Raw genomic sequence first — 144,179 nt, 5'->3', positions numbered from 1 at the left:
CACCTGCAGATGCCCTTTTACAGTTACCATCTGCCTTCCTGCTGTAAGGAACTGGGGCATAAAACAACTGGTGGCACCCATCATCTTGATGTAGAACATGGTACTATTCCTGCTCTTGCTCAACCAGGGGAGCCATTCATTCTTCTCAGTGTGTTCTTCCTTTGTGGAGTTTCTTCCTCTCTGTGTGTTTTTGTTGAGCCTCATATCCATGCTCAGATACTCATCCTCCTTCCTTTCCTTTCTGTTCTCAGATCTCTGAAAGGAAATGGTGAGAAGAGGGTAGACATGTACCAGAAGCTGAATAGGTTCCATGGTTCTCCCAGCAATAAGACAACAAAGCCCCGGCCCTATGACTTCCACATTGTAGAAATAATTTTGATAATTGTATTTACTGTATGGTAATGGTTTCATTCACAGAAAAAAAGGAACACACAGTCTTGAACATCACAGCAACTCTAGGAGAGATGCTCAGTCTGCACATGACTGTGACGCTGTGTCATATATAACAATGGGTATGACTTCACAGTACAAGTCAATTACTCCTACCCTGTTGAATTATGAGATAATACATGGAATGATTCTTATCTCCTTGAGATTGTTCCCACTAATAATAAGGCTTGCACAACATTTTTAAATGCTTTTGTCAGGTGTATATGAAGAATTAAATTTGAAGAATGGGATCCAATCTGGCTGGCATTTCCAAACACTTTGCTTGGGGTGTAGGTGGGAAAGCCACAGGTATCACTGACCTTTTGAACATAGACTGTTTTCCTAGAACCAAGATACAAAGCCTTAAACAGACTTAATGTTCTAGATATTCAGCCTGGTGGACTCATATGGACTCAAACAGAGGATAGAAAACATCACGCCTGTGTTGAAAATGTACAAACTTTTGCTATTCCATAAACAAAACAATCCAAAAGTGATTTATATATCATTTGCATTGTATTAAAAAGTATAAGTCATATAGAGGTCATAGACAAATACCATACCATTTTATATAAGGCAATTGATAATCTGTGGATTTTGATAGACTAAGTTACTAGGATCACTAACTTGGAGATATTGAATATGAATATTTTGATATAGTTATAATTCCCAATGTTTATATAGCTAGCTTTACTAAAGTCTATAAATATGTAGAAAAGGTTTAGAAGAATCTGTACATAGTCTACATTTTAAATTTTTGTCTTAATGTTAATTTTATAAAAATAGCCTGTAAATGCTGATGTAAATAAAATGCTTAATTGTAAATTATTATCTTAATAAACTAGGTTTCACTTTCAAAGCACTAATCTCTCTAGTTATGAATCAGATGCTAAAATTGTGTTCTTCAGGCTTAGGAAAGATAAGGAATTTAGAGTTGCTTTCCTTAATATTTCTCTTACACAACACATGGATTCAAGTGTGCTCTCAAGCACATTTTCTATCCAAAAGATTAAGAATGCCTAAATTTTAGTTGGTCAGTGGTGGTGCACACCTTTAATCCCAGCACTTGGGAGTGAGTTTGAGGCCACCCTGGTCTACAGGGCGAGTTCCAGGACAGGCTATAAAGCTCAGAGAAAAACCTTATCTTAAAAAAAAATAATAATAAATTCTAGATTTGTAATGTGATCCTTTTAATTCCTGTGATCCCATCAGTTGCTGACCCACTAAACATTTTCTGTGATGCTTCATGTGAGCATGTGAGTATGGTTGTGGAATTCCTATTACTCACAAGAATACCTGCTAGGGCAGCAGACAGATTATGCAAAAGGGAAATGGGGTTTTAAATTTACAATATCCAGGTTGAAGAGATGCCTTATGTCCTGTTCTTCTGAAGAACTCGTTTGGTTTCCAGCTTATGTCAGGTAGCTCACAACTACTTATGACTCCAGTTCTAAGAAATCCAGGACCCTCTCTGGCCATGTGTATACACACACACACACACACACACACACACACACACACAAATAAAAATAGGAGAATATAGAATAAATCTTTCAAACAACTTATAAACAGACTGGATAAAATTAAGTGAAGAAATGGTTGTATCTATAAAAACTTTAACTAAATAGACTTATATTTAAGTGAAATTGTATCTTCATCAATAAGAGCTTTGCTCTGCAATGAGACCACAGAGTTATTGGTTAAAATATTAAATGGAACAGTTCAAGACTAGTTTTTTTTATTGTTTCTCTGAATTAGCATAGTAAAATAAGGGCTCCACCCCTAAAATTGATATGTCAAATTTAACTCCAATATAACTCTTTTAATATATTGAAACAAATATTTAAGAAGCAACCTAAAGATTAAATTTTGTTTCTTGTAAAGATGTAATTTTTCTATGTGTGTGTGTATATGTATGTGTGTGTGTGTGTGTGTGTGTGTGTGTGTGTGTGTGTGTGTGTGTGAATTGCATTGTATGCATGTAGCTGCCCACAGTGGCCAGGAGAGGACATTAGATTCCCAGGAACTGGAGTCATAGGAGATCATGAGCCACCTAATATCCATGCTGGGTCCTCTGCAACAACAGCAAATATTCTTAACTGTTGAGTGAGCTCTCCAGCTAGCTGTTGAGTGAGCTCTCCAGCTAACTGTTGAGTGAGCTCTCCAGCATCATCTAGTTTCCCTAAAAGGAGTAATGGAAAAAACTGTATGGAAAATTCATTTTATGTAAAAACTCACATCAAACAAAACATAAAGGCTGGGAAGACAACTCTCTCAGAAAAGTGCTTCCCTCACAAACATAAAGACCTGAGTTTGATTCCCAAAGCCCACATTTAAAAAAAAAAAAAAAAAAAAAAAACTTGGACCTCTGCATAATGCATTGCAATCCCAGAACTGGGAAGTACAGACAAGGAGATGTCTGAGACTCACCAGACAGGAATCTAGCATATTTGATAAATTCCACATCTGGAGAGACCTTGTCCCTCAATGAAGTGGGGAAGGGTGGCAAGATAGCTCAGGAGGTAAAGGCATTTGCCACCAAGACTGACAACTTAAATTCAATTCCCAGAACCCATATGGTAGAAAGGGAGAACCTACTGTCAAAAGTTGTTCTCTGACTTCCACACACAAACTTATAGAAACTCTAGTGTTACAAGGAGTGCCCACTTGTTGGTTTCCAGCCACCCAGCCCCCCTGGCTAGCTTAGACCCAAAATAATCACACAGAAACTGTATTAATTAAATCACTGCTTGGCCCATTAGCTCTAGTATTTTATTGGCTAACTCTTACATTGAATTTAACCCATTTCTGTTAATCTATATATCACCACGTGGCAGTGGCTTACTGGCAAAGTTTCAGCATGTCTGACCCTGCCTGCTCCATGTTGTTTCTCTGACTCTGCCTCCTTTCTCCCAGCATTTGTTTAGTTTTCCCCACCCAGCTCTGTTCCCCTGCAGGTCTGCTGTAGGCCCAAAGCAGTTCCTTTATTAACCAAAGAAAGCAACACATAGACAGAAGGACCTCCCACACCACTCTAGGGCATATTAAGAAATCAGACACTCAAGTGTTTCAAAGGAGACCTTCAAATGCCAAAGTGGTAGGAAGTTTGTTTAAAGGAATAATAACAAGGTTTCCTAAAAATAGAGAAGATACAAATATCCATGTATAATAAGGCCAAAAGTCACAAATCAAATTCCACTCAAAGCTAGTCTACAGGAAGGTACGTTCAAGTCAAGCAAATTGGCCCCACGACATATTACAATCAAGCCTTCAAAAGCTAAATGGTGTTGAGAGATGGCTTAGTAGTTAAAATTGCTTGATGCTCTTGTAGAGGACCTGGATTTGGTTTCCAACATCTGCACAGTATTTGTAAACCGCATCTGTTTGTAACTCCAGTTCCAGGGGATCTGACACCGTCTTCTGGTCTCTGCAGGCACCAAGAATACACATGGTGAACATACATATGTGTAAGCAAACACACATGTAAAATAGTGGAAAAAATGTCAAGATGAAAAAAAACAGTACATAAGGGTGTTTTAATTTTCATCACACTTCTCAGCAGAAACCTTACAGGCCAGTAGGAAATGGCATAAGCTTTTCAAAAGAAGGGAGAGCTGTCAATAAAAAATAATGTACCCTTGAAAAATTCCTTTTACATAATGATACTCACAGATAAACAAAAACTGAGAGAATCAATTGCCATCAGACATGCTCTGCAAAATAATATAGAAAATTCTTTGAGCTGAGAGAAACAAATACTAATGAAGAGAAGAAAGCATTAAAAGGTCTAGAACTCTCTATAATGAGATAGGAGTTAGCTTCTGGTGAGCATGATACAGCCAAGCAAATCTGTCAGTGATGTAGGATTCCCCTCTGTATGCTATGAATACCATTGGTTAATAAAGAAACTGGCTTGGCCTGATAAGATAGAGTAGAGCTAGGCAGGGAAAACTAAAGTGAATGCTGGAAGAAAAAAGGGTGGAGTCTAGAGAAACTATGTAGCCCCACTGGAGACAGACACTGGAACTTCACCTGGTAAGCCACAGCCTCATGGTGATACACAGATTAATAGAAATTTGTTAAATTAATATGTAAGACTTAGCCAATAAGAAGCTAGAGCTAATGGGCAAGGAGTTATTCAATTAATAGAGTTCTGTGTGCTTATTTTGGGACTGAGCAGCTGGGAACAAACAAACAGTCTCTTACAACATGTTAGGACTTAGACAATAGCTCTACAAAGCAAGGCCAGTGTCAACAGCCCAGCTGGCTAGCTTTCTTGAAACTTTCATTGGCTATTGCTGATCTTTTATGTATTCTTGTTTCTAATGTAGATGGCTTTTAAGAAAGCCCACCCTATTTTCAGGAAAGAGACTCAAGACCACCCTATAAACAAAGAGTTAACTAATAATAAACACAGCCACTTCTTAAGAACAAGCTGGCCCCTAAGGCAGGAACAAAGAGACCTTAGTGAGTTTACTACACTGAAGACACAGACAAGGTAGGAAGATGGCAACGCAGGCCAGTGACTAACATCTGGCAGACAATCGATGTCAATAACTAACGAAATGGGAGATGGAGATGGACAGAGTGGAGTTTGGTGCAGACAACTTTGAGTTGAATTTGATTGGTGACCTTTGACCTTCATATACCTGAGGAAGGAGGACTCCAAGTTTGACACCAGGCTGAGATACACAGAGAATCAAGGCCAGCCTGAACTATATAAAGATTCTTTGACTCAAACAACAAAAAGGGAAATAGGGAGGGAGAGAGGAATAAAAAAGGGTTTGTTAGTTTCTCTTTTTCTGTTTTTTAATCTATTTCTTGCTCATGTTCTGTTGTTATCATTTTAAAATAGATTATTATAACCAAGAGATATTCTTTTTTATTTTATAGATAGAAATATTTCCTGTCCCTATCACCTGACACATACATGCATGTGTGCACACGTGCACACACAAACACACACTCACACACGCACACACACACAGACACACGCAACAGGCCAGGCCTGAGGAAGTTTTTGAGCATCATCTTGACCCTGGATCCCCTCATGATTTTTGGAGGACACTCCTCCAAGGTCATCTGTACTCCACCATCCTGGGACAGTAGACTGGATGGTCAGGCAACAAAACTCGACAAAAGTTAGCATCACCGTTACCCGGCTTGCAACTTGGAGCTCCCATGACTGTGCCCTACACAACCACTTCAAACGAGCCATGTTCACAGCCTCCGTTTCCCTCACAGCCACAGATGTATTTCCACAGACAGATGTGTTCCTTGACACCATATAGTCACCCACTGCATACCAGACACATGTGTAGCAATGCCATACTCTGGGGTCCTTCAAGCCTGACAACCTGAGTTCATTCACTGGAATTCATGGTGAAAGGAGAGAATAACCCCAGAAAGTTGACCTCTGACCTCCAAACTCATATCACAGCAGGGCCACCTGTACTTCACACATGTGTGTGCATATACATATACACTCATAGAGACACATACAACACACACACATGTGCATACACATACACATGAGCTCACAAACATACAAATGCATACACACTCCAAACATATCATGACAGGAGGACATATACTTACTTCATAGACACACAAAGATACATATACACATGCAAAGATATATGCACACACATATACAAACACGCATATATGCACACACATGCATAAATATACAGAGACACACACATGCCCATGCACACATATATTCATATGCACACACATACACAAACCCACACAAACATGCACACACATGTACAAATGCACACATGTGTACATGCACACATATGCACATGCACACAACAGAAATAAGTAAAATCGTTTTCTAAAATAGGCTTGAGTCTACAATTCTTTTCCTGTGTTATGTGAATGAGCAGAAAATTCCAGCAATTTTCAATCCCTAACTCAATCCCTAATTATTGTTCCAGATGAAGGCCATTCCTTAATAAATCTGCATATCATGTCCACTAATTAGTTCCTTCTCATGATGGAGATATTTTTATATAGTTTTATCAAAGACAGACCCAGAAAGTTGCATCAACGCAATTCTGAATTTTGTTCCATGAAGCCTGATCCCACAGCTCCCCACTTCCCAAGACTGAGAACCATGGTCATTGCCTGCAGAGTGAACCGAGGCCTTGCCGTATGGAAATACTTCATCTTGAAATGCTGCGTTATTCTAGCCGAGGCTTTTCAAATGCCTGTGACCGCTCTGTACATATTCATAAAAACGTTACCTAGAAACTGGTCCAGTGGTGCAAGCGCTTTGCTCTGGACACGCCCTGAACCCATCACCTCACAGGGCTTCGTTCGGGTTGGTGGGGGTTGAGGAACTCAGGTTCTTCCGAGTAGTGCTGGGGGAATTGCAAGACGGCTGTCCACTCAGCGGCATGTTTTTGTTTTTAGTGTGCGATATGAATTCTTAGAAGATGGCTAACTTGACTTTTAGTTTTCTCTTTAGAGGCTTTCAGACTCTCGTGATAAAGATTGAGAAAAGAGCCATTTAGCTTGGCCTTCAGGAACGAGTTACTGGGACCGCCAGATTTCATTTAAGGTGCTACAGTGTTAATAAAGCCCCAGCGAAGGGACTGGAGAGATCGTTTGGCGGTTAAGAGCCTGTACCGCTCTTACAGAGGACTTCATTTAGTTCCAAGACTCCACATCCCGCAGCTCACTAACTCCTCTAACGCTGTAGGGAATCTGTTGTCCTCTTCTGCCCTCTTCAGGCTCCGCTCTAAAATGCACACACCTCTTCCCGCCCCCACCCCGCCTCTCTGCACCGTATAGTTAAAATAAATAAAATAAAATAAAATAAATTTTATTAAAAGTCTAATGAAGTGGAGTTAGAAGACTAGACCCGTAGCAGGTGGAGTGAGACAAGAGGAAAAAGACGAGCAAGAGTCGCCTTCCCTGGATGATTGAGTCCGGAGTGCTTCACTGTTAGTCAGCCTTGTTTGAATCTCGGGAAATGGCTGGAATCCACAGCCAACGGAAGAAACAATGTCGGCCTAAGGAGAGGATGAGCCAAAAGTGCTCAAACAGTGTGATTTATGAGCTCACAGACATATTAAACAGCACTTATCATCATGTCTAAGATAGAGCTCAAGAGCCCTGGGCGATGGAGTCAAGGAGCTAAGGAAAGTCAACACCTGTTACTTTTTGGCTGGTGAAAAGTGTGACTTTTACATTGCTGATCTGCTGTTTGGTATTAGAATACATTCTTTAATAAATAACACTTGCTATACAGCAATTTAATGTGCATTTCTTGCTTTATGTTTGGGCTGTGTTTATTACCTATATATTTATCATATTTATTTTATAATGTGCTAGTAATATGTCAGACAAAAAGAAAATCTGAGCTAGTTTCTTCTTTGCATTTGAAATGGGCTGTAAAACATTAGTGACATGAAAATCTCAGCAGCAACAATGCATGACCCCGTTACTGCTAACATATGCACTGTGGTGGTGGGTCACATTCTGCGAAGGAGACAGGAGCCTTGAAGACCAAGGGGGTACCTTGAAGATGAAGGTCTTAGCTGCTGGCTGTGGGAAGTTCACAGTGACCAGTTGAGAGCGATCATCGTGTAACAAAAGATAATCATTTACAACTGCATAAAAAGTCACCACAGATCTCAGCATGGACCATCCAAAGACTTTTAGCATATAAAATACAATGAAAAGATTTAAAAAAAAAAAAAAAAAAAAAAAAAAAAAAGCTCAGTAACAGTGTGTCTCATGAGCTGACTAAATGTTTTCAAATAGTCATTCAGAGCTGTCTTTTTCCACTGTTCTATGCAACAATAACGAGCCATTTGTCAATTGGATTGTGATGAGTGACAGAAGTGGGTTGTACGGGATACCAGCAACACCCAGATCAGTGGTTGGATTGGGGAGAGCTCCAAAGCACGTCCTAAGACCGAATGTGCACCCAGAAAAGTCATGGTCACTGTTGGCAGTATTCTGCCAGCCTGACCCATCACGAATCCCAGTAGAACTGTTATGTATGAGAAGGATGCTCAGCAATAGCAATGAAAATTGCAATGTCTGTAGCCAGCATCACTTAACAGGAAGGACTGAGTTCTCCCCGTGACCAAACACTGCACAGCCAGTACTTAACAGGTGAGCCAGCCAGACTACAGAGTTTTGTCTTGTTACCATGTCTACCCGACCGTTAGCAAACTGACTACGACTTCGATAAGCATCTGGACAACTGTTTCCAGGGAAATCCTTTCCAAAGCCAACAGGATACAGAATGGTCTCAAGAGTTCATTGAGTTTTAAAGCATGGGTTTTTACATTACACAAATAAACAAACTTTATATATATATATACATGTATATATGTATATGTATATATATACATGTATATGTATATATATATATATATATACATATTTAGAGACAAGATTTCTCTGTGTAGCTTTGGAGTCTGTCCTAGAACTTGCTCTGTAGACCAGGCTGACCTTGAACTAACTCATAGAGATCCACCTGCCTCTGCCTCCCATGTGCTAGGATTAAAGAAATGTATCACAAACTTCTTTCTTATTAGCAAAAAAATATGTGTTCATTGGGGGCTGAAGAGAAGGCTCAGCTGCTAAGAGCAATTGTTACTCCCAGCATCACCATGGTGGTTCACAACCATATTTAACTCACGTTTCAGGAGCTAACATTAAAGTTCTGGTGCTCTCTTCTAACCTCCATGGGTACCAATATGCACATGATGCTTCTACATACATGCAGGCAAAATACTCATACTCACACACAAAATGGATAAATCTAAATTTTAAAAACTGATTAAAATGTGTTGATTATAATGACCCAGATTTTGGTTGATAAAGATGTTTGAGCTCAGTTGTGGTTTAAAATTCACACTCCAAAAAAGCAGTTCTTTTCACAAACCTAGGACTTGGGGGTGTACACACGGCCGAGTCTTCAGATGGTCTTTACAGACCAGCCTGTTGGCCACTCAGGCATGACCAATGTCACAAAGCATCACCATCACCACCTCAGGTAGCAGAACCAGCTCATCCTCACACATCTTAGACTGGAGGTCTGGTCGGAGGTCAGCAACCTACTAGGAATGTAGGGGTTCCAAAGCCACTTGGCCTCTTTCCATTCTATTCCCACCATTAGCTATGACTAGAGTTGAATTGGTTTTGAAACTATTTCTAAATTTTTCTCATCACAGAACCTGCCATTTCTGCTGCATTTCCCTCAACAGTGAGTAGTACTCGGGTCCCTGCTATTTCATCATCCTGTAGGCACTGTGAGGTGCTGGGGCAGTCCACCCATCTCCTGTCTCCTTGCTGCAGGACCACCTCTCGCCGCTCTGTGATGGCGTTTCCACTCTCGCCCGTTTCCCATGAAGTATTTGCATATGCATTCTACAGAGTGAAATATCTGGTTTTCAAAAAAAAAGGTTTGCGCATGTCAGTATTCAAAACTCTAACCTTTCAGGTTAATCTATAAAAAGCTTTTCATTTTGTGACAGGTTTCTCTGTCACAGGCTGACCTCAAACACCTGCACTCAAGCTGTCCTCCTGCATCAGCCTTCCAAGGACCACCACACTGATGACGTTCTTTAATGACACCAGCATGGTCAGAGTATAGAGACGGGAACTACCATCGATACTGGTGAGACCATAAATATGCATGGCTTTCCTAACAGCTCTGGTGGTGATGTAAACAAGCGTAAAATCCACACCTGCTTAAATCTGTCCACTGGACATTGTCATGAGCACATCTGTAGTCCCCAAAGCTTTCTGTAGTGAAGGCCCAATAGCACCAAATGTGTGTGTGTTTAGCAGTAAGATCTTTACAGCCGTTAAGCAAAAATGAGTCATTGGGGGAAGGGAAGGTTTAACCTGAAATGCACCAACGTTTAAGAAGAGAAGGAAATTTGCATGACAGACAGACACCAGCTACCTGCTCCCAATGGAAAGACCATCTGAAGACAGCAAGGCAGCATCCTCTGCCATCGGAATAGGGAGAGTTCAAAACTGGGAGACTCCAGGCTGCAGCACTTTAGGATGCTAATTTCTGTTGCTTCAGCAACCAATTCTGTGGTAGTTATGGCAACCCTAGCTAGCTGATGCACAAATATAGGTATCTGTTATCAATAAGAATACAATGACTGAAGATTTGCAATACTACTCCAATCCCTAGGCAAACCATGTTAGTCCAGTTGCTGTTGGTCGGCCATGGTTCTGGGTCCTGTGGACGATGGGAGAGCAAAGCGGGCTCAGGCCAGCCTCTTGGCACTGGCATTTTCACAGGAGACAGGCGTGTACTAGGGGACTTCCGTGAAGAATGGATGACTGAGTTCCAATCTGAGGGGCTCAGTAGAGGAGGCTGGCTCTCTGTGGAGCAAGGCCCTGCCATAGAAGGAGCTTGTTGGCAGGAAAAGAAGCCCTGGTGGGCTAGAGTGTGGAGCATCTGAGAGAGGAGAGGGAGGCTGGAATCGGGAGACACAGGGCTCTCCAGAAGAGCCCTACTACAGATTGACAATGTTAAGGCACACCAAATCATACGAGAATTTCTCGGTCCTGAAGGAAGACTATTTTCTTCCTTCTCCTTTTTAAAATAGTTTTCCCAGTTCTCTAGAGTAACCTAGCATTAGGGGTAGGAACGGGGTATACTTTAAATATTGAGATTGGGAGTAAGATAGAGATATTTATATAAATGTGCTCTTCCATCAAGAACCCTGGAAATGCATACCAAGAGTTTTGGTCACAGTATAAAGTATATCCTTAACATCACTGAATTTTTCATCTTTGTGTTTTGATGTGTAATTTTAGGAGAACAAGCACAAAAAATAGCTCTAAGGGTGACAAGGAGACGCTTCCTCCTCCAAAAATATTTACTTGCTAGTAAGACTTGCTGGAATTTTTATTTTCTCCAAATATATACCTCCCAAAGGTCCTAAGACCATATCTTAAATAGCTCTAAACATCTTTACCCATCTTTCCATCACATAACGAAAGGGCACCAGGATTCAGGTAAGGATCTTCCTACTCTGAGTTTCCCCTGGCCACTGAATCCCTGTATGCAGTAGATCATGGCCACTGCTATCGGCTCAGTAACAACGTAGTTGCTCTGACTCCCAAACAGAAGAGTGCCCACACAATAGCAGAGAACCCACACAAAAGAAGAGTACTTACACTACAGAATAGTGCTCACACTACAGCAAAGTACACAGACACCAAAAGACTACTTGTGCTACAGAAAAGGGCTGCTTGCACTGTGTATTCCCAACAACCCTGAGTCAAAGTCCTGTGTACTCCCTGGTGCCATGCCACAGGCTCTCACTGAAACAGTATTCCGTTTCCACACTGCCTTGTGGACATGACATGCCTATTGCATTCATAAACTCACAGCAGCTGTGGCCATCTAACCAAGACTGTGCCTATCAGCATTCCATTATGTATAAGGAAGGGATTTGTGGGCTCCCACCACCTCCCTGAGTACCTACTGGCAGGTAAAAGTTACTAGGGAGGAAGGAATTATTTTCATCAGTGGTTGCACCAGTGAGTTGTTCATGCTCCAATAAATAATAATAAATAACCTCTTTCCCTTGAATGTATAACCCTAAATAAACAAAATGGATTGCATAAAAAACATGAAAGTAAGAATGGGTTTGTCGGGGGAAAGGGGAGCTCAGTAAGAATGGAAGGAGGATAAGGAAAAATAATAGAAATTATCAAAATATATTATGCTACATGAATGAAATTGGCAAAGAATTTTCTCAAGTAGAAATCCATTTCTTGGGATGGAAACCATCCTTTATGCTGTCACAATAGCATATTGCGTGGTTGTACATTTGTGTAAACTACAAGCTGTACAAACACAAAAGTAAAGCCTTAGGTAAAATACTGGCTAAAGGTGAAAAGGATGTGATTGGTAGGTTCACTGCTGGTGTCATCAGGAGGACCGCTCTGATGGGAGATGTTGGTAATGAGGAAATATGTGGAGCCTATGCGTGGAGACATTACCAATGGCTGGGGTCAAGGTGAAGTGTTTCCCAGCTACTGGCTTCTTATCTAAGAAGTTGAAAATGAATGCACCCACAAATTTGCTAAAGAAGCAAAATTAGTTACTTTATTCAGAGCAAAGCAATGCTTCATACAGATCAGGAAGGGATATGCCATCCAGTTTGACAGTGTGTCAGCTACATGAATAAAAGTAATTAGGAACTTCATTTATTACTTGAGGATTGCTTTTATGGAGATCAAGATGTAAGATTGGTCAATAAGGGGCATACAATGAGCAGTTCTCTGTTCTCAGTGATAAATTAGGCCAAATCATTTTTCTACTGCACATGTCCCTTCCCATAATGCATCTGACTTTAATCATATGCAGACATGATTTAATGATGCATAGGCAAAAGATGTTAAATAAAAGAGTCTCCCTAAAAGTTTACTAGATATCATAATATTGTTTTATTACACAAGCACCTCAAAGCAGTTCTAGCCAAACTGACCCTTCTATTCTTTATACTTGTGTATGTTGGTAATACACTCAAACAGAAAGTGTCTAAATCTGACAGTTATTAGGAGCTAGGAAGCTTGATCTGTAACATGAGGTGGCCGGATTGTTGGGGTCTTCTGTCCCCACAGCCAGCAATCCCCAAAGGAAATCACACAGAGATCTCTTTAAGTTATAAAGCTGATTGACCCATTAGATCAGGCTACTTATTAGCTTTTGTAGCTTATATTAACCCATTATTCTGATCTATGTTAGACATGTGGCTCAGTAACTTTTTCAGTGGGGCGGATCACATCCTGCTGCTTTGGTGATCTGGGCAGGAGTGGGAAGAATCAGCTTCCTCCTTTCCAGAATTCTCCTGTTCTCATTGCATCACCTCTACTTCCTGTCTGGTTTTCCTGCCTATACTTCTTGCCCAGCCAATCAACATTTATTTAAAACATGATTGACATAATACAGACAATTCTCCCACCAAATCATTTTTCTACTGCACATGTCCCTTCCCATAATGCATCTGACTTTAATCATATGTAGACATGATTTAATGATGCATAGGCAAAAAATGTTAAATAAAAGAGTCTCCCTAAAAGTTACTAGATATCATAATATTGTTTTATTACACAGGCACCTCAAAGCAGTTCTGGCCAAACTGACTCTTCTATCCTTTATACTTGAGTATGTTGGTAATACACTCAAACAGAAAAGTGTCTAAACCTGACAGTTATTAGGAGCTAGGAAGCTTGGTCTACAGTTCAGAGACAGCAGTGAGAATGCAGATAGAGGTTCCAGGGAGTTCTGAGCTGGCTAGCAACACTGTTTAGAGAGGAGTATATTGTGTGCACAGCATACACAGGTGAAGAAATTGAGCTGCCAAGTGCATTATTACAAGAGGGGAGGGGATGACCAAAAACAAATAGGGTCTCAGGATATTAAACTGCCTCTTATGCTTCCCTGACTGGAATTGGAGCTAAATGGGAAATATCTGTACCTTCTAATTTTTATTGCTATAAATATAAAAATTGATCTTTAAAAAAGAATCTGACAACTCTAAGAGACACAACGTCACAGCAAACTCCCTGTTCCTCCGGCTCTTACTGTCTGTCCTCCCTCTCTTACACCCTGATCCCTGAGCCTTAGGTGCAGGAGCTGTGTTGTAGATGAATCAGTTTGGACAGAGCTCCACAACTCTGCGGTTTGATTGGTTATGGTTTCCTGCAATAGTTCTGTCTATTGCAGAGAAAAGTTTCCTTAATGTGGATGGGGAAAGATCTCAAGCCTGCAACAAAGAACTTCAGGCAACTAAGGAAAGATGTGAGCAGGAGAGAAAAACATGCCAACTGGATATTCACTACTAAGTAGTTAGCCTTGAAAACATGCATACAGTAACATTATAAAAGACTGAGCAGATTATAATTATACATTCGATGTGAATATATACAAAGAGATCATGAATTTGAAAGAAAGCAAAAAGATATACATGGTTGTAGGGAAGAAAGGGAAAGGGTAAATTATACAATTATATCATACTCTCAAAAGAAAAAAATATTTTTATAAAATCTTTTAAAATAAATGTGTTACAAAAGCAAAAGGATTGGGGAAACTTTGGTTATATAATATCTTCCCCTTTGGATGTGGTACTCCTGCTTTAACTACAACCATCCTTCAGTTGTTTCGCTTCTGTCCTTGAGTAAATGATTAACAGAAAGGTAAAACTCAACAAAGGTAAAACTCTGGATCCAGGGATAATAAACACTGAAGCTAGCCACAGGGCAGCACGTGTGTCAGGCACTCAGGGAACCCATTTCTTTGTTAGCTAACCTCAGAGAGAAATACCCTACAGTGGAGTTGCTGCTCCCACTTAACACAAGGAAAATGAATCTCTCATGGAGACCGAGTACCTTCCCTGAGCTATGTGACTAACGGCTTTATTATGCTGACAAAGTGACATGCCTGAGCATATGACATCTTATTCCTGAATTAGAAATCCTGAACCTTTTATATTTAATGGCAGCAACAACTTCAGTCTAGCTCTGTGGGAAACTGCCTACAGCGTGGCTTTTAACCAGGTGCCAATTTTAAGTTTTATTACAAAAGTATAATAATAATAGGAAGGCATTTAAGAATTAGTGAGGAAAATGTTATAATATAGTTTCATGCCATCATTAGAGCCAAGGGGACTGTAAATGACTCATCAAGTCACACCTGGAAACAGCATCAGGAAAAACACATTTGAGCATTTAATGTGTTAAACAGTAACTCCTCCATAATTAATAAAGAAAAGTTCAACACCATGCACTGGACATCCTTTTGGGAAGCAACTTGTTTTTAAATAATCAGAATTCTTTTTCTAATTCAGAAAATGAGTAGACCCTGCTCTGCCGCTCAATAATAAACCAATGCAACACAGTCAATGAAGATTCTATTGCAATGCATAAGCTAGCTAAACAAAGGATTGTAGGACAGAACTCCTTGCAGCTTATGTTACTAAATGATATTCAATTCTTTAGTCTCAATGACTCTTCTCCTACAGAATAGCTTCTTCAACAATGGGTCATGACCCCATACAGAGTCACAAAACTTAATGTAAAGTTCCTAAGAGCATTGACAATAGTAAAAATGTTTCCGAATTCAGTGACCAGAAATTAATGAAAATAAAGCATAAATGAATCTGAAGTGTTTCTGGTGGTGCTCACCTGTGCTGTAGCACACAACTGCACTGTAGTCTTGGTTCTTAACACACAAGTACACATTACACTGCCTGTGCCACCAAGCCTGCACTAGTAGAAGCACCTTAATTTACATGCTGGCTGGGAGGAATACGTAAAGAAGCATCATTCATTTTTATATTCAGTCAAGGAAACCCTGGAACAGGTGTGCATCTCCTAACAGCTAGGGATTCATTAGAAATCTATATGCAGAGAAATTGCTAATTATCTGGGTAAGCCCTGGAAATCTAATTAAGAGTTAAGAGAAGGCAAAGCCAATAGTCTTCTGAGAACCAAGGGGTGATGTTTAAGGAGATATTTGGCCTTTATAAATAGGAGTGGCTCTGGCGGCTGAGAACAAGAAAGGCAGGATAACAAGAGACATAAGAATTAAGTGGCACTACAGAGTGACCATTGGGAGTAGGTAAAAAAGAGGACCGTGATATAGAGAATCAGAATGAATATAAGCCCCATTCCCAACACAGGAGCCCAACAATGTTGAGGAAGATGAGTAAAAGCAGAGACCATAACCTGAAATTAGTACAGGAATACTCTAAGAATTCTTCCTACAGAAACAGGCCCAGGATTACTTCTCTGAAATAGGCTTGGTCCTGTAGGATCTTGAGTTGGTAGGGGAAACTTGTAAAATCATGTCCAAGACCTGAGAAAGGGATGGAAGAGTCTCATCTACTCACTGGGGTCTGGAAATGTTTGAGGACGGCTTTTAACCAGATCTCACTAGAAAAGGAAATGGCAAATCCAAGCAGTTCACAGGAATGCGCTGCTTGAGTTTTTGGTGTAGAAATTTTTAACTTTTTCTTTATTTAAAAAAAAAGTGTTTCATACATGTTTTGATCATATTTGTTCCCATCCCCCAACCTCTCCAAGATACCCTCTGCCTTCCTACCCACCCAGCTTCATGTGTTTCTCTCTCTCTCTCTCTCTCTCTCTCTCTCTCTCTCTCTCTCTCTCTCTCTCTCTCTCTCTCTCTCTCTCTCTCTCTCTGTGTGTGTGTGTGTGTGTGTGTGTGTCTTTCCCTCCCTCTCAAAAGGAAAATAAAAACAAAAACAAACAAACAAAGCTAATAGAACAAAAATATCAAAACTACTTCTGGATATGATGCCTGCCCTGGAGTATGATGGATAAGCCCAATGACACTCCATCAAGGGAAAATGATTTCCCCTTTCCCAGGAAATATTAATTGCAAATAGCATCTTGATTGGTGTGTGGAACTTTTTGTCTACTTCCCTTTCTCTGTGCTGGGATCTTGTCTAGTATGAAACTGTGTGAATATTGTGCATATTGTCATAGTGTCTGTGAGTTCATATGTGTGTCAGCCCTGTTGTGTCTACAAGACATTGTCTCCTGGAAATCATGCACAACCTCTAGCTTTTACAATCTTTATGCCTTCTCTTCTGCATAGCTCCATGAGCCTTGAAGGGAGGGGTTTGATGAATACATCCCATTTATATCTGAGTGCCCCAATGTCTCTCAGTCTCCAAACATAGTCTGGTTGTGAATCTCTGCATTATCCGCCATCTACTACAAGAAGAAGCTTCCATGATGAAGGTTGACTGGTGCACTGATCTATGGGTATAGCAACATGCCATTAGGAGTCACCTTGTTGCTATGTTTCTGTAGCAGAATAATAGTAGTCAGTTTTCTGCTAGGGTTCATGACCTATCTAGTTCCAAGTTTTTGTCAATTTTAGCAGTATCAGGTATGTTTCACCTCATAGGTGAAACTTAAAATCCAATTTTTTTTTAAAAAAAAGTGATTGGTTACCCTGTAACATTTGTACCACAATTGCACTAGTATATCTTGCTTGCAGGTCACTGTTGTAGGTTCCAAGCTTTGTGGCTGGGAGAAATTGGTAATTGCTTTCTTCCTCCTGTGGCATACAGAGTACCATCCAGCACCATGAATGCTAGTCAATAATGGTGAAGCTTCTAGTTGGGAACCATCTCTATATTTGTGCGTTCAGTGACATGAAGTATTCAGCAGTAGGACCTTACCATGAGGCTGTGAAGGGTAACCAATAGCTTGTGGTGTTTGGAGAAGCAGTGCTATGGTGCCATTTTGGCCAACTACTCAACAAATTATAACCCACTGTTGGCACTGGAGGTTTTACTTTTTATAAGATATCTAGTTGGGGCATTGTCTCCCCTATTAGATGATGACTTTATTTAAATTCCCTTTGTATATGTATATATTTTAGGAAGAATCTACAGTAGTTCATATGGCTTTTCAGAAGGCTTTCAGGGTTGGTTGTCCATGCCCACCTTCCCTCTTTTACCCTTCTCTCTCATGCCATACACCACTTAATACTCCTAATTTCCCATTTATATCTTTATAAAATCTTATTAAATTAGTCTTTCTTTGAGAGATGCTCTCCCAACCCCTGTCCTGGTCCCTTATTAACTACCTAACCTCTGTGGTTATTCTAACTGAAACATACATATCAAAAGCTTAAGAGTGAACATCCGCATATAAGAAAAAACACCAAAATTTGTCTTTGGAGTCTGAATTACCTCACTCTGGATGATTGTTTCAAGTTCCATTTATTTTCATAACTCCATTTTTCTTAGCAGCTGAATAATATTTGAGTGAATGAACCACATTTTCATTATCCATCATCAGTTTATTGATATCTATGCTGTTTCCAATTTCTAGATATTATTAATAGAGCAGTAATAAACACAGACGAGCAAGGACTTTCTGATCAGGACACTGAGAGTACAAGCATTAGGGCCAACAATTAATAAATGGGACTTCATGAAATTTAAAACATTCAGTACAGAAAAAGAAATTTTTCATTTTTATGATTGCCAAGAATATTGAAAAAAATTTTAAATGTTTCTCAGCCATTTATGCTTCACCTTTTGAGAACTTTCTGTTTAGTTCTATGCCCCATCTTTAATGAGGTTACTTTTTGCCCCCTGATGTTCAGGATTTTTTTCTTTTCTTTTCTTTTTTTTTTTTTTTTTTTTTTTTTTTTTTTTTTTTTTTTTTGAGACAGAGTTTCTCTGTGGCTTTTGGAACCTGTCTTGGAACTAGCTCTTGTAGACCAGGCTGGCCTCGAACTCACAGAGATCCGTCTGCCTCTGCCTCCCGAGTGCTGGGATTAAAGGCGTGCGCCACCACCGCCCGGCCAGGATTTTTTTCTAATCCTTTGTATATTCTATAGGCTAACCCTCTATCATATGTATAATTGGTAAGTTTTCTTTCCAATTCTTTAGGCTACCACTTTGCTTGAATGATAGTGTTCTTTATTGTAAGATTTTTAACTTCATGAAGAACCATTTATTAATTGTTGGCTTTAATGCCTCTGCTATCAGTGTCCTGATCAGAAGAAAGTCCTTTCCTGTGCCGATGAGTTTACACCTATTCTCTACTTTCTGTTCTGTCAGATACCCAGTATATGATCGTATGGTGTTGGGATCCTTGATCCATGTGCAGTTGAGTTTTGTGTAGGGTGATACAATGGACCTATTTTCATTCTTCTACATGCAACTATCCAGTTTGACCCACCACCATCTGTTGGAGACACTATCTTTCTCTGTTGTTTATTTTGGCTCTTTTAAAAAATATCAGCTATCCATAGGTGTGTAGGGTTATGTATGGATCTTCAATTTGATTCTGTTGATCACCTCCTCTATTTTCATGCCAATGCTATTCTGTCCTTTTTATCATAGCTCTTTAATGCAAATTAAACTCTGAAATGGTGATAACTCCAGCAGCTCTTGTATTATTCAGGAGTGGTTTAGCTGTCCTGGATTTTTGGCATTTCCATAAGAAGTTGAAGATTGTATTTTTCAATTTTTGTGAAGAATTATGTTGGACTTTTGATGGGAATTACATTGAATCTGTAGATAGCTTTTGGTGGAATGGTCATTTTCACAATATTAACCCTACCTGATCCATAAGCATGGGAAATATTTCCATTTTTTGGTGTCTTCTTCGATTTCTTTTTTCAGTGTCTTAAAGTTTTTAGCCAAGATATTTTTGAAGCTCATGTGAAAGGCACTTTTCTTGATTTCCTTTTCAGTTTGTCATCATATAGGGAGGCTATGTGATTTTTGTGTCAATGTTTTAATTTACTATTTTGCTGAGGGTGTTTAATAAACTGTAAACTTTCCTGGTAGAACTTTTAGGGTATTTTATGTATAAAGCATATCATTTGCAAATAAGGACACTTGATTTCTTCCTTTCCTTTTTGTATCCCCTTGATCTCCTTCAGATGTCTTATTGTTCTAACTAAGACATCAAGTACTATATTGAATAGGTATGGAGAAAGTGAACATTCTTTTCTTGCTCCTGATTTTAGTGTAAATGCTTTGAGGTTTTCTTCTATTGTGTTACTGTTGGCTGTGGGCCTGCTCTAAATTGCCTTTATTATGTTGAGGTATGTTCCCTGTATCCCTAGTCTCTCTAGAACTTTTATCATGAAGGGATGTTAGTTTTGTCAAAGGCCTTTTCTACATCTGATGAGATGATCATGTGCTGTTTCGGTCTTTCAGTCTGTTTATGTGGTGGGTTACATTTATTGATTTGTATTTATCACATCATTCCTGCATCTCTGAAATGAACCCAATGTCATCTTGCTTATGGTGGATAATTTTTATGTGTTCTTGTATTAAAAGTGCATTTTATTGAGGAGTTTGTGTCTGTGTTCATAAAAAATATGGGTCAATAATTTTCATTTTGTTGGGTCTTTGTGTGTTTTGCTATCAGAACAGTAGATAGTACCATAAAATGAATTAGGAAATGTTCTTTCAGTTTTTATTTTGTTGAAATAAAAGTCTGATAGAATTCTGCACAGAATCCATCTATCCCTGGGCTTTTCTTTTTTTAAGATTTCTTTCTTTCTTTCTTATGTACACAACATTCTGCCTCCCTGTATGCCCGCATACCAGAAGAGGATGCCAGATCTCATTACAAATGGTGGTGAGCCACCATGTGGCTGCTGGGAATTGAACTCAGGACCTCTGGAAGAGCAGCCAGTGCTCTTAACCACTGAGCCATCTCTCCAGCCCTCCCTGGGCTTTTCTTGGTTGGGAGATTTTTAATTACTGTTCTTTTTCACTAGGAGTTTGAGTTTGTTCAAATTGTTTAATTGTTTAATTCATCTTTACTTTAGTAGATCAGATATGCATCAAGAAACGTATCCATTTCTTTTAGGTTTTCCAATTTGGTGGGGTACAGATTGGTTTTTTTCTTTTTTTCTTTCTTTTTGGTTTTTTGAGACAGGGTTTCTCTGTAGCTTTGGAGCCTGTCCTGGAACTAGCTCTTATAGACCAGGCTGGTCTCGAACTCACAGAGATCCACCTGCCTCTGCCTCCTGAGTGCTGGAATTAAAGGCATTTGCCACCACCACCTGGTGGGGCACAGATTTTTAAAGTATGTCCCTTATGATTCTCTGAATTTTCTTGGTGTCTGTTGACCATCTTCGCATCCCTAATTTTCTTGATTTAGTTATTCTCTCTCCAACTTTTTGATAATTTGGCTATGGAAAATCTTGTTGATTTTCTCAAAGAGCCAACTCTTTATTCATTGATTCTTTGTCATTTTTGTTGTTTGTTTCAATTTTACTGATTTCAGTTCTCGGTTTGGTTGTTTCCTCCTGTCTACTTCTTTGGATTATTATTTCTTGTTTTTCTAGTTTTCAATTGTATTGTTAAATTACCAATATGAGCTCTAACTAGGCTTTTGGTTTTTGATATTTTTCCTTTTATTTTATTATTTATTTTGGTTTTTCAAGACAGGGTTTCTTTCTGTAGCTTTGGAGTCTGTCCTGAAACTCGCTCTGTAGGCTAGGCTGGCCACAAACTCACAGAAATCTGCCTGCCTCTGCTTCCCAAGTACTGGGATTAAAGGTGTGCACCACCACTGCCCAGCTTGTTTTTTTTTTTATTTTTTTTTATGTAGGCAGTTAGTGCTATGAACTTGTCTTCTAAAACTGCCTTCATGCATCCCACATGTTTGGGTATGTTGTATTTTCATTTTCACCCAAATCTGAAATTTATAATTTACTTCTCAATTTCTGCTTTGACCAAATTTTCATTCACTGGTGAGATGTTCAGCTTCCATGTATTTGTATGCTTTCTGCCATTTCTATTGCTATAGATCTCCAGCTTTAGTTCATGGTAATCATAGGATGCAGAGTGCTGTTTCAGTGTTCTTGTATCTGTTGAGAATTGCTTTATGTCCTAATGTGTGTTCAATTTTGGAGAAATTGTGAGAAGAAAGTATATTGTTGAATGTTTCTTGGAATATTCTATATATTTCTTTTAGATCCATTTGACTATGGTTTTGTTTTGTGTTTGATTAAAAGTGAGACCCCAGCCCTCTAATACCCCTATATCCAAGGACTCTGGGATGAATGATTGGAAGCATCACCCCAGCCCCTGGCCTGAGAGTTGCATTGATCTGGACCAACTCCCAGCCTGCCAAGCTCAGGACCACTCCCTGGGGAGGGTCAGGACTACTTCCACAGGCTATTTAGGCTTGTGCGTGGGGGGGGGGGGAGATGGGGGGAGAGAACATGTGGTCTCTGGTGTTCGTGTGGGCTCCTCTCCCCGCCATGCTGACTGCATTTATTAGGCAGTTTAATCTGGTCTAATCTATTCTAATTGGAGTTATTTCCATCGGTGACGCAGCTTTTCTTAAGATTAAACCAAGCGTTCTGTAAAAACTACAAAAACTTCATGAAACTGCTTCTATGTTGGAACATGGAATCTGAGAGAACCTAAATCTTGTTCCTGGGATATGCTAATTCAAAACGGCTCTATAATATGACTTTTTTATTAGCAACAGACATCAGAGTGAAAAGTGGCTATAGAGGCTCCCTTTTTCAGACCATCATCAAGATACAGAAAGGTAGTTTATTAGATAGATGTGGTATGTACGCAGCAGGCAAGACAGCGGAGATTAAACGCACAGCACATTCTAAGGGAGTGTTTTTATTTTAAGAGTTACTATCAGGTGGTGTTTCAATGTCACAGTGCCCTAGAACAGTTGCAATAGCTCTTCTGATGACATAACAAGATAAGGGCTCTGATTGGAGGCAGCAGTGTCCTTGCTCTGAGCCCAGCCAGCTCCAAAGCAAAACAACCTTGATCTGTAGTTAGAATAGCTCAACTTTCCACAGCTGCCTCTAAAAGCCTTTCACATACAATACCAAGTTTCTTTCTGCTGCTCTGAATTTTTGTCACTCAGTATAATGATTTGTCTTATCCAGAGCTGTGTGCATAGTAGATAAAATAGACTTTGTTTACTAAAAATGAAGCAGTTAATACCTAGGAGACAAAAGTTGGGTCCTTAAAGGACAACATAGAAAGACTTAAAGGGCTTTCACGGGGGGAGGGAGGGAAGAGAGAGAGAGAGAGAGAGAGAGAGAGAGAGAGAGAGAGAGAGAGAGAGAGAGAGAGAGAGAGAGAGAGAATTGGAAGTACTGATTTTAAACCTTTTCCTTAAACAGTCTCTAAGTCTCCTGACGCAATTTTTTCTCCAGGTCCATGATAACTCATTGGCTGGGCAGCATGTCCTGAAACTGGCATCTTATGGTTTGGCAGGCCACATTGTGATTCCAAAGTTTTCTGTCAACCCTGTCCTTCCAGCTATGACCACAGAAGTTTCTTGTCTAATCGGCAAAACGCCCGTCACCATCATCATCACTTATATACTCTCTGCAACAATGATTGAAATATTAAAAAACTCGAGGTCTCCTTGAGAGTTCAGAATAAGCTAGTATTTTTCAATTATTTCTGATAATTCCATTCTTGTTTGCTTGTTTGAGACAGGATCTCTCTAGCTAGTTCAGGCTGGTCTTGATCTTGTGACTCCCCGTGCCTCAGCTTCCCAAATGCTAGGACTACAGGCACGTCGTCCCATGCCTAGCTGATGATTCTGTTATCATCCTTGAGAAGAACGACCTAGCGAGCAGCCATTTTATCAGCAGTCAGCCTTCGGCAATGTCTATTTATAAACTGCTCAGCCCACACTCCTCTCGCCTTTGTCTATTTAAATTGAGAAACTTTTAAAAATTCTTCCAGGATTTGCAACTTGCAGCCTAAGGGTATGAAGTACAGCCTACCACCTGGATTGCCCTGTATCTTGCTGCCAACAGCATGTGGTGGCATTTCTAGCTGTCAATAACGATGGAGTATGATCCTCACATTATTCCTACCACCTGCAGACCAGTTGTGAAATGACCACAAATAAAGGGACAGACTGTAATTTGAAAACTGTTCCAAAGTACATAGAAAAGAATACTTTCAATAAATTGATAGTGGCAGAAAATCCAGATCCTGGATCAAAGACAACTTTAAATTGAAATGTTTCCTATACATACACAAAGGTAGAATTGAATTCCTTAAGCACAGATTGATGAATTCTTTGAGTACATGTCCCTGTATTACCAACCACTGCAGGGGAAGACATATTTGCAGCATCCAACATGACTTCCTCTATCTCTTGTCTATAACATAGGCTCTTACATTACCACTTCTGACCTCTGCCCCCGTATATCAAATTTGCTGACATTTGAAGTTTCCTGAAATGGCATTGTGGATGCTTCTTCTGCTGCTTCTGCTGCTGCTGCTGCTGCTGCTGCTGCTGCTGCTGCTGCTGCTGCTACTGACGATGATGATGATGATTGGTGGATTATCCACAGTGGTCTGTGAGAACTATGGTAGTAATTCACATTTGTGCACTATTGCACTGCATGAGTACCCCCCACTTAAAAAAACTCAGTCTGTAGTTATTTGGGGCATTCATTTGGGTTGTTTCAAGTTGGAGCTATTCTTTCTTAAAAAACAAACAAACAAAAACATCTATGAATAAAATAGTCCTTGTCTTTTAGTTACTTTTCAGGGTGTGTAAAAGCTATTTTCATTATAACAAGTTTGTAATTGGGTGCTTGGTGTTGTGCCTTGACTGTGGAAGGCAGAGATTCAAATAGATCATTACTTGCTCAAGGGAAATTATTATTAAGCGTCACATCCAAGTTTGAAGCAAGGTTCTTTCAACCATTCTGCCAGCATCCAAGAGATCTTTGGGATCTCTTTTTCAAGCAGGCAAATTATTGGTCATTTACCATAGGGAAATCTCTTTTGGAGACAGGCTTTGAAAACTATGTCAATGTTCCTACAGCATGAGGCCATGGTTTATATTTGAGAAAAATTAAAGCATTAAATTGCTTACATTGTTTTTATGTCTTGTTTTAGAGGGAAATGCATGCTTCCTATTTCATATTGTTAGTGGAGGACTGCTTCTCAGTGACCCAGGAGAAGCCACAACCAAAGAAAGCAGGGTGAGATCTCTTGTGGAAGCAAAACCAGTCCAGTCTCTGAGACTACTGTCCACTATGGATAACCCTTTTGACAACTCTTCCTAGTACAGGAGTGTCCTTTTCTAATTTCTGAAAGAAAATAAATGCACGAGGAAATGGCATCTAATTGTAACTTTAACACATTTTCCAGAATATTGGCAAGTACTCGTACACAGCTGAGCTTGTCCACTTTTCTGAGCCCTAAGTCAGAAAACTCTGTTCTTTTTTCTTTTTATCTCTTTTTTTTATGTATACCAGCCAAATGCCTAGGAATTGTTTCCCTGTGTGCTGGGCTTTCTTATCTTTCTCTGAAGTGTGACATTCTGCACACTTCTGCCATGTGACTGCTTGCTGACTCCCATTTTAGAAGGCATGGCTTTCTCTTTCTCTGCCCAGCAGTGCCAACATTTTCAGCTTCCAGTCCTGTTGTTTTTCTCTCAAGTTCTAATTAAGGTGTTCTCAAGTTTCAAAACTTTTTTTTTCAAGAAAATAAATAGGGTTTTATCTTAGGATTTCTTTCAGTGATACCCAGTTCTTGGCACGCTACACCCTTCCTTTAAAGAAAAAAACTAATAACTTAGGTCTAGGCAGATGTGCAGGAAAACATCACTAACTTGAGGCTGCATTCTTCATTAAGGCCCGACTGTAGTGTTGGCTCCTGGATGGAATTTGGAACCTTGTGTAATAAACATGTGGTGATTTAAAACTTTCTCTGGGTGAGGAGTGGCTCCTTAAACTGTGCACACACTGTGGTTCATGCTGAACATCTGCTTTTTTTCTGTGAATCTGGAATTCTGTATGTACTAGGCAAGTGTGTCTTAGCTGAGGCTGCTAAGCAAAATCACTGGGGGCTGACCAAGGGCTAAACAACAGGCTAGTATTTTTAATAGCTATGGTTTCTGTGAGGCCCAAGACAAAGGCATCAAAAGAACACATTTCCAGGAAGCGTTTGCTTCCTGGGTTGTAGAGAGCCACCCTCTTGGCTCGCAGAGAGCTAGTTACCCTCTCACTGTGCCATCCAAGCCAGAGGTCATCGTTCCCTTGCTTTTTCTAGTGGCACAGTATGAGTCAGGGTTCTCTAGAGTATAAAACCAAAATACTGAATGTCTTTCTGTGGTCCTTCCAAAAATCAAGCTGAATTAATTGGACAGAGAACTGTCAGGGAGGAGAGTTCCAACATACGCGTGTGAGCGCGTGCACACACAGAGAGCACACACACCAATGTACAACACACACACATAGCACACACACACACACACACACACACACACCAAGCAAGGGGAAATATGAACAAATGTGGAAAACTGACTCATGCAATTATGGAACTTCAGAAGTCCCACACTCTCTACCATCTCCAAACAAAACAGTTGTGGAGTAGTTGAGTCTGACTTCAAAGGCATGAAAACCAGGGTAATCAATGGTGTAAATGCCAATTCAAACTTGGAGAGCATTAAATGAAATGTTCTGGGTCAAACAATGAGGCAGATTGGCAGGGGCTTCTTGCTCCTTCCTCAACTTTTTACCTTTGGTATATTCACGCCTCCAGTGGATGTATGATACACATCTAGACCAGGAAAACTTCATTATGAAGTCAAACAATTTATATGATAATTTCATCAACACATTTAGGTTTAATCTGAGTAAAGCCATATTTAATCTGAGTAACTCATGGCCAATCAAGTTGGTACACGAAATTAACAATTGTGTGTGGTAGTTAGAATGAGAATGAGCCCTCATAGGCTAATATGTTTGAATACTTGGTTGGTGGAGCTGTTTGGGAAGAGTTAGGAAGCATGTCACCCAGCTGCAGGGGGGCGGGGGGCTTTGAGGTTTCAAAAGACTTGCCCCTTTCCCAAATGCTCTCCACCTCCTGATTAAGGATCAAGATGGAATCTCTCAGCTGCTGCCATCTACCCCCATGCCCTCACTCCACCATCGTAAACTCTGCCCTTCTAGAACTGGAAGCTGCCTTGGCTATGGTGCTTTACTACAGCAATGGAGAAATGACTAATGCAATGTATACTAACCCACTCATAAGATCTCTATCTCAAACTGTGCCTCCTCTTAGAAGGTGCAAGATGAGAAAGAACGTATCATGGGGAGGTAGGTCTCTTCCTCCACTCCTAACAGCCAAGACAGTTGACTTGCATTGCGTAACATTCCTGGAGAGACACAGACAAGCACTTAATCACTCAAGGTAAGCTTCCAATGACAGACAAAGAAAGGATCCCACCCAAGTCTAGTTAGTAGACTAGAGTGTTTTCTGTGCAGGAGTATGGGTGAAGAGTCGCTTACAGGAACACAGACAACTCAGAAGCAAGTACATCGATGAAAAACCCACCCCGGTATGAGGAACAATTCACAACAGCTCAATTCTGGTAATTCTCTGCCAGATTTGGAGGCAGGCATCTTCTCCAGGTCACAATTATTAGTGATACTATGACCTTGGAAGGGGCCCTGTGAAAGCTGTAAGGACCTCCTAAACCTTGTGAGTTTCATTTTCTTTTTGATTCTTAATGAATCTCCCTGCTGGAGGGAATGTTTTGATCTGGAGGAAATTCCTGCAGAATGCTCCTTCTTTGAGTATCTCAGATTCAGATAACAAAGAGTTCCTGCATTGATGTAAAACTTTTTAAGTTATACATTGGCTTAAACTGCTTATGTTACCCGATGTGGTTTACGTAGTGTGTTAATAAACTATGCATGACAGGATAAATTATCCAGGATAAGCAATTTCAAAAGAAGAAGTAGTTACTTAAGGCTCATGGGCTTTCAGTCACTGTTGGCTGCACCTGCTGCTGCGGGATCTGTGGTGAGGCAGAGCGTCATTGCAGAGGGCATGGTTTGGAGTAAATTTGTTCATCAGTCATGGTTGCTAGAAAGCAGATGATGGATGGTAGGACAGAGAGATGAGAGAGATGAGAGAGAATCACACCTAGTTCTCCAGTGGCATAGTTTCCATGAGACCCTCCACCTGGAAGTTCCACCACCTCCCAAAAGCACCACAAGATGGCAGCCCAGCCCTTGGAGCCTATGGGGCCATTGAAATCTGTAACATGCTGAAAAACTGATTTTCTTCTGGGAGTCTAGAATTTGGGTATTTGTCATGTTGAGAGTGCCTTCAAGACTAGTGCTCAATAAAAATTTGAGGTGCAAGGCCTCTAATGATCCCAGCCAGCAAACATGTTCCTTGGCATGTCACAACTCACTGCTCAAGGAATTAAGCATGTCTTTTGTGATTGGAAGAGGGCTCTTAGAAGCATGAGCCAATTTTGCTCATGACTTTGCCTATGTGCCTGTTCAGTATGATAATGTTTCCTCGTAGCCTTGCATTGGCATAAATATCAGTCATGAGTTTAACACATGCCGAATACTTTGAGTCCTTTCAATGAATTACCAAACCTAGGGTAGTCTCGGAAAGTCTGATTGGGAAAGCAAAGGGAATCATTTAAATCTTAGATTTCTGGATTATTTAAATTTAAACATTTCCCAAAGCAACTAGATTTTTACCTAAAAAAGAAAAAGATTTAACCACAATAAAAACAAGAGGAAGAGGAGGAGGAAGAGGAAAGAAAGAAACTGAAGAAAGAAGGAAGAAGGGGAGAAGAAAGGAGGGAGGGAGGGAAGGAGGGAAGAAAGGAAAAGGAGAGAAGGATTTGGTCTATAGAATAGAAGATCCTCCAACTCTTCAGTCTCCTAGCTCTGCCCACTTCTTAGAAAACACATATATGGAAGAGATGACACCTACGCACCTGGTCTGGCCTAAGGTTTCTGTAACAGGGCCTGGAAAAACAAAACCTAATAGCACAGCGGTTAGGTCCCCCATCAGGAGAGTGGCTCTCCCAACCTGTCTTGAAATCCAGAGGCCATATTACCCTTAAAACCCTGTTACCAGCTTTCTTATAAAGAGAACTTGGACACCGGCCTGGAAGATTCTATCAGGAACACAAGATTCAGAAGAGATGCCCCTTTGGATCTTTGAGTAGTAAGGAGATAGATGGTAGACCAATACAGTAGAATACAGTAAGTATTGTCAGGGGCCATTTCAGGCCTCTCCTTTCTTACAGGGCCTTGAAACAAAAACCTCGAGGCAGAAAACTTAAAGTTAACTGAAACATTGAGTGTTAATCTTAGAGACTCAAGGTCCGAAAGGCACCATAGAGTGCCCCCATTGTTCCTTGCTTATCGCTAACTGCAGGTGTTCTAACCACTACCCTGCTAGCTGCAGAAGCTGCTGAATCCCTCCTTCCCTTCCCCCTTCCCTCTGCCCCCAGTTCTTCTCTGAATGACTCCTTAAGACAAAAGTCTGCTTTAATAAACGGAGACCTTGACAACTGCATCCTGCTTGGTCTCGTTCTTTTCTCCGCCCATGTCTCATTTCAGATAGCGCCTCTTCAGGACCCTGAATAGCTGACTTTTGAATTTTGAAAAGAGCACAAGACTAATCAATGGAAGCAATACCAGATTTTCATCAAAAGCTACAAAAGCAGTGTGCACCCACAGTTTAAGAGGGGAGGAAGAGAAGAAGACCAATTTAAATAATTTAGGTGGCCTCTATTCTGGCCCATTGGTTCATATACGCATTGCAGCAGTACCATGCTGCCTATGTCTTTGTATAGCACAGTATCTCTGCAGTACAAAATGAGGTCGGATATTATAATCTCTCTAGCAACACTCCTTCTGTTGAGGATTGCTTTCATTTGTGGTCCTTTGTTTCCATACAATTTTTTTTATTGTTTTTCTAGTTCTGTGAAGGAAGTCATTGGAATTTTGGTGAAGATTCCATTGAATCCTTAGATTATTTTAGTAATAGAGCCATTGTCACAATATTCTGCCAATACAGGAGCACGGAAGATCATTTGACTGTATACCATTATCCTTAATTTCCTTTCCCAGTCTCCTGAAGTTTTCACTGGAGATATCGTTCACTTCCTTGGCAAGTTTATTCCTGTGTTTTGTTTTCTGTTTGAGCTATTGTTAGCATGATAGTATTCCAATTTCTTTGTCAGCATTTATTTGGTATATATGAATGCCACTAGTCTTTTGCTTTTTTTTTTTTTTTTTTTTTTTTTTTTGAGACAGGTTCTCACTGTATACCTCTGGCTGTCCTGGAACTCATTCTGTAGCCCAGACTGGCCTCAAACTCACAGAGACCCACCTGCCTCTGCTTCCCAAGTGCTGATATTAAAGATGTGTAGCTCAGCACCTGACCAAAAGCCACTGTTCTTTGTATGTTGACTTAGTATCCTGAAACTTTTTACTGAAAGTTTTGGGTTTTTTAATTCTTATTTAATAGTTATCTGGTAGAATCTTTTAAATACAGAATCATGTTATTTGCAAATGTGGATACTTCAACTTATTTCTTTCTTATCTTTACTCTTTTACATTGTGTCTTGTCTTATTTCTCTAGCTAAGACTTCAGTTTCAAGCACCATAATAAGGGAAAGGAGCCTTAATAGCTACCTGTAGAAGAAAAAAATTGTTATCTTTGCCCCAGACAAAAATCAATTCAAAATAAATCAAAGCTTTTCTTTTAAAGCCTGAAATACTGAAACTACTGGAGACACAGAGAACTCACTTCAAGGTACAGGCATAGGACTGCAGCAGCACAGGAGTGTCCCAAACAGGACTTAAACACTTTCAGCACAGAAAACATAAAAAAATAAATAAACAATCCAAAACAAACAGACTGCCTATAGAATGGGAGAAAAAAATGCCAAATATATTTCAGACAAGGGATTAATACCTAGAATATAACTTACAAAATTAAACCTTAACTAAACAAAACAAATAAGCAAGCAAACAAACAAATAAAAACACATCCAACATTATTAGTCATCATGGAAATGTAACTGAAAACTACTCTGAGATTATATACCCCGCTCAGAATAGCTACCGTGAAGAAAAGACACATTGTAGTGATGAGGCCAGCAGGCCTGCTTTTCATCCTGCCCGGCTCCCATATGGCTAGCTTTACACCCGAAATAACAACACACAAATTGTATTAATTTAAACACTGCCTGGCCCATTAGTTCTAACTTCTTACTGGCTAACTCTCCCATCTTGCTTAACCCATATCTAGTAATCTCTGTATCACCACAGGGTTGTGTTTTAACCCACGTCCATATTGGGCTGAAGGCTCATGGCGTCTGCCTGACTCTGCTTTCTTTCTCCCAGCATTCTGTTCTGTCTTCCCCACCAACCTATGTTCTGACCTATCAGGCCAAGCAGTTTTCTTTATGAATTAACCAATGAAACAATGGATAAAAGATCTTCCTACATCATTTCCCCTTTTTCTGTTTAAACAAAAAGGCTTTAACTTTAACATAGCAAAATTACATATAACAAAAGTTATCTAGCAAGCCAGGCGGTGGTAGCACACGCCTTTAATCCCAGCACTCGGGAGGCAGAGGCAGGCGGATCTCTGTGAGTTCGAGGCCAGCCTGGTCTATAAGAGCTAGTTCCAGGACAGGCTCTAAAAAAGCTGCAGAGAAACCCTGTCTCGAAAAGCCAAAAAAAAAAAAAAAAAGTTATCTAGCAAGAATTACATTTACAATATTTATATCTATTTTATCTTTTATCATAACTAAGGAAAACTAAAACTATGACTATCCATTCTTCAACTCCATCAAAGACTCCAGAAGGATATACTATTACCTAAATAAACAAGAAGTAAGCAACTTCTAAAACTTTAGAAATGACAGAGACATCTTGCTGCTTGGACAGTCACCCAAGGTTCTTTTGTACTGTTGGGGCATCCATCTTTAGCCTACAGGCCCATAGTTTCCAGCAGACATTTCCATGAAGCAGGAAAATTCAAAGGCAGTTCAGTCACTATCTGCTGTGTCTTGCAGAATGTCTTGCAGACTCTTTCATGAATCAGGAACCCCGAAAGACCATTTCACCTTTAGGCAAGTTCAGCAGTCCTCTCTCTGTGGGTTCTCTGTGTCCAGTTTATGCAACAGTTCAGGCAAGAGCAGTTTCTTGCCCAAATGGCTGTCAAACTCCATAAGGAGCCTCTTCAATGCCCATCTTCCTCTTCAAGTAGCTAGTGCTGCCAGGAGCAGATGTGTCTCATTGTCATGAAAAGCCCTAAGTTATTAAAATATTTAAATGTCATATTCTGTAGTCTTTGAAAGATATGAAGAATGCCTCTATAACTGAAATATCTCTATATATCTAGAAAATCTAACATGACTACAAGCTTGACTATTATTGATGATTCTCCATTAACAACCTATATTTCCTAATTATACATTACATTTTTAAAATGAACTACACAATCACAATACCTTAATCAAGAGTAGAAATACATATACATATAACAAAATTGACCTTAAAATCCATACCAATGCAAATTATTAATATCAGAGTCAGAGTTTGCACTGGCAGGACAGCCCAGAAAGCTCGCATTTTAAAATGGCGCAGCTTTTTTCCTGCTGAAAAACTGAAAAGCATACGTTCAGCTTTTCATCAACACCGTTTAAGTGTTTCGTGGCAGTAGCTGCAGGGTTTTGCAGCTAAAGCCAAGTCAGGAAACCTCTCTTAGATGAGAGCACTTGCTTGCCTCTAGCAAGCAGAGCAGACCCGAGAAATTGCTGCTACCAAGAAAACATGCTTTACTCTATTCTTTCTCAAGCTTTCTCAGGCTTTCTGTGGATGCAGTTATCCACGTTGGGCACCCTCCTGAAAGGTTGCTGTGAACACCCTCAAAAAATTATTTCACTCAACTGCCGACTGAGATGAACCTAGCAGACAAGTTATACCTGGTTCAGTGAGAGATGCTATATAAAAAAACTAGGTAGATAACTTCCGAGGAATTACCCCCAAACTTGACCTATGCCTTCTGCATATATGCCTGCCACCAAGCCTGAAAACCTGAGTTTGACGTCTGGGACCCATATGGTGGAAAGAAAGAACAAACTCCTGAAAGTTGTCCTCTGACCTACACATGTGCCATGGCACTTGAATGTGCACACACTCAAACTAAACAAAAAAATGTAATTAAAAATTTTCCAAAGTAACAGTAAAGTTCAAGGCAGAATTTCTACATTTCCAAAAGACACAAATTCTTGCAAGTGGCAATGAACTAAGTCAACAGGGATGAAAAGATCTTCTAAACCTGTGAGTGGGCATAAAGGTGGCAAATGAATGCATAAATTATACACGAGTTATCACTCATTGTGAAAGAGGGGGGAGTAGGGTTACTATACATGGCTCCTTGCAGACAGATGCAGAGGCTGCTTCTGACAGCAGAATGAGCTGCCAGTTGACTGAATCATGACATGACATTCCCCTGACAAGTAAGGTAGTACCACCTACTCAACTGAAGATTTCATGGAAGTTTAATAAGGCAGAAGTCATCAGGATCAAGCAATAGTTATCATCAGGAAGGCTCAGGAAAACTGGGATCCTACATATCATAAGTAGGATATAAAACACATTGTCATGAGGTCCCAGTGGAAGCAGCAGTAGTGAAGGTGAGGGCAGGGACCATAGCACAGTAAAGTCTGGAACAAGCAGTGATGGTGGTGGTGGTGGTGGTGGTGGTGAGGGAAGAAGGCTACCTGGGGTACAGTCAAAGCAACTGAGTTGATACCTGTATTAGTGGTGGTCAGTAATATTGGTGCTAGATTGGCAAGAATCATAGAAAAGCTGGAGCAGCCAGGAACTTGGTCATTAAATATTTTATCAACACTTTATCCTGCATTAACTGTTTCAGGCACTGTGTTGAACGGATAAATAAACTAACAAGTTCCCAGAATATATCTAATTTGGTAACAGGTTCAGGAGTACAGCGGTTACTATACCATAATCCCTACTCTTCAAGGCATCAAAATGAGCTGCGTAGCTGATAAAAGAACAAAGAGATGACAATATGGTTAAGTGGGAAAGAAACACAAACTGTCATCTGATGGTGTAGCCATGTTGCTGGTCTCCAAGACTCACATGGCCAAAAGACAGAAGTGATTCCTAAAAGATCTCACCATGATCCATGGCATGGGTCCACCCATACACACACATACACAACATAAAGAGGAAAACTTTCAAATGTTTCAGTTCCAATGTTTTATTCAAATTGGGAAACTATAATCCTCAAGATATCACAGGAAAAAAAATGTGAAACTACCGGTGGAGAATGCTTGTTGTTGTTGTTGTTGATCTGAAGCAGCCAAGATTACTTAGAGGGCAACAGATTCCTCTTTTAAAGCTCTGGGATCAGAATCTCTGTTTGATCAATTCAATTACACTACCATTTTTAGTTGTTGCTAGTGGAAATGGAAACATTTCACTAATGCAAGAGAAAAGGCACGGCCCTGAAGTCTCAGATAGAGCCGTTCTACTTTAATCAGTCCATGTGGGCACTTCTCCTTCTTTTTTCATGTAGTGCCATTATGTTGAGCATCCCATTATGGGACAGGCACCAAAGCTACAGAGAAACCTTGTCTAAAATAAATAAATAAAGGAAGGAAGGAAGGAAGGAAGGAAGGAAGGAAGGAAAAGAAAAGAATGTTAATTCCAAACACCTTGCATGGCAATTTTCATCTTTTGAGACCTGACCCAGTGCTCACGAAGGAAACGATGGATGTGACAAAGTTATTACAGACAAAAAGAGTTGAATTAAAATAGACTCTGGGAACGAGGGAGAAAGTTTAAGAAAGCTATTTCAAAAGAGTGAGCAAACTAGAGTGTTGTGACAGGCATATGTGCTTCAGGGAAGAGTCTATGGGCTGGGGTGTCACGTGGAATTCCACTTAAGACACAGACATCAAGGTGACTGGATCCAGGCCCTCGGAGACAGCCTCTACTCGGAAAGCTTCCCAACAGACGTACCGCCTTTATAACTACTGCAGCTGGAGCGCACAGGAACCTTCCAGTCACTTCGATTAGTCAATTGGTCAACCTACCTTTCTAAGTTTCCATCTAGTCTTTGCCCTCTGCCGTTGCCCCAGTAACTATAAACTCGTCCAAAGTACAGTCTGGATACTGCAGAGATGTGAAGCTGGGTTATACGCACAGTGTTCAGACGTGAAGCTGGGTTATACAGCACAGTGTTCACACCTTTTCATCTCATAGGTGTTTTGTTGCTGTTGTTGTTTTGTTTTTCGAGACAGGGTTTTTCTGTAGTTTTGGAGCCTATCCTAGAACTCGCTCTGTAGGCCAGGCTAGCCTAGAACTCACAGAGATCCGCCTGCCTCCGCTTCCTGAGTGCTGGGATTAAAGGCGTGCGCCACCACCACCCAGTCACAGGGTTAGGTTAGGCACCGGCGTAGGCACAACCTCAAAACGGGTCCCTACCAACCGACTGGGCGGCCGCCCCACCGTTCCCGCCGGCCAATTCCCTCCACATTTCTTTTGCACTCCCACCCATTCACTACGCCCCTGGGAGCTGTCCCTCCGCTGATCCCTGCGCACCCCAATCTCGCTGTGTACAGCCCCCCTCCTCGCTCCACTGGCGACAGTGCCACCGCTCCTTCCATCCTGGAGAAGGAGGAGAGGTCAACCATCGCCTACGACCTCCCAAGTGATTCTTAGCAGGCGCCTGGCACAAGGGAAAGGCTACCCAGAACTCCCGGCTCAGGCCCGGCCTTCTGCCCCGGAAGTGATTCTCCCCTACACGCTCGATGGGGGCGGGCACAGACGCGGGTCTAGCCCGGCATGCCCTGGGCTTCCGGTGACCTCCGGCCCTTCTCTGTCGTCCGCTCCTGCTGCCTGGCGTGCTCGCTCGCGCGTTTCTCTCCCTCCACGCTCCCGGCTCCCTTTCCACGCTGCCCGGTGACCGTGGCGCCCGCGACCGGCGCGGCGGCGGCGGAGGACAGTTGTCATGGCCGCCTCTAAGCCGGTGGAGGCGGCGATGGCGGCGGCGGCGGCGCCCGGGTCTGGAAATGGAGTGGGCGGTGGCAGCGGGACTGCGGGCCCCGGCTCGGGCGCGGGGACCCTGCCGCGATGGCACGTGGCTCTGGCTATCGGGGCGCCCCTGTTGCTAGGTGCCGGGGCCATGTACCTGTGGAGCCGAAGACGGCGGCGCCGGGAGGCGGCAGGCCGGGGCGAAAGCAGCGGCCTGAAGCGCAACAGCGAACGAAAGACCCCGGAAGGCAGGGCCAGTCCGGCCCTGGGCAGCGGCCACCCCGACGGTTCTGGTGACTCTCTGGAAATGGTGAGAAGCCGCCCGGGCCGTAGAGGTGGGAACGAGCGCATACAGCTTTACCTTCACCCGTTGTGCGGGTGAGGGGTCCTCCCACCGGTCGGAAACTGCCCAGTGACCGCAAGGACTTGAGAGTCGTTTCTGGTTGCTTTTGTAGGGAATGGAGTAACAAACAGCTCCTGGCAGGCTAGCGTAGAGGTTTTCATTAATAGTGTCCTCTGGGATCCAACAGAATCTTAGTTTTCTTCTCAGTGACACAGCATTTATCCCTCGTGGGGTAAGTAAACACGTACAAATAGAATAATTTTATTAAGCGAAGAAAGGCAAATTTCATGAACGATTGGACTTTTGACACGAGTTCCTTCTGTGATTCCCAAGGCCAGAACTTACTAAGAACCGTTTAATAACCAACGAACCATTTCTCTTTTGGAAGGGGGGAGGTGAGCAGCTACAGGACAAAATTGGGGAAACTCATTAGGCAGCTTTGTGTATAGGAAATAAGCCACTGTCACTTTGGCTGATAGCATAATTTTCTACTCACTTGCCTGTACACATGTGTCCAAGCCTGGTGTGTCTGGTAAAGTCTCTGGTGTTAGAACAGCACTGGAGTGATGAACTGCTTTGTCTGTTCTGGTGATCTGACTATTAAATATTTTTGACAAACCTGACAGCTGTGGAGAATTGGCATGGCCTGAAAAATGAGTTAAGGGACTTTCTCTGGGTCTGGAGTTGTGTGGTATTACCAGAATAAATCGAGTTCAGAGACTTACCGGTAATGATTCCAGGTATATACACAACAAGTAAATCCTTTATACACGAACAACCGGTGTACTGTACACTTGTGTTCATGAGAAAAAATGTGTACGGCTAAATGAATGGCAGTCATTCATTCCATCCGAACTAAAGACCCATTTTATTTATTTATTTGCTTATTTTACAAAGTAGTTTCAGAAGTTCTGATATGTGACTATAGAGATAGTCCTTGCTGTGTGTGAATCGCTGAACTAGCCCGAAAGAAAAGCGTTTCTCCTCTCCTATGGGGAAATAGCCTGTTTCTAACTAGAAATGAGTTTGTTGGAGGGAACTGAGGCGATGTCATTCTAGGTTGGCCTGTGGAGCATTTTTATTTTGGTAATCCCTCTTTATCTCACTGTCACTCTAGTAGACCAAGAGGATTAAAATATTAAGTCCCTTCTATTTCATCCAGCACTAAAAAGGTTAAACCAGAGTTTAACATTTAGGATGAAAGCCTGGGCACTGGCAGCCCCAGCAAACTGTGCTGGACTGCCCAACTCCAAGAAGCCAGTTTCAGAGATAAGTAATGGTGAAAAGCAGAGGTTGATTTAGTGTGTCAGCGCTGAAAAGAGGAAAAAAAAAAAGAGAAGGTTCCAGTAACCCCCAAGCGTGTCTTTAGGCTGCTCGCAAAAATTTAATGCTGAAGTAGAGGAAGAATGAGACTAGATGTTTGCAGAATTAAGCATTCTGGTCAAGAAGTGCTGTGCTTGACCTTTGTCTCCAGTCTGCTCCTGCTAGAGGGGTGGCGGGAGGGCTGGATGAAGGGTTCCTAAGGGGACTAATCTGCTTCCTACCAGATGATTACTGTATTCCAGGGTGTGGACTCAGCATCCAGGATAATTACCCTCACCCGAAGGGTGCTCTGCCCTCTGAAGTTTTATTCTTACTTGAATCCAAGGTGACTCGAGGAAAAAGGTTAAGGACAATGAAACCTCTGCCTTTAGTTGAACTGAATGTGACAGACAAAATGTTTGCAGATATGTTAGGCTTTTATCCTATTTTGGGCCAGAGTGAAGTTTTAAGTGTATTTATAGCAAAAGTGACTTCTGAGTCCTTGTTTCTGGATTGTGAGTGCCAGTGAGAGTGGTTGTCAAAACTTGGTTATCTATCCATTTTCATGTACATGAAATTTTGTACATGTGAAAATTTTACATATAAAATTTCTATTTAATTTTAATCTGGAATAGTAGATAAATGAAAGTTACATAGAAGTTCTTGGTTCTGTAGTAATCATAAATATAATTAAATTAAAAATAAGGGAGCTTGCCTGGAGAAATGGCTTAACAGTTAAAAATGTATATTGCTCTTGCAGAGGACAGACGTTAGGTTCCCAGCACCATGCCTGACAGCTTACACCTGTAATTCCGACACCAAGGGGATCCAGAACCTCCAGCCTTCAGGGGCTCCTGCACTTGGGTACACATAAGTGAGCGCATGCACACACATAATTAAAAAATAAAATGAATGGTTTTTACGTATGACACGCTGTAGTGTTAGTCACTATTCATGGCATGCTTTTACTGTTGGTTTTGAAAGAATCTGTCAGTTCTCTTTCTGAATTTAGGTTTCTTTAAATTCTCCTTAGTTTTGCAGCATTTCCTACAGCAGTAATAATGATTTTCATCTTCTATGAGTGGTTTGTAGTTTTTATATAAGGAATACTTTTGATTGACCTGACTTCTGTTGAATACTCTGTGTAATTTGAAGTGCGTTAAAATTATTATTACATTTGTCCCAAAATAAAATGGAGCAAAACACTTGGCATGCACCATTTTCTTACTGTACCATGTAGAATTTAGGGATGTGTTCCAGAAATCTTGTTTGGAATTACTAAATTATTGTTTAGCAAGGCAACATTAAAAATCTTCACATTTTCTAATGGAAATGCATTCTCTTAACTGTTGGTAAGCAATAAATATTGAAGACTATTTTTGTCTTTTAAAAATGTATTTCTTTAGAGTGGTTATGAGTGTCTAAGTGTAACTGCCTTCTCATCCTAATTTATGTATTCCCTGTGGTTGGAGGAATTAAATTAGTCTGTAGTTGAGTAAGCATTTGTTTCAGTTGAGGAAAACTAGGAGCTTTCTAATGCTGAGTAATTTCTCCAGCTGAGCAGTAACTACATTTTAAAGAGAATTAAGGAATCAACTGATTCCTGTTTAGGGTTCAGTATTGGAATGAATAGTAAGCCTGTTTAGTTTTATCTTGGGACTTATGTTTGCCCAAATGTAAAATGAACTAGAGATACTGCAGTGTTTCTGTCTTTTAGGTTAGATGTGTATGTGTGTGATATGGATCATATTCAGTGGTCACTTAAAAACTTGGAAGAAAAATGCAGAGCTCTTCATGTTGGTTTTAAGTAATCAGAATCTCAAGGTATCATTAAAGAAAACATCTGATGATTGATAGTTTCTAAGAGTCAAGTAGTATGAAATCATTTCATTTAAGCAGTTGTAAAATTTACCATTGTTTCAACTTGCTTCAGTAGCTTTTTCAAACTTGAATTACAGATTTGCAAAATTGGAAGATTTCTTATTTTATCCATGACACTTTCACGCCCTAGATTTGAGCTACCTCAAAGGACTAACAAATGCACACGAAACCTGATATCCTAGCTGCACTAATGTTTAAGAGCAGTGTTTATTTCTTAACTTTATTAATTTCATAGTAGTTTTCTATTCAGTTATGCTTTAAATCCAGTGGTAAGAGAAAGTAGCTGCTGTGATGTTCAAGGTTCTTAGCCTTACAGATATTATAACACATAAAGTGGTTAGGAACCACAGATCTATGTCAGGATATTATTTACACACGTTAGTGAAAGGGTTAGCACTGTTGTGATCGTCTTCCTCGAAATGAAATTATTCTCTTTTCCTAAAGGATGTTTCTGTTTTATTTCTTTAATTTTTACTTACATTTGTGTGTGTGTACAAGTATGGTTGTGCACATGAGTGAAGGTGCCCATGGAAACATCAGATTCTCCTAGAGCTGGCGTTAGAGGCGTTAGTGAGCCCCCTAGCATTGGTGCTGGAACAGAACGCAGGTCCATTGCAAGTGCGGCTAGTGTATCTTCACTGAGCTGTCTCCACCACCCCCCCCTTCTTTGTTGTCGTTTGTTTGTGTTATGTTCTTTTTCCCCCAAGACAGGGTTTCTCTAGCTTTGGAGCTGTCCTGGCACTCGCTCTGTAGAGCAGGCTGGCCTCGAACTCACAGAGATCCGCCTGCCTCTGCCTCCTGAGTGCTGATATTAAAGTCGTGCACACAGTCCCCTCCTTTTTTAGAGGCAGTGTCTCACTTGTAGGCCTAGCTGGCCTGAGACTCAGAGAGCTCCATGATTCCTTTTCCCAGGTACGGGGATTAAAGGGGAATACACTCTCAGGCTTAGCTCTAGTCATTTTTAAAAGAAATTATCATGGGTTACTGGTGATACTTCTATTATAAATAATACTTTTCTTATCACTAATATTTTATACTGTTCTCTTAATAAGATTTTCTATTGGTGAGACATTTTCCTGATTTTCTTTTTCTAAATATTACTGATTATTAATATTCTTTGCTGTCTTCTGTTTTTTTCCTTTTAATAACCTTCATGGTTCTGTTGTGAGAATTCTTACTCTACTAATTCCATGAATGTTAACCAAACGTCTCACAAGGTCTAACTTAAAGGGAATCTTCATTTGTCTCACAAGTATTTCAGTCTCTTTTTCTAATCATACCTCTTCTTAATTAGTGTGCCTCATAAAATGGACCAGGCAGAATCTCAGGTGTCATCACTATCTCTTTTTATGTTTTTATGTTCTCCATGTCTAATCAGAAAATGAAACGGAATATTGTACATCATGTCTTAAGTGGCTAACTACTCTATTCTCACTGCTGTCATTTCTCAACTGAATAGCTGTTACCTTTTTTATTATTTTTTATTACAGTCAGCTCTATTCATGTTTGCCTTATCCATGGATTCAACAAATGGAGTATCAAAGATATTTGGGGGGAAAAACTTAGACAACTAATGAACATGTACAGATTATTTTTCTTACCATTCCCTAGATAACTACACAGTAATGATTTACGTACACTTTCATTGTACTAGGTAATGAGTAATCTAGAAATGATTGAAAGTACACAGGAGAGGACTGGACATTGTAGCTTAGTTGGTAGAGTACTTGCCTAGCTTAGTTTACACAAAGCTTTCGTCCCCAGCACTGCATAAAACCAGGTGTGATGCTTGCTTGTAATCCTATTACTCATGAAGTAGAGGAAGGAGGATCAGAGGTCCACTACATAGGAAGTGGTACATGAAAGGGCTATAGTCATAGCTGCTTGGGAAGATTACTTAAGCCCATACATTTGAAGCTAGCCTGAGCAGAAGAGCGTGACAGTTATGCTAGAGGATATTACTAGATAATATGCGAATAATGTATCCACAAATTTTAGTGTGGGATGAGGAGGTTCTAGAACTAATCGTGGATATTGAAGGACAACTGTAGGCTTCTACTCTAGTGTCACTATCCGATTAAATCCCATGAGTCCCATGCTTAAAATGGTCATTCTTTCCAGTGCAGATAAGTTCTGTTTATTCTGAATGATGTTCTTCCATGCAGTTGACTCCTCTTTAACCTTATTACTCTATCCTGCCTGAGTTCTGGGCTTACAGGAGTGTGTCGCCCCACTCAGCTGCCATTTGCTGTTGATTCTGGTCTTTGGATGTTCTCTCTCACATTCTTGTAAAATACCCAGCAGTGAAGTCTTCTCACCTTTTCTGAATCCCTGTCTTTGTAATCTCATAGTTCCCCAGACTGTAACACTTACCACATGGTACTGGAGTTTCTTATTCCTGCCTTTACTGCTATAATCTTGAATCCGTTAACACTGGGATTGACTCTATGTTATTTCTATTCTCAGAACTTAATGCGGTGCATGGCACATGGCAGGTGATTGGACATAGTCTTCAACTAAAATGTGTTTATAGGCATAATATATAAATTCATGAATGAAGAACCCTAATTTAGTATGGTTCAGCTTAAAATCTGTCAACTTTAAAAAATAATTACAAGCTAATTTTATATATTTGTTAGGAATTTATAGCCGTTCATTATTGCCAATTGTATATCACTTTGAACACACTCTGTAACATGATCATGACATCAAGAGACATGTTTTGAGCTTCAGTCCTTTTCTGGTGTCTTGTACATTTCTTTGTCTATTCTTTTGGTTTTTGTTGTTTTTTTGTTTTGTTATTATTTTTTGAAACAAAGTTTCTCTGTGTATCTCTCACTGTCCTGGAACTTGCTATATAGACCAGGCTGGCCTTAAACTCAGAGATCTGCCTGCCTTTGCCTCCCAGGTGCTGGGATTATAGTCTGTCTATTAATTCTTTTGGGTTATATTTTCCTCCCTGAAATACTTTTTTTTTTTTTTTCATTTTGGTTTCAGAGAAGATTGTAAGCAACTTTCACTAACAATTTACTGGTGCTGAAACCTAATACCTAGAACTTTTTTTTTTTTTTGTAAACTGTGACTTGCTTTTCAGAGGATTGCGTCTTCAAGAGTTGGTGGGCAGCGTTTGCCTCTTATCTGACAAGTTTTAGCACAGAGTAATGTTTGTTGAAGAGAAGAAAGACGTGTTTAATGTTTTTCATTGTTTCCTAAATGTATATCCTGTGATTCTTGCTTTTGATTCTGTTTTACCCCATATGTTTGGATTTGTGTGCATATGTAGTTGCTGTTTCTTGAACTAATTATTTTCTTGTCAACTGTGTGATTTACTACTGGTCTAATGTGTTGCTTATATATATCAAGATTTCAGTATTTGAAAAGTGGTCATTTTCTTGTTTCCTATACTAGTATGTAGCATGTTTCTTTGGGATTAAGACTACCCTATTAGCTATTTATTATATAGCTGTGTCTCTGCATCTACAAAGGATTGGTGCCAGGGATATCCAAATCTATGGTGCTTGAGTGCCTTGTAGTGTGTGTGTGTTCTATTTTTGCATAAAGTATACATCATATTTTGTATGCATACTTTTCCTGATGTCTTCTTGACATTTCTGTAATACCTAATACAAGGTAGATAGATGTTAGGTAGAGAGTTTATTTACGTACTCTTTTGGAATAATAAAACCAAAAGCGTCTATGTGTAGTATATGTTCAAGATCTGATACCAATCTTTTGAGGCCTAATCACAACATATGCCAACAGCAGTTAAAGTTTTGTTTTTCTCCCTTGAATATTTTCATTTCATAGTTTGTTGAATCCATGGACATGGAGGGACAAATGTGTAATTGTGAATTTAGAGATCGGAGATAAGGCTCAGAAAATAATGTGCTTACTGATCAAGTATGGGGACTCAAGTTCATATCCCTAGTACCCACATAAAAAACATTTGTAGACATTCGCACTGGAGAACAGAGGCATGTGCTTCATAGAGTCTCACTAGACAAAACTGCCATCAGGTTCAGTGAGAGACACCATCTCAAAAAATAAGGTAGAAAAGCAGTTGAGGAACATATTCCAACATCAACCTCTGGCTGCCACACACAAACAACATGAACTAAATTCTGCTTTAAGTGAACTAAATTCTGCTTTCCTGGCAAAAAGAAAAAGATCTGGTTGTGCTAGAGATTCCCATTTGCGTGCAGTAAATCTGTAGTTAACATCATATTTGAGTGTTTCCTTTGTTCAGGTCTAGAGTATAAGCATTGGTGTTTGTTTGCTTTTGGTTTTTTGTTTGTTTAGGCTTGTGTGTGCAGGCAAGTGGGGCAGGTATGGTGAGTGTTGTTCTACTGATGAAGATTAAAGCATCCTTTATAAATACAAGCCAGCTATGCCATACAATATAGAAGTAACATGTAGTTAAGTCAGATCGATGGAGCTTGAATTCTGCCTTGAGCATATTTTTAATTTTGTCGGGGCTTTATGCATAAAATGGGACTAAGTGAGCCTCTTATGTCTTCAGTATGAAGCTCTTAAGAATATTTCATAAGTGGGCTGGAGAGATAGCTCAGCTATTAAAGGCTAGGCTCACAACCAAGAATATAATAATATTTCATAAATAGTTGTGACAGTAACTGATAAATTGTTTTATCATTTCCGTGATCCTCCAGTTTTTGATACAGATATTTGTCGGATTGATTTATTAGAATCACATGGGCATTACTGCTGATTCATTCATTATGAGGAGAAGGAACTTATTGGGGCAGAAAACATTAAATTTTATAATTTTAAGTAATTGGTAGTATGACATAATAAGCAGAAAGGAACATCTTTAATTTATTTATAGTCTTTTCCAATATTCAGAGATTAAATTTATGGCCTTGTATTGCCTTCTTTGAGGAAAGTGAACATAGGAGACAGTCTTTTCAAACTGTATTCCACAGAGACTGAGGGGATTTTAGTTTTGTCTTAATATTAAACAAGCCTTCCCAAGGTTTTCAGGCTGGCCACTGTTCTGGTTTCAAGCGATTGTGTCTGAGCTTCTCTGTGGGACTACCAATGCTAGCATGTGGTAAGATTAGTGTTTGTGAGTGTGCATGCACACACTCATGTGGGTGTGAAGGTTGGAGGTCAGTTTTGGGTATCATTTCTCAGAAGCCAGTCCACTTTGTTTCTTGAGAAAGGTTCTCTCACTGGGGCTCTGATTAGACTAAGCTGACTGGGCAGCCAGGCAGCCCTAGGGATTCACCTGTCTCAGACTGTCCGTTTCTGGGATTACGCAGTGCCAGCATGCCCAGCTTTTTATGTAGGACCAAACTTAAGGTCATTGTGCTTATCCAGCATGCACACTGTGGACTGAGTCACCAAGCTTAATGTTCTTTAAAAAGTACCAAACTTGCATGCATGCGGCCAGCATGTAATAAAACTAATTGTGATAAAAGACTCAGGTGAAATAACTTCATAAAATTTAATTATAAAATTTATAGCTCTCCGAAAAGATTACCAAAATCAAGTTGCTTCCAGTAATGTTAAATGACGTTAAAGTTTCTTTTAATAACTTTGGTAGCTTTCAAGTAGATCAGTAGACACATGAAAAGATAGAACTAGTTTCTCATGATGTTCCCATTATGTTTGATATCTTCTTGTATATATTCCTTATTTGTGAAGAGACTCTTTCAAAGTTGTTTTGAAGTGGTTTTCCCCCAACTTCTACCTTTAATTCTAAAGTTATTTAACATAACTTGAGAGTGTACACAGTGAGGGAAATGCCCTTGAAAATCAGTACAAAAAGATTTCCGTGTGATGGAATTAAAAACCCTGTATTTAAAAAGAAAAAGTTTATTATGGTCTTTTCCCTCGATACGTTTAATTTTTGCCTGAAATGTCTAGTTTGTTTTTTTTTTTTTTGTTTTGTTTTTTGTTTTTTGGTTTTTTTTTTTTTGTTTTTTGAGACAGGGTTTCTCTGTAGCTTTGGAGCCTGTCCTGGAACTAGCTCTTGTAGACCAGGCTGGTCTCGAACTCACAGAGATCCGCCTGCCTCTGCCTCCCGAGTGCTGGGATTAAAGGCGTGCGCCACCACCGCCCGGCCTGAAATGTCTAGTTTTGGGTATAGCAGAAGACTAAGTGTTTGTTGCTAACTAGCATTTTGTGATGAAGTCCATCATGTGCAAAAAGGTAGCTTCTCATTACTATCCTTATTGTGTTGCCATTTCAGAGAAGCTATGGGCCAGAAAACAATGACAGTTCAGGGAGTCAGAAAGTGAGGTGTGGTGGTGACCATTGTGATACTTTATAGTTAAGTGGCTCTCCGGAAGAGAGTTTGCTAGGTAGTTCATCATCTGTCTGTGTATTTGGATTCTTTTTCAACTCTGTCTTCAGACTACTGTTTATTTTCAGTAGTACAATAAGGAAGTTAAGTAGACTTAAGAAATCTGGATAATTTTAAAAGGAAACTTAAGTGAGGGGCTGGAGAGATGACTCAGGAGGATACTTGTTCCCCATGTAAGAGGATTTCCAGCACCCATATAGTGAAATGAATTTTTTTTTGAAATTTATGTCCTGGCAATGCTAAAGCATGCATGGGTAGTCCATATATGGTGGTTCTGTTGAACTTGTCCATATCGGGTTTCAGGTCTAAGTTGATGAGGATGACTGACCAGGTCTCTTCCTCACCCGTCTAGTGACTAGTAACCATATGTTATCACAGTTCCAGAAGATGTGATATTTTTTCTTTGGCCTCATGTAGTGCATGGATATTTATGCATGTAACACACCATATGCATAAAAGTAAATAATTAAAAGTAAGTAGCTAGTTGAGATTCAGGTTTTGGTCTTCGCGCATTTTTCTAAATGAAAACTGCTGTCCCCTTCCTTAACTCCTGTATTGCTTTCTCCAGATCCCTTCCAGTCCTCTGCTTCAGTCCTAGCTCTCACTGCACCTCCTTGGGTTCTTGTGATTTAGTACGAGGCCTGTTTGTGCCAGTGAAACAGGGTCCTGTACTTTGGCCAGTGAGTGTCCTTTTTATTTAATCTGAAAGTCTTTAGTTAAAATACAGAATAACTCAAATATGTTGATAGCTATGCCACATTGTTTTCTACATAAATAGTCCCTAATGTAGGCTTCCAGTGACTTAGAAACAGTGGAGATTTTCTGTGCTAAATAAAATAATGTTTTCCTTTTTCCTTACTATCAAAGGCAGTGAAACTTGTTTATTTTAAAGTTTTATTAAGCAAAAAGGTCAATAATTATACTTTTGAGCAGATTGTACCTTTATCAATAGAACTATGTTGTGTTCTATCTACAGCTTTTAAGAGTGGTCCTTAGATACTGCCTTTTATAATGTTTATTTTTTCTTTCTTAAATGTTTGTATTTTACTTTAAGTCATCTATTCAGGCAGTTCTTAGTTTTACTTTTAAACAACTTGAAAATATTTTCTTTAAAGATGTATTTAGTATGTATATAGTGTTCTGGCATGTATGCCTGCAGGCCGGAAGAGGGCATCAGATCTCATTACAGGTGGTTGTGAGCCACCATGTAGTTGCTGGGAATTGAACTCAGGACCTCTGTTAGAGCAGTCAGTTCTCTTAACCTCTGAGCCATCTTCCAGCCCCAACTTGAAAATCTTAATCACAGACTCACATATTCGCATTTATTACTGATGAGTGTAATGACTATTTCCATATTTCCTTTTTGTTCTTGTGCCATTCTTTCTGCCTTTCAATGTATTGGTCATTCTCCTGCTCCGGGTTCATTGGAGCATTAAAATTGTTGTATGTGTCTATGTTGTGTTTAACTTCATTTGTCAAATTACAGAATTTTGAGTTGAAATTCTTGCTTCAGAGCTTTGTGATAGTTATTTGTCAGGACCTAATGTTGGAAGTTTGCACCTGATTTGTTCTTTTTCCATTGTAGTTAGTCTGATTTTCTTTTCTATTTAAACATCTTTGGAATTTTTGCTATAAATTTCAGCATAATGTGTTTTTAAAATGTGTAGGTTTTTTCTAATTTTTTAATACTGTCTTTCACTATGTCTTTCCTTCTGGGAACTTGGTGGATGTTGGAAGTACTTGCTTATTTTCTTCGAACTTCTTACCCCATCCTCTGTTTTTATTGAATTCTGGAAGTTTTCCTTGATCCTACCTTGTACTTAATTTGTTCCTCAGCTGTGCTTGTTGTAATATAGCCCCTCTATTAAGTTAATTATGCTTTTTCCTTTTCAATATATTTATTTGTGGATTATGTTTTCATGCTTTTTTTTTGTTGTTGTTGTTGTTTTTGTTTTGTTTTTCGAGACAGGGTTTCTCTGCAGCTTTTTTAGAGCCTGTCCTGGAACTAGCTCTTGTAGACCAGGCTGGTCTCGAACTCACAGAGATCCACCTGCCTCTGCCTCCCGAGTGCTGGGATTAAAGGCGTGCGCCACCACCGCCCGGCCTCATGGTTGTTATTTTATACTTCAGTGGTAGAGCTTGTGCTCTGCATTAAGAGACCCTGAATTGGAGCTCCAGCTTCTCCACACTACTTTCCCTCTACTCAGTTTCTTTATCAGATAGAAGGTGCCCCTCTTGTATGTATTGGCTTTCTTTCTGTGTCAGCAATTCCTCTTTGTGTGGTTTCTTGGAAAGAGAACCATTCTCCCTCCTGGATGACACAGTCCTATTGCAGTATGACTTGTGCTTTTTTTCCAGTTGAGAAAGACAACTAATGAAGTTTTCCTAAATTCAAGCCATCCAACTATCATCCTGATGATTGTCTTCCTAATACCACAAAGGGGGTCGCATTTGTCTTTTTTTTTTTCTCCCTTTTCTTTCTCCCCACCCCTTTTTTTAATTTTGTTTTTCAAAAAAGGGTTTCTCTGTATAACAGCCCTGGCTGTCTTGGAACTCATTTTGTAGATCAGGTTGACCTCAAACTCAGAGATCCACCTACCTCTGCCTCCAGACTTCTGGGATTAAAGGCGTTCACTACCATGCATATTTCATTTGTCTTTTTTGTTGATTCTAGTATGTTTTCATAGCTCTATGGATGTGCACCACCACCACCACCCCAATCATAAAGTTCTGAGTGAGTTTACGACTTTGTTTTTGGCTTTATTCATACCTATCCTAGGACATATGAAGCCTTGACTGCAGGTGGGACATAACGTGTAACCTATTTATTCTTGAAATATGTTTCATGGTTGCTGTTTGACTTATACTGGAAACTTTTAGACGATGAATAAATGAGTTGACAAGTGGAAGATTTTCAGTCATCTATTGATTTGTGTTCTTGGTTCCTTTTATCCCACATCTTGTTTTTTAACATAATTTCTTGTTAGCACCGTCCAGCTTAAACTGTCTAGGTTATATTCCTATGTATAATAGATAGTTTGGCTTACCTACAAATCCTTCTTTGTATACTATTACTGAAAAAAATCCTATAGCTATAACGATGCTAAAGAAGGGCAACGGAGTGTAAATAGGGAGCTTGCTAGAGTGTGAGAGGCCTTGGGTTTGATTCCTAGTACCTCCAAAAAGAAAAGAAGTAGTACAGAAGTTTCCAGCTATTATCAAAATCCCCTGAGGGTTATAAGGGATTAACTTGACGTGGCCCTGTCACCTTGATTGTAACTGCCCTTTGTCTGCCAGAGAGTGCCTTGCCAGTGTCTTAACTGATAGTAGGCATAATAATCATTTTAAGAGAGGCCAGGTACTGTCCTATAGACATGAGCCTACCTTTGTCTACCCCTTCTGCCTTGGTGTAAGGACCCTTGCTGCTGCCCAAAATAGGAAGTTCAGGATCTGTTAGTTTCTTTAGTTGTTGTTTTTTGCTTTTGAGTAGGGTCTTGCTGATTAGCTCACACTGGCCTTGAACTCTTTTGCCTTAAACTTTCTAGTGCTCGTATTACAGATTCGTGCTACCACACCCAGATATGGTGGCTGGCTTTCATACACTAGATTTTTGTAAAACAAGGGGTTTAAATTACTTTGGCTGAGAAACATTTCTTTATACCCATTTGGTTGGAAAACATTAAAGTTGTTACTTCTGGCGTTGGCAGAAGTGATAGAAAGTGATGCTTTAACATGCTCATCTTTTGGGGAAGAGTCTAAGTGGTTTTAAACTGTAAACAGCCACCCTATTTTCCCATATTATTTCATCAGCTTGTTTAATCACTATGGTCTGAGTTTATTCTTGAATGTTAGTTCTTAATAGTTGTTTTCTCTCATTTCAGAATTCTCTGGATAGAGCCCAAGCAGCCAAAAACAAAGGCAACAAATATTTCAAAGCAGGAAAATATGAACAAGCTATTCAGTGCTATACTGAGGCAATTAGTTTGTGCCCTACTGAGAAGAATGTAGACCTTTCTACATTTTATCAGAACAGAGCTGCAGCCTTTGAACAGTTGGTATGTACTCCACTGTTGTTTCCTCTGTTTATCTGCTTAAAGTCTCAGTTAATTCTGCTTAGCTCCAATGCTTTTTGTTTGTTTGTTTTTGTTTTTCGAGGCAGGGTTTCACTGTAGTTTTAGAGCCTGTCCTGGAACTAGCTCTGTAGACCAGGCTGGCCTCGAACTCACAGAGATCCGCCTGCCTCTGCCTCCCGAGTGCTGGGATTAAAGGCGTGGGCCACCGCCGCCTGGCACCAATGCATTTTTTGGAACCGATTTGAAATTATAAGAATTTTTTTTCAGTTTTACTAGCCAAAATTGTACAGCAAAATTCTATAAATTCTATACATTTTAATTTTTAATAAAATCAGATAGTTTAGAAGGTTAAAGTTTCATAGTGATCCCTCAACAGTTTGAGATTATTGGTTCAACTTTTTATCTCTTTATAATATGCAAAAGGAAGAACACATACTGCTTGTTGCATTTTTTGTTACTGTTATGTCTTGTGTAGTTTTTATATTTGCATAACCAAATCTTTCATTCTTATTAAAAACTATGTAGTATGATTGTATGCTTTTATAGAGGGTTGATGCATTAAAATAGTGAGAAGAGGGTGTTAATAGAGGAACCAAGACCCATAATTGTTTGAAGACAAGCAAGCGTTTGATGTTTTAAAAAGTATAAAAGTCTACTTGAGTACAGTAATGAAAGTGGAAGTAAGCAAGAACAAAGTCAGGAAAAGCCTGTAGGCAATGAGTTTACAGTTGAGCAAAGTGTAACAATGTAGTCCTGTGTTCTCAGCACATAGGGGGCAGAGGATCTTGGGTTTGATGGCCAATGTGGGTTACATACCTCGGCTGAAGACAGTGATGAATAAATGAAGCAAAATGAATTTGTAGTTATTCTTAGTACAGTGGGAGTATTTAAGGGATTTTACAGTGGAGGAGTGTCATCAAAGATTTCTCCCACTGTTTTGCCAAGAACATATTGAATCAGAAAGGATGACAGCATATTGTTGGAGTAGCCTACACAGCATGTAAAGGAAAGCTGAAGACCAGCAAAAATTGCTGTTGCACTTGGACATGAAAAATGAAGACAAACAAGAATTTAATATCAGAATGGAGAAGGAGCAAGCTAGTTTATCACACATCTGTAATTTATGAGGGTAGCCTAGCTAGAGATAACTTTGTGAATCACCCAATTTTAGATGGTAAATAAACCCAGACAGTTACCCAAGGAGAAGAGAGAGGTGAGTCCTCAGGAGTGAAAGGTTTAGAAGCACAAAGCCTAAGGTAGAAAGCCTAAATATCTTCATTGCCTATTTGTAGAAGTCTAGGGTAGTGTCTTTATTGTGTGTGTGTACATGCACATGCACGCACACACATGTAGGCTTTGTAGTACATTGTAGTTACTCGTTGATTTGAGAATACTTTTATTGAGAAATTCTTAATACTTGGCCTGTTAGGTTTTGAAAACTCAGTTCTGTTAACAGTTCTGTTTTCTGTGTAACTGTTTTCTTCCTTTCATGCTTTAAATTACAGCAAAAATGGAAAGAGGTGGCACAAGATTGCACAAAGGCTGTTGAACTTAACCCCAAATATGTGAAAGCTCTCTTTAGACGTGCAAAAGCCCATGAGAAGCTAGACAATAAGAAGGAATGTTTAGAAGGTGAGCATTTTTCTGTGTTTTCATAGGAAAATTACCATAGGCTTTGTAGTCATTAGTAAATTTATATGAAATTTCCTGTGAGTGTAGAAAGCAGCTAATTATCTTTCAGTGTTAAACTCTACTCAGCAGACATTTCTTTTTTAAAATTGCTGATTTGTAAGTTCTATCTCTCTTTTTAGCTGTTGTGGTTTTTGTTGTTGTTTGGTTGGTTGGTTTTTTAATTTTTCATTTATTTATTTTATTTTATTTTTTGAGGCAGTCTGTATATAAGCCTGACTGTCCGGGAACTCACTGTGTAGACCAGCTGGCATTGAACTCACAGATCCACCTGCTTCTGCCTCCCAAATGCTAAGATTAAAGGTGTACCCCACCACACCCAACCTCAACTAAGGACTTATACTATTAAGTATTAAGACTTATTGACTAAGGAAATCAGAAAAATAGTTTTAGCTGGTTAATGTTGACATATTTACAGCTACTTTCTTGGAATAATTTGGAAATGAATCATTAAGGAAACCATTATTTGCCCTCCATATTTTTCAAACATAATTTTCTACACAATTGCAGAGTATGTAATTCTCAGAAAAATGTTAAAAATGTTCTTTTGCCTCTAATTGGCCATGTCTGCTTCCAAAACTGCAATTAGAGTACAGGCCTCCAACTTTTAAAGTTTAATTTTCTAAGTGATGTGACGCTAAAGCAGAGTATAATTTCTACAATCTAAAGTGCTTTCAGTACATGTTCACAAGTCCTTTAAAAACATCAGTAATAAAATTTAGCCACAATTACTTTTTAAATAACTTTTGGGGTTGATACTAGGGAATAAAAATTCAGGATCTCACAGATGCTAAGCCTATTTTATGCCACTGAGCTGAGCCTAAAATGCTTTTTGTTCTTTTTTTTTTTTTTTAAGGAATGAGTCCTTTAAAAAGATGAGGCAGTTCTAGATCATGTTTGAAAATTTAGAAGTTTTGTGATATCATGTGTTGGTGAAAGAATTTCAGTTTTACAATGAGAACACCAAGTTTTGAACTAGACCTTGAGTTATCACAGCTATGGCAGGGAAGAGGTTGGCTGGAGTTGATGAGAGAAATGAAGAGTGGAGTTAGAGCTAGCTGAAGTTAGCAGGGAAATGGAATCCATGTCGACTTGCTTGCAAGAGATGGGTGTGGACTTGTGAAAAGTCGGGATTGGGGATAGAAGTGATGGCTGCTGAACACTGAGTAAAGGGGGAGTGATTGAGGAGCTTTCCTTTGCCACTTGAGACTGCTCTCTTGTGAGCTGCGGCATACCCAGTTGAAAGTTGAGTTCTGTGGCAAAGTAGCTTTAAAAAAATACTTAGGAGGTGAGGCAGGAGGATTAATTGTGTGGAGAAGTTTGTTAACAGCCTAGGTAGCATAGGAAGATGTGGGAATGTCTACTTTGTCCATTTGCCTTGTGTTTCTAGTCAGAAGAGCGGATTCTACAGCCCTTGTTCATTATTCACAGAATGTTAGAGCATTGAGATTTCAGAAATGAAACACAGTAGGTCCGTTCATTTCATAGGTGAGAAAAACCCCAGAGGAATAAAATACTGACAGTTTCTTGAAAATTAAACAGTTCTGCCTTGCTTTGAGTTGAGTTTGGCTTTTTGTAGTTTAATTTGTGCCTATTTGATGTACCTGATCATCTTCCCAATAATTCCATAGTTCTGCTTTTACATCATTTCCAGATGTAACTGCTGTGTGTATATTAGAAGGCTTCCAAAATGAGCAGAGTATGCTGCTAGCTGATAAAGTTCTTAAACTTCTCGGAAAAGAGAACGCCAAAGAAAAATATAAGGTAAGTTAATATGAGCTGGAGAATAGTTGGATACTTCTTGAGACTGGATAGTGTTTATGATAACAGCTGAAACTAGAACTGGGTCATATTTCTTTTTCCTGTCCTCTTAGGTTGCATATCCATTTTCAGTAAGCCCAGAACTGTACTTAGAGACTTTAACTCATTTTATGTGTTAGGGTTTCCACACAGTAGCTCAAAAACCAAATCCAGTCTGCTTCCTATATGTTAGCCACTTGCATATTGTCTGGGGCTACTTTTGTGCTGCTACAACACATTTCAGTGGTTGTCAGAGTATGCAAAGTCTATGTAGTCTATGGAACCTCTGTCTATTACCTTATCTTTTATAGAAAAATATTTGCCAGTTCCTGCTCTCTATCATTAGTTTTTAATGTAAATTGTATTAGTGGACATTAATTAGTGACATGGTTTAATTTAACAGTTAAACAGAGCTCTCTTCTAGAGCAGTGTGTGCAAGTAGAGGGTTCTGGATTCCAGGCTGGTAGCTCTTACATGGGAGGTTAGGGTAGAAAGAGTACGTGGACTGCGGCCAGCCTGTGCTACAAAAAGAGATGCTTACAGGGTTTGCTCTATCAGAACAGGTGTTAAGTGCACAGGAGCTAATGCGGGCTAAGTATTGGAGGGAAAGGAGGTGCGGTGCTGGAAGGGTGACAGAGCTTGGCTAACAGTGAAGGACGGTGCGCGGCTAATTTTAGGAACGCAGGGCAGTTGTTCCTTTTTCGTTTGCTCAGGACTCCATTTTCTCCTAAATTGATGTTTATAACTAATCTCTATAGCTAGGTTTAGGTGGCACATGTCTATAATTCCAGTACTTGGGAGGCAAAGCAAGTGGATTCTAAGTTGAAGGACGAGCTAGTCTGTATAGAGTGAGACCCTGTCTCAGAACAACAACCAACACTTACAAGGTTTCTTTAATGTGGGCTTTCATGTATTAACATGCGCTGTTAATCCAAGAGCAATATAGCTAACTGTACTAGAGCCCAGGACTTTATTTCCTTAATTCATAATGGAGTTCTTTACAATCACCTGTGAAACATGTTAGAGTCCCAGTCTTAATCTGTAGCTTAGAGTTTAATATTGTCTAATAATTTGAAAATGAAAATCTACTGTTTACAAAAGTCATTCTGCAGTTTGCTTTTTTGATTAATGTTTTCCCATTTTAAAAAGAAGCTTAAAAATGATTGAATTTCAGAACCGTGAACCTCTGATGCCATCACCACAGTTTATTAAGTCTTACTTCAGTTCTTTCACGGATGATATAATTTCTCAACCAATGCTTAAAGGAGAGAAGTCTGACGAAGATAAAGACAAGGAAGGAGAAGCTTTAGAAGTAAAAGAAAAGTAAGTTTGCTGAGCACGGCGTCTGCTGGATGGGCTTTGGAGCACCAGTGGGTTCACAGTCACCTTTAAAGACAAATCTACATACAGATACAGTTAAATATAACTTGAAGTTATATATAAGTATAAATATACCTCTCTTTAAATAGCAGTTACATTACTTCTCTTATCAGATTTTACTGTCTATGGTAAAAAGTCTTAGTGGGATTATCAAGAAAACACCCCTTAAGTTGAAGGGCATAGTTGGTAGGTGATTTGAATAAAGGTACAGCTTTAAATTATATGTAGCTCAGGACATGGAGAGATGGCTCAGAGGTTAAGAGGATTGGCAGCTCTTGCTAAGGTCCTGAGTTCAATTCCCAGCAATCACATGGTTACTCAAAACCATCTGTATTGAGATCTGGTGCCCTCTTCTGGTATATAGGTGTACATGCAGGCAAAACACTATATACATAATAAATAAATAAATCTTTTAAAAAGTTGTATGTAGCTCAAATGCCAAATGTTTACGTGCAGGATAGTTTTTGATTTATATACTGATGAATGCTTAGGGATGCTATAAATTTTAAGGTTTTTTTACTTGTCCAGGAAAGTGACATTCCTAATGACTTCTTGTCTTTGGTACTAAAGAAAGCTGAAACTAAAGGACAAGTGCCTGTGTGACTGGAGACCTTGTGATGTCATATATATGCCGTCTAGCCTGTTTTGTTCATGTTTGTGTTTTTCAGTTAGACTTTTTGAGAGAAGATGATAGTATTACTAATTGGTTATTTATTAATGTGTGTGGAAGGGAGAGGAATACTGTTGCTTGTAGTAAAACATAACTGAGTTTTAAGGACGTCTGCATAATTACACCAAGATATGTAAATGTTAATTGGTATGCAATATTTGAGAAAGTCATAGTTGGGAAATACGCTTCAGATGTCATATAACTTAGTAACAGTGATGTAGATAATTTCCTCTTCTGTTACATAAATAGGCTTCACCCTATAACAACTAGAGCAAAGTTAATCACATTCTATGAGCCATGGTGAGCGATGACAGGCTATGAACAGAAACTCACAAGAGCACAACTGGAGCTGGTGTTGCAATTTGTGGTTTGTAGTTGGGCCTCACTCAGAGCCTTTGATGAAGCTAATAACTGCTCCTGTCTTCTTACCTTGGTAACCTGAGCAACAAATAGAGAATAAAAAGTTAGTGTGAAGTTAGGAAAATTTGATTGAATTTTTCTTATAAATCACATACCAGATTTCTCTGTTGTAAGGAGCTGCTTGTTTGTCCTGGCCTCCCAGAACCGAAATAATCTCACAGAAACTGTATTAATTAAATCATTCCTTGGCCTATTAGATCTAGCTTCTTATTGGCTAACTCTTACATATTAATTTTACCCATTTCTATTAATCTGTGTATTGCCACGAGGCTGTGGCTTACCAGTTAAAGTTCAGGAGTCCATCTCCTGTGGGGCTACATGGCTTCGCTCTGACTCTTCCTTCTTTCTCCCAGCATTCTGTTTAGTTTTCCCCGCCTACCTAACTTCTGCCCTGCTATAGGTCAGTTTCTTTATTTGTTAATGGTAATCACAGCATACAGAAGGGAATCCCACATCATTTCTCTGTCTAGATCAGTGGTTCTTACCCTTCCTAATGCTGCAATTCTTTAATACAGTTCTTCATGTGTGGTGAACATGGAATTATTTTGATGCTACCTCATAACTAATTTTACTACTGTTAGAAATTGTAGTGTCCAACCCATAGGTTTAGAAGCACTGATTGAGAATATAACTACTGAGAGGAGAAATTGTACTTTAATGTACAATGCTCTTTAATACAGATGCCCTTTAACTTATGAGGGGTTAAAGCCCCGTCAATACATTGTAAATTGAAAATGTGGTAAGTCAAGTATGTGATACTTTATGTAACCCACTGAACAACAGAGTAAATTGCCATTTATTTGCCCTTGTGATTCTGTGGGTGTTTGTGACCTGTTACTCGATGCCCCTGTTCAGCCCCATTGCACAGAATTGTGCCACATGTCTCTAGTTCAAGACAAGATAAAATTGTAAAGTATGTACTTCCAAAGTCTACCATTTTTACATGTTAATGTTCAATTGTTATAAATCAAATATCTTAGAAGTCTTGTAGTGTATTTTTTTTTCACTTAGAAACCTTTTTATTAAACATTTCCAGTAGCAACCATCATCTTAGAAGAAGAATGTTGTACCCAGGTGGTGGTGGTTCACACCATTAACCCCAGCACTCAGGAAGCAGAGATAAGTGGATCTTTTGAGTTTGAGGCCAGCCTAGTCTATGGAGCAAGAGACCTGTTCCAGGACATCCAGGGTTACACAGAGAAACCCTGTCTAGGAAAAGACAGGGGAGGGGAGGGGAGAGGGAAGGAGGAGAGGAATGTTGTATTCTCTGTTTTTAAAAGAGAGGTCATTCTAGATAGCTTGTTGGGTAAAGGTGCTTGTCTTGTACCTTTGGCGACCTGAGTTTAATTCTAGGTTTACTTTTTAAGATGGAACAATATACCTATTTTTGAGGCAGTTTGGTGTTTTTACTTCTAGTTTTCCCTACTCCATCCTCCACAAAACAATGATCTGTACAAAACACAGGTCTGACCACTCCTCTTGCCTTGATTGTTGTTCATTTCTCCCTTGTTCTTCTCTTAGCCCTTAAATAGCTGTTGAGTACACTACTGATATGGCCCAGACAGAAAGGAAGACAGGGTCCTTATCGATATTATAGAAGAGTATCTTTCTCGTTAGCTCTCCTCACATTACCTAATGTTAGAATCAGGGTACTAGCCTAAGCATTCTGCCAGTGACTGCTGCCTCTGCTTGAACTGTTTCTTGAAAGTATCAAGACAGTTCTGCTGATTAAGAAACTCTAGTCAGTTTAATCTTTAGCCATAGCTTCAGTCCCACAGCGACTGATTAATATAGGAAGAAAAGACAGTTTGAAGTATCATATGTAGCAGGTTTTAGCATTTGGTTTTCCCTTAGTAATTAATTTCCTGTGTTTGCTTTCATCTTCAGTTCCGGCTATTTAAAAGCTAAACAGTATATGGAAGAAGAAAACTATGACAAAATCATAAGCGAATGCTCAAAGGAAATAGAAGCTCAAGGCAAATACATGGCAGAAGCTTTACTACTACGAGCCACCTTCTACCTGCTCATTGGCAGTGCCAACGCAGCCAAACCTGACTTAGATAAGGTCATCAGTTTGAAGGACGCTAATGTGAAGGTACAGTTGAAAGTGTGTGCGCGTGGGAAGCTAGAAAGTGAGCATGGTTTCTCTACAGCTGCAGTGCTCGATGCCTTAGCATTTCACTAGCAGTTCTCGGAGAGACTATTTGTTATTTGAGGAATCTACATCTATTAATATTTGTGCAGTAAATATGAAGCAGTACTATTTATGTCCAGGTAAGAAAACAGACATCTTTCTCTACAGCATTTATTACTGTTAGTTTCCTCTTGTGACTATGACCTACTGTAAAAGATTGTCTTTGGATAATGGTGATAGTGATTGTAAGGATTGTTGATATTATTTTTGGGTTTTTTGTTTTGTTTTGTTTTTTCCAAACAATTACTGTATGTAGCCCTAGCTGTCCTTGGAACTAGCTCTGTAGACCAGGCTGGCCTTGAACTCACAGAGATCCTCCTGCCTCTGCCTCCCAAGTACTGGGATTAAAGGCGTGCGGCACCACCACCTGATTGCTAATCCTTTTGAAGTTAAATTTTCATATTGAAGATACTCTACAAAATTGAAAATAAAAGCTTAGAACCCAACAATAAAAATGGAACCTAATCTGAAAATGTACGAAAGATTTCAACAATTCACCAAAGAATATTCTACAAATGACCAATGACAGCATGAAAAAAGTACTCCAGCAGCACTACCTGCTAGGGCAGCACCAACCAAAACTTAAGTACCTCTTCATTCATTCCTATTCTGATGACTATAATTATTTTTTTAAAAAAAAAATAGAAAGCACAGACAGTAAGACTATAAATACAAAACATGGATTATAACAAATACTGGTAAGGATATAGGGAAATTGGAACTGTGCATTACTGTAATGGAATATAGATTGGTAAAGATGCTTTGGAAATTAGTTTGGCAATCCTTCAAAAAGTTAACATATAGTTGCCGTGTAATCTATGGCTGCTGCTTTCAGGGAATTTAAGATATGTACGTACCTGAATGTTAATTAATCATGATAGTCAAAAGATAAAAATAACCCATATATCAAGTAGCATCTGTGCTTAAATATTCCTATGCCATAAGAAGGAATGCTAATACATGCCACTCCAATGAAAATTCTAAATGAAAACCCAATGAAACATTTCAAATGTGAGGAAATAGACTAGAGATAAGTGGTTTCTGGGCATTTGGATTGGAAGCGTTATGCTTGTGTGTGTTCTCTGGGTATGATAAAAATGCTCTGAAATTTTTAGTTAATGTACTAACAAACTTGCATATAGTCTTTGAGGGGTGAACTTTATGGTAGGCATTACAGAAATTTTTTAATCTAAATTGAACTGTAAAATTAACAGGAACTTTTTCTTATTTTTGGGTGTGTAGCTTCGAGCAAACGCCCTTATCAAAAGAGGCACCATGTGCATGCAGCAGCAGCAGCCCATGCTCTCGACACAGGATTTCAACATGGCTGCCGAGATCGATCCTCAGAATTCAGATGTTTATCACCACCGAGGACAGGTAGATCTGGTCTTACCTGGGATTCTGGTCGATAACTTGATAACTACTTTTCAGGATTTCTTGACGTTTAAATGTTTTGTATATTGAATTGGCCTGTATTTACTTACATCTTGAATATTTATTATAATTTTGGTATTGTGGAAGAAAGGGAAAAATGTGGGCTTGCCAGATCAGCTAGTTTATAGGTGTACCTAGTTTATAGGTTTCAGTGAATAAACACTAATCCCACTTAGTAAGTATTGTAATAATTCTTCATAATTACATATGTATATCTGTAGGAGTTTGTGCACATGAGTGTAGGCCCCCAGGGAGGCCAGAGGCGTCAGAGCCACTAGACTGGAGTGGTAGGCAGTTGTAAACTACCCAGCACCATTCCAGGGAGCCAAATACCCAGAACACATCCAGTCTAATTTGCTTACTGTGGTTTCTTACTGTACAGTGTAGTAGAAGGGAAGAACAGTTTCTATAACAGCTAAAAATATGAATATTTGTTTATTTATTTTAGACCTAAGTCTTTCCTGTTGTGCAAGCTCATCTGAGCACACGGTCCTCTACCTTAGCAGCCTGAGTACTGGGAATACAGATGTACCTGACTTGAAGTCCTTTTTAGGGGAAAATTTTATCCAATGTTTCTGAATATTTTAAAGATTCTTGCCATTTCCGTCTTTATTTTTAGTGTATTGAAATAAATTGAATGATAATTATATAAAGTCTAACCTGATTTGAAATTAAGTAGAGAGGCACTTAAGGTTTTTATATTTCTTATTTTTTATTTAAATTACAGGGAAAATGGATTATCATGTTTTATTTTTAAATCAAACACCAGTTTTTTTCCTGCAAAGTAATTTTATGTTGAATAAATTAATAAATGCTGAGCATTAACTATGATAACAGAATAGAAATATGGTGCAAGTTTAAATGTTGAGCCTACTATTCTGACTGTTTTTAATTATGAGTTCTTCCCTAGCTGAAAATTCTGCTGGATCTAGTTGAAGAAGCAGTGGCGGATTTTGATGCATGCATTAGATTAAGACCCAAGTTTGCTCTGGCACAAGCTCAGAAGTGTTTTGCATTGGTAGGTGCTGTTTTCACCTGTGATTTCATAAGCACCATTTGTATTTTATAGTATTCAGTAAAAAAAGAGCATCTCATTGTCATTCTAAAATGTTGATTTCAGGGAGAGAAGATGTTTGATGTGTGTTAATGGATATATAGTTGAGCATGGCCTCCCAGCCCTTCTGCCTCACCTTCTCATGCTGGGGTTGCAGCCCTACCACCCAGACCCAGAGTTTATAACAGAATTGATTCTCTACTATAAACCAGTGTAAAGGATTCAAAAACAATTTGAAGAAATAATTTATAGTCACAACATGACTTAACTGCTTTATGCTTTCCCTATGGCTAGTCCTAGAATAACTTTCCCTATAAAGAAAGTTGTGTCATAAATATTTATGTTGTTGGTGGTGGTGCACGCCTTTAATCCCAGCACAGGTTTCCACGGAATCTCTGTGAATTCGAGGCCAGCCTGGTCTACAGAGTGAGTTCCAGAAAGGCTCCAAAGCTACAGAGAAACCCTGTCTTGAAAAACCCTAACAAATAAACAAATAAATATTAATGTTACAGGCTTAAGATGAAAATAAAATTAACTACATTAAAAAGTCTGTAGGTAGGATATAGCTTGGTAATAGAGTATGTGAAGGCTTAACCTGTGTAAGGTCCTTGTTTTGAATTTTGGCACTCCAGAAAAGTAAATCAAAATTATGCCATGTATATGCTTACTTAACATCTTAGAAGAGAAAGCATTTAATGGGTGCCACGGTCTGAAGGGACTATAGCCCGTCATCCTGCCAGGGGCCTAGTGCTGAAACACTAGTTGAGAGCTTACATCTGATCCGGGGGGGGGGGGGGGGGGAGACTGGGCCTTTGAAGCCTCAGAGTCCACCTCTAGTGACACACCTCCTATAAGGCTACACCTAATTATCCCACCAAGGAACTGAGGACTGAGCATTCAGATTTATGACTCTCATTCAAACTATTCCAAGGCCAGAAGAGTCCCTCTGCTTGCTTTAGAATACCCCCTGACCTGCAGTCCCAGCATAGTGTTTGATTCTCTGCTGCTAAGTTGTTCCTTAGAGTCTTTTTGGATACAGCAAATTGTATTAACAGGTCACCTGCTTTTCTGGAAACACTTTGGTAATGTTCCGTATCTTCTATATGTTAAGATTCCAGAAGTATTTTTAGCTCTTTGACTTTAGTGTTCTGATTTTTAAACAGTATCGCCAGGCATATACAGCAAACAATTCTTCACAAGTCCAAGCAGCTATGAAAGGTTTTGAAGAGGTCATAAAGAAATTTCCAAGGTGTGCTGAAGGCTATGCACTTTATGCCCAGGTAAGTATAAACAGTTTTTTTAAGGACTGCATTTGTAAACTGGGTCCCAGTATGGAATTGTGCTAGCCTGATCGCAGTTTCTGTGGGTGCAGCAGTGCTGTTTGTGCTTTGATTGTCAAGGCCTATGCCTCGGTCCTGAGTCCTAAGCTTAGAAGGCAGAGAAGTTCTAGGCAAGCATTTCTCTCATGCTTTTAGTAGGACTGGATTGAAAAACTAATTTACCCTTTACTTAAATGATAGGGAAAATATCCTTGGTATGAGGTCTTTTTGCTTGACCAAAGCCCTTTAAATGGCTATCTAAGCTATAACAGCTTATTTTCTCTTTTGCTTAAGTCTTGTTAGTTAGCATACAAAGTAAAGTTTTTTCCCAGTATCATCATACATAATTTCTCTTTTTTTAATTTTTTAAGTTTCTTTTTCTTAATCTTTCTCTTGCTCTTCCTTTTCACCTTCTTGGTTACTTTTTTGCTTTTATGTTACATGTATTCTGTTACCTTCTTGTCTCCCTTAGAACCTCTTTTTACACACTAGTGGGCCTCTTTCTAGTTTCATGACCTGTACCTACACTTATACCCATTCATAAACACATAAAACTTCAACACTTGTATGTACACATGAGATAGGACATGTGATATATTTGTCTTTCTGGGTCTAGGTTACCTCATTTAATAAAATAGTTTCCAGAACTGTTTACTTAATGACATTGCCTGTCATCCTTGCACAGGAGAACATAGTAATCTTTCTTGGAACGTTCTAATATCATATATGTGCTACCAAGTGAGAACTTTCTAACCCTCCCCACTCCAAGCCAGAATTCCTTGATATTACAGTTGCAGGTAGTTGTTAACTATCATGTGGGTGCTGGGAATCAAACCTATGTTCTCTGGGAGAGCAGCCAGGACTTTGACCCACTGAGCCATCTTTCCAGCCACTGTCAAGTTCCCCCCCCTTCTATGTAGCTTTGACTGATCTGAAACTCACTATATAGACCAGGCTGACTTTAAAATAGAGATCTCTCCCCTCTGCCTTTCAAGTGAAAAGTATACACCATGACACTAGGCTAAAAATTCTTGAAACTTTATTGCTTTAGAGTTGAAGCTACAAAAAGCATGATTTAAACCCAAATTAACTTTATTCTAATTTGAGATTCTTAAAAGCATTGATTTTGAGTCATCTATATTAGTAAATAATTCTCCCCTTTGTCTTTCAGCTAAAATTTGCCTTTTCTGTATTTATCTTTTCCTTTTGTGAGACAGGATCTTATTATGCAACCCAAGGTGGCCTTGAACTCATGATCTCCCTGATCTAAGCCTAAGTGCTTAGATTGTGAGCCTTTGTCACCATTCTCAGATTCCAACTTCTTTTCTTAGTTACAAAAGAAAACACCAAGAGCTTTCCCATAAATATGATAGAAATAGAAAACATTAAAAAGTTTCTATCTTTTAAAGATTTCGCGTCTTGTTATTCTTCATGCTTTTAGTGGCATTTCATAAATTCACAGGAGAGAGGCCTATAAAGGGTTGATTTGTGTGGGGCTGTTCTTCCGATGTGTCCTACATGCCCCTGGGCAACAACTGTTAATCTGGGATGTGGAACAAGCTAGAAGTTTCTTTATTCCTAGTTCCTTGTAGTTCTTTATAAAAATGAAGCAGTGTTGCTTACTACACTTGCAGATTCACTATAAAAGCACGCTCTAGCCTGGCGGTGGTGGCACACACCTTTAATCCCAGCACTTGGGAAGGGAGGGGGGGTGTGTAGGTAGGTCTCTGAGTTCAAGGCCAGCCTGGTCTGCAGAACAAGTTCTAGGATGATCAGGGCTACACAGAGAAACTATTTTGAAAAACCAGAAAAAAAAAGAGCAAGAGCATGCACTGTGTAAAACTATATACAAAGGTAAACTTAAGACAAACAGTGGAGAGTAGCCATCCTTTGTTGTAGAATTCAGGACCTTTTTTTGGATAGATTTCTGTTAGGAACTAGGAAAGCAAAGACCTGCCCTTTAGTGCAACTAACACCAGAAATATCTGCAGCTAAATCACACCCTTCTCTTTTCCCTTTTAAGTGGGTTTCATTCGTACACAGTCTCTTCACAGCGGCACTAGCATTAATTCACTGAGCATTTTAGTGTGACTTTACACATACACATATATAAATCTAGGCTTGTTTTCTGTAGCTTCTATGAAAGGTATACAGTATCAGTTTTTGTGTTAACTCTGAAAGCATGGGCTTAGGTGCCAGCACATCTCCAGGTTAAAGCCTTGATACGCTCTGGTATTCATGAAAATGTGTTAACAGTTAATGTACATTCATGAAATGAGTCTAGCCCTTAGACTAATCCCTTCATATTAGTGTGATGAACTTTGAGCACAAGTGTAGACGTGTGAGAGTGTGCTTGCATGGCTCTCACTAAAAGTGGCCGCTCTGTGTTAGTCAGCATCCCAGACTTCTTGATTTCTCTTAACTATTCATGAGAGAGAGGACAGTTGGGATCTCATATTTATAGTAGGCACAACCTAAAAACTTGAGTAAATTAAGATGTAAAATTTAAACTGGCTTAAATTAATTTCAAGCAGTAATTTGAGGGTTAAATAATAAACTTTAATACTTAATAAGCAATATATTTTTAATTTTCAGGTTAGCAGTTACATTAATATATATAACTGAAGTTTCTCTTCACATAGGCATTAACAGATCAACAACAGTTTGGTAAAGCTGATGAAATGTATGATAAATGTATTGATTTGGAACCAGATAATGCTACAACTTATGTTCATAAAGGGTATGTATTTTTCTGGTTCTGTTGTTCCAATAAGACACTAAATTTGTTTCACAGTAATAGAATATTTCTTTTAACCTTACAGAAATGGTTCAGAGTAGACATATCAATGAATTAATTGATAGATTTCTTACAGTATGTAGATTTTTAAATCTTCGTGCATATAAGTATGTGATATGTGTGCATGTGTGAATGTGGACACACACCTGCAATGGTGGACATGAGAGGATAATTTGGGTGTCAATCCTCACTTTGTACCTTGTCTGAGAGGGGGTCAGGTGTCTATGTCAGCGTCCCCAACCAAAAAGGTTTTATTTATTAAATAATATTTGAAAACATTGATTGTAGATTTTTCTGTTATACACACAACATTTATCTAAATGGTGCCATTTAGATAAACATCTCTTATTTTACTTTTCAAATTTACTAATAGTTTGTAAGTTCATAATATTTCTACTATGACTAATTATATGAAACTAGTCATTGTAAATATAGTACGTTTGGAAGACTCTTAGGAATGCAAGTTTGGAGCCAGGCAGTGGTGGAGCACAACGTTAATCCCAGCACCTGGGAGGCAGAGGCAGATGGTTCCTTGTGAGTTCAAGGCCAGTCTCGTCTACAGAGTGAGTTCCAGGACAGCCAGGACTGTTACTCAGAGAAACCCTGTCTCAAAAAACAACAAACAAACAAAGAGGAAGGGAGGGAGGGAAGGAAGGAAAGAAAGGAAGGAAGAAAGAAAGAAACAAAGAAACAAAGAATGAAAGAAAAATAAATTCAAGTTGTATATGTGTGTGTTTGGAGACAGTCTTACTATATAGTCCTGGCTGGCTTTGAAGCATAAAGATCACCTCCTTCTGCCTTGTATTGTTGGGATTAAAGTGTATACAATTATGGTCATCTGCAAAACTAATTTGTAATTGTGTGTGTATGTTGTTGTAGCTGAGGCAGAAGGATCTTGAGTTTGAAGCCAATCTTATTTTCCAGGGGACCCAAATTGAGTTCCCAACATCTATGTCATCAGGCAGCTCTAGCTCCAGTGCTTCTGACACCCTCTTCTGGCCTCTACTGCCATACAATCACAGAAACACACATATACATAAATGGAAAAATGTAAAGGCTATAAAATAAGTATTATTTTTTGAAAATGATTGTATCAAATTAAGAATTTATAATATGTTCAGTAAATTGAAAATAATGTAATTAATTTTATTTTTATAAAGATAAATGTATATTCTTACTGTAAAGGGAGAAACCTCAGTTTGCAAGACAGTTTTTTGGCAGTGTGTCTAACATACTTTTTATTCTCATGAAGTGGAACCAAACACAGCTGAGACCACAGGTTGACTGGTTCCAGGACAAGGGTGGTAGGGAGAGAGAGGTTAGGGGCTTTGGAAGCAGGTAAATCACTCTTGGTATTGACAGACAGTCAGCAGTCTCTGTTTCTTAGAAATACAGAGACAAAAAAGACTGGATCATTACTTTATGATAATCGGCTGTGCACTTCCACATCAGAAGTTGGGGCCAAAGCTTCCGGGGGTGGTGTTGTCTTCCGCTTTAGTCTTCGCTTTTCCTAGAGAATTAAATTACAAGTTTATTGAGGGCAGAGACCAAATCATATATTTATATTTCTGCCCTTTTTTGCATTTCCAGTTTACTTCAACTTCAGTGGAAGCAAGATTTGGATAAAGGCTTGGAGCTCATCAGCAAAGCCATTGAGATCGACAGCAAATGTGACTTTGCATACGAGACCATGGGAACCATTGAAGTGCAGAGGTAACTTGTAGAGTCTTCTTAGAAATGCAGTGAAGCACCGTCCATTTTTGGGTTTTGTTCTCATTACATACATCTGATTATCAGCTGATCTTCATTAAGTGTTTAAAGCTTGCTGAACTTTGATGCACACTTCCTTAGAAATAAGGGGTGTGGATTCGCCTCGTTTCATTATGTTTTCAGATTAAAAGGCACACTTATAAAAGCTGTCATGTATGACTTAGCAAGTGAAACTGCATCTTTATGTGTTGTGTATGATTTCCTTTTTCACTTTTATTGTACCTGTGCGAAGGCAAACACCTGAAACATGGCTTAGTCAGTGTCACTAGCAGGAAATAAATAGCCAGACTGAAGTGGATTCTGGATCCTACCACAAAGAAGCAACAATCCAAGAAACTGGGCAAGTTGTAACATCTTCTGAATTTTCATAAAACACTCCGGTTCGATTGGAATTTTTACAACTCTGATTTATTTGTTTTGTATAAATATTTACCAAGAGTTGCACTTAAGATCTACATTTAATCTTGGTAGCTATGTATGTAACAGACTATACCATATCTTAATACTTGTATTTCCTCCAGTACATATTCTAGACCAAATACTGAACTTGAGTATCTTCCAAACTTTGCTTCTGGTGGCCTTTTAATGATCCCAATATAGGATTAAGAGTATAGAAACAAATGCTCAGGCTGATTAGACTAACAAGGTCACACTGAGACATTAGTGAGAACAAGATTTGAGTCCATACTTCATTGCTGACAAGGTGACAAATCCCCACCATCACTTCTCAGGAGTCAGCATAAGTCCTCTTAACTCTTATTAGTCCGTTCTCCCTATGCTCTCTTTCCTCCAAAAGACAGACAAAACATTTGTGGGTCTTCTGATGGCAGGTATATATAAATATCATTTCTTAATTACTAATTTGTAAAATAAAATAGTGCTTTACTGGAATAGAAGAGTGGTTCCTAATTAAGGTTGAGCAAAGCTCTGAATTCTTCTTAGATTGATGCCTGTAAAAACACTTTACATTTAATTTAAAGTCTTCATAGACACTGTCTTAAGTGGATGGGGGTTGAGGGAATTTTATGAGTTCAGTTGTACTTAGTCCGTTAGGGATAGAGCTTAGTTGATAGAGTGCTTGCCCATTATGCCTGAAGCCCCGAGTCCATTCCCCAGCACCACAGCTGAGCATGGGACAGATTCTGAAAGAACTCTGGACATTGAGGCAGAAGGATCAGACAAGTTCAGGGTTCTCCTATGTTACATGGGGAGATTTAGATAAGGCTGGGCTAGAAATCTTGTCTCATTAAAACGAAAGAGTTCAGGGGCTGGAGAGATGGCTCAGAGGTTAGGAGCGCTGCCTGCTCTTCCAGAGGTCCTGAGTTCAATTCCCAGCAACCACATGGTGGCTCACAACCATCTATAATGAGATCTGGTGCCCTCTTCTGGTCTGGTGGCATACATGCAGACAGAACACTATACACAATAAATAAATCTTTTTTTAAAAAAAAAGAAAGAAAGAGTTCATTGTAAGTCCTACCTTAAAAGCAAATGATTAATACTGCTGGTTCTGCTAGTATTTTGTAGCTCTTCTAGCTATTGCAAAAACAGCCCCATATAAGCTCCTAAAGTCCCTCAAGGTCCCCATGCTCCCAATTCACTCAGGAGATCTTGTGTTTTTCTACTTCCCATGTAGATTAGATCTATGTATGTCTCTCTTAGTGTCCTCATTGTTGTCTAAGTTAAATGGGATTGTGATTTGTAGGCTGTTTTTCTTTATGTTTAAAAACCACTTATGATCCTAGCACTCGGGAGGCAGAGGCAGGCGGATCTCTGTGAGTTCGAGACCAGCCTGGTCTACAAGAGCTAGCTCCAGGACAGGCTCTAAAGCTGCAGAGAAACCCCGTCTCGAAAAACCCAAAAAAAAAAAAAAAAAAAAAACTTATGAGTGAGAACAGGGGATAATTGTCTTTCTGTATCTGGGTTACCTCACTCAAAATAATGTTTTCTAGCTCCATCCATTTTCCTGCAAAATTCAAGATGTTATTTTTTCCTGCTGTGTAGTGCTTCATTGACATTTTCCTTATCCATTCTTTGGTCGAGGGGTATTTAGGTTGTTTCCAGGTTCTGGCTATGACAAACAATGCTGTTGTAAACATATTTGAGCACATGTCCTTGTGGCACGATTGAGCATCCTTTGAATATATACCCGAAAGTGGTATTACTGTGTCTTGAGGAAAGTTATTTCCTAATTTTCTGAGAAATCGCCACACTGACATCCAAAGGGGTTGTACCAGCTTGCAGTAATGCAGAGTGTTCCCTTTACCCCACAACATCTCCAGCATAAGTTGTCCTCAGTGTTTTTGATCTTGACCATTCTTACAGGTGTAAGGTGGAATCTCAGAGTTGTTTTGATTTGCATTTCTCTGATGACTAAGGATGTTGAACATTGCCTTAAGTGTCTTTCAGCTATTTTAGATTCCTCTGTTGAGAGTTTTCTGTTTAGGGCTGTACTCCATTTTTTTTTATTGGATTCTGTGTCCTTTTGGTGACCAGTTTCTTGACTTCTTTGTATATTTTGAAGATCAGACCTCTGTCTAAGGACATGGTCAACAAAATGACGGCGTACAGAATGGGAATAGAATAGTATTTTTTAAGAATAGTTAGTGTAGTGATGAGGTGAGCAGGTCTGCTTTTCGTCCCGCCCGGCTCCCACATGGCTAGCTTTACACTTGAAATAACAACACACAATTGTATTCATTTAAACACGGGTTGGCCCATTAGTTCCAACCTCTTATTGGCTAATTCTCACATCTTGTGAGAATAATGTTTGTAGCACCACAAAGTGGTGGCTTACTGGGAAAGATTAAAAGCATGTCTGATCTGGCAGCTGGCTCCATGGCGTCTGTCCCAGAGAAGAGAGGCATGGCGATTGCCTGACTCAGCTTCTTTCTCCCAGCATTCTGTTCGGTCTACTCCACCTATCTAAATTCTGCCCTATCAGGCCAAGCAGTTTTCTTTATTAATTAACCAATGAAACAACAGATAGGCAGATGACACTCTCACATCAAGTTAGACTTCTTTGGTACTTGTAGTGTGCTATGCTAGGCACTCTGGTTTATTATGAAAGAAACATTTTATTAAATTATAGTTGAATGCTTCATGCAACACACTTTATTGGTTATTGAAAAATGCTTGTTAAGGAATCTTTGACATTTTGCTTTTTTTTTTTTAAGAGGAAACATGGAGAAAGCCATTGATATGTTCAACAAAGCTATCAACCTGGCCAAATCGGAAATGGAGATGGCTCATCTGTATTCACTTTGTGATGCTGCCCATGCCCAGACAGAAGTAGCAAAGAAATACGGATTAAAACCACCGACCTTATAAAACCAAGGGGAAAGCAGACTGACTCTTTTTAAAAAAGAACTTTACCCCCTCTTCAACTGAACCCTGAAGACACTGTCATGACACTGTGTTGAATGGTGGAACCTAGTACTCCCTTTGTGACGTTGTCATTCATTACATCTGTTTCATGTTTAGGTGTTGTGGGCGTGGCTGTTGAAGGAAGTTTGCAGTCTTGTGGCTTTTATTCCCTGTGCTACAAAAGCTTAGAACATGTTAAAGGGATATTAAAACAAACTTGTAGAATACAAACAGTAATTGGCCATGCAAATAAAAACTTTGATTTGTTGATTTGGTTTTTTTTATATTGGGGTGGGGATTATGTTCTGAATGATTTTCTTTTTATAGCTGTTTGTATAATATGAGTGTTTTATAGTGTGTTGGTCTTTAACATGGTAAGTGCTGTAAGATAGACTTCTTTTATATTCAATTCTTTTTAATTTTTTTGAAGGATGAAAAACTTCAATATGGTTTTCAGTAAAATTGAAAGACTAAGCTATTGTCAGCATGCACAGTGCCTCTGATTCTGTAGTACTTTAGGAAATTATGCAGAAGCAAAATATTCTGATTGATACTCATACAAGAAGACTATTAATGAAAGGCTGAACAAGGAAGGTAAGATGAAAGAGACATGTATATAATTGCTTGTGCCTATTCCATAGTAAGTACTATTTAATAGTATGCTTTTTAATGAGAGTGGGTGTATGTGAGCAACCCACATACAGATGGAGTTCATGTTATGATATATAGGAATATTTAATTAGTTTTAAGTTTTCTAGTGACAGAAATTGGTAAGGTTCAAAAAGGATGTCAGTCCTGGAGCCAGAGCATACTCTTGGAATGACAAGTTCAGTGCTTTAGCTGTGGCTGTATTAACTTAAGGGATGTTGAGCCAGTATTTTCAGAGGTTCGGTATATAGAGTACTTTTTGTATTGAGGTAAGTTTGACCTCTGAGGACTGGTGGTCCATGTCCACATCTCCAGGGACACTGACAGCTGACTTTACTTTGGTTGTTCATTTTTATCTGTACCTCATCTCTCTTTGGAATCGCTACGGTTGTGTCCATCACTTTCACAGACTCTCCTTTTGCTTATTTATATGCTGGATTTTCTGGTGTGTGTGTGTGTGTGTGTGTGTGTGTGTGTGTGTGTGTGTGGCGGGGGGCGTGTTCTTGCTGAGTCTGTTTCTAAGATCCATGTAGAGGTTTGTTTACATGAAAAGATTTTTTAAAAAAGCAAGTCTGTTAAGGTGTATGGACATGAAGTCTAATTGTCGTTTACGTTGTTGAGAGTAAAGGAGCATTTTACAGTTTTACACTCTTACTTAAAAGGGTGCTTTATCCCACTGAAACCAAATATGATTTCGCTACAATTGCTGTCTTTTTAGGAACTATTAGAAATGACTGACTCCTCTTACATAGTCTTTGAACAATATTGGTAAGCCTGTGGCTGATTTCAGTGGGGGTGGGGGCAGTTAATATGATTTAAGGTGACTGAATGGAAAGTTGGAGCATTCTTCATTTTGTTCTGAAATACTTATCCAGTGATGACAACCGTAAATACAGAAATGTCCTACATCTCTGAATGTGAACTCTTTGCTTAAAAAGTTTTTATTCGCATGGCTCTATTTACATTAATACTGACATTTTCTACTCCCTTCTTGGGGCTGGGTAGGAAACATGAAGCATGTGCAATTCAGTACTGTCATTCCAAATACTCACAAACTTTTTTGCCTGTTGTGAACATATTTGAAACTGCACTGAAAGCTGCATCTGTCTGTATCTTTTCTTTTGTAAATGGCTTCACATGTAAATTCACAAAATAAATACTACATTCAAGCTTTTCTATCTATTCTTGTAGCAGAGAGATAGGTAGTTTGTTCATTTCTTAACTTTCAGTCAGTCTCTTGTTTCAAACTAACTTTGGAGATAGGCATGTACAAGTTTTTATTGGTGTGATTGGGAAATCCAGTGCAGCAAAGCTCTGTGGAGAGCAGTAACTGAAGAACCCTCCTTCGTCCTTTATCTGTGTCTCATACTTGCATAGCAGCCCAGGAACCACCTGGTAGATGATGTTGTGGGCTCGCTTCTACATACTGTTTCTCCAAGAGTGTAATTGTAGTTCTCAACCATAGGGAGAACTTGTGAATGGAAGCTAAAGTCATAAACGTCAGAAGACACCAAATAAAGTCTTGGTAACTTTGGGTTTGATAGTTTTTATATACAACAGAAAAAGGACAAACTTCAAAAGGAAATAAGGGAGAACTGGAGAGGTTTGGTTTCAAGGACTCCACCCATGTGGCAGCTCACAAACTGCCTGTAATTCTACTCTGCTTCTGGCCTCAGGCACCAGACACACATGTGTGCTGCACAAACATGCATGCAGGCAGAATAAATACATAAAAATAATCATTATAAAGAAATAAAAAAAACTTAACCTTCATGAAAATGCACAATGTTTGTTTAATACTTCTTTTAAAAATGAAAATTAGTTGGCATGGTGGCAGAAGCTTGTAATCTCAGCATTCAGAAGGCATTTACAGGAAAATCACATAGCAAGACACAAAACAATGAAATGAGAATGGGTGAGATTGCAACTGTGTGGGAAGGAGCATGTTTAGCACGTGAGGTCTGTATTTAATCCCCAGTGTGGGAAGAGGTAGATGTCGTTCCCCTCCCCCTCAGGGTAGGAGACTATCAAACAATACTTGACAAAGGATTTATATCAAAATATATAAGCAACTTAACACTTGAGGATAAGTAAAGCCATAAAATTTATGGGCAAAACGTATCAACTGACAGTTCACCAAAGATACATGTGAAAGGATGTTATTATCAGTCATTAAATCAATTTTCTTTCTTTTTCTCATTGTATGAGGCCTACATGTGGAAAGCAACTTTTCAAAATCGGCTCCTTCCACATCAGTCCCAAGGATTGAACTCGGGTTATCAGGCCCACAAAGCAAGTTCTTTTACCCACTGAGCCATCTTACCAGCCCAAGAAATAAATATTTACAGCGAAGAAGCTAGTCATGACATTGTGCCTATAATCCCAGCACTGGGGACGCTCATGTAAGAATCCCAAGTTCAGGGCCAGTGGAGGCTACATAATAAGACACCATCTACAAAAAGGGAAAGCATAATAAAAATATAACCATACTAAGTGATAATGAGGAAAGGGAGTAGGGACAGCTAGAAATCACAGTTTGGGAGCAGTGTAAAATGGTATGACCACATTTGAAGACAGTGACAGATACTTGAGCCCACCATTGCACTCCTTTAGACACGAGAAACCTTGTTTCTAACTCTTTGATTTGAAAGCCAGAAAGAACACAAATGCCCGTCAACAAGGACTAGATCACTGATGCATAGGTAAGATAAACTATCAATGAAAGCACCAAGTTGTAATTCACTTTTTGCATAATTCTAGAAAATTCAAAGTACTCTATGGGGGTAAAGCTTATCAGTGATTGAATAGCTAGAGAGGTTACAAGATTATAGGGAGGGGTTGAAGAGATGGCCCAATGGTTAAGAGTGCTTATTGCTCTCCATTCTCTGGGAGAGAACCTGAACTGGGCTCCTGTCACCCACAGTGGATAGCTCATGAAAACCTCTAACTCCAGCCCTGGGCTTCTTAGAGCACCTGCCATATCGCACACACGGATATGAATAGTAAGTATTTTTAAAGCTTATAGGGAAACTTCTGGCGGTAGTACACATTTGTTTTCTTGACTGGTATTTTATAGTTGTATTTGTGTACCAAATTTTACCAAATCATATATTTCATTCTTTTAGTCACTTGATGTTACTCTTCTGTGAGTAACCACAATAATAGACTATATACATATGTATATAATATATGGATATTAAAAGTTTTGATTTACCAGTATGGTAAATAACTATTATACATTGAGTCAGTTGTGTGTTAGAGCAGTGTTGTACATACATACAGGTCACAGAGCCCACTTGCACATCTGTCACTGTTTAGAAGTAGCGTGTTAAACTCCATTGGTTTGTGTGTCTGTGTACTTTTTTTTTCTATTTGTCTTATTTGTCTTTTGCTTGTTGGTTTTAATCTTCAATTTTGTAGAGATTTTTTTGTTTTTGAAAGAAGAGAACAAAGTTGGATTGGTGGAGAGGGGAATATCAAAATATTGTATGAAAATAATTTTAATAAAATATTTTGAAAATGTCATGTTGATGGGATATTAGCACCATGAAAATCAGTGTTCCTACAAAAGTACATTTTCTCAGACAGCTAAGTACCATACCCTGACCAGCCCACCACTAGCTACACATACAAACAAAAATGCTTAGTCTTAAGTTTGTATTGTGCAAAAGCTTCTTAAGACTGAAATGCCCAAGAGTCACCAGCCTAAGTAGTTCTTTATCAGAGGAGCTGGATATTGTTGCCAAGCAGATAAAGAAAAATTTTAATTCAATGAGGAGGTTCTGATACATATCAGTGGAAGAATTAACATGTATAAGACTGGGATCAATTCCCAGCACTGTCCAAAAAAAAGATTTAGTAAAGTTGATCGTCGTATAGCGTATATGAGTATAGAGACATCTTAGGCACAAACTTCAGGGCTTCTTTGCCTCCACTGCATAAAGGTCTGCTCTTTTCTGTTTTGAAATGGGGATTTGCTGCCGAACTTCAGCCAGCCTCTTCAGGTCTGCAAAAACAGGAACGTGCACGATGAACTCCTTACCAACCAATGAGATTTCTTCTGCAAACTAAAATGCATCAGCAACACTGGCCTTGTCTGTATGCTATTGACCTTGCATTGGCCTTGGAGTCAATTCAAAGAAAGCCCAGGGAGACAGAGCCCCAGAGCTCGTCCTCAGAACTGCAGTGTGTGGCCTCAGCTGTGGAGACACCAGAAACCTGGACCACAGCTGTGTAGGTCTTACCTATGTCTGAGTACAGGATCATTTCCTCAGTGCCAGCTTTGGTTAGGACCTGTCCCCTGAAGGAGATTGAGAATAGATTGAGATTCACTGACACCAGGTGATAATCAAGTTCTCTATTTTCCTCTAACAAGAGATTCTAAAACAAAACAGTATGAATTCAAGGTTTATTATGTTGTGAACTTAGGCAGGCATGTCCTGTGGAAAAAAAGAGCCCTGTGAGGCTTAGTGAGGAAAGTATGGGATGTATTTAATAAACTGCACTGCTAGAAAACAATAGCTAGTCTATGATTATAAGTGGGAGAAGAGCTACCAGTAATCAACGGGAACTGCCAAGGAGGGTCTCCATCAGTTCCTCATGCCCTCCCAGCTGCTGCCACACCTGACAGTAATGTGGCTGGGCCTGGCCTACTAGGGTTCTCAACCTATAGGTTGTTAGCCTGTTGGGATTTGATGTCCTGTTCACAAGGGTCACCTAAGACAATAGGAAGACAGATAAAATTAGTTTTTAAGTAGTAATGAAAACGATTTTATGGTTGGGTCACCACAACATGAGGAATTAAGTCTCAGCATTAGGAACGCTGAGAACTACTGTACTAGCACCTCTACCCTGTGGCTGAGATCCCTGGCTCGCTATACTAATGAGTTTCTGTTTCAGATTGGAGGGAAAGACTAGCCCATAAAAGTGGTAAGGGTAGGTCGGGTGGTGACACACGCCTTTAATCCTAGCACTCAGGAGGCAGAGGTAGGCAGATCTCTGAGTTTGGGCCAGCCTGCAAAAGCTAGTTCCAGAACAGGCTCCAAGAGCTTCTGAGAAAACCTGTCTTGAAACACCCTCCCTCCACCAAAAAAAAAAAAAAAAAAAGTGGTAAGGGTCTATATGCTAGCAGGAACAACAGCCTTTCAAAAGACCAAGGGAAGGCTAATCCTGAAAGCTATTCCCAGTATCCAGCCTTTTGGCCCAGCTCAGGGGTCAAAAACATATCTAGAGAAATGATTTATTTGCAAAATATTATGTCATAACAAACCACCTGGCATCACTGAATGTACTTACCAGACGGCCACAGACTCCTGGAAAGGATGAACTACCAATACAGTAATGTCATTTGGTTAAAATCTTTTCTGTTCTAACTCCCACCCACCTGTCCTGCCAAATTCAAAGTTCCTTCTCTATGTAACTCCCGGCACCCATCACCTCACTGTCGGCCTAGGCCTGGGGCACCAAAACCTTTCAGAAGAAATTAAAGGGTAGAGCACAGGAGAACTGGTTGTAGAGCTGCCACCAGCATCTAGACAGGAACACAACAGAAGCCAATCTGACCCAGTTCTCCAATGCCCTTAAACCCTGGTGTGTGGAACTCCAGTCACGTTTTACGAAGCCTCTATACAGCACACGGGGGAATCCTCTGGGACGCCTGGGGATACTTAAACTTGAAACTCTTGCTTTGGTGACTGGTCTATCTATTCTGAAATTGCAGAAATGCTTTCGTGTGTGAGTACATACACAGAAGTACCATAGACTAAAGCCAGCTTTTGACGTCCAAAGTTGTAGTAAGGTCACGTGAGTTGAAATCTTTATAAACATACACTGTAATCTTACACCTGCTGTTGCCGACCATGTGAGTTGTCCATGGGGAAACAACCGTGCTAATGGGCAGATGTGTTATGTTCATGTAGTGGTAAATGGTTTACCTTTTCACAGGGGACAGACCACTAGTTTCCTCTAACCCAATGGTTCTCAACCTTCCTAATGCTGCAACCCTTTAATATGGTTCCTTATGTTATGGTGACCCCCAGCCATAAAACTGTTTTTGTTGCTATTTCATAATTGTAATTTTACTACTGTTAGGAATCATTAATAATGTAAATATCTGGCTGGCATACAGGGTATCTGATATGTAAAAGGATTGAGACCCACAGATTGAGAATCGTTGCTTTAACTCATTCCTGTCTCTAATCGTTACACGGGGAGTGATGTTTTTGCCTAGCTTCTCATTCCTACCGTGGGACCAGTCCTTCAGCCTAAATTTTAGCTAAAAGCTAACTAAGAATTCTGGAATCTCTTACTAAACCAACTGCCTACCCCACTGCTGCTGCCAAGACAAGCAGAAGGGGATAAAGGCCAAGGACTGGATCTGGCAAGCAGGATGGTTTCTTTCTCATGTGGAGGGCAAGTGAAAGCCTCCCTCATACCCAGTGGAATATGTGCGTAAAAGGGAGGAGCAGTTGCAGGGGAGGTGATCCTATGTAATCTTTCAACTTCCAGCTGAGCTCAGCCTAAAACACACTCACCAAGGATCCACAACAGTGCTGTGTCCCCAGGCCACATACGAGGCTTTGTCATCCCGGGCAGGAGAGGCTGTAGCCACATACACCTGATTATCAACAGCCCTGTGTTCAGCAGACAGAAAGCAAATACCTTACACATTGTAGGCCTGCAATATGTTTCTACCCAAGGGTATGTGGTTATTTTTTAAAAAAAGACAAAAACACTAGCAGAAAACACAGGGAAAGGCTTCTGGACCTTAGAATGAGCAACAATTTTGGGGAATAAGACACACAAAACTAGGCATATGTCAAAAGAAGATGCTTCTATACAGCATATGAAGGTACCAAGAATGGAAAGAAAACCTCCAGAATGGAGAAATATATACAAATACATAATAACAGCTCTTAACAATATCACAAGATAACCCAGTTTGAAAATGGCAAAAAAAAAAAAAAATCAAAGTATGGTGAAGCATGTCTAATGCCACTAGTCGGGAGGCTGAAACTAGAGGAGTCAAAGTTCAAGTCAGCCTGGGCTACTTAATGGGAGAGCAACAGAGCTAAATAGGTATTAAAAAGAAGCCCACAAATGGTGTTAAAATTCAGAGCCTGAAAGTCCACCACAGGGCCATCTGACCTCAGCCCACAGCTGGGAAGGGAGGTGTGTAACTTTTATAGGAAGTGAGAGGCCCTTGAAGAGCATGTGGACTCCAGCCCCGCCTCTTTTTTTCTGCCTGGGGGAAAAAAAGCCCCCACTACACTCTAGCCAAGTGTGGAATGAAACCTCTGCACGTAAGAACCAAGATAAACTTCCCATCCTACGTTCTTTAGGGCATTTTGTCACCATGATAGACAGCTGACAAACACAAATGGCCAACATAAATATTTTAAAATGCTCATATCACCAGCCATCAGGCAAATGCAACTTGAAACCGTGGTGATCATACCTCACTCTAGTTCCAATGGCTGGCATCAAGAAACCTAAGGGCAACAAATCCCGGTGAGGGTGTGGAGAAGAAACCCACTAGTGGGACTGTAGGTTGGTACAGCCATTGTGGAAAGCAATCGTTTCCCCCAAAGTTAAAGACGTGGTCCGGAAATCCTACTAAAAGTTATAAATCCAAGCAAAATAGAACAACACAAGGAAAAAAAAAAAATCTGAACCCCAGTATGCTGGGCTATTCACCATAACCAAGAAATGGGAATACCCTGTGTCTTTGCTGATGAGTAGAGATTGTACCTATGTACAACAGAAAGGCATTAGCCACTGCAAATGGATAGAACTGGAAATCACAAGGCTGGTGAAATAGTTCAGGCACACACGTATGCAAGCGCACATACACACACAAAGGAACAAAGAAAAAGAGGCATATGTACAATCTAAAACTGATCTCATAAGCCAGGAATGGTGACGGTGGCATGGCTCTTTAACCCTAGCATCTTTTGAGGGCACTGCTATGGCATTGGAGTTGGTACCCAGCAGAGCTCTCTGAACATTCATCTGTTCTAAGTGTATTTGGATGCCACGGCTGGCTGTGTCAAGGGCAGAATTCCATTTAAGGCTGATACTTCCATCAGCAGTGAGATGCTTGAGTCCTTTCTTACCGGGCTCGCTGGAGCAACTCCCAGTGGGCTGGTCCAGTGGTCAAATTGAATGCTCCAGGATACACCAAGAGCTGACAGCCTCCAGGCGTGAAAGACAAAAACCAATGGTGAACACTCAAGGACTCTGGTCCCTCCCTTTATTCCTTATCCAACAGAGCCAAACAAACTTTTCCATATACAAGGTCAGTCTAGTAAAACAGCCAAATACGGCTCTGAATGTAAAAGTATAGATATTCCTATACTATTCCTATAAAATACAGCCGGAAGAAAACTGAGATGACGACTGACGTCAGAACTTGCGCCTTCCGTTTTAAAAAGTAGAGAACTGTAGTCAGCATGTAGCTCAGCACCAGGCCAGCACCGCACAGTGGAGAAGTGTGGATGTGATCTTCCGACTGGAACAACACAGCTCCAGACGCTGTGAAGCCCAGAACGCACACACTCCATCTGCTAAGCAGCTCTCAGAGCATCCGGACCAAGACACTTAGTTAAGTGCCAACGGTTTCAGCCTAGTCACACCCCCTCAAACCATATCATCAGCAGAAGTCTGTTTAGCAAACTGGTGTGGAAGAGCTGGTCATGAATACATTAACACTCTACATCTGAGGTTTTGGGCATTTGTCCAAATGTTTTGTGATTTTCTTTTTTGGGCAATTTTCTGTTAAGAGCTCCCTTCTTGCCACAGGACCATCCCAGAATCAGACCTCCCAGGAGCTTCCTAACCATGTGTAGTATTGTCTCACCTCTCTGCGCGTAGATTTGTGCCAGCTCTGCAAAGCGCATATCGTAGCAGATGCCCAGGCCCACTCTGCAGTAAGCTGTTTCCAAACAGAAGATGCACACATGAGAAGTGAGTCTCCTGTAGCATGGGCAGAAGGGTAAACCTCTGATCCCAGAACACTGACAGAGAAGAATTAACACAGGACTCCTACACAGAGACAATCTGTATGTTCAACCCTATTGGGGCATCATCTCAGGACAGCTATCTAAGTAGGGTGTATCAATCGTGGCCCAACAGGAACTATGCTATGGCCAGGATGCTATAACCCATGGAAGAGAAGTATCATGTCAAAACATTGGGTTTCCATTCTGTTCAAACTGTCTAGATCTCTGACTGTTTGCTTTCCTCCATTCTGAACTTCTAGTAAGGCAATATGAAAGAGTTGGGGACAGACATAAAAGGAAAAATACCTGCTCTTTTCTGGGATTACTACTATAAGAGGCAAACTTATGTGGTACGTACGAGTATCAAATGTGGAGAGACTATCACCAGGACTCAATGTTTTAGATTCTTGAAATGTAATTTTCCCAGGAACATCGATGTCAAACAGATGGATCTGCATCACACATCATCGAGTGGTTATTACCTCTTTGCCACAGGCCTCCCTGCAGTAGCGACTCAGATATGGAAATACTCAAGACTGACAATACAAACATCTCCCCAGTCTGCCCACATGGCCCCTACCAGCTGCCTGACATCCAAGCCCCTATCTTATTTCTCTGTGTGAGATTTCGGGCATGGTATTAAATAATAAGTTTAAATAGTCTTGTAGTTAAATAATAGCATTAAATAATCTTGTTTCCAGTCTCAGAAGAGGTTTCCTATTTTACCACTCTATACTATTCTATTTACAGGAAATGGGGAAATGGTGTATGGTCTGTAACCTGCTTTCTGCAGCTGTGGAAACTGTGCAGGCTCCTCATGGAGTGTAATGTGTTACTGGCACTCACTCTAAAGGCTAAGGAAGATTTCCCAGAATTGGGCACATACTAAAACTAAGAACTTATCCTAGAACTAAGGATGCTCAGACATGGGGATTGCCACAAGTTCGAGGCCAGTCTGGACCACTTGAATTTAATTTAAAGCCAGCCTAGTTACAAAGAAAGATTCTGTCTCAAAACAAAGATAAGATCCAGGTAAAATTTTACAAAGCAAAGTCAGTAATGCATCTCCTCCAAATAAAGTTTTTTTTTTTTTGTTTTTGTCCTCCCCAAGACAAGGTTTCTCTGTGTAGTCCTGGCTGTCCTGAAACTTGCTCTATAGACCAGGCTGGCCTCAAACTCAGAGAACCGCCTGCCTCTGCCTCCCAAGATCTGGGATTAAAGGCGTGAGCCACCATCACTTAGCTAAAATGAGCTTTTTTCCCCCCAGGAAAGCAGATGTGGCTTGATATCAGAAAATCAACTGATATAATTCACTACATTAGTAAAAGAAACAGGCAGGACCCCAAGGATGTATGCTGAGTGTTGTTAGTGAACTTATGCTGAGGGAGGTGGCAGTGACGGTGACTGAACTGTCACCAGGCCTCACCCAGGCTGCGAAAGCACTCCAGCACTGAGGGACCTCCAGCCTGTATCTGATGAACATCTACAACAACCATGACTTTAAAAACAAGACAGCAGGACTCTTCTCATCTAATAGTCATACTAAACAATCCTAAAACAACCATCATATTCGGGGGACAATGGCAGACGTGTTCATTCCGGGGAGGGAAACAAGATGAGGACACCTATTATTTAGTGGTATTCCTGACACCCCACATGAAGCAACAAGAAATATGGAAGTAGGGGAAAGAGAGGATCGAGCTGTCTTCCTCAGATTATATAATCGAAATTAAATTAGGAGAATTGACGAGTAAATCCAGCAACGTTGCTACATACAAACCAGCAACCTAAAGATGAATTGTAAATTCTACATCCTAGCAAGAAACAGAAAATGAAAGGTGATGAGATTTGTGCACCTCTACTGACCTTTCTGTGCTTTACCAATAAACGCCCATCAGGCCCAAACACAGCACAGGTGTTATACAGTTTCCCGGCATCCTCTTCAGGGATGGAGCCTTTCCTCGAGAGAAATACATAGTCACGCCAAACGGTAACGAAAAGGAATGGGCCAATAGCTTTGTGATACTCAGTAAACACCTAGGAAACAGTCATTTGGATCCAATAACTAAGCATTCTTTTCCCCCTTGCTACTCTTTCAGGGATTAAACTCCAAATTATTGATAAGCTATAATTAGGCCAGATGTCAGAGGATGGTTTAAAAAATAACCAAACTGCCCCTGAAATTCAGCCATGGCGTTGTGCAACAGTTAATATGTAACATCAGAGCAAAGTCAGGAGTTCCCCATTACTCCAAGCCTTCATCTTTCAGCAACACTGAATCCCAAGGCCCCAGGATAAAGACAAGCCTTTCTCCATCACAGCACCGATCCACACACACCTGTGCACTGACACCACCTATTCAACTACTGCATAGTCGTGAGACGAAATGACCTTGTTCATCATTCAACCTCTCGAGGTTTATTGTGCTTTTTGTCCCCTAAATCATCACAAAGAACAGAGGTGAGGTCTCTCTGGCCACACCGTGTCTAGACACACTCTGCTTACAGGGGAGCTCATCAGGATCGGATTGGTGTGATTCTTCCTATGGTGTCTGCTAGGCCTTTTGCATACATAGCTAACTTAACTCCCCGTTAAAGTACAGCCATCTCTTGTGGAGGAGATTAATCTAAGTGGGGAAATTCAGCTCATAATCATGCTGAAATTGCAGTTGTTACACTTAGTGCATCCTGAGGTGTATCTCTAGTTGATCTTGAATTTATAATCCTTCTGCCTCTGCTTTCCAAGGCTGGGATTGTTAGGTGTGTGCCACGACCCCTGGCAACCACCTCCTTTTCAAGGGCTGAAATGTGTTAGTTTAGATGTAACAAACGCCATGCTAATGCTTTTACTGTTTACACGTTACACCACAACCACATGGAAGAAATTACCTCCGATGAGATAAATGCTATTCTCCTTCGCTGTTTCGGCAAGCTTCTGCGTGGACTCACCAGGAATCTTCTCTGCGTATTCAGGAAAGTAGTTTGTTCCATATGGAGAATTAAAGCACTCCTGGATTAATGTTAGAGGAGAAGGGGCAAAGCATTTAAAATTCTGCGGAAAGTAGAAAGGGGTTTTCCAACTCTTGTCCTGTGTGAGCAGGTAAAACACAATCAGGAAAAGGCCTAGGGCTAAACAACGTGCAATCAAACAGGCGGAGAACAGAGGAAACAAATCATTCCGGTGACCCTGGCAGAAGCCTAGCCCCGAAGCCTGTAGATGCCAGTTCCTGAGCATCCAGGCACACTATAAACCGGGTCTATTCTGTGGTTTTGAATACTGAGGTGAATTCTGGAGTTCAAAATTATACTGATTATGTAAAGCAACAAAACATGCATAAAAAGTTCGGAAAGCCACAGAAGTGCAGCCGCTTCAGTGACTGCACCAAGCTGTCCTGAATCCCACTTTGGTGCTATCCTTATGATCCCTGTGTCCCTTACGGACGGGAAAAGTGGATGAGGATGGAACAAAGACAGGGCTGGGTCACAGACACCAAGAAAGACAACGCCACACACACACACACACACACACACAGACACACACACACAACACACACACAGACACACACACAACACACACACACAGACACACACAACACACAACACACACACACAACACACACACACAACACACACACACAGACACAACACACAACACACACACAACACACACATACACAACACACACACACAGACACACACACAACACACACAACACACAACACACACACAACACACACACACACACCACACATCTGCCTTCAACAGTTCTCTGACACCTTTAGTCCCAGGAGGCAGAGGCAGGTGGATCTCTGAGTTCAAGGCCAGTGTGATCTACAGAGAGAGTTCAGGACAGCCATGGCTACACAAAGAAACTTTGTCTCAAAAATAGAAAGGAAAGGAGGGAGGGAAGGAGGGAGGGAGAAGAGGGAGGGAGGGAGGGAGAAGATGGAGGGAGAGAGGGAGGGAGGGAGGGAGGGAGAGAGGGAGGGAGGGAGGAAGGAAGGAAGGAAGGAAGGAAGGAAGGAAGGAAGGAAGGAAGGAAGGAAGGAAGGAAGGAAGGAAGAAAAAACTGAATTGGTCCTATAGAATGACATCCAAGGCTGATTTCTGGTTTCTCAGGGCGCGCGCGCGTGCGCGCGCGCGCGCGCGCGCACACACACACACACACACACACACACACACAATCAACAAGATTCCCTTTGTTAAAGATTACTGCTCATCCAGGAACTCCAACGTTGACCTTACACTACTAACCACAAAATTTGATACAATCTTCAACTAAAGCTTCAAAACAACATGGTCTGACCTTCAACATGACAACAGAAAGCCTTAACTATGTTAGGAACAAAGTGGACATTCAGGCCCTGAAAGTGTTCTTTAGGTAATTTCCCCAAACCTTGTTTTCCTCATCTGAACATAGTAGGTGATCCTGTTAGACCTGTAATAATGTAGACATTTCAGGATAAAGATCTCTGCTCGTCTTTGTGACAGAGGAGACACACACGGAACAGGACATGGTTGGAGCGGGGGCACACGAGGACCACCGCTGGCAAACACCACTGAGGCAGGTTCATGGCTCCTAGAAACGGCCGGCTGTCCCTATACTTACCGGCAGGGAGACTACTTTGGCACCTTGTTTTGCTGCCTCCCGTACTAGGCTACAAGCCCGGGAAACATTATCTGATTTAATGGAAGAAACGTGAAGCTGGATGAGGGCCAATCGGAAAGCTGAGGACAAAGACAAAAGGAGACAGTCATCAGATCTGCCCACGAAGTTCAGCCAGACCCAGGATTCTCAAAGAGGGCATCTGGCAATGTTCTGACATGGTTCTGATCGTCACAACTACTGACAACCTAAAGGATAAATCACACTGACAAAACCTGGCTTCTAATGAAGGCCAAAATGATCGTTTAAAGTATAAAAACTACGATCTCTCTTTTTTTATTTATCCTAAATATATATGGTAAGAAGCTACATTTAGCCCTGAATATCTCTTGCTGAACAGTGCCAGATCTGGATAAAAAAGAAAAGAAACCAAAACCCGCATTACTTTCAGGTTAACACACCTTGAGCTGTAACAACCACAGTTCACACAAAGGTTTAAGGTCCTCCTAAACCTAGGAAGCTGGCTGTCTACGCTTCTGAAGGGAGGATACAACTCACCACGGTTTTGCTTGTAGTGTCCACTCTCCCACAGGTCACTCTAGGGATAAGGGCCCAAGCCAGGCTTGGGGCTGGTGGAAAGCGCCCTCTGCAGGCTGGAGCAGGGAAAACCCTCCGCTGGGGTCCTCCACTTGTTGCTTTACCTTCTCAAGGAGCGATAATAATGACTTTGAAGATCCCTGGCTGCCCTAATAATCTTCATAAATTTGCAAGATCGATGACCCAAGGGGAGGGACGCAAAACACCGCGAATGAAGGGCCCAATGTGGGAACCATATTTAAATGAGCACGCCAGGTCATGGCACCAATAAACACAGCAGTGGGAAGTCCGCACCAAGTCACTGGACTCAGCGGCACATGAAGCTAACATATGAACTGTGAACTGAGACGCGACTAGCCATCCTGTTAGGCGAAGGAGTTAGGGCCACTAAATCTGAAAGCACCACCCACCCCACAGCTCTGGGCTCCCACAGGGCAGGACGCCTGGCCCGGAGGGCTGCGCTCGCACGGCTCGCGGCCCCACTACCCCGGGCTTCCCCGAGCAGCCCCAGCTCCGAGCCGCGGACACCCGCGACCTGAGCCACCGGCAAGGCGGACCGGGGGACGCAAGGACCCAGCCGGCTCATCTGCACCGCCGCACCGAAACCTCCGCTCCCGCGGGGAGCTTGACGACCAGGCCGCGAGCCACTTACTAGCCATAGCTCTTCTTCGGAGCACCGAGACCGACGGGAAGGCGACCAGTGAATCCCTTGGCCGAGCGTGGGAGGCGGGGCTGAGCGGCGTGCAGAAGGGGCGTGGCCAAGAGCTGGGCCGAGGGGCGGGGCCTCGTTGAGTTTGGGGCCCTAGGTGTTTGGCTTTGCTGTTGTTTTCGGCTCTGTTGTTATGGTGGTAAGAATCGGGCTTGAACATGTTCAGCACCTGTCTACCACTGAACTACATCTTTGCCTCGGCTCTGCACTAAAAATGGCTCACTCTGTGCGCTTGAATACATCAAAAAGAAAGAGATAATTAGAAATTCTTTAAATAAGACCTCCAGAACCAAGGGCAAAGAGGAGCGGCCTACATTATGGTGCTGTGCCATAAATGGTTAAGGAGTGGTCCCTTTTGGGTAGAAAGGCTCTTTATGTGGCAAAAAGAACTGAAATTTCAGGTTAGATCACAGCAGTGGCCAGGGTAATGACTGCCACCTGCTGACAGGCTTAAGGAGGCGCACCTGGTTGGTTTAGGCTAACTGGACTTTAGAAGCTTGCTCCAAGTAGGGGGAAGGGATGGAGAGTTGGTGCTAGGCGGTATTCTAAGACTTGTCGTTTGTATTTATTATTTAATTCGCTGTTTTGTTTTTATTTGTTTGGGGCTCTCCTACTTTTCAGACAGGATCTCCTGTAACCCAGGCCTTTTAATTTACTATGTAGCTGATGCTACCTTGACTCTTACTCCTCATGCTCCAGCTCCTGAATGCAGGGGTTGAGTAGTGTACCACACCCAGCTACACCGCTAATGTTTCCAGTGGTCGGGGATCAAAGTACATACCTTGTCACATTTCAGAGCATGGTGGTCCGGTCAAAGTACAAACCTTGTCACATTTCAGAGCATGGAAGCAAGGGGATTATAGAGCTGGGACAAGACAGAAACAGAAAGCCTGGAGATCAAATCCCCCAAAAGAAAACTTGGCCAAAGAGCATCTAGTAAGAGTTGAGTTTTTACAAACTTTGGGGTATGGTATCTCTGTGGGAAAAAAACGAACCAGAAACAGCCGTTTAAAAGGGTCAATGCACAGGTTGGAGAGATGGCTCAGTGGTTAAGAGCACTGACTGCTCCAGGAGTTTGGTTCCCAGCACCCACATCGTATCTCAAAGGGTTCACAGAATCATCTCTTACATCTCTGCTAAGAACCTGGAGACACTGTGGAAGACAGGTAAAGAATATATGAGCTGGAAGAAGGTGTGTGTGACAGTATGGCCTTATTTCATCCAGATATAACATACTCATACCATCTCCTTCTTGCACTAGAAAATGCATTGACCTGGTAGCCATGACAACTATTCCAGAGAAAGCCAGGTCTACAGAGCTGGATCTTTAAAGGGAAAGTATCAGCTTAGGAACCCCAAGGCCAAGGTGGGGAGTAAGAGTGGACCACCAGAGACAGAGGATGAGGGAGAAGGGGAAGAGAACAAGGGAAAGGGGCAGGGGTATTTGTTTCAGGGGGACAAAGGACTGCCTCTGGATAGAGGAGACAGATGTTGTCCACAGGTGAAGGGGAAACCCTGTTAGGATGAGGGGTTTAATTTTAATTGGGCATGTTAATGAGGTGAGACAGAGGGGGCTTTTGATTGGTGGACTTTAGTACTTTGATAGCTGAACCTTGGTAGTCAAGTTAGCCTCATGAGGAGGAAGTGGCCAGCTTTAGGAATGTAATCTAACTTTTTTTTTAAGCAAAGCAGGAATGGGGGAGAAGGACAAGGCCTGCCAGAGCAACGCCCACCAAGCTCAAGCTAGCCAGAGTCCCTTTAGATCTACGGATCTGTCCCAGTAAAGAGAGGAGGAAATGGTGCAGGACCATTACTTCCTGAGCTCAAGGGATCCTCCTGCCTCTGTCTTCTTTTTTTTTAACCCCAACACCCAAATAGTGTTATTAGTTTTAAGATATCTAAGGGACATGAGCAGAAATAGGAACACAGCAGAAATATTTAATCTGCAGATAAGATACAAATAAAAACAGCCTCGAGAACAGAAGCTTTGAGCAAACTGTCAGTTTATTTACAGGTGTGATTTATAAACAGTAACACAAACATCTTTACATTAATATTATGAAAAAAGTCCCACAGCGGAAATGGTTGAAAAATGAGACTTGAGGACATTTCAAAGAGGGTGTCAAGAAAACGGAAAACTGCAATACAACAGTTGGAAGTGTTAAAAATATCAAGTACTGCACGGGTGCAATTTCATGCAAATGTCTTCAACCACTCAAATAAATTGTTCTTATTTAGATATTAGGATAAAGTTTTTAATTGGGTTATCTTTATTTCACTTGATTTCCATTAAGCAAATTAAAACAACTGGCTACTAGTGGGGCACATCTGGATATTTCTATCAACCAACCCCTTAGAGAGCATCTATTATATTTTATGACATGGCAGGTTATAGTTACTATTTTTCAAACAGATTTTATGAAAATCATCCCATGGTCCAAAAGCTGTTTCTGGATCCCTCATCACATGTGACTGGTATGGGCACAGAGATGAATCTGAGCAAGCTGCAAAGCAGCTGCCTCAGCTTTGCCGGGAGAAAGAATACAAACAGTTCCAACTACTGAAATTTTACTGAGAAGACAAAACCAAAAGAAAATGTTTAGAAAGTGATAGAAAAACACTGAAATTTCTATGGCTCGCTGATTATGTCTTTTAACTGGACATCAGTGTGGTCACAGGTGATCATCTCATAACATAAACCAGAGTGTTCAACACATTCTGAAATATCCTAGACCAAATGGACCAAGTAATAAAGGCCAATGACATTTTTACAGATACAATCCTGTCCCCAAATGCTAATTTGAACCTTAATATGCCTACTTACTTCTGATCCTTAGCAACCACTGGGAAGATTAGAGTCTGTGAGGCAATTAGTCACCAAATACTCCCCGCTGGAGTGGAGGAGGTGAGACGGGTGCCTCAGGGCTTACAGAGCTATGGGCTCTGTTTTGAGTTGGCTATGATCTCCATCCATTCCATGAAATAGACTTCAGTCTTTTAAAGAATAGAAAAGTCAGCTAATTATTACTCTATACTTTTAATTTTCTCCTATTGCTCTTGTAGCAAGACCCAATGTAGCAATTAACTCTCTAAATTTCAGTGAAGACATTGCAAATACGGATGTGTACAGCTGTTTCCAAACCTGAAAAGGATGCATGTCTCTTAAAACAGCTCTTCAAAACAGAACTGCATTCTGTGCCCCGATCCATAGGGCACAAGGCCAGTTACTTCAAAGTTATTTATTAACTGACCTTTATAATAAATCATCTTATAAAACCAAAGATGCAAAAGAAATATTTAAAAAAGTGTACCCATCCCGAGATTGATTACAATAATTTGCATTAGACCCCTCTACTCAGGCAGCCCATGAGCAAATGAAAGGTCTCTGAGGGTATTGAGTCAGGAAATATATTTTCATGTTTCTCTTGGTTGCCTTAATTTCACTTAAATAGCTTTCTTTTACGTTAACTTTCCAAAGCATCCAACACTTTCATGATCTGCTGCTTTATGGCTCTGGTAGCATCTCCCGCATTCGGAATCAAATACCTATGGGAGAAAAGACAAAGCTATGTATAAATAAACGCACTTCCCCTTCAGGGTCTGCTGAGAGGTCACCTCTGGTGAGGAACTTGCCTTGATCCCCGATGCTCACAGATATGCCCTCCTGTGTACTCCCACAAACTTACCTCAACAGATAAGCAAAACGTTATTTGAAAATCTAAAAGTAAAAGTGATATGGTTTTTCATATAGTTTACAGCTAAGATTCTCTGAACTGCCAATAAGTATATATAATGTCCAAATGGGACACAGGTAAAATATTACACTTGCTGTGGTGATTTGAAGGAAAATGGTGACCAAAAGGAGTGGCCTTGTTGGAGTAGGTAAGCCCTTGTTGGAGGAAGTGTGTCACTAATGGGGTGGGCTTTGAGAACTCCTATGCTCAAGCTACTCCCGGTGTCACAGTTTACTTCCTGTTGCCTGCAGATCAAGATGTAGAACTCTCAGTTCCTTCTCCAACACCATGTCTGCCTGTATGCCACTATGTCCTTCCGTGAAGATAATGGACTAAACCTCTGAAATTGTAAGCCATCCCAATTAAATGTTTTCCTTTTAAGAGTTGTCATGGTCATAATGTCTCTTCACAGCAATAGAAGCCCTAAACCCTAAGATGTAATTTAATCAGTTTCAGTTATAATTTGATGACTTTCAATTCCAAAGAAAATGTCAACTCTGACCTTAAGCAAATTAAGTTGTCTAAAACAGATTCAAACCACTTCAGCTTACATTTTGATGATGAAAATAAAATACCAACTTATCATTCTAGGACCAATTTAGTTCGCTGGAAATCAGCACAAAGCATAGCATTTGTATAATGCGTTTACTAAAAATAATTTATATAATTTATAATTTATATAATTTGTGTATACACCCGTGGGTAGACATGTGTGCATGTGTGTGTGTCTGTGTGCGTAGAGACCAGAAGAGAGTGCGGGATGTCTTGCAGGCAGAGGTACAGCATCTGTGAACTGCTTGCTGGACATGGCTTCTGGATGCTGGGACCAGAACTCTAGTCCTCACGCCCAGAGCACAGTGTGCACCGTTGCCACATTTCTTATTGTTTTATTTTTATGTTAAACTTACTTATTATGTGTATGAGGGGTGTTTATGCCATGTAGTGTTAAGTGGAGGTCAGGAGAGCTGGTTCTCTCCTTCTACCATGTGGACCCAGGGATTTAACTCAGGTTGTCAGGCATGGCAACAAGCGCCTTTATCTGCTTGGCCATCTCTCTCAACCCCTAGATTATTTTTAATCATCCTGGTATCAACAAGTTTTTGAAATTTGCTATAGCATTAGTGAAATCATGCACCAATGTTGAAGCCAAATATGAACAAGTATTAGGAAGAATACAACAAAGGGTACTGTTCCTAGAGGGGAGTGCTTCAGGGTCCTATTCCAACACCCACTCACCAAAATCAAGAAGGAAACTGTCTAATGATTTGTATTCATTCAAATCACATAAAAAAACCTTACCTTTCAATAGCCAAGATTTCTATCCCAGAAGCACTGCTGTTTCCATACTTGAAGGTAATTAGCTCAGGATGTTTTTTTTTGGACGTAATTTTAACAACAGAATTTAGTGCTTGTCGGGACTGGATGTAAGCCAGTCCTTTCCGAGAAAGTATCTCCCTTAAGCAGTACATATGTGTTGCAGTAACCAACAGGTGGCTTGAAAAAAAGAAGGTTTAATTGAATGTGATTCAAAGCAGACATGTTATTTCAACAGCTCCAATTATAAGAAAATTCAACTTTCTTGAACTTATTTTTGAGTTATCTATGAAGCTACTCTATAAACAAGCTACATATTTTTAATTTCATGCAAAATTATTTTGTTAATCAATAATACCACAACCATTTAAGAGTTTTATAGTAAAAAGTCCTGTATAATATATATAAATAATTTTTAACTCAAATGGACTATTCTGCCATTCTCAGGATTTTTAACAGAATTATCTACTCCCAAGTATTCTCTGACTACACACTATAGCCTAATATCAAAAGCCACTAGGCAATTTTTGAGTTTTCGTATATATTTATAATATTCTGCAACTAAATCCTAAAGACAAAATGGGCATAAATTAAAAAACAAAAACAAAAACCAGGAAACTCCAAAAGCTCACTTTTAGCATAATAATAAAGCAAAATCTCAGCCGTGCCTAGAATGTGAAGCACTTTGTGAGCTAACTGCGAAGGGAACAGTCTGTAGAGAGAAGGTAACGTCCGAACATACACTGGATGAGCCGAGCAGTGGCAGACAATGCAGTGTGGCCCCAGAAGTGAAAGGAGACTAGCCAAGTCAACTTGGGAACACTGAAAATTCCAGGGTCTCAGTGTTGGGCAACATCGATTGAATAACATTCAGATGAAGTAATGACATTAGGATTACATAAAAAATGCGCTTGTTCTTGGGATAGCTGTGTTGACGCATTTAGGGGGAGCTAGGACATGTAAAAGCTGCTTCTTCATGACCTGAGTGTGTGTTATGTTTACGGGAACCTGAAGGGATGCCAAAAGCTGGCATATCCAGGAGAGGCCTTCAATGTACTCAATGTTTTGTCTCAGAATTTTCAAACTAGGTTACTTAAAATCTTTAAAAACCGAGACACCTAACTCAAGGTGACAGTAGGAAGTTATGTCTTTTCGCACTTGAGTAAGAGTCCCTTGCTATTACTTTTATATCAACTTCGTCCAATTCGAGTTTATGTCTAAAGACATATTCAAGAGTACCTGGGAAACATATGTCCACTTTCTTTGACTTCTTTGCAGGGAAAATGATGCTTGATGTCTGGCTTGTTTATCCAGGTCTGAATGTTTACGATCTCTTTTCTGTCATCATCTGACATTGAAGAACTGTCAATTTCATCTACGAAGAAAGAAAAGCATTAAACAGGGGCATTAGCACCTCAAACACATCTAAGAAACCTGACATTGTTTGGTGTGTGTTGAACTCATGAGAAAGAGAAAAGCCATTCTAACCCTCCTGGCTATATTATGGAATATTAGAAACAACAATTTTACAGTAGAAAAGTCAGGTCAGACTACCGAGGGTGCATACTGAAGAGTTCTGGTAAAAAGAACACAGCTATGGTCTACCTGTCACTCAGCATCTCTCGAGGCAAAGGAGGCCATGCTCCCTGCCTTTGTCAGCTTCTGATTTTTAAATAAAAAATAACACTAAATTCAACCTGCAATACATCAGGGACACATTTTTTTTTCATGGTAAAGAAAAAACAACCCAACATTCTAATTTGGTTTTTCTAATGTAAAAAAAAAATAATTACAGTACCTAGGGTCAATAATTATAAATGTTCCTCCCTTTGTTTGTGTGTGTGTGTTCCCGTGATAGCACGTGAGTGTGCAAGAGCCTATGGAGGTCAGGGGATAACCTCTGCTATCAATCCTCAGAAGCCAACTACTCTTAATTTTCATAGTAATTGATTTCCTTATTAAAATATGTTTATTTTTGTGATGTGTGTGTCAGAGTATGCCATGTGTGGGGTGCCTGTAGAACACTGGCAGGAGAGAGCACTGGATTCCCTGGAGTTAGTGACAAAGCAGTTGTGAGCCACCTGACGTGGGTGCTGGGGAAACAAACCAGGTCCTCTGGAAAAGCAGCGAGCGCTCTAACTATTGAGCCATCTCTCCAAGCCCATTTATTTTTACATGTGTGTGGGTGTGGGTGCCAGGCAGAGGCAAGAATTGGGTCTATCCTTCCATTCCGTGGCTCCTGAACTTACGTTACCACACTCAGCAGCAAGTTCCTCTCCCGGTCAACCCATCTGGCCTCTCCACTCTCATTCACAAGCACCTTTTTTTTCTTCTTTCTTCTCTTTGCTTTTTGAGATATGGCTTCTCTGTGTAGCCCTGGCTGTCCTGGACTCACTCTGTAGACCAGGCTGACCTTGAACTCAGAGATCCGCCTGCCTCTGCCTCCAGAGTGCTGGGATTAAAGATATGCGCCACCATGCCTGGCACAACCACCTTTCTTTTGGACACAGGGCTTTCACTGGCGTGGTGCTCACTAAGCAGACCAGGCTGGCTGGCCAGTGGACAAACCTGAGGAAACCATTTGTCTCTGCATTCTGGCTGCTGGGATTCCCAGCATGGGCCACTCTGCTGACTAGTTTTATGACAACTTAAAGAGTAATTCTGAAAGAGAAAATGCCCCAGGAACCCGTCTGAGCACACATGCAGTCAGTTTTCTTACTGATTATTGAGGTGGGAAGGCTAGATCACTATATGTAGTACCACCTCTGGTGGTTCTGGGTCCTATAAGAAAGCAGGCTGAGCGAGCCATGAAAGGAAAGCCAGTAAGCAGCACCCCATCACGGCTTCTATTTGAGTTCCTGCCCTCAGTGACGGAGTCTGACCTGAATGCTGGAAGGTGAAATAAACCCTTTCCTCCCCAAGTTGTTTTGGTCATGGTGTTTTACCTCAGCAATGGAAATCCTAACAGCCAGCATAGTAATTTTCTTAAGTGACAGAGGGGATTGAACTCAGGATCAAACACTTTACTGACTGGGTTATCTCCCCAGACCCTTCCCATTGCTTTTCAGTAACTAGTTCAAAATACAGACAATGCCAAAGAAGACGCCATGTGTTACTCCAGCATCAACTGTAGTGAAGTCCTTGAGTTACCACTCCCTAGTCAGAATCCTTTCCCTTTCGGGACTACTTCTGTGTGAACAGCTCCACACGCGTCTCTTCTGTCACCAAGATGCTCACCATAATACTGTGGGAGTGTTTTGCGGGTTTTCTGAGGGAGGCACTGTAACTACAATACATCCCTCTATGACCTTACTCCTCCCCAATACTGCTGCATTCCCGCACACTGGCACACATAGTTCTAGGTTCCTGGTTTTGCTGTGTCCCACTCTCTAAATTATAAATCTGTGTGTGTGCAGGGAAGTATAAAATAGACCACAAGGTACTTATTCACTTTCCTCTCCTTGCTCATTAAGGAAGCTAAGACCATCAGAAGCACAAACACATGCATGACAGTGGGAAGACGGCAACGGATAGGGAACAAGGCAAAGAGACAGCTAGAAATATATGTACTTCAATGCAGTTTTCTAGCAGTCAATTTTGTAATATTTACTGAAAAAGCAAATATGCTCCTCTTTAGCCACCATCTCACTGCTAATTGTGACTCTCTAGATATAGTTTCAAAGTTCATCTTGAAATATGTATAAAATTGTAGCCACTTAAAACTGACACAAATCAGAAAACTACCAGAGTTGGATCCTAAACTAGGCAGATAGGTGATTATCCACAACAGAAAGAAAATAAACAGATAATATGGGCAAACATCAAGTATTACCAAGTGGAAAGGACAATGACATTTAGGAAGCTTTTCCTCATTTTTGTACACATTAACATAACTTGGGTTTCTAACTCAATATACATAGTAACTATGGTCATTTAATCGCATAATTGAGACTGTGGAATTATAAGTAAAAATAATAGTGATTTTTTAAAACACAAAGACAATCCTAGGTGAGGATTCTCCCTGGCACCACAGTGCCATCCTGTGGCCTTTTCGGACTCTCTGTGCCTTCCTCCGGTCCCTCAGATCTCAGGCTCCACATGGCTGGGTGTTCAAAGGGATTTAGATACAGTCATGTGGGCTGAACACAACCTCCACAAACTGCCTAGACTCCGGGTAGTCGAGACCCATGCAAAAGGTCTGCTTAGATTTCTAGTAGACACAATCCAAGAATTGTAAAACCAAAGCATTACTAGAATCCATAGACTAGTGGTTCCCAGCCTATGGGTTGCGACCCTTTCAAAAGGTTCGCACATCTAGTATCCTGCATATCAGATATTTACAATTCCTAACGGTGGCAAGCTACAGCTAAGAAGCAGACTGTGTAAACAAGCCTGCAGGTTAGTGCATTTCTCAACCTGTGTCGTATTCCTCTTCATCCCCAATGCTGAACACGGGCTTCACTCCACGGTAGGGCTTGCCCACTCTGTCGCTGCTGCTCACGTGCCTGCGTTTAAACAAGGTTAGAAGGAAATATCACTAGGGAGGAATCAAAGATGTTTAAGTATTCAAACAAAATGTGAATGCTCCTTGCCCTTCACAGGCCATGCACAGCTTCAGGCAGCCATTCTAAAACTGCAAGACGACAAACTATGTAGACGAAAAGGCATTATGTCCAGCCAAGTTAAACGATTCCAACGCTCCCATTTAAGCCAGTGGTTAGATGCTTCTGGGCCTGGGAAAGTGACCCTCTATGCTGTCCCCTCATTTGTAAAATAGTAACAAAGATTCTGCCCTTCAGGATTACTGTGAAATTACCCAAGCTATCCCTGTCCTTTCTGAGGCGCTAGTCAATAGTGGGGGCTATGGAACGGTCACTGCACCGAGAACCCTACAAGAAGGCTCCAGGCGATGCTGCTCCTGTTTTAGTCCAGACCGAGATTCTATTTCTTTAGCACAAATTAAAATGTTTCAGTAAAATACTACATAGTTCTAGGGACGCTTTCCTTTGGAGGATAACTACCCACTTCATCTAACAAGAAAACAATCTTTTGTTTTTCAAGAGTCAATCTGAGGGGGAAAATCATCAATAAAAATCTTCATTTAAACAGACTTAAATTTTTACTTTTAAATCAACCTCCTCCAAGGAAGCAAGCAAGCAAACACTAATTGAGCTTAGTGTGACAATCCTCTTAGACTTACAAGTTAGGTTAGTTAACCTGTACTTAAAATTTCATCAATTAAGCAGTCAAAATTTTGTTTAAAAATTCTATACTGTATTGGTGTTTTTGGTTGTATGTATATCTGTATAAAGATATCAGATCACCTGCTACTGGAGTTACAGAGTTGTGAGCTGCCACGTGGACACTGGGAATTGAACCGGATCCTCTGGAAGAGCAGCCAGTACTCTTAACCGCTGAGCCATCTCTCCAGCTAGTTAAGACATTTCTAATGCAAAATTATCCTGTAAGCTATCAAACTATGTTAACTGGGGAGTTTCAGAGTGTAGACTGGAACATTCCAAATAAGCAAGTGGTAAAGCTTATTCCTAGTGTGCAGCTCTTTGGAAGGTGGCAGAGACTACAAGGTGTTTCTAATGTAGGTTTCTGGGTCTAAATTCAGGTTCACAGGCTTGCAAGGGAAACATTTTACTGATTAAGCTCCTTACCCTACAGAGAAAAGTTTGTCTGAAATTCGATGGTGTTTTTATTTAATTTACACTGGTCTGTTTAGACTATTTTTAAAGGCAGTATACTGATATTTTTATTAGAAATAACAGAAACAGGTAAAAATAGTTTGGACAAATTTTAACTTGCTGAACTCAGAAATAAACTTGATTCAAATTGCTAAGTAAATTGTACTTTCAACAAATACGCCTGTGTGTGGACCGCACAGATGTATAAAAGTAAAATTCCGAAGCTCGGAGAAGAACAAACTGAAACTTCCCCAGAGGCCAACTCAATGGTCCTAGGGAAGGATGACTCACAAGCACATTATAATTCCCCAGAAGAACAATTTTTTAAAAAACAGCCTAAGGTAAAATTAGATAGTTGTTCTATAGTTGCTTTGTGTAGGAACAGTCAAAAAAAATTATTCAATTTATTTCTTAAATGTTTTTCTAATTACTGAAAATACTGAAATGTAACATGAAAGTAAACCCACAATGGCTTAATTTCTACCCAGATTCTTTAAAAACGTATCATTTGTTGTATGTACACAGACGTGCTGTGTGCTGTGTGCTGTGCAGCGGAAGTGGAGGTCAGAGGTCAGTTGTGGGTCCAGAGGACAGATGCAGGCAGGCAGGCAACAGTGTCTTTGCTTGCTCAGCCATCTCGCCAGCATTACACTTTCTTTTGTAAATGTTCAGTTATTGATATACTAATATCCTAGAATTATTTGTTAATATTTAAGCTGAAAAAAATTCTGCAAGAATGAAAATTATAATGTTGCATGAAGTTAAGTTCGTAGTGCTCATTTATTTTATCTAATTTTAAGATTCCAAGTTTTAAACCTTAAAACAAATCTTTGTATCAACCATCAACTGCCATCTTACTGGGGAGAAAGAAGGAAATAGACAGAAAAAATCTCCCATGGTCTCTTTCAGGGAAAATCTAAATGCAGAACCCGAGAACTATAGTTCTTTCAAACAGATTAATATATGTTAATTCATCAACCTAAATGAATACATCTTCTTAAGAAAAATCAGAAAATATGTATTTCCATAAAGTACATGAGTTAACAGCTTGATGCTGAGGCTGTGGCTCAGTGGTAGAGAGCATGCATCTTCAAGACCCTCGGTTTAACTCCAGCATCAGGTTTCAGACCATGAACTGTTTCTAAATTTAGGTGCTGTAATTTTACGTAAGGGCAGTAGAGAATGGTAAATTATTGGAACACTAGTGTTCTGCTAACTCCTGACTCCATTAATTCTGTTCTGTTTCACCTTTCCCTGCTTTAGAATCAGAACTGCAGAATTTATAAAGTCCTTTGGTTTGAGCAAGTTTGATTTTTATCTGAGGAATGGGAGATGGAAACATGCAAGGGAAAAAAATCAAGCTCAAAACAAAACGGAAAGCACAATGCCAGAGTGGGGCACTCCCATGAGCATATTGAGAAAGTCAGCTTTGGAAGGAGCAGCGGGAAACTTTAGCCAAGTCAGCACAAGGTTTATAGACAGCAGGTGGCGCACTGACGGCGAGGGGCGCACAGACATCAGGGAGCACACAGACAGCAGGGGGCGCAAAGATAGCAGGGGGCGCACAGACAGCAAGGGGCACACAGACAGCAGGGGGCGCACAGTCAGCAGGGTGTGCACAGACAGCAGGGGGCGCAAAGATAGCAGGGGGCGCACAGTCAGCAGGGTGTACACAGACAGAGGGAGGCCCACAGACAACGGGAGGCATGCTAGAGGGAACTGATGGGATGGCACGATAGAGCTGCTCTACTCATGGCTTACCGCTCTGCACATGATCTGTCTGGCCAAGGAAGATTGAAAGACATTCTATAGCAAATCAAGGCAGAGGATAGAACAAAATGATTATAAAAAATGCAGCAACTTTAGAAAATACATAATAAGATCAATTTCTCAACCCAGCACATACATTAAAGAAAATAGTTCAATCATCTCAAGCACAAAGGAAAATGAAGAGAAGCCAGTTTTATGTGATACTCCACCAGACAACAGTCTTTTCAATTTACAGTCATCATTAATCAATCATAAAGTAAATTAGTGCACTTTAAAACAAAAATTTTTAATGTTCATACACAAAATGCAGCAGCAAAAGACCAGGGACTCAGAAGCACTAATTGAGAGTTTGGCTTTTAAGAGTAGATGAAACTTTATTGAGCAGACAAATCTTTTCAGCTTGATCAATACTTTGATATTGCTCTTCTAGATGAGGCATGATTTAGGATCAGTGAAGATTCCCTACTCATTACCTTTGTGCTGACTGAACAGGGTCTACCCTTGTATGTGTGTGCACTCAACTAGAAAGGGCACTCAGTTCTTCACAGCACATGTTCAACTCTCCTGATACTGGCAAAGAGGACAGGAGAGGGAACTCAAATGCCAACTCATGCTCACGATCAGGCTTGCTCAGAAACGAATTCAGTATCTGAGTTGGAAAGGCTCTCTCGGCTTCTGACACTGTGTCATGACATCATCACAAAGTTCACACTTGAGACCTGAGTAATCAAGTTACACACATGCAAAAGTATCTTGTAATGTTTTAAGTTCCCAGTTTGGGGTTTGGCCACACTCACAGCCATCCTGGGCTGCAGAATGTGCACACGTGGATTAGACTAACACATAAAAGAGTGTATCTTGTGTTCAGAACAAACAGCAAAACAAATAGCTTCAAATTTGCCTGCCCTTTGTTCATCATGTCCCCCTTTTAATTCATGGAAAAATGGAGTTTGTATTTTTAAAAAATTCCTACGAAGATTTGAACTTAGTAAAGTGGAATTCCATTGTATTAGGCATGAACAAATTACCTAGGTTTTTAGCAGAAGTTCTTGCTATGAAATAACTGTGTTTGGTGGCATTTGGAAACAGTTGCCCTATGAATTATTAACCATGAACACAGGGACATGGGGATTTTTTTTAATGAATGGAATGAAGGGGCAAACTCAGATGGCTCTTCCTCTGAAAACAGGGAAAGGGATCTACAGAGTGAACACAATAATGTTCTGAACTGCAGTTACGATGAAATCAGATCCGACAAAATGTACGATCCTGTTCTATAATGCTTCAACAAAATTCATTTACTGAGATACACTTCTTCATCCATCTTAAGTTTTAATTATCCATCTTAAGTCCATACTGTGTAAAGAAACTCACCGGTCCACAGGAGTTGATGTATTCTCAATGAAGCTGATGACCTTTTCCCTGACATTAACAGACTTTGTCTTTAGAGCCACAGTCATCTTGTTTACAAGGGACTTCATTCCTCTATCATTTGAGCCATTACAAGAATCGCCCTAAAAAACAAGAGCATCAATAAACCGCTCTCCAAGTGACTAACACATAAATGACTGCTAAAGGTTAGACACTGTAGACAGAACTGCATCCCCACCAACTTCATGCGCAAGTACTAAAATCCAGTGTATCTCAGGAAGCTACTGTATTTGGACAAAGGGCGTTTAGAAAAACAATTAAAATTAAATTAGGTCAAGGTAGGTTCAACTCTATTTATTTGGGGAGAAGCACATTTGAGCATTTTCACGTATGTGCAGATGTTCACCTTTTCACTACCCTCATATAGCCTTTACTCTGTACACGCATTCCCATGTCTCCTCTTTTGTGAAGAGTGGTTAGAGGCTGGTAAAGTACTCGCCACGCAATAACAATCTTTTCGGTACACCACACCCATGTGAAACTGAGACACAACAGTACACATCTATAACCCCAGAACTGTAATAGGTAGGGACAGGGCCCATATAAGGACACCTGTCACTGGAACCCAATCTATCTGAACTGTATGTCCCAGGTTCATTAAGAGGCCCTGTCTCAAAAATAATAAGGTGACTGAGAATGACAGATGCCAACCTCTGACCCACATACAAGTGCACACACATGAAGCTGTGTTTGTAGCAAAAAAGGTAGAAAGCAATATAAATACTTACCAACAGGGTATTAATTGAATAAATTAGAACATACACACAATGAAATAGTACTTAGTTTTTCTTGTATACCTAGAGGATCAAAGTAAAAAGGAATTCTCAAAGAAGCCTTCTCTACAAATGTGACAATAATCTGTTTGGATCACGTGGCTGAAGATAAACTCCACACATCTACAGTATACTACTGTGCATATTCTTGCTCACCTAGTCCCCAGGCCCCCCTTAGGGGAACGTTTTCTTATTATTTTATTGTACAGGTAGAGAAACCACAGCTCAAGGGTCTTACTGGAAATTAGAAAAAGGGGAAGCTGTGGTGCAGAATATTTAATTATATAAAGATGTGTTGCTGTTTTATCTTGCCTGCCTAAGGCACCTAATTAGTCTAATAAAAAGCTGAATCACCAATAGCAAGGGATGAGGAATAGCCAGACCTTCCAGGCAGGGAGAATAAAGATGAATGTAGGCTCCCGAGGAAAGCAAGAGAGATGCCTGGGAGATGCCAGGGGCCAGTTAGGAGACACAGAGGAAGCAGGTAAATAGAGCATACAGAATGAAAGAAAGGTAAAAAGCCCCGAGGCAAAATGTAGATGAATAGAAACAGGATAAATTAAGTTATAAGAGCTGGTGGGACAAGCCTAAGCTAAGGCTGAGCGTTCATAATTAATAATAAGTCTCTGTGTCTTTATTTGGGAGCTGGTTGGCAGCTCAAAGAAAATTTCAACTGGACTCAGAACAGCAGAGACTTAAATCCAAATGAGTAAATGTGCTCCTGTACATTGGTTTTCTGTTTCTATCTTACAGAATAAACATTTGTAAATGACTATTATTTGTTAAGAAAATGATGTAATGACACCTAATTCAACTGACAAGACTTTTTGCCCAGGTATTTCCAAAGCAGAACAGATGTACTTACCCACTATAACAAAACCTCACATAACTCACTTCACAATAACTAACCTTCGAATATACTAGGCAGGCCACTTCTCACTTTCTCTACTTGGACCATTCACATAGGGGAACAGACTGAACTCTCTCTTAATTGTGTAAGCTCACAGGGAGCAAGAATACAGAAACACCACACAGGAGATGTGGAGATGAGCCTAGTATTCTCCTAGCCTAGACGAAATGAGCTCACTGAAGAGAGCGCCATAGTTCAGTACAGACTCACTCAATCACTTCATTAAGCTTTCAATAATAATTCCTTGTTGTGTACTAAATATTTCTGACATCTTTGCTGTTATGCTGGAGGTTTAAGAGTTAAGCACCTTTTCTGGTGTGGAGGCCCAAAAATGTGAGCCTATTTCCACCTTGACCAAAGGTCGGAGAGTTGGAACTCACCTCTATTCCTTAAAGGTTATTGAGTTTCTACCCCAAACAAAGGCCCCACCTAGATTTAGATCGGAGAGGTCAGCTCTTACAGGATTATTGTCAACAGGTGTGGCTAATATCTAGACCTTGTACTCCAGGAAGAGAAAAGTAGATGTATTTTTACCTCAAACAAAAGTCTAAGGATTCAACTAAGGTTCTAGTTCCCTTAAGGAGATAACTTTGGATTCCACCCAGGGAGTGGTTTGCCTACAGAATGTTTTGGTCTAAGGTGTGAGTGTGACTTGCTTTGTTCTGGCAACAGAATGTTTAACTATGAATGTAGTCCGTGACCTTCAATTGGTATGTTCATTTCCTTGTATCATGTTAATGCAGTTTTTTATCTTACTCCTACCTTTGGGGGTCAGGGATATTTTAAACAATTGGAAATTAAACGTGGGTGATTTCAATATTCACTGGAACTCCCTCCCAGTACTATTCTGTATTTTCATTTTATTATTTTTTAAATTCATCTTCATACTCTTTACTTATATTTCTAATCCCCACACCCTACCCTGGCTAGGGGTATTTTGGTCAAGGCTGGTCCCCGACATGCTGGAAACTGACCCAACATGTTCTTTGTGTGGGCTTACATCAGCAGAACTGATGCTGCTCCTGGAACCTGAGGTACTGGCAATCCAATGGCCATATCCACTTTCTGGTCCCTCCACGTTAATGTCCGCCAGATGCTGCTGCAGGGCTGATGATAAACAAGAGAAACGAAACAGAAGCTCAAACAGGAGACTCTCTGGAAACATGAAAGTGTAACAAACACAACACAACTAGATGAAAAACCACCCAAGGACATAATCAACAAATGTGCTGTCCTGCCCTCTCCCTAAGAACTCCGGGCCACAGCAAACCTTTCTTTCCATTTGCAATCCCAGGAGTAAAGAAAGATTAGGAAGGCTTTTTGTTCCTCCTTAGAAAGCAATCTTTCAAGTACCAACAGATAATGTATGCAGAATTCAAGATGTGAAGAACAGAAAGGCTAGGAGACATCAATCCATTTTCCTATAATAATGTAGACTTAGGCATTAATGGTCAGGGAAAGATTAATGGAGGGAAAAACCTTGAAAAAGCTTTCTACTCTAGACGATGGCTGGCCATCGTGACACACACCAATACTCAGCACTCCGGAATCTGAGGGAGAACATGAGTCTGGGTCACATGGATACCATGTCACATGGATAACAAGTTCCAGGCCAGTGTAGGCTGGAAAGAGAGCAGGAACACTAGAGACTTATATGACTAGCAGCCAACTTTAGCAGTGTGTTATGAGGATCTCTAGTAACAGTAGGTAAAGTGTCAATACTTAGTCACCAATTTTTTTTTTTTAGATGTAATCCTGGCTAATGTCAAACTCACAGAGATCCACCTGCCTCTGAATTTTGAGTGCTGCACTTAAACATGTCCCATCTGGATTAGCCACTATGCATTTTAAAAACTTTTTGAGACAGGGTCTCATTTACCCCAAGGTGGTCTCAAATTCGTTAGGTAGTTGAGGATAACCTTGAACTCCTAACTCCTGATCCTCCTGTCTCCACCTCCAGAATGACGGGTTTATAGGTGGGCTGGGGAGTAAATGCATGCTAAGCACCCCACAAATAAGCTATAGTCCCAACGCTCACTTACACACACACACACACACACACACACACACACACACACACCATGTGTGCATATGCACACACTCACACAAATATACACATGCATGCACACAAGCACACATCTTTTCTGTTGTTGTTGATGGTGGGAATTTTGTTTGCTTTACTGTTTGTTTGTTTGTTTGTTTGAGTGAGATGAAGTTCTGCTATATAGCTCAGCCTGGCCTGGAACTTACTATGTAGCACAGTCAATTGGTCCTCAAACTCTTGGTCCACTTAAAAGGCTGAGGCAAGAGAATCAAGAGTTAGAGGATGCAGCTCAGTGGTAAAATGCTTGCCTTGCATGCATGAGCCCCTGGGTTCGATACCAAGCACCTTGCGAAATAAAAACTAAAAGGTTTAGACAGCTGCACAGTAAGCACATCTTTTATCTGGATAGTCTATATTCATTCCTTTCAATTGCCTATGTTATTTGTCATCTATGTATGTTCTGCTGCCTTCTCTTTTCTGAAAATACTAAATGACTGGAGACAGAAGATATACACACCTTAACTAGTCTTGTAACTCTAAATCAGTTCTACTGATAATCTCTACATTTTTTGTCTAAAAAGTAGAAGCAAAATTAATGCATTAAAGGCTTACCCATAAATCCACCACTGGCAATACTAACATATTCTTTGTTTTTCTGTAATAAAAGACAACATTTGAATTATTACAAAATGCAGTTTAGTTAAAGCTCTGGCAAATGCAGTCTGTAGTTACATGGTACATTTCAGGCACATCACTTTTCCTTGACAGCCTGGACTTTGGCACAGAGTTCCATGTATTAATCTTGAATGTTGTAGGGTTGGTGCTTGAGCAAAAGAAAGGGGACAGCTTCATGGTTATGAAGAATGTGGTTTATTTGTGTTACCATCTCCACAGCCCAAGAATCAAACAAAATGGAATGACATGACATTTTAGAATATAATTAACGTCGGTTTTTAAAGTTTCAAATCTTTTGTGCCCGTTACTAAAAGGTAATATAAAAATATTATAGCTGTTTTTAAAAAGGAAACAACAGAATTTTGCAAACTACTAAAATCTTTTAAACAGTCAGATGTGTTTCTTTCCAGGTTTAGTCCTCAAGGTCTCAAAGTTGAGACAGTCTGGGATATATATACAACAACAACTAACTAAGGTCAGAGAGATGACTCAGCGGGTAAAGGCACTTGCCACCAAGCCTGGCAACCTGACTCTGATCTCCAGAACCCATATGGCAGAAGGAGAGGATGAAATCTCCCAAGCTTTCCTCTGCTACATTTGTGAATGTCATACTTGTATGTGCACACTTCTGCACATACACAAATAAATTAACTAAAATGCCATTTTAATTAAATTTTAATTAAGAAATAAAAATACATAATGATTTTCAGTGATGGCTAAACAAAGGAGAGATGGGAAATAAAAGACAACAGGTGAGCATAGGAGCAAAACTAGGAGTGGGAAATCACAAAGACCAATTAATTGGGTTGTTTCAACAAATACATGCAAAGATAAAATTAAAAACTGGGAACCCATAAATTAAAACATAACAATGTCATGATTTAAAACTTGAAAAGCAAGAAAAATGTGACTACTCATTAGATTTTTTTATATTAAAGTATGACAGTATGGTTTTTTGGTTTTTTTGAGAGAGGGTTTCTCTGGGTAACAGCCGTGGCTGTCTTGGAATTCACTCTAGACCAGGCCAGTCTCAAACTCAGAGAGATCTGCCTGCTTCTACCTCCCAAGTATTAGGATTAAAGGCATGCACCACCACCACCTGGCTGAAGAATTTATAACAGTTTGTTCTCCATTTAAAAAAAAATTAGTTGGGTGTACTGGCACACACCTTTAATCCCAAGCACTTGGAAGGTAGAGGCAGGCAAATATCTGTGAGTTTGTGGCCAGCATGGTCTACTAACAAGTTTAGAACAGCCAGAGCTAGGTAGAGAGAGCCTGACTCAAAATAAACAAAACAAACTACCAACACCAACAAAACATTTAAAGATTAATAAAAAGTATATTTATTTGTAAAGGTATATGCATGTGGCTGCAAAGACATCAGATCCCCTGTGAAGCACAATTAAGCTCAGGGTCAGAAATTGGGATTCAACCTGAAGATCTTAAAAGCAAAACAGCCAGCCACTGGCTTTTACCTCAGTCTGAAAAATAGCAATCCTGCCTCCTGGAATCTCAGAAGGAGACTGTGTCTGAGAGCTGTCTTGCACCATCTTATTTTCCTCTCTAGGGCTGGGATCAAATGCATGCACCACTGGGAGTAATGGCATGCACCACCCGATTTCTATGGCAACTGGGGTGGCTACGGGATTAAAAGTGTGTGTTACCATAATCTGGTCTGTAAGGCTGACCAGTGGAACTGTTTTACTCTCAGATCTTCAGGCAAGCTTTATTTATTAAAATACAGTTGAAATGCCACTACATTTCTCCCTTTTTGTCCAAAAAAAGAAGGCTATAACTAATAAATAAGTACAACAACTATATATAATATATGCAGACAATAAATACATCAACAATGTCTAGTCCATATGCTTTTGACAAATTCAGAGAAAATAATTCATATCTATCCTATGTTGGTGAATCCAAAGTCTTTTTTTAATTGATTTTATTGAGCTATACATTTTTCTCTGCTTCCCTCTCTTTCTCTCTCCTCCCCTTCAACCCTCTCCCATGGTCCCCATGCTCCCAATTTACACAGGAGATCTTGTCTTTTTCTACTTCCCATGTAGATTAGATCCATGTATGTATATCGTAGGGTCCTCATTGTTGTCTAAGTTCTCCGGGATTTGTGATTTGTAGGCTATTTTGGTTTTTTTTGCTTTATGTTTAAAAACCATTTATGAGTGAGTACATATGATATTTCTCTTTCTGGATCTGTGTTACCTCACTCAATATGATGTTTTCTAGCTCCATCCATTTGCCTGCAAATCAAGATGTCATTATTTTTTTCTGCTGTGTAGTACTCCATTGTGTAAGTGTACCACATTTTCCTTATCCATTCTTCGGTCGAGGGGCATTTAGGTTGTTTCCAGGTTCTGGCTATGACAAACAATGCTGCTATGAACAACAGCCTACAGAATGGGAAAAGATCTTCACCAACCCCACATCAGACAGAGGTCTGATCTCCAAAATATACAAAGAACTCAAGAAATTGGTCATCAAAAGAACAAATAGGAGTACAGACCTAAACAGAGAACTCTCAACATAGGAATCTAAAATGGCTGAAATAAACTTAAGGAAATGTTCAACATCCTTAGTCATCAGAGAAATGCAAATCAAAACAATTCTGAGATTCCTTCTTACACCTGTAAGAATGGCCAAGATAAAAAAAAAACACTGATGGCAACTTATGCTGGAGAGAATATGGGGTAAAGGGAACACTTCTGCATTGCTGGTGGGAGTGCAAACTGGTACAGCCCCTTTGGATATCCGTGTGGCGATTTCTCAGGAAACAACCTTCCTCAAGACCCAGTAATACCACTTTTGGGTATATACCCAAAGGATGTTCAATCATACCACAAGGACATGTGGTCAACTATGTTCAGAGTCCAAAGTCTTATACCTAATTTACTTCCTATCATAACTTGCTTTGATAAACTATAACTACCTAATCTTCAACTCCCTCAGAGACCCAAGAAGGAAATAGTATTAACTGAGTAAGCAGAAAGTGCAAGCAGGCAACTTCCAAAAATCATAGAAACGGGGGCTGCCTGGACAGTCACTCAAAGTTCCTCTACAACGTTGGGGATCCATCTTCAGCCTATAGGCCTAGCATATTTGACAGACTTTTCTGTGAAGCAGGGTATTTTGTATTCTGCTTGTCTAATTAGGATGACATAATGTTAGCAGTTGAGGTAGGGCATTTCCTTGCCCAGTGGCTTATTTTTGCCACAAAGAAAGTAAATTCCATGTGGAGTTTCTTTGATACCCATTATCTTTTCTGAAGTAGATTGGGTGCTGCAAGCAGACATGTCTTGTTGTCATAAAAAAGAAGAACCTAGGTTATTAAAACATCTAAAATGCCATATTCTGTAGATCCCTGAAGTGTTTGAAGATGACCTATCTACATTATATCTTTGTTTGACCTTGAAAACATACCTAACGTGACTACAAATTTAATTATACTAGGTGATTAACTACTACCTGTTTTTCTTTATTATCCTAAACAGCTGAAAATAATTTTCAAGAACTAGAAATTTGCATTACCTTGTTAAATGAACTGTAGCCCTGGAACTGGAATTACAGAAAGATGCAAGTTGTCTTTAGTGGATGCTGAGAACTAAACTCAGGTTCTCTGTAGGAGCAGCCCTCATTCTTCACCACTAAGCCACCAGTCCCCTACTTTCTATTTTTATTTACCTTCATTTATGTCTGCATTAATTCATGTGTGTGCATGTGTGTTGGGATGTACATGTACAAGTGTGTCTGTGTAGGTGTGCACATGTGCAGGTAAAAGTCAGAAATCAATGGTAGGTCTTCCTCAAAGACTTAAAGTCTTTTTCTGAGACGCAGTCATTCATTGAACCTAGAGCTAACTAAGAGCTCCAGGGAATGCATTCCTCACCATTCTGGGGTTACAGGTGCATACCACCAAACCTACCTTTTGATGTGGGTGGTGGGGATTGAACTCTGTGACAAGCACTTTACTAAACCATCTCCCCAGGCCCCCAACTCTTCTACGCTGCAATTTCTTTGAAATTCTTGAGATGAAAATTAGGGGAAAGTAATTCTAAAACTCCATCAAGAATTTAAAGACTAATAAATGACAAAGGTCATAAGAGCACAAACTCTTGCCATATGACATCCCTTACAGCATAGTTTATATTGGACCATTTTTAAATGGGCCAGTTAGGTTTACGACTAAGGTGAGCCTGGGACTCTGTCCTCTTCCAAATAAACTTCCAGCTCTTTCCTTTAAGGATGTGTGAAGGCACTGGACAAACCCTCCATCAAATACCTTTACTTCTTTGCCTTTTTTCCCAAGACTTAAGCGTTAGAGGAATTTTCTCAAACCAGATTCCTCAGAATACACAAGATGGATATGGAACAGGATGGAATGGCTGTAGAGGATCAAGAGCACTGTCTTCCTGTAGATGGGCTTCAGGGTGGGAACCACCAGAACAACCAGCTGCTTTTATTAAAAGCCATCAAATGGCCAAGAGATTGAGGCAGAGGGTCAAACTGCATGAAATCACCAACACACATGAACTGTGCTAAAGAGAGCCAGCTCAAGGAGAAAAATGGCAAAATATGTTATGGGATATATAATTTCTATATAAAATTGTTATATATAATAAATAAAACAAGTAAAAGCACTCAAATAAATCAGATATATACTATTAAAAGTTCCAGAACATGAAAAGACAAAGATTAATACAACAAAGTAATCTGGGGCTACATTCAGAGCACAGAGAAATCCAGTATATAAGGAAAACTCATCAACACAGTGACAGACAACACGACAACACAGACGGTTTCCTATCTGAAAAAATAATCACTTCCTACCTCGTTTCTTACACAAAAATTGATTCATATGGTTTATAACTTAAAATAAAAAATATCATAAAAGCATATAAGGAAAATATTGAGTAAAAGATATTTCTTAGTAAGATTCCAAATCAAGAAGCTGTTACAAAGATATGGACAAGTCTGATAGAGTATGCAAAAACAAAGGAACATTAGCTACGGGTTTCTTCACGATGTCAGCAATAACCAAGTCAGATGGGACAGCCTACGTCAGTGTACCTATACAAAGTGTGCCAGTGTCAGCAATGACCAAGTCAGATGGGTTAGCCTACATCAGCATACCTGTAAAAAGTGCGCCAGGACCATGTTCATATACATGTCTTCTTCCTCTCGGCCACTGCCCATAAAACAGAGGTGCTCTCCCCCAGCTACCGAGCCAGACTCAAGGGACTGCTTCTGTGCTTCCAGCAAAGACTTTACTGACTGCGCAAACTCAGATGGATTCTGGAGCATCTAGTTAATTTTAAAAATTAGAAATTTGTCAAACAGACATTTGTAAAACCTGAAATATATTTCCAAGCAAACTACCAACATTAAAAACCTAGCGTTAAAGGAATGGAAAATGAAAAGGCTTAAGTAAGTAAAATTCCAGAGATAAAATAAAAATCTTATGTAGATACTGGAGCAAAAGTTGAGAAAAACAGTCTTCAATTAGAGGGAAAACATTTCATCTCTAACAGAGCTCAGCTACAGCTCCTGAGTCGTGATGGCAGAAGGAGCTCAGCTTTGACAGAGTGAGCAGGAGCTGCAGGTCAAGGCAGTTCTGTTTCTCAGTTTCCACAGACAAGGCCGTCCATGACTGCAAGGCCCAAAATGCATATATGCAGTGCTGAGGTGTAAGGTACTTCAGATTTTTAAAGAGCAATAAGATTTGCATGTCTATAACCCTCAACCCAATAATTTTACTTTGAATAGTCTATTTCTTTACAGAACTATTTGCAAAAAAAAAAAAAAAAAAAATGCTTACGTCAGCAGCTTTACTACACAAAAACTGAAAGTAATTTAAATGTACATTAATCAAGCACCAAACTGGTAACATCTGTACCACGGACTTCTATGAAACATTAAAGGAAATGTGTTTAAATGAAAGGTCTTGAAGAAAGTGTTAAGCAAAAAAAAAAAAGTGGCAAAAGAAGAAAGAAATATGCACGTATGTACTAAAGGTGAAGCCCGAGCAAGCTGAGAATTAATAGGGCTTACTCAGAATATTCTTTGAAAACTGTTAATTCATAAAGATGAAGGTATCTTGAGTGAATTCTAAGAAGAAACATGAAAGGAATCTGAGGGAGAGGCAGAGCGCTCATGCAGAGGACGCCCACAGGCCCGCATGTTCTTTCTTACCCACAATGCCCCACCTTCACTCTCTGCGTTTCCTCTCAGTACCACCTCGCCCTTACACATCCTCTGGCCCCAGGACCAACATTTCCAGACAAGATGAGGAAGAGAATAGGAGGCGGCGGTGGGGGTGGTGGCTGGGTGGGGTGGAGGGTGCTCCCTATTCCTCTGTCTGTTCCGCCCTCTGAGGCTCTGACAGCTCAGAGGGGCTTACATGGTGCCAGTGTCAACAGTTCTAAGCATCTCTTACGACCATATTCACTTTAGCCACCCTCCAACAGAAATCGCCCCAGGACAGCGACTTTAACAGATGAGCGCATACATGGCAGTTACCACTGTGCCTGCAAATCAGCTGTTACACACGTAAACTCTGAAAACGCTTCCAGCAAAACCGTCCGGGAGTCTTACCCAATTACACTAAGAGCTCATATTTCTACAGTACTTACTAGACTCAAGGCATAATGCAAAGTGATCTACCTTTGAGACAGCTCACAGTGAGTGCAGAATTCACTGACATAACAATGGGGAGGAACAGTGAGCCCCAGCTAATAGCTGTCACTGACTCTGTATGACAACACTGACCCTAGCAGAAGGGGACTCTAACCCTATCCACGGGGCAGACTCTAAACAAAATGAAGCATCCCCACTGTGTCATGTCAATCTAGCTCCAAGCCAAAGGGAAAGCCATGCTGTCTCCTACAGAACACTTGCTCTGCACTTGTACTGACCAGGTCTGAGTCTAAGTGGAAGGCCGTCGACAAGTGTCCGGCGTTGTACTGTTCTGCAGGACGACAGTCCACCACAAAGAACCGGACCCCCTCCTGAAAGGGAAACAACACTTGGCATTTTGGAATTTGATATGAAGTTCACATCACATGACAGAACAGCAAAAAGAAACCAAAAGATGGGGAACAAGTTTTTTTATAAATGGCTCTCACAGGGAATTAGGAGGACCCAATTTGTATAGACACAAAATGTAACTTTGGGGATCTAAATATTTGTGTCTGTTTTAAATAGTTAACACATTTTTTATGTATAGAGCATGAAATTCTCAATATGTGGCAAGAATATGGCAATTTGAGCTGAATACTAAAAATGTTGGAAATCAACACTTTTTATTATCTTAAACACAATGCTAAATAAACTTATTTTCAGGCCCACAAACTTACCAGTAATTCAATTCAAAGAACTAAATGGTTTTTCTTGTATATGGAGGAGCTGGTTTCATATGAGTCTTTTTAACCTGGACTTTATTTTCTGTTTAATGGTACTTATGAACAGAGGAATGTGAGTGACTTTTACAAAAGACAGAGGCACAGTAAGAAGTTTAACTCTAAGTGCTATAAACGCCCTGTCTTCCCTCAGGTAAGCTCTTCCAGGCATAATCTTGGAAACAAAGCACATATTCCACAGCTTAGCCATTGCCTTTTCATTGCGGCACATACCCAGAAAGCTCACTCATAAAACTGACTCATATTCTTATGGAAAAACACGATAGGAAATCATGACATTTTCTTAATTCTCTTTTTCTTGCTTTATGGTATTAAATCATAATTCAGCAAGCTGTGTAACTGCCCAGGATTTAACAGTCAAAGGCTATGTCCACCCCTTAAGTTCTTATACAATGCCATGTTCATTTGCTATTAAAGCATGTGAAAAAGGAAATTTATAAAATTGGTGTCAAGAGACAAAAGTAATTGTTGGCAATCAAAGTAACACACAAGCCATTTGTAGCATACTTAGCTATAAAGGCAATGTGATGGTAAATTAATTAGTGGGAATGTTGAGCATTCTTTTCACTGGCAGGTACTGACCCCAGGGCCTTGAGCATACAAAGTGCATGCTAACACTCAGCTGTAAACTGCAGCCCAGCTCCTTATATTGAAGGACAAGCTCCTGCCAGGTGGGTTTGCTTTGCTCACCCTTTGCAGCTGATTTGCTTGAAGGATCTCTGACACTGAAACAGCCAGACACAGAGCTTGGCTCAGATCTGCCTCATCATCCTTGATTCCCAACAGTGTACTACCAAAGAGATGATGATTATCCTACACAAAGAGAAAACTGTAAATATTACAAAAGAAAATCAAAATGTTCTTTCTAAAATTATCTTTATTAAACTATGACAAAATGTAAAATAACTGTTACTACCCTGAGTCTAATTGATTTTTAAAAACTTAGCATCATATAATCTCAAAATTTACTGTGTGTGTATCACAGTCAAAATTATCACACAAAATAAAAGACTAAGAAAAATAATTCTACCCAGTTATATACCAATACCCACATTAAATATTAACTGTTGGGGCTGAAGATCAGGAGTAGAATGAGCTTACCCAGTATCTCAGGACACTGATTTGCCTGGTATTATGGTGCACAGTCTTAATTGGGAAGGTGAGACAGGAGTAGTGCATCAATTACAGAGCAGCCTGGGCTACAAGGCAAGTACCAGGCTAGTCAGGCTATAAAGCAAGGCCTGCCCAAAAGAGGGTAAGAAAGGCTGTGGGCCTGAACCCCAGCGCGGGGAAAGAGTGCAATGATGAGTGGGCCAAGGAAGAAATCTGCAGCGCACCGCGCCCCATCTGTGCTCTATGTGCTACAATACAGTTCGCGAACTTCAGGCAAGAGGCTGGAGGTTGAAATACACAAACACACACAGAGACAGACAGACATACGGACGTCTAATCACTGGTACCAAGCCCTTTATTTCATAGCCCAATGGAGGCTTAAATACCCAGCAGTCAAGTGGGCCAACAGGTGAAAACCCCATCTTCTGATCCTCTAGGCAAGGCACAGCTTTTAATAACTACAATCAGAAGGTTCTAGCAGGGAAGAGCAGCTGAAGGCCAGGACTCCAATTGGTCCCAACAGAAATAAAAAAAAAATAAGAAATTCCATGAAAACACAATATAACAACCTCTAAGACACAGTGAACAGAATCCTATGAGGGAAATTTATAGTTCTAACTGCCTATATTAAAAATGAGAAAGAGCAAATATAAATGACTTAATTATGCTATTTAAAAATTTAGAAAAACAAAAAGAAACTAAACCCAAACCCAGTAATTAGCAAGAAATTATTTTTAAAAATCAGAGCAGAAATGAATGAAATAAAGAAAAATACCAAGAAACAGTGAATCTAAGAGTTGGTTCTTTGTGAAGATAAAAAAGATGGACAGATCCCTGGCCCAACTAAGCAAAATTTAATGCTCAAAGCACTATTGGAGCAATAAGGTAAGAGAAGGAAACTAAAGGGATACAAACAGGAAAGAGGTCAAATCATTCCTTTTTACAGATGACATACATAAGATATCCCCAAAATTCTACCAGAAGACTTCTAAAATGTTAAGCAAATTTATCAACATGTGTGGCTACAGAATCTCCCTGCACAAATCAGTAGTTTTTCTATATACATCAACAACAAATGTAAGAGGCTCAGACTCTCCTGTGCTCACAGATAAGCACTAGGGGAACTAGGAATGTTAAACAGAAATCTTGTCGAGGAGAGATGGATGGACCTGTTCCCCACACAGAAAGCTGGAAGAGGAGGTGGTTAGCAGCCTAGGTGACCTCCGCACTATCTGTATGAATGAAACCACACTGGATCGTCCCCAGACCTTTACAGTGATTTTATCACTCGATGGAACATATCTTCATGGAAGGTGTCACATGTAGTCCATCTACAGACCCCATCTCTATGGAAGGTGTCACATGTAGTCAATCTACAGACCCCATCTCTATGGAAGGTGTCACATGTAGTCAATCTACAGACCCCATCTCTATGGGAGGAGTCACATGTATTCAATCTACAGACCCCATCTCTATGGGAGGAGTTATATGTATTCAATCTATAGATCCCATCTCTATGGAAGCTGTCACATGTAGTCAATCTATAGACCCCATCTCTATGGAAGGTGTCACATGTAGTCAATCTATAGACCCCATCTCTATGGAAGGTATCACGTGTAGTCCATCTACAGACCCCATCTTTATGGAAGGTATCACATGTACTTTACAAAGAGATTTGATGCAGTCACATCTTAAGGTTTAGCGTGCACATGACTGAGTTAATTATCACCAGAAAATTTTTTCACCAAATTGTGCTGTGTTTAAATATACTTAAAATAAACTATGGGGGTCAGACTCCCGAACCCTGCACCACCACTGGCTACTAAGCCGTGCTGAACTGAACCGCCTTCTTGCCTCCCACAGATCATTCCTCCGCTGGCTGTGGTGGTTGCAGAGACTCCCGCAAACAAACAGAGAAAAGGAGATCACAGACACACTCTCATTCACTACATCATCAAGAAAATACCTATGAACAAACCTAACCAAGGAAATGAAAGCCTTCTATAACGAAAATCTGAAACCTGTAAAGGAAGAGAGAAAGACACTAGAAAACGGAAGACGTCAAATGCTCATGGACTGACAGAATATTATGCAAATGGCCATTCTACCAAAAGCCATTTACAGATTCAACACATTCAAAATTCCCATTTCATTCTTCACAGAACAGAAAACCTATTCTAAAATTCATATGAAACCATGAAAGGCCCTGGATAGTGAAAACAATCCTGAGCAAAGAGAACAATGCTGAAGGGATTACCATCCCAGATCTCAAGATATGTTAGAAGTCACAGTAATCAAAACAATATGGTACTGGTAAAACAAACAAACACGTTGACCAAGGGAACAAAATTAAAGACCAAATATGAGTGCATGTAGCCTCAGGCAATTAGAATTCACAAAGATGCTAAAAACATACACTGAAGAAGGGAAAGTATGTTTAGCAAAGGTATAATAGACAAATGGTACTGGGTAAACCGCAGAAGAATTTAATTCTATCTATTACCTTGCATAAAAACTAACTCCAGGGGCTGGAGAGATGGCTCAGAGGTTAAGAGCACCAGGAACTCTTCCAGAGGACCTGAGTTCAATTCCCAGCAACCACATGGTGGCTCACAACTATCTGCAATGAGATCTGGTGCCCTCTTCTGGCATGGAGATGTACAGGCAGGAGAACATTGTACATATAATAACCAAATCTTTAAAAAAAAAAAAACCTAACTCCAAATGTATCAAAGACCTGACTGTGAAACTAAGCCAGAAGAAAACACAGGAGCACAATAGAGCTTCCTGAATGGGGCTTCATTTGCCTAAGAGTTGAGCAAACTGACAGGTGGATTTCATAAACTAAAAGCTCTGCACAGCTAAACAAACAATTAACTGGGTGAAGAATGAGGCCACAGAATGAAAGGGAACTTGATGGGGAAACTCTGTCAACCAATCACATCTAGTTAAGGCGTGGCTACCTGGTGCCCAGAAAGAAAAACTGGGAGGACCCAGGTGCACAGAAAGACTCTAAGAGCCAGAGGCACGGAAAGCTTGCTGTGACAATATGTTTCCTAGAAATATCAGAAGCTACACCCATGAAGTTTCACCAACACAACTTTCTAAACAAGACCTGAACAAGACACCAATAGACATGCTAACGTGGGAGGGGTATAAGGCTCATGAGGTCTCAACTCAGAAAGAACTACAGGCAATTAAGGAATATCGAGTGTGGGAGGAGAACACCCATTAGTTATCTAAGACCAAGTGGTCAGCCCTGAAAACACATACATGCACATAACATTATATGGACTGACCAGGTTGTATTTATACATTTAGTTCTATACGTGTGTGTGTGTATGTATGTTGTGTGTGTGTGTTTAGGATAAAGTGACCCCAATAAGGCAGTTCTGCATATCTATGGTCACCCATGGATCAACTCCACATAAAGCAGACTTAACTATATACCCATCATTGGATCTTTGAATTTCTGAAGTTACAAAAGCACTAACTTAGGAAATAATCTCCACATGACTAGAAACCAACAAAGAAACAGAACAAAGGCAAAATGCTTCCTGCTATTATTTTTGTCAAGTCTAAAGGAAATTCCATTCCCCCAAATTCTGGCAGTTAGACAGAAGCCAGAATTCCCCCAGGAACTTGTGAAGCCTGTTGCCCTCTACCATTTCCCTGATCACTGGTGGAAGAGACAAATGACTGTCTGTGGTGCCATTAGCTACTAAATGCATGCTCCTCCAGGCTCCTCAGCATCACAAGCACCTGGTACACATTTCGAAGTCCATGCTAGCATCCTAGTCCTTCTCACCCCTCCCTTACCCTAAACTCCCTCTCACTCAGGGGCAACCCTCCCCAGTTACTCACTCTCCTTATAAGCCTGCTACTTCAGCTACTCTCATTCTCTGTCCTCCCCTTTCTGTCTTCACCTTCCTCTCTGCTCTCTGCTCTCTGCTCTCCCTCCCTCCCACCCTCCGTGTGTGTGTGTGTGTGTGTGTGTGTGTGTGTGTGTGTGTGTGTGTTCTGGGCTTTTCTATTCTCCCACACTCTTCCTCTCTCTGTGCCCACCTCTCTCCACTCTGCTGCTTCTTTCATGGCCAGGTCTAGGGCTACTCTGCTGGCCATGTTCCTTCTACTAGCTCCCCTCTGCTCTGGACCCTTCCAGATGTCTCTGGCTGCTCTCTCTCTCTCTCATGTCTACCATGAAAGCTTCCTGCTAACCACGCCACTGAGCAGCAGTCATGCCAACAGCCGACACTGTCTACTGTCTACTAGGGAGAGAATCGACAGTGAAAGATCACAGAAGCAAACCAATACATTTTTTGAAAAAGTGGAAAAGAACCGTAATTGAAATATTTTAACTGAAGTGAAGACATTTTAAACAAAAGAACACAAAACATCCAACTCAGACCAGTTTGCTGTTTCTCATCTTTTACCTTCCTAAAAGAAGCTGGTGTTTTACTACAGTAATACTGAGCCAGAGAAAAGAGGTCTTCTATGTCTTCCAGATTCAAGCTGGATGGAGTGTTTTCCAAGAAGTCTGAAATGTATTTAGAGACATGCCAATAATTAATCAATTATTTGTGAAAACTGTAGTAACTAGCACTGATTAAGTTTAAAGCTAAAACAGTTCCCAATGTAACCAACATATAAAACAATCTCAGCAGTGACTCTCTGAAGAGTTGTTTCGACTCTTTACACAATGCTGGGAGCTGAGCCCAGGCCCTGTGACACCAGAATGTTTGAAAACAGGGGACCTGAACGGAACCTCAGAACGCTGCCACACCCATCTTGTACCACTCTGGATGAGGTTAACTGAGTTAGAGGCAGATCACATGACCTCAAGCGTTATTTTACATGACTTACTGATAACGTCTTCTTTGCTGTCAGACTCTTGTGCTGAAATAACCTCTCTGTAAAAAGGAACCAAGTGAACTTGAGTTAATAGGAAAGAACTGTATTAAAAGTTGAATAAAGAATAACACATGTGATACTTACTTTGTATTAACGAGGATAATTAACATCAAGAAATAAATAAAAAATGGATCTGCTTGCTGTAGATATCCATCCCATATCGCCTGGGTGACTTCGATGGAACAGTAGTGTGCAAAAAGGCTCCCAAGCTACAGTCGGGAGAGAGAGACATAAACCACTGGAGCTGACTCGGCCTTGTCAAGTTAGTGACGCAAACTAGTCAGTGACATCACAGCAAACCCTCTGCACCCGGCACGTAATGCGCACCTTAACCTTAGCATATGAAACCCAAAGGCAGAACACTGGGGCCACTTAACTAGCTGTGTGACTGAAAGCGCGCCATTTGACCTCATTAAAGCTTCTATTCTACTTGTTGTTGAAAAACAAAAACAAGTAACACAGAAGAATACTCCTGTTCTCCAGTGCTGAGAAGAGAGATGACTAACCTGACTTTTAGAGTGATCAAGATCCATCTGCCATCGCCTTGTGAGTGGTATCCAGAGTTCTAAGGGGAGTTACTACTGGTTACATTACTACTGGTTACAGAAAGCATTCAGCTTGGAAGGCAACTGAGAGGACCGGGCACAGCAGCTTAAGGGTTCTAGTGAAACCTCAACTCAGTACCAATGTCAGCTGCTCCCAAAGCTGGCTTATAATAAATCTCCGAAATATCTGAGACAAAGTTCAAACTTTTCCATTTTATTATAGATTTTTAGGGACTCTCTGGTTTTGTATCTCAAGTAAAAGAAGTTACTAATTTATACTTTTTCTCTGCCACCCAATTGTGTTGAAAGCACATGAAGATCTAGTTTCACTAGCTATTCAGTTTTCCTTAGACCAGAAATAGCTACATCTAAAAGACTATATTCAAAGTATCCCAAGGCTAAAAAAAAACCATAGATATTTATTAGAGACTTTGTATGAGGCACTAAGCTCTTGTTATGTATTGTTCATTAGTTACCTTTAGTTCTTGCAGGGGCCTTAAGAGCAGGCTTCTCTCCCAGACAAGGGCTAGACTGGGGTGACGTAACTGTCAGAAGTCCACAGAGCTGAGCTGTGGTTCTCGGCCCACAGCCCATGTCTGAGTAGCTAACCAGAGGCTTTAAAGCATAGAAATGCTGTTGCAAAATACTTTCACCATTACACTCCTCAGTCATGGGTTCTGAGGTAACAGTCACCTTATCTCATGGAAAAAACAACAAAACACCTTGCCTTTCATGAACATGACACTAACAGCAAAGACAAGCCCTCTGGCAGACCGGCTAGAGAGAACTTCGTTGTCTTAGCACATATTTTAAACCCCCTAAAACAACAGCGTACTAATGTACAGTTCTGGAATGGAAAAGTCATGTCCTAGGCAGAGATCGACATTAATCATTAAAATGCTTAGGAAATAATTCCTAGTCGGGTGGTAGTGGCACAAACCTTTAATCCCAGCACTCCGAAGGCAGAGGCAGGAGGATCTCTGTGAGTTCGAGGCCAGCCTGGCCTACAAGAGTTAGTTCCAGGATAGGCTCCAAAGCTACAGAGAAACCCTATCTCAAAAAACCAAAGAAAAGAAAAAGAAAAAAGAAATAATTCCTTATTTTAACAAAAATGAATAGGTTTAATAGCAACATATAAACTCAGGGATACTACAGTTTTACAGGAATTTTGTTATTTTAACTCAAAATGACAAAACTGGCCAAGAGAACTGAGGAAGAGGCTACTGAGATTTGTCTGGTAATGAAACCAGTTAAGACGCTCAAATTAGCACTTATGATTTCTAAGTGCATCCCATCGACTCCTGAGACATTAGTATACTATCATTCCCATTTTACAGATAAAGACACTGGGGCACTAAGCCAAGTGCCTAGGCTCACACAGTTACCAAGGGCAGATGGGAAGCTCCCTAAAGAAACGGAGATAAGAATGATCAAGCAACATGCTTAGCTCCTCTGCAGTCTCCTAGCATTCAACCAATGCTGTAGGAGTGTCCTCCTGTCAGCCCAGCAGAGCACTCTCGGAGTATGAAATCCCCAAGATTCCGTAGTGGGAAATTCATAACTCACCATTATTTCACGAAATTCTTAAGACTTACTCGCTGGGCTGGAGAGATGGCTCAGCCGCTAAAGACTAGGCTGACAGCCAAATTATAAGATCTATAAGACTTTTACTTGCCTATTTCACATTCTTTCCCTCATGAATGAGCAGAATTCTCAGACTACAAGATAACATTACAGACCGAATAAATTTAGAAGCAGTTATGTGAACCCATCTGCCTTTCATTTAAGTGAACAATAATAAAACATGAAAATATAAAATATTTGCATCGTTCTCACTACTTTCTTTGGGAAATGTAGTCATTTTTCATTGTAAGGTAGGCTAATTATGTTAGTATGTAATAGATTTAGCATTACTTTTAGATAAACTAAAAAATATTAAAATTCCTTAGTTTTACCTTCTAATCAACATAATTCATATGAACAATGGGTCACCAAAAACTTCTAAGAGCCTATGGGGTTCTGAGACTCAAAGATCTGAGAAACCGCCGGGCGATGGTGGCGCATGCCTTTAATCCCAGCACTCGGGAGGCAGAGGCAGGCGGATCTCTGTGAGTTCGAGACCAGCCTGGTCTACAAGAGCTAGTTCCAGGACAGGCTCTAAAGCCACAGAGAAACCCTGTCTCGAAAAACCAAAAAAAAAAAAAAAAAAAAAAAAAAAAAAAAAAAAAAATCTGAGAAACCATGAGATCTAGAATGAGATCCCACTGGAAATATAAATATAAAGGGAACACACTCAGCAGGGCTTTAGATTCTTTTAGAACAACTATTTGGTAATTTTAGCTTTCTTCATGATTGTTTACCAATTCATGTATACACTATCAACAGTTTCAACACTTAAAATTTTAAGCAGAACTCATATATATATATATATTTATAAATATATATTTACAAAAATATAGAAATTAGTCTTGATCCCATATTATATATAAGCATATAAATACATAATATTAACTTATATATAAAATATTATTGCTATATATATGTGTAAAATAACAAAAGACTAATATTGTCTTTTGGGGGTGGGGGCTCGGCATTTTACTATGTAGCCCAGCCTAGCCCTGAACCCAATTCTCCCACCTCTAAGTACAGTTCTATATAAACTATTGTTCATTAAATGTTCCTACTTTCACTTTATTACCCAGTTGAGTGCATAGGAGTCTGGAGTGATTTTCTTTGTATCAAGAAAAGAGCAGAGCTCAGGCTCATGGTACTGGATGAGCAATCGGAAGAGATGAAATGGCCTCCCCTTCAGGGAACAATCCCTACGAGAAAGAGAAGCAAAGTTTCTCATTACTAGGTCAGACATGATCACACCACTATCCAGTCCCGAAACACCCACTTCCTCTTTTCACCCTCGGAGAACCCCAGCATTCCCAGCAAGCCCTCCTGAGAGCCAGGCAGGGCGCTCTTCTAACATCCGCCAAAAAACCTGCCATAATGACGGCTGACGTGCAGCCACTTGAGGGAGGCTTCCAGACGAACTCAGGAGCACTCAAGTGAGAGGACGTCAGGGATCACTAAAATTAGCATTTAGGTTACGTGATACAGGCAGGGACCCAGAGATCTAGACAGTCCTGAGTGAGTCCAGCCTCCTCCTCCCCTGTCGAGGAAGCAGACACTCCTTGGAGGGCTTCAAGTTTGCAGCACAGTTTGTAGATCCAGAGAGCAACATCTTTCCGCAAAGGTGTAAGTCTGAGGTCACATTTCAGAAAGATGACATTTCAGAACATGACCTCTGAGCCTGAGAGACCATCAAAGCGGCCTGGACACCAGATGTCCAGAGTAAATTCCAGAAGTACTAAATACCCAGCATCAAAGAGCTGCTCTGTAAGATGAAAGCCTTGAGCTTGTACCATTCCAAAGTGAATCACCTAATATACACTCTGTGAATTTTATTATCACAAGGCCTTTCCCAAAAGAAATGTCACATTCCTGTGCAGATACTTCAAAAGAAGAATAATTACAAAACGACAGAAATATGTGCTGATGCCTGAATTCCCGGTGGCCTCTGGCTATTAACTCAGGAAGCTTCTCATCCAGTCAGCCGTAAGAAGTCTCATCTTCCTAGGGTGGTCATGGGAGCTACCCCAAACCCGACTTCAAACGGTTGCCACCCATGATCCATCAGAGCAGGTATAGCCCGGTCAACATGGTAGCTCAGTGCTCAGGAGACAGGGTTGCTTCTGGCTGACCTCATGCTGTCTCTGACCTGGGTAGCATCCACTGAAACCACTGTGTGCTGAAGACTTGACAATGCTACTGTCATCACGCTTTAGCTAGTGCATTAGTACATTAACACCTCAAAACTGAGCACTTATTTCATGGAAAATTATCTATCCAAGACAGCAGATTTTCAGCAGCTTGATCTTACAGACTGAAGAAGAGACCATGTTACTTCTAATCACTGTATCTAAAAACAAACAGCACCAAAACCAAGGCTGTTTTGCCCAGTGGTTTGTTAACACAAAACAATAACAAATTATGGAACTAGGACTTAAACACAGAAACTGGGCCTTAGTTCATTACAGAATACTATACCATCTTCCTGTATGTAAAGCTCAGAGCATAATTCAACAAGCTATTTTTGCAAGGGTACAGCCTTAAAAAGTAAACTTTTAAGAAAATGAAACAAAGAAAAAAGTAGAATTTACAACAGTTTACTTAATAATTATTGCAGTTTTAACGTGAAAGCATCATTTGGGCCAGTGAGATGCCTCAGTAGGAAAAGGTGTTTGCCACAGCTTCCTGACCTTAGTTCAATCCCAGGAACCCGCTCCTACAGACTGTCCTCTGACCTCCACACATACACTGTGGCATGCACATGTGCACACATACATACACAATAATGAAATAAATGTAGTAGTAACAAGCACCATCAAAAAGCACCATTAGAGAATATTTTTAAACATTATTTAGAGATGAGAGCTCAGTTCAGTGTAGAACATATACGGGGCATGTGTAAAGACATAGGTTCAACTCTCTGCACTACAAAAATAAAAATACTATTCAAAGAGAATAAAGAAAATGATGTATGTAAATATAATATTTTACATCAACACAATGGTTTGTTATGACTTGCAACTATCACTGTCTTGTTACTTTCTTTTGTCTGTTGAGACAGTGTCTCACTCTGTAGTCCAGGCTGCCTTAGAATTGACCGTGCAGTCCAAGCTCACCTTGAAATCACAGCAATCCTCCTGTCACTCCGCCCAAGCGCTGGGATTGCAGGTAAGTCACCAAGCACAGCCTGTTTGCTTTATTTTAATTTATAAAATTTATTTTTATGTGTTTGAGCATTTTGCCTGAATGTATGTCTATGTACTATGCTCACGCAGTGCCTGAAGAGGGCAGAAGAAGGTGTCAGATCTCCTAGAGCTAGAGTTATAGACGGCTGTAAGCTGCCATGTGGGTGCTGGGAACAGAATCTAGGTCCCTTGCACGAATTGCCAGTGCTCTTCACTGAGCCATCTCTCCAGCCCCATGCCCACCCTTCAGTCTACCCCGCTGGATATTACAATCGGCAGTACACAGAAGGCCCAGAGAGAACTGGATTTATCCAGGGGAGAATAATCCTAAGTCTGAATACTTTCCCAATTAGGTAAATGCAGAGCAATCGAATGGTAAGATAGAACACAGAGACAGGAAGAACATGGGGAACATGGGCAGTGGCTGAGGTAAAAGGTCTCATTTCTTAAAATAGTGAGCATCGCTGGGAAGAAGGCACTGAAAGAAAATTCATCTAAGGGCTGCACACTGCAACGTTCCGCCCAACCACAAGGGTGTGTGCTTGATACAACTCTACCCATCTTACCTCCCAATCAGTAGTGAGATGATACATTAACATTGGATTTATCCGCTGGGGGGTGGTGGTGCACACCTTTAATCCCAGGAATGGGGAGCAGAGGCAGGCAGATCTCTGAGAGTTCAAGGCCAGCCTAGGTTACAAAGAGAGTTCCAGGATAGCTAGAGCTGTTAGACAGAAAAATCCTGTCTCAAAAATAATGACAACAACAACCAAAACCAAACAAAAAGGACCAGGAAGGATGTGACAAGATGAGGTGTGACACAGCTCAACACAGCCCCTCCTCTACGCCTGTCTATGCTGTTTTAGAGACAGTGCTGGGACATCTTGCCCCTGCTGTGACTAGCTCTGTTACCCAGAGATGCAATGAGAAGTGACAGATCACGGCAGCCGACAGGGACAGGTGGCAGACCTGTCCCTAACCAGGCATCCCAATTCTGTCTCTGCCATGACCCTGGTCTTCGCCTTCAGTATCTTTGGAACCAGTTTCTTTATATAGAGAAGTACAGGTTCAAAGAAGCATAGAGGCTCACCACTCTGCCCTGACTACTATCTCCGGGGACTTTAAAAACAGGAACAAATAGGTGTAGCCCACTTAAACTCCTGGGACTTCTGGCTGAATCAACTTTTTGTTCTTTAGATTTATTTTCTGACTAAGCATTTCTCTAAAGAAGATAAATTGTCAATAAATATATAAAAAGATACTTAATATCATTAGCCAGCAGTGAAATCAAAATAAAAACCCTCAACAAGGGACTGGAGTGCAGCTCAGGGTGAGCACATATAGCTCCGCCATGAGTAATCACAGCCGAGACACTGGCGAGGTTATACTTAGAGTTTCTTTGACTACCTGAACCACAGCACTCAGAACCACAACAATCTTCAGCCTCTGAGCACCTCCCTACCCTCCCACCACCATGGCCCCTTCTGCAAGCAGCTCCGTATCTGTCTCGTCTCGGCTAACGCACCATTTGGCTGGGGAAGCCATCCTTGATACTGACGGTAAATTACGTTACCCACAGAATATTCCTATAGCATTCTATATTTCACTTCCCAAGACTCTGCACATTTCAGCTTGCTTGTGGGACTATGTTCCCGTAAGGCAGAAAGGCCAAACACATGTACATTCAGGACTATGCTCCTAACTGCAATCCTAGCTCCTCACATAAAGTAGTACTTACAAAATCCCGTTATTTTTACTTTAAGGTGAAGTTAAGCTTTAAGTACAAACTCTAATAGTAAAACTTCCTAATAAAAAGAATCCTGTAAAACTCTTTATAATAGGGGCTGGAGAGATGGCTCAGCACTTAACTGCACTGGCAATTCTTCCAGAGGACCAAGGTTCGGTTCCCAGCACCCACATGGAGGCTCACAACCATCTGTAAATCAGTTTCAGAAATCGGACACCCCATTCTGGCCTTCTCAGGCACCAGGTACTCATGGTATACATGCAAGCAAAACCCATACACATAATAAATAATTTTTTCTAAATGTTTGTCAAAAGGACAAAGTCAAATAGCAATTATACCTCTAGCAACCTCAAAAATTACCTGACCCTTTTCCTTTACCATCAAAAGAAATATAACAAACTTTATTTGAAAGTAAAATGGACTTTTATAACTACAACCAAACCATAGCTTACCTGGGAATGTACTTATTCATGATGGCATAGAAGCAGTTGTATAGGTCACTGCGAGGCAACTGGAGACACACTAGTGGCTTCAGGAGATGAGTCCAGCTCAGCGAGCTGCTGTATTTAACATTGCGTGATTTACAATAAAAAGTAATTACAGATTCAATATCCAGAAGCAATTCTGCTGCCTTCTCCTCTGGCACTGAGAGCTGCTCTAGAAATAAAACATCAACCTAGAGTTATCAGGGAACTACAGAGGCTCAGTGACCAGACCCCTACCTGTTCACAAATAACGCTGTGTGAGTCTATTAAACTATGATAAAAGCAGTAAAACTGTGACTGTGTTTCTCATAATTTTCTTTTTCTTTTTTGTAGTAGTGAAATAGAATCATGGTTTTGCATAAACTAGGAAAATGCTTTACCTGGTACTAAAGCTAACTGAACATGCACAAGCAAAATTACCTATGACTTCTCATACTGCTATTCTCATACAGAATAAACAGATATAAAATGCAAATTAAATATGAGCAAAACTATAACCATTATTATTAAAATCAAGGTAATCTCAGAAATATATATTATATACATCATGTGAAGTCTTCAAATCTCTTGTCCAAATTCCCTTTGTTTTGTTCACACTAGCAACAGCCTGCCTGCCTGCCTGCCTGCCTGCCTGCCTGCCTGTCTGCCTGTAGTGCTGGTAACAGAACCAAGGCTCTCGGTTATGTCAGGCAAGCACCCTACTGCTGAGCTACATCTCATACAGTTTCTGAGTAGTTAATACACCGAAGTCTATTTAACCAATGCTTTAACTAAGATGTAACAGGAAAAAAAAAAGATTCCAACATACTATAAATAACTAGAAACACGGTATAAACTACATAGGCTTAATAAGTATCATGAATTAACACAGATTTTGTAGAGAGGTTGGAAACCTATTCACCCATGATTTGTAATAATTTTAAAATAGTAGATCATGATCTGTAACTCAAAGATAAACTTTCAGAATGAGGTCTCTATCTGAAGGCTACATGTAATCATGTGGGCCTACAATTATATGAGAAACAAGGTGAAGAGCATGGCAAAACTGTAAATGTGTAAAAAAATCAATAACAGAAAATGATCAGTAAAACTGGGCTCTTTCACAAAATTATATGTCTCAAGATTTTCCTTAAAAGGCCAAACTATTTATAAGACTTTTACAAATTCAACATATCCCAAATTATAACAAGATAACTTTCTTAACAGTTATCAAACTTACCAATAAACTCTAGGCAGTCTTTATGAATAGTGTTCTGCTCAGGCAAGTCTAAAACACCATCCCATGATGCCAAACTATCGCCTTTTCCCGCAACATTTAGAGCAATCTGGAAGAAAGATGTCAAAAACAACTAGCATCATTGTTATTGCCCCTTCCTATAACATATCCTATACTAAGGAAAGCACAAATTTAGGAATAACAGGATTACAAGCGTATGTGTCTGTGCACCACCCAGTGCCACCGCTAGCACATGACAAAAATGCTCCTCTCTTACTTTCCCACTTCATGTTGATTCAGTGGATAGAATGGATTACACAATATTACCCGGCTTTATTTAAAGCCAACTTTTTTTAAAATGTAAAAACTAAATATATAATATTGCCAATTAAAAAATATACCTATGCCATGTACAATTAAAATTATAAAAAAGAACTCTTAGTGAATTGAGATGATATTTTGTAAGTTTTTTTCAAGTACATGTGAAAACTATTTTACTTACTTATTTATTTACATTTACTTGAGACAGGATATCCCTGGCTATCCTGGAATTCACTCTGCAGACCAGGCTGGCCACCAGACATTTTTATTTTATTTTAGTGGCAGTGCTGGGAAGTAAATCCAGAAGCCCACCACGGGGGGGGGGGGGGGGGGCAAACACTTACCACTGAGCCACATCCCCAACCAAAATTATCACTGTCTTAATTAACAGACTCAAGAGACAACCAAATGCAATAAGCAGTCCTTCCAGTATTTGAATTTGAACAAATCCCCTATAAAAATACTTTTATAAGACAACTTAAAAATTATTTTGATACTAAAGAATTGCTTTTTTTTAAGACAGCTAATGATTGGTAGAGAGGGAAAGACATTTTCTTCAGTGGACGCAGCCACTGGTTAAGACTGCCCATGCTCCTGTAAGTCTAAGGATACCTGGATCACCTCCCCTCAAAAGGGGAAAAAAGACAAAAAAACAGAGGGGACTTACTGCAAGGGGGAGCAGGACCATCGAGACAGAAGGGACCAGCGAGACAGGAAGGGACAAGTGGGTGGTGGAGGTGATTATGTATATACATGTAAAACCATTAACCCTGAAACCATCATTGTGCAGTTAATATGCACTGACCAAAAGTAAGAACTGTTCCTCTGGGGTCTGGTGGTCTTAGAGTTACTCTAAAACTATTTTTCAGGAATTTCATTTTGAAGTATTTTAGCATGCTACCAAGGATTTGCTAAGGGACAGGGAGGATATGATGAGAACACTAGTCAAACAAGGCTGGTGGGATGCTGGCAAAAGTTAAAGTTGAGTTAGAGATACATGATAGGTCCTTGACAATCTCTGTTCTTTTCAGTGGCAAGGCACACACAATATCTGGACATTCTGCTTTAGGAGACAGAGTTCTGCCTTCACGAACATTATCAGATTAGAGAACTGTTAAATAAAGGATGGAGAAGCAGGTTGATCGCACTGGGAAATCACGAAAGCAAATCACAGTAACTTATCCACGGCAGTAGGAATGGCTGATGCCTGATACAGCACTCACCGTGCATACACATTATTCTGTGTTTAAATTCCTACAATAAGGCATTTAGACTGTTATGTGCAGCTATAATTCCAATGCTGTTAAATGTATATTCACATGAGAAAAAAGGAAAGGACACACACCCAGATATTGTTGTGTGGTCTACCTGTTGGTAGTAAATGATTTTTATTTCATCCTTTATGCTTATAACTTTTCAAAAAATACGTAACATCTTTATTCAAGTTTTTCTTTCTTTTTTTAATCTCCCACTGCTTGCTGCTTGTTTCTTCACTTAGTTACTATTCACTAACAATCTACATAAGGATTACAGCCATTTCTAGGGCTACAAAACTATCACCACTGCAAACATTATTACTAAGTATAGGAAACACTACAAAAACATTTATTTTGAGACACGGTCTCATTTCATCTCCCTGGCTGGTCTAGAATTCACCACATAGACCAGGCGAGCCTCAGGCTCACAGAGATCTGCCTGTCTCTGCCTCCCAGAATGGCAGGGTGAAGGCGTGTGTGACTACACCTGGCTCGGAAGCATACTTTTAGTCAGTTACTCGGGCCGATTTCTAGACGCAGCATACTCCTCAACAGTCTCTTCAGAGAGCTGAAAACCAATTAGTAAAAGTTTACTAAGTGACTGTATTTTACTCATCGGTTTCAAGTTACCTTCCAAACCTGTGCCCTCAGTTCAGCAGGCAGTGGTCTCCCTTGAATTATATTTCTCAAAGTTTCAAGATCACAACCTCCTGCTTCAAGGGCTTCTTCAAGATCTTTTTCCCTAAAACAAAAAAAAAAAGAAAAGAAAAGAAAGGAGAGAGAGGGGGGAGGGGAGGGGGAGGGGGAGGGGGAGGGGAAGGAAAGGAAAGGAAAGGAAAGGAAAGGAAAGGAAAGGAAAGGAAAGGAAAGGAAAGGAAAGGAAAGGAAAGGAAAGGAAAGGAAAGGAAAGGAAAGGAAGTTCTGGTCATTAAAACTACTCTTGAATCATCTTGTACAAGATGCACTCATAAGGATGACCTGCAAAAGGCTACATCTCAGAAGAAAAGGTTTTCTGCAGTCAGAACACAACACAAGGTGCATGCGGCAACCATACGTTCTGCTTTAGGGATAGGGTTCTGCCATCTCAGGAATTCTGATCGGAACTGTTAAGTAGATGGCACTGTCCACTCATGAAGACAAATCACAGCAATGTAATTGTAGCAGTGGGGACGGCCTGATGCAGCACTCCCTATGTGTAAAGAGCTGTTGTAACGTTCTACATATGTTCATTAGTTGTTTGTTTAGAAACAGAATCTCATTTACCCCAGGCTGGCCTGAAACTTAAATTTCTCTTCCTCCTCCCTCCATCTTCCAAGGGCTGTGATTACAGAGCACACAGCCATCCCAAACTACACATGTTCTCGCGAACCTTCACCACGGTGCAGTTACAATGTGAAATGAGACAAATGTGGGTTACGAACACGCATGAGATAACTGAAGGAACTATCCTATGATATCAGAAATAAGCATTCTTGTGTTTAATGTGTTATCATCCCATGGCAATGACTGGTAACAAAGTCAGGAGACAAATCTTAGCAGTCTGGATGCCAAATTCACACCCATAACTTATGTATAACAGTGGCAAAATGAGAAAGCCTGAAATACCACTAGGAAATCCCAGGCACTGCAGTCAGGACTACATAGGGCATAGTTCTACAATTATTCCCAGAGCAGAGCCTGACTTACAAGAAGTGTTACACAAACGTCAGCAGCACAAAACAGGGCTCCATGTTATATTAAAAAAATAACAAAATACCATCAAGCAAAGCAGAAGACAGTTGTGCTCAATCTACCACGTCCGAGGAAAAAAGAATAAAGTTTATTTTCTTTCCACTGCGCATGATTAAGTTAAGAACTTCCACAAGGTACGAGCTGTTTTGTAGCTAGAAATTCCACTTAAATCCATTCCCTAGGAATTTCAGAGGCTGAGGTTTCAGTGACTCACTATTTTAGCATAGATTAAAATATATTAAAATCTGTAAACATGTAAAAAAGATCATGATTCAGTCACAATTTCTAGGATTCTTGGAGCAACTTAAGAGGAAAGGTAGGGTTGCTAGATCAGGAAATCGGGATGCTGTCTCACTTCTGCAGTTGAGTAACTCAAACCCACCCCCCACCCCACCCCCCACCCCCGCCCCATGCTGGCACGGTTCTCAGACCACTGTTTAAGAGCACACACTCATTAGGCTGTTCCCTTAACAAAGGAATTAGATGGAAATGGAATCACTCAGGCACAGCCAACAGACAAGCACTGGTCAAGTGCAGAGTCTCCACAGAGTCCGAACCCACACTGGACACTGGCGACTTCTGGTCTTTTGCAAGTGATCACTACAAAGCTGAGGAAAGGAAACAGATGAGAGATTTCAAGTTCAGTGTTCAAAGTACAGGCCAGGGAAGACTGGCGAGCGGCTAGCCCATGCTAACCAGGCTGTATGAGACAGGCGATCAGAATTCGAAATGCGGTTTCTAACTGTGAAATTAAGAAGACAATGTATGCTCGGTGAATAAATACCATTTGCTGTCAAATGTGCAAATGAAATGAGGAAAATATCCTTTTATCGAGATGGAATTCTATAACACAAATGAACCAGAATTTTTCCAATTTCTTAGTGCCAAACCTTATTTTCTTTTTGAAATAGCTCTGCCATATGCCTCACTATTTCAGACAACGGAGCTAGTGTCTGGTCAAAACACCTGTCCTCCGAGGCCTTTCAGAGTCATAGCAGTGTCCAAGTGCTCCTCTTAATGTAGCTGCTGCTGGACTCTATGGTACTGTGCCCAGGGGAGCGCCTTCTACGGTGGCAGCTCAACTGTAAGCAAGTGCCCCAGAGACCAGAAAATACTATACTGAAAGTAGTAAAGACACCTACCGCAAACCTAAATAATTAAAAACAACGGTGTCTTTCGAGGAAGCCAAAGGTTCAGCTTTCAGACCTGAAACCCCACCAGCATGTGTCCCTGTAGTAAAGCATTGCAAAGACTGCAGCTAAGCTAGACCGTAGGAAAGGAGGAGCCGAGAGGGAACTTCACATAGCGCTCGGCCCTCAAAGAAACTCAAGTCTCAGTCTTTGAACACGCAATGCCTACAAGTCTAACTGGGTCTGGCAAGGTTTGAGCAGTCAGGCTGTAGTTTTTTCAGTCTTCTTTGGCTATATGAAACTACAAACTCACCTTAAAAGCTAAAGCTTGGTACAAATGTACTAGAAAGGCAGACAAGATCCCAAAATAGTAAAGTACAGGCTTTATGCAAGTTTAAGACACAGCAAATACCAAGCCTTATGGCTGGAAATAAAGAGTGAACCACCTCCCTCCTGACTCTGTAACTCTAAAACTGTAACATACGTTAGAACACAAAGGGTGCTTCTATGAGCTACCAATAACATGCTTACAAAATATAAATAAAAGTCCATCAAAGGGTTTCAAACCTGTGATCTCAGGAATCATGAGGCTAAAAGGCAAAAGGATTGTGAAGAGGATTGTGGAAGTTCAAGGCCAAAGTGAGACCCTGTCTTAAAAAAAAAAAAAAAAAAAAAAGAAAAGAAAAAAACCCAGAAAGAAAAGTAATAACTACCTCCAAAATTAAATGTAATAAAATTTCCTCTCATTGAATGTTTTGTGGCCAAATCCTCAAAGCACTTTAAGACAAGCTGCTTTAGAAGCATAGCCAGGCAGACACTAGCTCATACTCCAGCTATTAACTGAGTTGGATCCTCTTCCATCAGACAGGAACAAAAACCTACACAAAAGCACAGGAGACAAAAGCATAAACTACATTCACTTCCAAACTTAAAATGCATTCCCAATGCTTCTAGGATCAGTACATCCAACTGGAAAAAATTATAATTGTTTTTAAATAAGCCACTCAATAAATCATATGAAAAACATGACTTCCAAAACAATAAAGATTATCAGTTTAGCCTTGGTTGAGGGTGAGCCCCTTTTGCTGAAGACACTACACACTTTAGACACGGGACGTGAATGATTTGAGCTCAATCTGACCTGAAGGCCTCTTTCCTGTCACCTACCTTCCGTGGTTCCAGAAAATACTATGGAAGCTTCCAACAGAGGAAAGCGACTATACAGTCCTACTCAGGCGCAATACCTATGAAGCATGACAACGACCAGAACGACAAGCTGTCCATAAAGGCGCAATAAATGCCACTCATAAGCTAATGACTGTCTAATTGAACTTAAAAGTCCACTCAGCAGGCAGGAAATCATGCGTGAAATTAGAACCTAGCCAACTTCCTGGGACTACTGAGGTCCTGGATCTTAGAAAAGAATCTACTGCCGCCACTTTGCTAGAGCAGTATAATCCCTTACTATATGCTACATCTTATCTTCTACTCACAGAAAAAATGTAGCAATCACCCCTCATCATGGAAGAGAGTGTGGAAGACTGCAGGAGCCAGGAAGTATTCTGTGACACAGCCTCTCCTAGAAATGGCTGCATAAACAAGGACAAACTGCAGTATCACTGGACATGTGATATGGAAAAGGGAAATTTCCTGCTACTAAACAAAGAACATCGGGCAACTACTGGCTGCTGGGCGACCGGTAATTAACCTCTCCCAGGGATGAGTCCTCATTGGCTGTCCTATGCAGAATGGTCAGCCTTGAGATCACACGCATGCCTCTCACAGAAACACGCAGCAGGATGTATTCACATATATTTGTGTGCACAAATGCAAACATACACACACACACACACTTAACAATAATAAAGTAAAAGAGGCTATCAACTCGGGGGACATGAGAGGGGCCTGAGGATGGCTGCAAGAAGCTGGAGAGAGGAAAGGGGAGAAGTGATGTCATTCTATTTCAATTTAAAACATTTTTTAAAATAAACAACATTTAACAAAAAAAGAAAAGTTATAGACAATCTCCAATTGGGGGAAAAGCTGACTAGGTATTAGACTTTTTTCTAAATTGTTTTTCCCCCCAACCATGTTCAAGAAACTTCTTTTATTAACAATTTCAAAATTTATGAAAACAGTTTAATTATATACATTGTTTAAACAGAAGGAAACCAAGACTGACTTCACCAAGTTTTTCACGCATATTTCTGTATGTAAAGAAACATCACATCCACTAGAAGTCACTCCTCACTCCTTCCCACCAACCCTTCCTCACCCTATTCCCAGCCTGTGGCAACCATTCATTTATTCTCTGCCTCTACATATTTACCTACTAGGAGTATTTCACATAAATTCAATCATGACACATGATTTAATGGCTGTTTCTTCCTTTAGCATGATGTTTCAAGCTCTACTCATGCGGAAGTCTACATACCAGCACATGTTTTTACTGCCAAATAGTCTTCCATTGCATGAATATACCATATCTTGTTGGCCCATATGATAATGGACATTTGAGTTGTTTCAAATTAGATATTATGATTATCTACTAAACTTAAATCAAGTAGCTAAATGTATGATTCACCCTTAAAGAACTCTGGAAGAATTTAAGAAGCAAATCTACTAAAGAGATGAGAACAGCTCTTACTGGCTTGCAATTCATCCTGATTTGTTTAGATATAAGGCACTGTGTGCACATGTTAAGCCATGATTACTTCATATGTTTATCAGGTATACTTCACTGCTAGCTTTAAGCCTGACCAATTGTTTATACTTCTAAAAATAACTAACCATCAAGCTGTAAGCACTGGCCAGCAGCATGACAGGTAGTAAGCATTCACTTCATTTTGTGGCTTAATTTGCTATGATTGTTAGCATACTGGTTACAAATCACTAATCCTGACTACTCCGCATGACAGTTGGTAGAAATGCAAATAGGAAGCTTTGTTAGAGAGTCACTGAACAGCAGCTATGGACAGAGTTCATTGACTATAGGGAGTTTTGTGTAACTCGCTACTTTTTGGGGGATTCAAGGTTTTTTTTAATTGATTTTATTGAGCTATACATTTTTTTCTGCTCCCCTTCTTTCCTCTCCCCTCCCCTTCAACCCTCTCCCATGGTCCCCATTCTCAGATCTTGTCTTTTTCTAATTCCCATGTAGATTAGATCTACGTTATGTCTCTCTTAGGGTCCTCATTACTGTCCAGGTTCTCTGTGATTGTGACCTGTAGGCTGGTTTTCTTTGCTTTATGTCTAAAAACCACTTATAAGTGAGTACATGTGATAATTGTCTTTCTGGGTCTGGGTTACCTCACTCAATATTTTTCTAGCTCTATCCATTTGCCTACAAATTTCAAGATGTCTCCCAGCACTCGGGAGGCAGAGGCAGGCGGATCTCTGTGAGTTCGAGGCCAGCCTGGTCTACAAGAGCTAGTTCCAGGACAGGCTCTAAAAAAAAGCTGCAGAGAAACCCTGTCTCGAAAAACCAAAAAAAGAAAAAAGAAAAAAAAATTTCAAGATGTCATTACTTTTTTCTGCTGTGTAGTACTCCATTGTGTAAATGTACCACATTTTCTTTATCCATTCTTTGGTCAAGGGGCATTTAGGTTGTTTCCAGGTACTGGCTATGACAAACAATGCTGCTATAACATAGTTGGGCACATGATTGAATGAACAACCTTTGGGAATATACCCAAAAGTGGTATTGCTAGGTCTTGAGGAAGGTTGTTTCCTAATTTTCTGAGAGATCGCCATACTGATATCCAAAGGGATTATACCAGTTTGCACTCCTACCAGCAATGCAGGAGTGTTCCCTTTACCCCACAGCCTCTCCAGCATAACTTGTCTTCGGTATTTTTTTTATCTTGGCCATTCTTACAGGTGTAATATGGAATCTCAGAGTTTTTTGATTTACATTTCTCTGATGACGAAGGATGTTGAACATTTCCTTAAATGCCTTTCAGCCATTTTAGATTCCTCTGTTGAGAGTTTTCTGTTAAGTCTATACTCCATTTTTTATTGGATTATTTGTTCTTTTCATGACCAATTTCTTGAGTTCTTTGCATATTTTGGAGATCAGACCTCTGTCTGATGTGGGGTTGGTGAAGATCTTTTCCCATTCTGTAAGCTGTCATTTTGTCTTATTGACCGTGTTCTTTGCTTTACAGAAGCTTTTCAGTTTCAGGAGTTTCCATTTATTAATTGTTTCTCTCAGTGTCTGTGCTGCTGGAGTTATATTTAGGAAGTGGTCTCCTGTGCCAATGAATTCTAGTGTGATTCCCACTTTCTTTCTAAAAGGTTCAGTGTGGCTGGCTTTATGTTGAGGTCTTTAATCCATTTGGACTTGAGTTTTGTGCATGGTGATAGATATGGATCTATTTTCATTCTTCTACATGTTGATATCCAGTTATGCCAGCACCATTTGTTAAATAGGCTTTCTTTTTCCATTTGATATTGTTTGCTTCTTTGTCACAAATCAGGTGTTCGAAGGTGTGTGGATTAATATCCAGGTCTTCGGTTCGGTTCCATTGGTTCTCCTGTCTGTTTTTCTGACAATACCAGGTTGTTTACAGTACTGTAGCTCTGTAGTAGAGTTTAAAGTCAGGGATTGTGATGTCTCCAGAAGTTCCTTATTGTACAGGATTGTTTTGGCTATCCTGGGTTTTTTGCTTGAAGTTGAGTACTGTTCTTTCAAGGTCTGTGAAGAATTTTGCTGGGCATTGCATTGAATCTGTAGATTGCTTTTGGTAAGATTGTCATTTTTACTATGTTAATTCTACCTACCCAAGAGCATGGGATATCTTTCCAATTTCTGGTGTCTTCTTCAATTTCTTTCTTCAAAGATTTAAAGTTCTTGTCATACAAGTCTTACACTTGTTTGGTTAGAGTTACTCCAAGATATTTTATGCTATTTGTGGCTATTGTAAAGGGTGATGTTTCTCTGATTTCTTTCTCAGCCCATCATCTATGTAAAGGAGGGCTACTGATTTTTTTCTTGAGTTAATCTTGTATCCTGCTACATTACTGAAGGTGTTTATGAGTTGTAGAAGTTCCTTGGTAGAATTTTTGGGGTCGCTTATGTAAACTATCATATCATCAGCAAATAGTGAGAGTTTGGCTTCTTCTTTTCTGATTTGTATCCCCTTGTTCTCCTTCTGTTGTCTTATTGCTCTAGCTAGAACCTCAAGAGTGAGCAACCTTGTCTTGCTTCTGATTTCAGTGGTATCACTGTGAGTTTCTCTCCATTTAGCTTGATGTTGGCTGTTGGCTTGCTGTATGTTGCCTTTATTATGTTTAGGTATGTTCCTTGTATCCCTGCTCTCTGATGAAAAAGCTTTCAACAAAATACAACATCCCTTCATGATAACTCACTACTTTAAAATGCAATCTCAAACCACCAACACTTTCTAGGTATTTCAGCAAACACATAGGATGGAACATTCAGAAAAACCTTGAGAACTCACAATATTTTGAGAGCTTAACTTATTTATAAAATCTTGTCATCTGGGTTTGGTGTAGGAAGTCCTTCTGTATATGTGTTCCTTTTATTGGTTAATAAAATAAGCTATTGTCCTTTGGGACAATGGCTTAACAGAGTAAAGCCAGGTGGGAAATCCAAACAGAGATGTAGAGAGAGAGAGTAGGCAGAGTCAGGGAGACCCTATGTAGCCGCTGCCAAAGGAGACAGATGCCTGGGAACTTTACTGATAAACCACAAGCGTCAAGGTAAAATATAAAATAATGGAAATGGGTTAATTTAAGATATAAGAGATCGCTATCTAGCAATATGCTTAAGCTATTGGCTAAGCAGTGTTTTAAATAATATAGTTTCTGTGTAATTATTTTGGGTCTGGGCACTCAGGAATGAACAAATGAACAGCCTTTGTCAACATGGGTTGGTTTCAGAATAGAGTATGATTGTCATAAGTATTTTTACTGGATTGTATATTTATAAGCCATAGGGGAACATACCACATTTTTAGCTTAAAACTTCATGAAACTATGATTATGTCTACAAAAACAGCCCTGGGAGATTCCCTTATCAAATAATACAATCCTTTCCAGAATACATGTGTTAAACAGAACCCTGTATCAAATAGAAGATGTTAAATATACTTCTTTTGGTCAGACAGCCCACACAAATGTGGCAATTACAGGATTTCCTCACTATGCAACAGCAAAAGGATATAGAGATCACAGAAACTCAGTCTGTAAAGTTAAAATTAACTATAAATTGAATAAATGTTGACAACTCTTTTTTTTAAAAGATTCCCTTTCTTATCCATAAGCTATGAAGATCAAGCTGTAGCAAATGGTACCCATAGCAGCCCTTGGTCTCCTAAGGACTCAAAGAGCTACGACCGGGGGAGAAACTTCCAATGGTTGCATGCATGAAGCTGAGCTGTGTTCGCTGCAAGGCTTTCCAGACAAAACTGAAGAGTTTCTCCACGGGAACAGTAACCTCCAACTGCTCTAACTTCCTCTCCCCATGCTTCCTCAAGACAAAAGTCCTCAGCACCTTCCTAGTCACCCATGCACTTAGTTACTATTTACTTGCATGTGAGCACATGCACATGCTAGAGTACACTGCATGTAAGCACGTGCACATGCCACAGCAGACTGTATGTGAGCATGAGCACATGCTATAGCACATTGTATGTAAGCACGTGCACATGCCACAGCACATATGCAGAGGCAACAGGACAACTTTCAGGGTAATTTTCTCCTCCACCACAAAGGTCCTGGTGACCAAACTCAGGTAGTCAGGCTTGGCAGCAAGCATCTACCTGCTGAGCCATCTCACCAGCCCACTTTCCACAGAGAATTATGTCTGCAGTCAAAGCAATTTACTTGGGAATTTAAAAAGTGTTTGCTTGAAATAAAGAATGGGATGAAAATGGCAAAGTCTGTCGGAGACATTATCTTTAGCTGTTACACATTTCTTCTTTCTCTTTTTGGTTTTTCAGGAAAGAGTTTCTCTGTGTAACAGCTGTCCTGGAACTCATTTTGTAGACCAGGCTGGCCTCAAATTACAAAGATCTTCTGCTTCTGCCTCCTGAGTGCTGCGATTAAAAGCTTGCGCCACCACACCTGGCTCCATTATAAATTTACCCAAAGTACAACAACTAAAAACAAACAGACAAACAATAGTATTAACTTTCTTGAAAACACTGACTTAGAAAAAACAGACTGAAGGGGGAAAAGGGATCATTTTGCAACATCTGGGCAATGTTTCCCAAAAGTACTTTACTGGTTAAAAAAAAAATCCTACGTCAGCAAATGTATATGCCAGATTTACTTTTTAAAACTGGATTCCAAGGACTGATTAAGATTTACTTGATAAATCTTCATTTTGGTTGTTAAATCATGATGAAATTTACAAAACAAACTTCAAGAAGTTCTGGTATTTGCTGGATATGATAGTCCCCACATTATCCTAGTACTGAGGCAGGAGGACTGCCACAAACTCATTGCCAGTTTGTAGCCTGGTCTACATACTGGGTTCTAGGTCAGCCCAGACCCTGTCACAAACCAAAAAGGATTTCTGGTATTTGCCTGCACATTCATGAGAGGGTACATTTTTCTAAGGAGCATTTCTAAAACTTCCATCCTTCGAAACAAAGGAAAGGGTCAGTGAGATGACTCAGCAGGTAAGATGGTTGCTGGTGCCTGCTGACCCGAGTTCAGCCCCAGCACCCACGAGATGGTGGAAGGAGAGAGCCAACTCCACAAAGCTGTCCTCTGTCCTACACACACACACACACACACACACACACACACACACACACACACACACACACACACACACACACACAGAGAAACCCTTTACAGGGGAAATAATACACAGCTTCCTTTGCATTTAAAGCGAGTAAGTTACTTATTTCTCCATCAATGAATTAAAGCAATGAAAAAATTGCTGAGTTGTTAAGGTTATCAAAACAGTATAATTGCGTACATGTCCTAAATAGTACCACAAATAATAAACTAAACTTTTAATATATGATAGATTACTTATTATATTAACATACACTATAATATAAATACATTATATGGTGATTATTTAGATGATGTAGGTAACCATACTTTCAGATTAAAAACACAAACAAAAACCCTGTGATTTGGGGCAGGAATATGAGAATATAATATTATTAAATAAAAGATTATATATAAATATACGTAAGTTTCTCCTCATTGTCTAATCATGTCAGTCATGAACTGTTTCTTCCCATGGATAGAAGAGAGGTAGTGCTGTATACAGCTCACAGATGCATCCTTACATCTATACAGGGTCCACAAAGTAGACATACATATATGCTCAATAATGCCCATCTCTGATGCTGTACTTTACAAAACACAGCCAATTCAATATTTGAATCACATTTTTATGAGGGCTTTCTTTAGCAATCTCTTTAAAAATATGTGAAATATATAACACAAATGCAGTCAGCGTTAGAAAGAACCCAGGGCTTACAGAAGGAGATGTTAATTAAGTACACACCTTTCATTAACAGGATTTGCCTTAAGACCTCCAAGTCCATCCCTTCCTCCAAGAAGGCAGTAACAGTAGTCTCAACTTCCTGTCTCAAAGCACTGCGGTAAGATGCACATCACCTGTGCGTGCACACGGGCACGCAGCAGGAAAGGCTCTGTACAAATGCTTGGAAACATTGCTTACTTTCCTTGCTAAATTTCTTAAATATCACCTGGTATGGTTTGAATCTGAATACTTTCTCACAGGCTCACATCTGAACAACTGGCCTCCCATTGTGGCACTATCTGTATCATTTCTTCTGACAAGATGATGAATTAAAGCAACCAGAACACAGCACTACAATGAACAGCTCCGGCTTTAATACTGCCTCCATTCTCCACCCCCCCCAAAAAAAACTTCACCCAGCCGCTTGAATATAAACAGTACTGAGTGGATATTTGCCAAGCCATGAATGCTTCACTAAACGAGTTTGCTTTCTGAAACGAGTTTGCTTTCTGATATGTAAGGACGGGTATTGTCTGTAGCTGACACCAAACAGAGGCCACATTTCAGCACTGTGCAGCAGAAATGCTCTGCTAAGCATAGTGTGACAGCTCCATCCAAAGCCGTCCTCTTCAGAAACTGGCTGTCCATTACAGATTACATTAGAGAAGCTTCTCTGTAGAACTGATTCTTTTACAACTAAAAAGTTTAATACTTGAAGAACTCAGTAACACATTAAACTCAAAAATCAAAGTGTTTATTGAATAAGATTTTTAAATTAAGTTCAGAATGCCAACAATCATATAATTATAAGAAAAAAGGTTTGGTTAAAGATTTGGATCTCTAAGGAGTATTCAAGAAAGAATTACTCAGAAAATAAAAGCATACAAGCCGGGTGGTGGCGCACACCTTTAATCCCAGCACTCAGGAAGCAGAGGTAGATGGATCTCTGAATTTGAAGCTAGTCTGGTCTACAAAGCAAGTTCTAGGACAGCCAAGGCTGCGTGTTACACAGAGAAACCTTATTTAAAAAAAAACAAAAAATAATAATAATTTAATTTTGATTTTATCTATTCAAATTCTAGTTTTGTAATTAACTTTAAATCAATTTATGTTATAAAATTCAATTATCTTAAGTTATAGAAATCTTGTGAGGGATTTCACCACACTCTCTGAGCTTCCATGGTTGCAGTTCTAGGGGTAGGAAGCTTAAACAGACCACTTTGCTTTCCAAAAGGAATGAGCATTATACCAGCCGGCAATTAGCTCAAGGGAACATAAACATTAGGAAACGTATATGAAATGATAGCTTGGTATGCACTGACATGTTCGTTACACAAACATCTGCATTCATTCATATACATTCATCCAACAACATTTCTTGAGCTACCTGCTATCGGTCATTTCCCTTGAGAAGTTCACTATCTATGAAGCAATTAAGTGAGACAGCTCAGCAGTTAATGTGCTTTCTGCCAAGTCTGATTACCTGTGTCCAATAACCAGACACACATGGTAGAAAGAGACTTGTTTTGTTTTGCTTTGTTTTGTTTTGTTTTGTTTATCGGGACAGGGTTTCTCTGTGTAGCCCTGGCTGTCCTGGAACTTGCTCTGTAGACCAGGCTGGTTTCGAACTCACAGAGATCCACCCGCCTCTGCCTCCCAAGGGCTGGGATTAAAGACGTGCCCAGCCAAGCCCACTGGAGTTGATGTTCTTAAATGTGCCTTCTGATCTAGATCATAAATTCCTTGGGGACAGAGCCTGAGGTTTTTCTTTCCTCTCTTCCTTCTCCTCCTTCCCCCTTTCTTCTCCTTCCTGTCCTCCCCTTTTCTTCCCTTCCACCCCTTTCTTCCTCTCACTCTGGCTAGTTCACGCTCTGTGGTTTCTGAGACAGGGTCTTACTCTGCAGCCCAACGTACTAAAATGTATTGTGTAGCTCAGGTTAGCTTGAATTTGCACCAATTCCCTGCCCCCGCCCGAGGGAATAACGCTGGGATTAGGAGTAAGCCATCATAGCCAGTCTAGTTTGATCGTAGTCATAAGGATGACAGCTGAACTAAAAACCATTCTGTAACAATCCCATTTACCAAGCACGCAAGGAAAAGTGGGTTTACTAATCTATGGTTCCCTATGCCAAAGTCTTCCCTTACTCTGTGGGAACTGGTGGGGAAGAGTGGGACTGGAGAGAAGAAAGGGTAGAAGAGACGGAGGGAGACTACATCACAACAAACATCCATGGAAATAAAACAAGGAGAAGTAGGAACCCACACCAAAAATATGGACTGTGCCGGACAGTTCCATGTCAACATGACACAAGCTAACTCATCTGAGAGGAGAGAGCCTCAACTGAGAAAATGCCCCCATAATTCAGGCTATAGGCAAGCCTGTAGGGCATTTTCTTAATTAGTGATTGATACAGGAAGGCCCAGACCATTGTGGGTGTTGCCATCCCTGGGCTGGTGGTCCTAAATTCTATAATTAAACAGTCCCCCTCCATGGCCTCTGCATCAGCTCCTATCTCCAAGTTCCTGCCCTGTGTGGGTCACTGCCCTGACTTCCTTCAATAACTGTGATATAGAAGTGTAAGTCAGATAAACCCTTTCCTCCCCAAGTTGCTTTGGTCACAGTGTTTCATCATAGCAATGGTAACCCTAACTAAGACACAGACTGTAAAGGGAGCTTTAAGAGAATAAGTGCGACCACTAGCAACCATCTACTAGAGTACACGTGCCCATAACCACACACACATAAGAATCCCAACCTAAGAACTTCCTTACAATGGTTCAACTCAGAAAACATTGTGCCCTATAGTCCTCAATCAGCTGACTAAAGGCAATTTACAATACAATTCAATCTTCCCAAACTGTAACTTCATTCTGTAACCAGCGAGGTCACTTTCTAGAAAGTGCTGTATCACTGATTTTTAAAAGGTTTCTATAATGTGTTAAGGTCCTTCACTAAGCTGGCAACACAGCTCAGCGTAGGTGGCATACTTGTTTATAATGTGCAAGGCCCTAGGCTGGATTCCCCAGTACCACTCTCCAGCCGGTGGGGTGGAGGGTTAGCTGATTTTATAGTCCTATCTTTCTCTTAAGTCAAGCAGCTGTAGTTATTACCCTCAAACAAATCATTAGTTTTCTTGCCTATGTCCCTGCCATTTCTCTACTCTCTTAATGGCACGGCACTATCTAGCACTTAGCCACTAGCCATGGATGGTATTTAATATTTGAAATGTGGCTAGAACAACTGAAATTTGGTATAAATGTAAAGTGTACATGAGCTTTTTCATATGGGTAAAAATTAAAAACTGAAGTTGGGTGTGGTGGCGCACACCTTTAATCCTAGCACTCGGGAGGCAGAGGCCAGTGGATCTCTGTGAGTCCAGCCAAGACTACATAGACCATCACAGGCCAGCTAGGGCTACAAAGTGAGACCCAGCCTCAAAAAAATACATAAGTGAAAAACTTATGTTTTTAAATAATGAGTGCACGTTCAAAAACATATTGGATATATATTTTAAAATACTGTAAAAGTTTTACCTTTTTTTTTAGTTATCAAAAAGGCAAAGGGAAAAAAGTTAACTTCAGTAGCTCACACTATACTTATTATTTTGAATAGTGTTAAGGCAAATCTTACTAATTCTTCAGGATCTAACTCATACACCAGTGCCTCCATGAAGCTTTTGTAATGTATGTAATGTATCCTCTTCTGAACTCCCATAACACTTACATTCACAACCTCAAAGAACGAAATTAACTTTACCTTGTTACTTTGTGCACCTGTCCCAGCCCTCCAAGTCCATTATAAGCTACTCGAAAGAAACAAGATGCACGTTTTCCTCCTACACTCTGAAGAACACATGCACTAAGAGGCTGATGTCTGCTGAGGTGAGCATCTCAAGCACTGCAGTCTCTTGTCAACTAGTTCCATTTATGTCTACCAACTCCTTGCATTGTGTTTAGGCAAACAGTGCCAGTGATCGATATAAAAACAGTATGAATGAAAAAAATCCATGAGTATTACATGTGGTCAATATACTTAGATCAACTGATCAAACTACTTCAAAAGTAGAAGTGTTTGCCAAAAATTAATGACACTGGGTGAGGAAAAATGCCTTCCAAAAGGTACTGGAAGGGTTGGGGTTGTATCATAGTTGGTAGAATGCTTGTCCTAGCACGCCTGAAACCCTGGGCTCAATCCCAGCACTACATACACCGGGTAGATACATGCTGTCTATAACCCAGCAGGAGGAAGCAAGAGAATCACAAGTTCAGTCATCCTCAGCCACACAGAAAGTTCGAGGCCAACCTTGAGCTACATGATTCTCTTTAAAAGCAAAATCTTCCCACAGTCCCGGAGAGGTAGACAGGCCAAAGCTTGGGAAAAACAATAACAAAGTCTAATACGCCATCCAAAGCTATGAAATCAAGTTGTGAGGAAAGTGGTGGGAAGGAAAAATAACATGTGAGAAAGACAAATGTTGGAAACTGTTGCGAGACGAACAAGATTAAAATAATAATAATAATAATAATAATAATAATAATAATAATCTGAACTATGTGGGAGGAATCCTGCTGGGTGTGTCTCCCCACCTCTGCACTGTCAAAGGTCGTTATTTCCAAAGATCTTGTTTCAAATGCTCTGAGCTCTTCATCAAGCAACTTCCTCCTTAGCGCTCCCACTCCAACTCCCTGGCTAGGGACTAGGCGAACTCAGTGTTGAAGCCACCCTCTCTGCTGGCCCAAGAGGGAGGACCTGACTTAGGCACAGATCCAGGGCGACCCCGGAGTCCCCGGGATTCCGTCCCAGCCGCAGGAGCCCAGGGGCAGAGGGGACCCGGAGACAGAGGGGGCGGGGCAGGGGACCCGGAGGAGGACAGGTGCCTGGCTCCACGCCGGGTCAGCCGGCCTCTCCGGGACAGGTAGGATGGAGAACAGGAAGAGAGGGGGCCACTGGGAATTAAACCTGGGCTCGCACTCACCAGCTGTCCCCGCCCGACGTTGACAGTGGCAGAAGCTCTTCTCCTTCCGCCATTGCTGTTGACGTCCACGTCACTTTGCCGAAAAGTGGACCAGGCGCCGAGACTGTCTCTGAGACTCAGTGTCGTAAAAGGAGTTTTGAAGTCTGGGACTGAGGCTCAGCAGAGCGAAAGGGTGAGGAGGCGAGGAACTGGAGCGATGCAACGTCACCGCGTCCCGAGGGCGAAAGGCGGAGCTTGGCGCTTGTAGGAGGCCGCAGCGCGTGAAAGACTACATATCCCAGGATGCCATGGGGCCGCGAGCGAAGTGGGAGGGGAACAAAGTTTGTAGGCGGAACCTAAGAGAGTGGGCGGGGCGCGGTTTGAAGGCGTGGCTCGGAAGAGTCCCTGGGAATGTGAAGCATCCGGCTTGGCGTCTCCTTAGCGTCTGCAATCCTATTAGGCTTGCAGCTGTGAACCAGAATTGAGAGAGTCCCAGCTAGTGGAGAGAGGAGGGCAAGTACGAATTCACA

The 144,179-nt window shown here is 40.4% G+C and overlaps 3 protein-coding genes across 4 annotated transcripts; 1 reads left to right on the top strand and 2 right to left on the bottom strand.

Annotated features, from left to right (window-relative positions):
- The first annotated feature begins 35,637 nt into the window (after nt 1-35,637).
- On the top strand, nt 35,638-69,896 carry Tomm70 (translocase of outer mitochondrial membrane 70). Its single transcript, XM_038346753.1, has 12 exons — nt 35,638-36,119; nt 49,542-49,715; nt 51,239-51,365; nt 53,077-53,186; nt 54,397-54,545; nt 57,580-57,787; nt 59,129-59,263; nt 60,231-60,338; nt 61,538-61,654; nt 64,336-64,433; nt 66,081-66,203; nt 69,437-69,896. The coding sequence occupies exons 1-12, from the start codon at nt 35,787-35,789 to the stop codon at nt 69,588-69,590; spliced, it is 1,836 nt and encodes a 611-aa protein (XP_038202681.1). The 5' UTR covers nt 35,638-35,786; the 3' UTR covers nt 69,591-69,896.
- Nucleotides 69,897-74,008: 4,112 nt separating this feature from the next.
- Nit2 (nitrilase family member 2) lies at nt 74,009-85,241 on the bottom strand. The gene is made up of 10 exons (XM_038346754.2): nt 85,128-85,241; nt 83,882-84,000; nt 82,162-82,282; nt 81,140-81,228; nt 79,632-79,725; nt 79,132-79,206; nt 78,389-78,467; nt 76,808-76,906; nt 74,519-74,574; nt 74,009-74,280 (listed from the first exon to the last, which is right to left on the bottom strand). Exons 1-10 carry the CDS (start codon nt 85,132-85,134, stop codon nt 74,189-74,191), a joined length of 831 nt encoding a protein of 276 aa, XP_038202682.1. The 5' UTR covers nt 85,135-85,241; the 3' UTR covers nt 74,009-74,188.
- A 1,929-nt stretch (nt 85,242-87,170) lies between these two features.
- On the bottom strand, nt 87,171-143,867 carry Tbc1d23 (TBC1 domain family member 23). 2 transcript variants are annotated; one of them, XM_038345192.1, is made up of 19 exons: nt 143,671-143,867; nt 127,988-128,099; nt 125,784-125,889; nt 124,532-124,736; nt 120,226-120,349; nt 117,067-117,191; nt 116,935-116,981; nt 116,505-116,608; nt 111,649-111,771; nt 110,455-110,547; nt 108,674-108,844; nt 103,466-103,508; nt 101,810-101,916; nt 99,070-99,209; nt 97,687-97,731; nt 94,649-94,737; nt 91,472-91,607; nt 90,218-90,412; nt 87,171-88,730 (listed from the first exon to the last, which is right to left on the bottom strand). In XM_038345192.1, the coding sequence occupies exons 1-19, from the start codon at nt 143,721-143,723 to the stop codon at nt 88,649-88,651; spliced, it is 2,100 nt and encodes a 699-aa protein (XP_038201120.1). In that variant the 5' UTR covers nt 143,724-143,867; the 3' UTR covers nt 87,171-88,648. The 2 variants fall into 2 exon arrangements, with proteins under 2 accessions (XP_038201120.1, XP_038201122.1); XM_038345194.1 differs by lacking the exon at nt 97,687-97,731.
- Nucleotides 143,868-144,179: the final 312 nt, after the last annotated feature.

This window comes from Arvicola amphibius, chromosome 10 (genome assembly GCF_903992535.2).
Source record: "Arvicola amphibius chromosome 10, mArvAmp1.2, whole genome shotgun sequence".
Classification (NCBI taxonomy): Eukaryota; Metazoa; Chordata; class Mammalia; order Rodentia; family Cricetidae; genus Arvicola; species Arvicola amphibius.
The sequence above is the reverse complement of the archived record's forward strand: the minus strand, read 5'-3'. Positions and strand labels throughout refer to the sequence as shown.

Excerpts from the sequence above, each read along its gene's own strand:
- Tomm70 (XM_038346753.1), top strand. The coding sequence starts at position 35,787 with ATGGCCGCCTCTAAGCCGGTGGAGGCGGCGATGGCGGCGGCGGCGGCG. Across the intron at positions 59,264-60,230 it reads TTTATCACCACCGAGGACAG|CTGAAAATTCTGCTGGATCT; the intron begins GTAGATCTGGTC and ends GTTCTTCCCTAG. Across the intron at positions 66,204-69,436 it reads GGAACCATTGAAGTGCAGAG|AGGAAACATGGAGAAAGCCA; the intron begins GTAACTTGTAGA and ends TTTTTTTTTAAG.
- Nit2 (XM_038346754.2), bottom strand. Across the intron at positions 81,229-82,161 it reads TAGCATTTATCTCATCGGAG|GCTCCATCCCTGAAGAGGAT; the intron begins GTAATTTCTTCC and ends TCTCGAGGAAAG. Across the intron at positions 74,575-76,807 it reads AGCACTGTTGTGGATCCTTG|GGGACAGGTCCTAACCAAAG; the intron begins GTGAGTGTGTTT and ends AATCTCCTTCAG.
- Tbc1d23 (XM_038345192.1), bottom strand. The coding sequence starts at position 143,723 with ATGGCGGAAGGAGAAGAGCTTCTGCCACTGTCAACGTCGGGCGGGGAC. Across the intron at positions 110,548-111,648 it reads AAGCAAATCAGCTGCAAAGG|GAGGGGGTCCGGTTCTTTGT; the intron begins GTGAGCAAAGCA and ends TTTCCCTTTCAG. Across the intron at positions 94,738-97,686 it reads GACAGATCATGTGCAGAGCG|GCACGTGAGCAGCAGCGACA; the intron begins GTAAGCCATGAG and ends GTTTAAACGCAG.